General features: G+C 40.1%; 1 protein-coding gene across 1 annotated transcript; it reads left to right on the forward strand.

Annotated features, from left to right (window-relative positions):
• The first annotated feature begins 37232 nt into the window (after positions 1–37232).
• LOC131139798 (leucine-rich repeat-containing protein 4C-like) lies at positions 37233–97436 on the forward strand. The gene is made up of 2 exons (XM_058089696.2): positions 37233–38049; positions 92070–97436. Exon 2 carries the CDS (start codon positions 92097–92099, stop codon positions 93987–93989), a length of 1893 nt encoding a protein of 630 aa, XP_057945679.2. The 5' UTR covers positions 37233–38049; positions 92070–92096; the 3' UTR covers positions 93990–97436.
• The last annotated feature ends 9957 nt before the right edge of the window (positions 97437–107393 follow it).

A 107393-nucleotide genomic window follows, 5' to 3' on the forward strand; every position in this document is an offset into this window, starting at 1 on the left:
TTAGACTGTAATTGAAAAGGGATTTGGGACATTTCTGTGCGATAGCATTAATGGAATACGTTTTTTGCTTTTTATTTTTTTTAGTAATTTGTTCGGCAATCGTTCATGACTTCATATGGGTCACTGATCATATAGTGGTTAACTTGGCCTTGCAGGGTGGGTTCCTAAATGAATGTGAGTATGAATGGTTGTCTGTGTCCTATATGTTCCCTGTTAGTGACTGGCAACTAGGATACAGGAGAACATGGATGGACTTGGACAGAGGCAATCTCTTTAAATTGTACATAAATGAGGGACTGCATCTTTGGAGGGGCGGTCCCTGTGTGTGACTGGCCAATCACAGAGCATGAAGAGTGAATACAGCATTACAGATAATGAAGAGATGTACTTATTTCATGTTCATACTCTGCAAAAATGTATTATCCTGAACTTGTTATAAACGAGTATCCGGCTCATCCCTACTAGCTATATCGTAACTCTGATTCCATCAGTTCATTGATCATCTTACATTATTATTCATGAGTAGGGGTGTCACAAGACACCCAACAGGCCCATAAAAAATGCAGGCCACACTTTGGACATCTTTAATCTACAAAGCGCGCACAACGAGTGTGCTTGGCTCAGTCCCTAGACCTAGTCAGGGATTGTGTTTATGTGGGGGTGGGGGGTTACAACAGAAAAATAAGCATGATAGGTTCCCTTTAATGATGAGTGCATATGCATTTTATACATTTAAATTTGTTTAAGTACGTGAGTCATATCTATGGCTTAAACCTAGATTGTATCGGGACTGGACGCTAATTGAAGAGAGAAGGGGAGTGTTCTGAGGCTGAATCCAGTAATTACGCAGTCACTGTTATTGCAGATGTTGATCTGAAATTGGAGAAGAATTTAAATGTCAAACTCGCAGGAGGATCTTGCACGTGTATCATGTACTTGTGACATTCACTGGTGGTCCTAGAAGGTGACCCTCATGAGGATCTACTATATCTCTGATTTTCTGTAGTAGTGTATGTTGGGGTATAATTATAAAACATTGGGGTCACTATTGGGGGAAAAAATCAAAAGTTTGTTAGTTAAATCATGAATCAACTGACTTAATTATCTTTTTTCTTAAGCAAACAAAAAGACGCCTCTAAGCCTTCAATGACGCAATCTTAAATTCCTCTCTTGATGTTGGCACTCCATTTGAACTCCCTAAAAAAGCTTATTTGTGTCCTGTTTCTTACTAAGTTTATTATTATTATTTTTGCGTGTTTCTCACTAAACCCACTGTTTTGGAGGATGCCTGTGCATGTGTGAGATTGCTGATGGAGGGGCTTTCAATTGGTAGCGTGTATAACATGACCACAACAGAAATATTTATTTTTCCAAAGTGTTTTCAATGAGGGATGCACTCGTGCTGTAGTGGCACCACTGAAACCCATAAATTACTCGTCAAGTCGCATTAATGTGTTTGCCGCTGACATCTGAGGAGAAAAGGAGCACTCGTTGCTGCATGATATATTTACAGGTATTGATTCACTTGCAAATGTGATTAGAATTATAGGTTGAGTGAAAGACTTTTGATGATCATAGGGGTGATGCCAATTCAAAGTTCATGTTAAATTTTATCATGCTAAATGCTAAATTCTAACCTTCGAGTCACTTAGATTAAATGCAGCTTAATTACACCTGGGGCAAAAGTATAAATGATACATAAATGCACTAATACACACATTTTCTTCACCATGATTATGGATTGTGCATCTCCCAGATGGAGTAAAAAAAAGAGTATTTCTTCCAATCAAGAGAGCATGATGACTTTTTCTGATGATTAACGGACTACCAGAGACAAGGTCCCAAGACTCCATGTTTAAGGTACTACATATGCTGTATAGTAATAGTATACTCTATAGGGTGAATGTGCTCTAATTACACAGCATATTGTAAATAAATGAATGAAGGACTGTGCAGCCAGTTATGTTACATGCACGATGGTCGCAGCCTATCGTACTAGTTAGGTCAGTTTTAGAGGGGTTCTGTATGGTGCACACTGCTACCACAGGTCTGTATCTCCACTCTGAGAAGATGTATCGTTTACTTCCATTTGCTCTTGTCCTCTGCAAAGCTGTAATAGTTTTATGTCTGCCAACTTCCAATGTGAATCAGGCTCTTATGCATGCTTATCACACTAGCTGCAGCACTTTGCTCAAGGCCTTCTTGCTTTAATCCTTTCACCCAGACCATACTTTGTTTTTGTGCCTGCTCTGACTTTGCTGATAGAAATGTAAAAAAAAAAAAATAGGAGAAAGAAGCTCTATCAACACATTCCTGGTAAAACCCGCATTCAATTATCTTTCACTAAACTTATGAAATGTATGCAGTTTGCCGTCTGTTTTGAAAACAAACATGCAAGAAAACAAGCAATCGCTAGTTTCAAACAGTATTCATACTGCATCCAAGCCTGTTTGTGTGAAGGTCTTGCACAAAGATACAGAAAAGATTTTTCATATCTCTTCTGCATTACTGTCAGTCATTTAGTTAATTAGGACTAGTAATTAAACCACTTCCTATGTATCCGTCGGAAGAGTCCTAACACAACAAACAGTTCTATATAAGCACTATGACAACAAACTTTGTAGTGTAGTGTTTGCCTTATAAATATAAACATGACATACTACAGTATAGTCACAAGGTACTCTATTAATAAAACATGTCATTTGTGCATTCATTGTTACTGTGTCGGTTTTTCGTATCACGTCTTCACAAATATTCCCCAAAAATCTTTAATACAGGCAAAACGTACAGAATATATGTACCACTGTTATTAAACAAAAAGCCCACAACTTATACTATACTTATGTTTACGTTGTAATGCTTCACAATACTCCACAAGCGCTGAGGTTTGGCTCTGCAGTTCTTGAAGGTACCATAGTTGTTCCGAAATGCAAAATAGTTGTTCCGAAATGCAAAATTAAACTTATAGTAAGACTCTGATTCCCACTCTGTGTTCATCCATTATCTAAAATGATCATTCAGCTGTGGTGCGTAAAAAATGGGCATTTTGTGTGGGCGTTTCAGTTACTTGCAGTTATGTACAGTACATGCCATTCACTGGTGATCCCGGAATGTAAAAAAAAAAGACAACATAAAAACAACATAGCTTAGAGCCAGCCATAAAAAAACAAAAAAACATTTGTCTTAAAAGTTGAGTGTATCCAGTGTGACTGATACAGTATGATTTTAGTGGAGTGATGCTACAGCAAATATATTTCCACAGGAATGGTATGACATCTTATAACCTGTAAAAGTTTTAGTGAAGTGCAACCTCTGAAATATTGTTTTTAACCATCCATCCATTCTCTACACCGCTTATCCTCACTACTGTTGCGGGGGAATGCTGGAGCCTATCCAAGCTGACTTCCCGCTAGCCAATCGCATGGCAAACAATCATTCACACTCACATTCATATCTGGAATATTTGGAGTCGCCAATTAACTAAATCACGTTTTTGGAATGTGGGAAGAAACTGGAGACTCTGAGAAAACGGTACACACGGGGAGAACTAGCAAACTCTGAAAGATTCGAACCCATGTCTACCCAAAATCCTGACTGTGTGGCCAACATGCTAACCACTCGTCCACCATTCGTCCTAGTCCTAGTGGCCACTTTAAAAAATTAATTGTTGAAAATTGAAACCGATATGCCGATATTGTCCAACTGTCAATCACAGGGCACATATAGACAAACAACCATTCACACTCGCATTCATACCTATGGACAATTTGGAGTGGCCAATTAACCTAGCATTCATTCATTCATTTTCTACCGCTTTTCCTCACGAGGGTTGCGGGGGGTGCTGGAGCCTATCCCAGCTGTCTTCGGGCGTAAGGCGGGGTACACCCTGGACTGGTCGCCAGCCAATCACAGGGCAAATATAGACAAACAACCATTCACACTCACATTCATACCTATGGACAATTTGGAGTATCCAATTAACCTAGCATGTTTTTGGAATGTGGGAGGAAACAGGAGTAAACCCACGCATGCAACATGCAAACTCCACACAGAGATGGCCGAGGGTGGGATTGAACTAGGGTCTCCTAGCTGTGAGGTCTGCGCAATCCAAAAACATTAGGTTAATTGGCAACTCCAAATCGTCCATGAATGGTTGTTTGTCTATATGCGCCCTGTGATTGGCTGGCGACCAGTCCAGAGTGTACACCGCCTCTCGCCTGAATAAATCTGGGATAGGCTCCAGCACCCCCACGACCCTCGTGAGGGTAAGCGGTAGAATGAATGAATGAATGAATGTATTTCCCTATTCTGTATATATCATTTTTCATATCATATCTTAATTACCTCTCATCTTTGCCTTGTCTTTTCCCACACACAGGTTCAAATTCAAATATGTTAATGCAAATATGATGACCAATCATAATACATATTTTTGTGTACAACAGGTGTAGTTTCAATGCTGAAAGGTGTGCACAGTTCTTGAAGTTATGATTTTACACATTTGCAGCTGGGACTGTTGTGCCAAAGCTTAGTGTAAACAGTGTGGAAACAGATAGGTATAAAGGTGTAACAATGTCATAAAAGACACCAGCTGGAGTTTACAGCGATATAAATACCGATGCATAGTACCCCAATGGGACAGCTGGTACAATGGAACAGCTCATCCATTAGATTCAGTAATACAAATAGTCAATAAAGGTTCCACATTGTAAATTTTCAACAATTTCAAATATGTTGAGGTCCCACAATAGTGTATTTGAAGTGTATTGCTAAACTCACGCCGTGATGGTGGAATTAGGACAGTTTAAATAGTTTTTAGTAAGCCCTACTGGAAACACTCCCTTGCGCGTGTGTAGCTTTCATGCTAAAGAGCTGTGTTTGTTCACGCCTATTTGTGGTTCAAAGAAGCGCTACTACGTACTTTATCTGCTTTTTACTACATATATTGTACAGTTGTCTCTCGTTTATAGCGGTTAATTGTTTCCAGACCCAACCACGATAACTGAATTTATAGGATTATATGTTGACAATTGGAATTGTTCATACTTAGAGCTTTGAAAACCTGTTTACGACTTTCTAAATGCGGTTTTTAATGTTATTAAAGCCCTGTAGACATGAAATAGCACACCTATTGTTGCCTTTACACTCATTTTTTATTGTTTATAATACATTGTGCAACTCTTATGCTGCAGGGATTCGAGAAGGCCTCGCTAACAAAGCCAGCAAGCTAACTAGTTAGCCTCAAAACGTATCGCTTCCAAAGTCATGACTTCATGCAGTGTTAAGGTTTAATATATTAATATGTTTGACTAACAATAGGTCTTAACCTACCATAGAACAACAACAATTTCATTAATTTCTGAAAAACAATATTAATCAAACCATGATATTATGAGGAACAACTGTACTCTGCAACTCTGCACTTGTCCACTAGTAATAGATGCCATATATTACATACAACAACATAACTAAGGACTGGAAAAGGATGTAAACATTAGCACATTAGCAACTAGCACAGCAATGTGAACTACAGGACTAAGATAAAATAACATCACATTTTAAAAGGCTATCATGATTGTTTTTTACAATGAGATAGATTCAGGGACTCCAGGGACAAATAAAACTGGTATAACATCATTGAAAAAAATATTTGATATCATTGACACCTGTCAATGGATCAGCCCATGAATTCATAAGCTTGTTTATTTTGAGCATTTATTGGACTGAAAATGTGGGCAACTCTTCACACGAAAGAGTCCCCCCCACCCACCCCCCCCCATGCAGTGGTGTATAATATACAGCGAATGTCACAAGCTGCTCGGAGCCAATTGAAAATGAACTATTTGCACCCCTAAACGCCATTGTTTCTGTGCCTGAATCCTCTTCTTCGTTACTCCTTCAGCTTCCTTGGACATGTGTGTCACTGTCTTCCCACTCATTGCCCCACCCCCACCCCACTTGCCCTTAACTTGAGCTCAAGGTTCTGTCATGCAAAATAATGTTTGACAAATCAAATTTGAATGGATAGGAGGGATGACAACCATTTGCGATGAATGGATTTGCAAGGGTCTTAGTTTCTTTTTGGCAAACATCCCTGCTCCAAGACATCAACCATAAGACAGAGTGTCTATGCAGCCATGCATATCTCTGCTATCACTGTCGAAATATTTGCATATTCAAACCGTGTATTTCATACATAACGTGATTGGATACATCCAGTGGAGATCTGGCAGGCTGGTTTTTAATCGGGTTACTAGCACATTTGTATTAACTGAACTGTGTGCCAAGTTGAGGTTGGATGATACATTGTTTTATACATATTTTACCATCAAAGCAAAAGCCCTGTTTATTTGTGAAATGGGGGACCTTGGAGAGGAAAGGAGTTTGAGATTAGTTCTTCATTTGAACTTTAGATGTAAAAATAGAATGGTAGATGAAAATGGTATAAAAAGATGTGAAATGAAAGAAAGCCGACTAGGAGAGCATGTGTCCAGAGATGGTTATGGTGAGCCGACAGTCTTCTAAGTGTCCTCCTTCGGAACATGACAGTAATGTGTTAGCCAAACTAGGCTGTCTCATTTAGCTCTCAGAAGCATGTGCCTTGCCCCACAGCGCTTGTCTTTGTTCTGCTTGTCCCCACTGCATCTTTTGGGCTCTTGTTAACAAGTTACACCAGCAACGTTTTGCACTGCCCTCCACGGCTGAATGCTTCGGGCCCGAGTCCCTGAACACACACACAAACACACACCGCTGCTCATGGTGACTTGTTCTTGGGAATTGATCCTGGGGAAACACTATTAATTATGACTTCAACTATTTTACAAGCAAGTCATTAATTCATAGTTATCCTTATCCACAATATGGTAATGGTAATGGTAATGGTAATGGTAATGGTAATGGTAATGGTTTTATTTCATTTGAACATGCATCAGATTACAATTGAATGCATCCCATAATCAGTTCACAGTTCCACATGTCCAAAAGGAGTAGGAAGAAGCAAAGCTTATTAAATCCTACCCCTCCATCTGGTACTTTTACAATCAGTAACTGTTAGATTTGTTCACTACCTGCTTTCCATAATACAGTTTAAGGTTTGTTTGTTTTTTTTTTTTTAATAATGCACCTCGTACCGAAGTACAAGGTGATATGAGCATCCAATGCCATAATGGGTACCATAGTAAGTGTCAATATAGTGATATACGTATATAGCACATCATGACTGGTTCAAGACTCTTCATCCTTGTATTTATATTGGTAGGATGGAATAAATACTCATCTACCAAAATAATGTATTTTAATGAACTAACGTAGAGTCCTGCTCTTTGCATGGGTTATGCCCCAGGACCACCAGCGAATGGCGAAAAAACACAAATAATTTATGCAACCATATAAATGTCAATTTCTCCTCCTATCGCAGATCAACATTTGCAAAAACAATTGACCTTTGTAAATATTAGATAAGTTTTCTGTCCAGAACCCTCCACACTTCTCTCCAATTGCCATTGTTCACCCGTGACACAATCCAAGTTTAAGCCCTAAATATGCCTCAGACACTTAAAGGGGACCTACTATGCCTTTTCCACTGTTCTGACCTATAAATGGAGTTAGAATGTTGTATTCTCATGTTAAACGATGCCATTTCAAACAGTGCCATTTCTTGAGAAACTTTGGACTGTGTAATCTCCACTTCTGGATTGGATTTGGAATCCAACAGAGATGTTGGCTTTATGTTAAAAGCCGACATGTAAAAAAGATAAATCCTATAAAGTTGGTGGCACAAACTGGAAGAGTTTCTTTGCACTCTGCAGTTTGACCAACTGCAACAGAGTAGGCGTGCCTGGAGGTGGGCCATAAGTGGACTACATTAAAACAGACCGTTTTTGCAGGAACCACCAAATCCAGAGAAATCCAGTGAATAGGTTCAGAAGAACGCTTTCTGTGCTGGTTACGTGGTTATGTGTCGCTGCTCTAAAGGAGTCCACAACAAAATACAAAGGGCCCAAAAAATGAGTGTAACAGGTCCCCTTTAATAACACACATTTGAATGATGCATAGGTACTCTCTATTCATTACCACATTTATGATCATAATGAATGAATGATAATTTAAGATGATTGATGATAAAAATGGAATCAGAGTCATGGTGTAGCCTTTAGCCAGGTCATTAGGGGTTTCTCCAAGGCAAGTTGACTGCTAGGACCATCAAAGCCTTCACTGCTACCCTATACACTACCAGAAAGACTGACCTACATTTCCATTTTTCATGAAATTGTGTTTTCTTTTTTGTGTATGTGAGCTTTCAGCTTCTACAGTGAAGAAAATAAGTATTTGAACACCCTGCTATTTTGCTATTTCTCCCACTTAGAAATCATGGAGGGGTCTGAAATTTTCATCGTAGGTGCATGTCCACTGTGAGAGAGATAAACTAAAAAGAAAAATCCAGAAATCACAATGCATGATTTTTTAACAATTTATTTGTGTGATACAGCTGCAAATAAGTATTTGAACACCTGAGAAAATGAATGTTAATATTTGGTACAGTAGCCTTTGTTTGCTATTACAGAGGTCAAACGTTTCCTGTAGTTTTTCACCAGGTTTGCACACACTGCAGGAGGGATCTTGGCCCACTCCTCCACACAGATCTTCTCTAGATCAGTCAGGTTTCTGGGCTGTCGCTGAGAAACACGGAGTTTGAGCTCCCTCCAAAGATTTTCGATTGGGTTCAGGTCTGGAGACTGGCTGGGCCATGCTAGAACCTTGATATGCTTCTTACGGAGCCACTCCTTGGTTTTCCTGGCTGTGTGCTTCGGGTCGTTGTCGTGTTGGAAGACCCAGCCACGACCCATCTTCAATGCTCTGACAGAGGGAAGGAGGTTGTTCCCCAAAATCTCACAATACACGGCCCCAGTCATCCTCTCTTTAATGCAGTGCACTCGTCCTGTCCCATGTGCAGAAAAACACCCCCAAAGCATGATGCTACCACCCCCATGCTTCACAGTAGGGATGGTGTTCTTCGGATTGTACTCTTCATTCTTCTTCCTCCAAACACGCTTATTGGAATTATGACCAAAAAGTTCTATTTTGGTCTCATCTGACCATAAAACTTTCTCCCATGACTCCTCTGTATCATCCAAATGGTCATATGCAAACTTAAGACGGGCCTTGACATGTGCTGGTTTAAGCAGGGGAACCTTTCGTGCCATGCATGATTTCACATCATGACGTCTTAGTGTATTACCTACAGTAACCTTGGAAACGGTGGTCCCAGCTCTTTTCAGGTCATTGACCAAGTCCTGTCGTGTAGTTCTGGGCTGATTCCTCACCTTTCTTAGAATCATTGAGACCCCACGAGGTGATATCTTGCATGGGGCTCCACTCCGATTGAGATTGACCGTCATGTTTAGCTTCTTCCATTTTCTAATGATAGCTCCAACAGTGGACCTTTTTTCACCAAGCTGCTTGGTAATTGCTCCGTAGCCCTTTCCAGCCTTGTGGAGGTGTACAATTTTGTCTCTGGTGTCTTTGGACAGCTCTTTGGTCTTCGCCATGTTACAAGTTAAAGTCTTACTGATTGTATGGGGTGGACAGGTGTCTTTATGCAGCTAACGACCTCAAACAGGTGCATCTGATTCAGGATGATACATGGAGTGCAGGTGGACTTCTAATGGGCAGACTAACAGGTCTTTCAGGGTCAGAATTCTAGATGATACACAGGTGTTCAAATACTTATTTGCAGCTGTATCACACAAATAAATTGTTAAAAAATCATGCATTGTGATTTCTGGATTTTTCTTTTTAGTTTATCTCTCTCACAGTGGACATGCACCTACGATGAAAATTTCAGACCCCTCCATGATTTCTAAGTGGGAGAAATAGCAAAATAGCAGGGTGTTCAAATACTTATTTTCTTCACTGTATGTGTTGCCACGTCAATGAAATCTGCCCAGGGCCTTCAGAATCAGGAGTGCTAGCCTATGTGACATAGCCGCAAGACCAGATAGCTGGCCCACAATGATGTCGGGATTTTTTCACCCCCTGGTTGATGTCTGAAAGCCTATGCCTATGGGTACCAATGCAATTGAACACATATGGTAATGGTAATGGTAATGGTTTTATTTCATTTGAACATGCATCAGATTACTATCAGATTATTAAATCCCCTACCCCTCCATCTGGTACTTCAACATTCAGTAACTGTTACATTTGTTCACTTCCTGCTTTCCCAATATAGTTTAATTTTTTTGTTGTTTTTCTTTTTTCATGTACTGAAGTACGAGGTGATATGAGCATCCAATGACATAATGGGTACCATAGTAAGTGTCAATATAGTGATATATATAGCACATCATGACTGGTTCAAGACTCTTCATCCTTGTATTTAGCAAACATCAACTGCTTGTATTGTTTCTTGAATTGGCTCATCGTTGTGCATTGTTTGAGGTCCTTACTCAATCCATTCCATTGTTTGATTCCACATACTGAAATACTATGGCTTTTTAACGTAGTCCTAGCATAGAAGTGTTTCAAATGTAGTTCTTCCCTGAGATCATATTTCTCCTCTCTTGTAGAGAAGTATTGGATGACATTTTTAGGTAATTGGTTATTGTTAGACTTATGCGTTATTTAACTGTTTGAAGATGAACTATATCAGCAAGTTGAAGTATTTGTGATTTTAGAAATAAGGAGTTAGTATGTTCTCTGTAGGCGGCATTATGAATTATCCTTACTGACCTTTTTTGCAGTACATTTAGCGAGCGAAGATTGCTTTTATAGTTATTAGCCCATATTTCCACACAATAAGTAAGATATGGTAGAACCAGACATTCTTTACCACTTTGTAATGTAGTCGTTTGTCCACATACAAGGCGACTCCTCCTCCCCTCGTGTTGTTCCTGTTGATGCAGGTCATCTCATAACCTTCCAACTCAAAGTCCGTGCCTTTATCCTGGCTCAGCCAGGTTTCCGAGATTGTGATTACTTTGAAAGGTTCCTTGAACACATTCAAATATTGTTTGATGTTGTCATAGTTTGCGCACATGCTTCTGCAGTTTATATGTATGATTGATAACTTGTCACCAATATTTAAATTGTTGTTGTATTCCTCTTCTGTATAATAACATCAATTCTCATGTGTGAAGAAAAATTGTGCCTGGATCTAAGTCCTTTTCCAATTCCAATTGTTTGTGATTTGTAGAGCCAATGGTGTCCAGTTGCAGATCATCTTGTGTCATACTGGTGATGTTTAAGCCGTTTTCCATTTTTAAATTAGAGTAATCTTAGTATTGTTCCAGATCCTTGATATTTTTGACAATGAGCACCCTGGCTTCCGTCCTCCATTTAACTTTATGAAAATTTTGCAGTTGGCACTCCAAGTAGCTTGAATCTTTCCCTCCTTCCTCAGGTCAGGTGCTTTCTTTGCAATTTAACCATTACGTTTGGTCAGATGGTCATTCATGTAGACATTTGTACCTTTCAGCTACTTTCCTTGTTTTAGTACAGCGGTCTTGGATTTCCTGTTGGTGAGCTTGACGATGACGACGGGTGTGCTTCTGTTCCTGCCATACAGTGGGATGCAAGTGTCGATGGATTCGATGTCAACATCTACTTCTTTAGATGTTAAGAAATCCAGTACTTGTTGCTCCGTTGCGGCGATGTCCATTTCGTCTGCTTCCTCGCTGTTCCTGGCTGCCCTGGCATAAGACCTGGGTCTGATCTTCAGCCCCGTCACTATTATGTCGTTCATCCTTGTATTCTGATCCATGTCGTCGATTGTATTTTTCAGCTCCTGAATTATTTTGTCTTCCTCCTCATTTTCTTTTTTGATGTTGGTATGACTCGCTTCTAATTTTTTATATGTATCTTTAAAATCTATCATCTCCTTCGTTAGGGTTTGAACGTGCTCATCCATCTTCTGTTCCGTTTTTTTTCCAACCTCAGAGTCATCTTTTGCAGTTTATCGACGTTTTTTCTTAATTTCTTATCCATGTGATCCGTCCTCTGGGTTAAGTAATCCACCTTATTTATCAGCTTTGATAGCATCTCTAGTATGCTACTCTCCATTAGCGGCTGCGGCGTCAGGGGGAGATCGCTTCCAGTGGGAATCGGCGGCGGATCTTTGAAGACTTTCTCCGTGTCTATAATTGTGTCCGGAGTGCTTCGGCCCGAGGTACGTGAGCTCCCAGGTACACTTCGATCCGAGTTACTTGGGCATAGTTGCGGTTGCTAAGCAACACCGACCGTTGTTAGCCTGTTAGCTTGCTTTTACGACTGTCTTCAATATTTGGTGTCCGTTGTTATAGCGAATATAGTCTCTCACCACTCGATGGTACAGCCCGGAATGTCCCCACAAAGGTTCCGAGATGTTACGGAGATTATGGAGGCGACTCCTTAGTTTGTTGATGTGGTGAGTTCAGACCTCCCTTGTCCTGAATTAAGACTTCTCAGCAGAGTAATTCGAGGCGCTGACATGAGTCATGGTCGGGAATGTTCCCAAAAAAAAACGTAAAAACTCCGGCAGCAAAGCCACAGCTCATGCCGCCCATGTCCGTCCTTGTCGACAGGAAGTGAAAGGAATTGCATGATTAGTGCAGTGCAGTGCTTAATTGATCTTGTTCTGACACAAAGAAAGTGTACAAACATGAAGTGGTCAATCTTTCTCTCTTCATTACATGAACAAATAAGTGACATTATCAATATATCCTATACATAAATCAGCTTGGTATTAATAAAATATATATTTTTAACTTCCTTTATTTTCAGCAAATGTTCCTTATTTTTAAATACAAATGTTGGCAGGTATTTTATAAAGCACATTGGATGCCTACTTGAGCACAAAGTACTTGGTACTCCCGAGACTGGGGAAACATAAACCTTCACACTTGCAAAGTAGTTGTTCAGGTTAAGGTTAACAGATTGTTTCAAACTCTTGTATTCAAGGGTCAATCTCATTACACCCGATTGCACCTTTTTGGCCCCCCTCGTTCCCTTGAATACGAGCAAAACATCTTCAAGCAAGTGTAATCAAGTCCAGTGGCAGTCAATTAAACCCCTGTTACATAAAGCATAAAGTGGGCCACTATAAAACAAATTAATAAATGAAACAGTCAAATAACTGCTTTATTATCTATCTGAATATATGTACATATGGTCCTCTTTCACAAGCCGCATTTGTTTGAAATGATGCTATATATATATATATATATATATATATATATATATATATATATATATATAATATATAATATAATATAATATTATAATATAATATAATATATATATATATATATATATATAAGATTAAGACAAGCATTTCCCTGCAATTGCAAACTGTGTATAAGGAGTGTAAGTGGAGAGTTCACACTAAATACTAGGAGTGTCACAGGGACATCCAATTCACGAGATGAGCTGATGCATGAGATTGGGTCCACAAGCAATGTTCCACCATACGTGCATACTTGTAGTATCACAGATGTCCCAAACCTGAGAACTTGAGGTAGTCTAATTTCCATTCTGTGGTATTTTGTATATGAGTGGGTTTTAAAGGCCCTGCGATTGGCTGACGAGTCCAGGGTGTACCCAGCCTTTCACCCAAACAGCTGGGCTCCAGCATACACGTGCCGCCCTAGAAAATGGATGGATGGGTTTGAAAGGTCAGCATGGCGTATTTCAGTCGTGTGAGTTGGGTGTCTTGTGATACCGCTAGTAGTTAGTGTGAAGTCTTCTTACATTATAAGAAAGTAAGAGAAGTGTGGAAAAACGTCAACAAATATGGTTGGACACATTTTTTTTTAAATGTTTTATTTTCAAAATGTTTTTTTTGTATCCCACAAATTGCTGCTCAAAAATATTATTCTCAACATTTTTTGAGACAATTATGTTATAACATATGATAATACTCGAGGTGCTCTGATCGATCGGCCACAGATCGGTATTGACATTTATTCATGCTTGAAGGATGCTAGTGCGAGCAACTTATACAGTGGTATGTACAGATAAATAAAAAAATATTACTAGTTCTCGATAGTTATAATAGTTAATAGTTATATAATAGTTAATATTTCAAAGTAGGAGGCATGAAAAAAATGTCTGTCCCCAAGAGAAACATAACAGAAATTAACAGGGAACCACAGCTTTATAGACATTGCAAATTGATGTTATTTACAGTCTGTATTAGGGCTGGGCGATATATTGATATTTAAAAAATATATCGATATTCATAGGTGATATAGGTGGAGAGGCTGCATAGCGGGTGTGAACAGTGAAAAAGACGATATAAAGGTTGCTGGATAAAGATGGCATCAACCATGTTTACGGTCTGTCGCCATGGGGAACATGAGATGGGAACACGGTGCAGAGACTACCGTGAGCACAGTATGATTGCACTGAAGATTAAATATTATATTTAAATGATTCTATATTTATTTAAAAAAGAGAATATACTATTTCATTTCAGTGGCTATTTTTCTATAAGACTGTATATACTGAATATATTGGGATATGGGTTTTGGACGGTACATATCCTTCCGAAACTTATAATATAATAATATTAATATAATATAATAATTCCAGACCGCTGACATCCTATGGATGATGGTCTGTGGAACATGGTCCAGTTTGAAAAGATCTCATTTGCGCATTGATAACATTATCGCTGAATAAACCAATAGTAATATGATCCGATATTTCATTTGGACATTGTCAGAAATGCCTACTGTACTATCTACAGAACTTTGGAACAGTATGGTAAAACAGTTTTGATAATTCATAAGACAAGAATGTCGAGTTGTAATTGGCTATCTTCCCCAACCAACAAAAAGTTTGCAATAATACAAGATTGGGCTAAGTTCTAGGAACGGCTGCAAAGACTATGTAATAATTTAGACTTGCGAGCAGAAGAGAGGCCTTAGTGTGCTCTTAGGAAACTACAACAGCACCTCATCCATCATCTGTCACCGTCTGTTCAGCCTATCTCTCGGGCCCAGCTGGAGAGCATCCTCCGTCTCTACGTGCCCACATAGGCAGACGCACAGTGCCTCAAATGTGATGGATGAAGGTAACGTGTCTGCCTCTTTCTGCAAAGCATGACACCATTTACACCTACAATGTTACTGGGGAGCGCTCCGTGGCTCATGGGTCTCTGTGTTGTCCTGATCCTGACCACTTTTATGAACAAGTGTAGACAGATGTAGGCCACACATGCCCCCCTTTTTCACTCGTTACGTGACTCTAATCTTAACACACTGTTAAAATGCAAGTGGATGCTCCAAGAAGAAAAATGCAGTTGCATATTAAAATGTTACAGTCAATGCATGACAATAGAAATGAGTCACAGTGACTGCAATCTGACACTAAATCATTTATGAAACAGTATGACTGAATATTGTTCACAGTAATTCACAGTGACCAGCAAATTATGGGTTTTCATGTTGAGTTTAAGCCTGAGTAAAACCTTGCATATGTTTTCTATTGTTTATTTTGGATTTATAGATTTTTCGACTAAATAGATATAAAATATTCACTAACCACAACCCTGTCAGGTGTCACCAAGGCCAGTCTTGAGTCTTGGTTTTGACTTAGTTTTTACACTACCTGTAAATGTTAAAAAAAAAAAAATGTCCTGACATAACTATGTCATTGAATAGAACCCATGCTCTACGTGATGAAAGGCAGAAGCATTGGCCATTACGCCACCAGGCATACAGCCTGAATTATATACTTACATCGATTCAATCAGTCATTCTCAACTGGTGAGTCTGCCCAACTCCAGTCCTTCATTGGTCAAGGCCCAGGAGGGGTTCCCACAATGATGGTACTGGGTTTGCCGTCCCAGCTGTCCCTCAGAGGCGTGTGGGGTTTCGGCCGTCCCGCAGAAGTGTCTCTATGATTCGGACATTCCATCATTCCATCATGGCAGAGGTGCAAGCAAGAGTGCTATCAAATATATATACAGTAAAGTCTCGTTATATCGATATTGTCGGGAGTCGGAAAAAATATCGATATAACCGGACTGTCGATATATCCGATCCTGCGCGGAACTGCATTAAAAGTGGGCAATAATGCACTCGACATTGTTCTATAGTATAGAACAATGTCGAGCAGCTTAAATCAATCTTTGCTTAAGGATTTCAATACCAAAAAAGAACACGGCGAACGGCTGCTTCCAGTCAACTTTATTTTTCACACTTCCACCACCAGAGTACAGCACACACACCGATTCCTGCACTTCCTGGTTCACAGGTCATGCTCAACCCGCCCCACATAGCTGGCCAAACACATGCCTGCAACAGAAGAACCAACGAACGCCAGCATGTACATATGAAAAACAGTGATTATTGCAAGCGATAAAAAGATATCTGAATACAACACAATTAAATACATGTATTTGTACGCTTGTGTCTTCGTTGGAATAGGTGTGTATGCTATGTCAGTTGGTTCTTCTGTTGCAGGCATGTGTTTGGCCAGCTATGTGGGGCGGGTTGAGCATGACCTGTGAACCAGGAAGTGCGGGAATGTGTGTGTGTGCTGTGCTCTGGTGGTGGAAGTGTGAAAAATAAAGTTGACTGGAAGCAGCCGTTCGCCGTGTTCTTTTTTGGTATTGAAATCCTTAAGCAAAGATTGATTTAAGCTGCTTTTGTATCGATATAAGCAGACCAAATTGGCTGGCGGGAGATGAAAAGGGCATCGTAGTAACCGGATTATCATAATAACCGGGTATCGTACTAACGGAACTAATTATATCATAAAAGACTAGAAATTTGCCGGGAAATGAAAATAGTATCGTAATAAGCAGTAATTCGTTATAACCTGATATCGATATAACGAGACTTTACTGTATATAGTATTCTATATATGAATGTATATGCAAAAAAATCTAAGAATAGCTTGAAATGAAAAGGTTATCTGCAGTATAATCACTTTTGACCATTAATATTTTGTCTCAAGTCTTTCGTGCATGTTTCTGCCATGCTTAAATGTACACACAAGTGTCTTTTTCTTTGCCATGTTGTTATACATGTTGACATTGGAGGGTTAAGACATTTTCTTGGGCAGGTATCACAAAAGATACGTTATCCTTGACACTTCATGCTACAGGTTTTGTGGCTTTGCTCTATCGTGGTTTTTCAATATTAATTTATAAATCATACTTTTTGTGGCTAAATATGACCAATTATTCTCACATTTTCCATATTATTTGCTTAAATGAAGCATTTTCAAGCAGAACAATGGCCAAATGATCCAAAATACAAATATAAGGCATTCAGAAGATGCATTCGAAGACAATGTGGATGATATGTTACTGTAATGTTCGGTGTGACACACAAGCACCAGACTTGATCGCCAAAACAACAGGCTTTTATTGTAGTTTTGAATTATCTCACAGCAGGCCCGAAAATCCTTAACGAAGACACTCTCAAGCAAACAAATTCAGAGAAAGTCGCTAGATTTGTTGCTAGTTGCTTTTGAGAAAATATGGGGTTGAAATTGGATGGATTGAGTAAGGACCTCAAACAATGCACAACGATGAGCCAATTCAAGAAACAATACAAGCAGTTGATGTTTGCTAAATACAAGGATGAAGAGTCTTGAACCAGTCATGATGTGCTATATACGTATATCACTATATTGACACTTACTATGGTACCCATTATGTCATTGGATGCTCATATCACCTTGTACTTCGGTACGAGGTACATTATTAAAAAACAAAACAAAAAAAAACCTTAAATCATATTATGGAAAGCAGGAAGTGAACAAATGTAACAGTTACTGATTGTAAAAGTACCAGATGGAGGGGTAGGATTTAATAAGCTTTGCTTCTTCCTTCTCCTTTTGGACATGTGGAACTGTGAACTGATTATGTGATGCACTCAATTGTAATCTGATGCATGTTCAAATGAAATTAAACCATTACCATTGCCATATGTGTTCAATTGCATTGGTACCCATAGGCATAGGCTTTCAGACATCAACCAGAGGGTGACAAAATCCTGACATCATTGTGGGCCAGCTATCTGGCCAGCTATCACATAGGCCAGCACTCCTGATTCTGAAGGCCCTGGGCAGATTTCATTGAAGTGGCAACACATACAAACTGAAAGCTCACATACACAAAAAAGAAAACACCATTTCATGAAAGATGGAAATGTAGGTCAGTCTTTCTGGTAGTGTATAGGCTAGCAGTGAAGGCTTTGATGGTCCTAGCGGTCAACTTGCCTTGGAGAAACCCCTAATGACCTGGCTAAAGGCTACACCACAACGCTGATTCCATTTGATCATCAATCATCTTAAATTATCATTCATTCATTATGATCATAAATGTGGTAATGAATAGAGAGTACCTACAGTGCATCCGGAAAGTATTCACAGCGCTTCACTTTTTCCACATTTTGTCATGTTACAGCCTCATTCCAAATTGTATTAATTTAATCTCTTACCTCAAAATTCTACACAAAATACTCCATTATGACAATGTGAAAACGTTTTTTTTTTTACTTTTTTTGAATTTATTAAAAATAGAAAACAAAAAAATCACATTTGAGCTTGGTGTTTGTGCTCTGACATGCGCAGTCAACTGTGGGACCTTATATAGACAGTTATTATATTTCCAAATCATGTCCAATCAACTGAATTTACTGCAGGTGGACTCCAATTAAGCTGTAGAAAGATCTCAAGGATGATCAGTGGAAAAAAGATGCACCTGAGCTCAATTTTGAGCTTCATGGCAAAGGCTGTGAATACTTATGTAAATGTGATTTTTTTGTTTTCTATTTTTAATAAATTCAAACCATGTAAAAAAAAAACTTTTTCACATTGTCATAATGGAGTAATTTGTGTAGAATTTTGAGGTAAGAGATTAATTTAATACAGTTTGGAATGAGGCTGTAACATGACAAAATGTAGAAAAAGTGAAGCGCTATGAATACTTTTCGGATGCACTGTATGCATCATTTAAATGTGTGTTATTAAAGGGGACCTGTTACGCTCATTTTTTTGGCCCTATGTATTGAGTTGTGGACACCTTTAGAGCAGCGACACATAACCACGTAACCAGCACAGAACGTGTTCTTGTTCTTCCAGAATCTGAACCTATTCACTGGATTTCTCTGGATTTGGTGGTTCCTGCAAAAACGCTCTGTTTTAATGTAGTCCACTCACGGCCTGCCTCCAGGCACGCCTATTCTTTTGCTTATGGTCAAACTGCCGAGTGCAAAGAAACACTTACAACTTTATAGGATTTAAAAAAAAAAAAAAAAACATTAACCATTAACCCATAACCATTACCAAATGTCGACGTGCTAGCTGATGGGCCTGTCACAAGAACTCGTAGTTGACAACGCATGCAATCAACTTCAACAGACACACCTTGTAGATGATCAGACCCAACATTTAGGAGCAGATTCTCAGTTAGATGCTTTTTGAAGTGTGGATGGTTTTCCTACTATGACATAAATCCTAAATTTATTACGGGTTTATTACAGTTTTATTGTCTCTTTCATTGTTATTGTTTAAAATGGGGTAGCACAGTAGTGCATGTGGATAGGACCTCTGTCTCACAGGCCGGTGGCTCTAGTTTCAAATTTTGCCTCAGGCCTCTCCGTGTGTTTGTGTGTTCTTGTTTTTCTTGTCTTGGCTTCCACCAGTTCTGCCGGAAACTCTAACTTGTCCATAGATGTGAAAGTGAGTCTGAATGGTAGTACTGTATGTCTGTAAGTACACTGTGATTGATTATTTTGTGTACCTCCACCTCTCACTCTAAAGTATGCTGGGATAGGCTCCACCCGACCCATGACCTCAAACACAAAACAAATGAAATATCGTTTCATTTTACAACTGATATCACAGAAATCAAACAACACCACAATTTCTTGCAGAAACGGTGTTGAAAAAGCATGACAATGGATTATGGCAGCCTGTCTTTATCATGAAATAGATATTATTGATATAATAATAGATATTTTTGTCCTGTTTGGGCATTGTTTAGTTTGATATTTATTCTGTTACAGTTATTTATTTATTTATTTTTTCTGCTGATCCTGTCCCTATCGATTGGCCGCACTCTGTTGCTGCTGAGAGCGATGGGTAGGTGGTGCGTAGGCGTTTTATGATCCGTCCGCATCCTCTCTCCATCCTGTAAAGTGCTTAACGACAATCAATCTTAACTCCTCTCCTAAGGAGATAACATCGACCATGAGCTTGATATTGATTTGTGAAGAGGCCTCCAGGTGGTCTTTCCACAAAACTCACCTGCTAGCGCTCAGACAAAAATACAGATTTATGAGGAATTGAGCACGGTAACATTGATAGTTGCATAACATGTAGTATGGAGTGCATATCTGATAACACGGGGGAGATCGCCATGCTTAATTTCAATTACACGTATGGTGAACGCCGTTATTGGATTAGTTAGTTCAGATAATAAATTCTGAGGCCTGTTGGGTTGCTTGGCGAGTCCGTCATTTTGAGCTGTCTTCAACCTTTGTGTGGGTGGTCAGGCTTTGTTATGAAAGACATGACAGATGATAATCTGATGCTTAATACTTAGTCTGCCATTCTCCTGCTCTAAAGTGTTTCTAAAGAGTTTTAGGGCTGAATCTGTTTCGGCTCCAGTCCTGATCCAGTCCGGCTTGTCGTAAAGTGGCACTCACACTGACTTCGGTAAACCCACAGTTTGAACACAGAGTGCTCCGGCATCTGCGATTTCAATCTTGCAGAATGGGGCAGCGACGGATTCAGTGTGAGCCCAGGGTTATAATAATCTAATCATGATTTATCATTTCATATGTGTTTTTTTTTCAATATTGATTTTGCACCACCACCAGTCCAGGGTGTACCCCATCTGTCACCCAAAGACAGCTGGGATAGGCTCCAGCATATCCACGACCCCAGTGAGGATAAGCGTCATAGAAATTGATGCATGGATGGATGGATTTTGCAGCACCATTGGTGTGATTGTGAGTCATGTATAGTCGTGTCAGACCAATGGCTTGTGTTGGAAGAAGCAATTCTACAAATAGAAGGTTACTGCTTCAGGCCTTTATGACACCCACTATTCATTGTGAATAACAACAGCCTTGAACTTCCTCTGAGGAACCTTCATAAGAAACCAACCTGAAGTTTGATGCAGATTGATGCAGATTGTAATACATTACATCTGAATATTGTATTTGACATTTTCAAACCCTATATCTATCTGAGCTGACACTGTTTTTACTGTAGTTGTCATTTGCAGTGCCAAAATAATTGCATTGCCTCATACTGAGAGGTGTTTCTTTAATTTCATGTCACTAACTGAAGCAATTTGAAACCTTTGGAAACTGAGCATAATAAAAAAATAATAATAATACCGCTCTTTTATATGCATTCTGCTCCACCTTTATCTAATGCTGTGCCTCGTGAATATATGTTTTATGTATCTGACTGAGATAACAACCACCACATCAAATATAACAGACATGCATTGATTTTGGCATTCCTTACCGCTGTAAGCACCAAAACCTCATGGAAGTATCATAAATCAGAGGCTTTCCTTTATTGTGACATGTGCAGCCTTTATGACAAAATAACAAGACACAATAAATTCACCTTAACTGCTGTCCTTGCAGTCAAAGCATCTGCATTTGTCACTTTGCATGCATTCGACTTTCAGAGCTGCAGGTTCATGCAACCATTTGTAATTGTAATGTACCAAGGTATCCTATAGCTATCAGTCTAAAAAGTGGAAAGTGTCAACTCCAGTCATTTGAATGTGAGGCCTTAAAATGTCTAAAATGATCATAAAATCTCTTAAAAGCATGGTTTAGATTTTTTAACATGATTATTTTAACATGCTGTATGACATTCTTATGACATAGCCATCAGGCGTGGGTATGAAAGAAGGACGTAAGAAAGTAGGTCTGGCTAGTTGGTGGGGTTACATAAGTAAAGAGCTTTGCTTCTCAACAACATGTGTTCAAAAGAGAAATACATTTTCATCACAAAATCGTTGTCCATGAAAAAGTCAGATGTCACAACCCATCGGTGTTATTTTCTCTCCATGACCTGTTTAACAGTGTTTACTGCTGGGATAGTGAAAGTAAACACGTCTGACAATGAAGCAAGTGATGGTGACATTCCTTTTAGCATAAAACCAAAGGGATGGGATGGCAAACTAGAATACACGGATGCCGACTTCGGCAGATGCAATTACAATGGGCAGGGCGAGAGACAAGCGGGACAGAGAAGTGCTGAAGCTGGACCCAAGGCTGGTAATGGTAATGGTAATGGTAATGGTAATGGTAATGGTAATGGTAATGGTAATGGTAATGGTAATGGTAATGGTAATGGTAATGGTAATGGTAATGGTTTTATTTCATTTGAACATGCATCAGATTACAATTGAGTGCATCACATAATCAGTTCACAGTTCCACATGTCCAAAAGGAGTAGGAAGAAGCAAGGCTTATTAAATCCTACCCCTCCATCTGGTACTTTTACAATCAGTAACTGTTACATTTGTTCACTTTCTGCTTTCCTGATATAATTACATTTTTTTTTATTTTTTTTTTTTACATTTTTTAATTTATTTTATATATACGTATATTTTTAATTAAATTAAATTAACCTTAAATTATCTTGTTTTGACAATTTTCCAAATGGCAGTGGAGATTTTTAAAGATGTCCGATATTGGCTTTTTTTTTACTGAAAACCAATATGCCGGTATTGTGCAACTCTCAATTTCTGATACCAACGCCATCTTTGTAACATGGCATATCTCCCGTGGTGGAATGAACACATATGTGTTGTATACAGCATTTTTTAATAGCGGTTTTCATGATCCGGAAAAAAAATCCGATACTGATATATCGATCGATATCACATTGTGATACTGATATTGGGCCGATAATTTTCAGACTTAGGTAGTTGTTTTTCGTCTACCCCAGGGGTGGGCAAACTACGGCCCGGGGGCCACATCCGGCCCGCCAAGTGTTTGAATACTGCCAATCTTTTCAAAGTATTTCATTTAAACTCAACATACAACCTGGCATCATGGCCTGAGCCAACCTTTTGATGGTTTTATCAATTTCGTTTTTTGACATGGTCTGTTGTTTACAAAGTGTTCCTGAAAATAGGGACACAAGCACATAATAATAATAATAATAATAATAATAATTATTATTATTATTATTAGATTATTATTAGATTATTACATTATTATAATTATTATTAGAACTATTATGATTATTATAATTATTATATTAATGCTAATTATTATATTATTTATATATAATATTATTGTTATATTTGCATATTTTACATAATAATAATATAATTATTATTATTTTAATTTTATTGTAATTATTATAATGTTTTATTTTTAAAATATTTAAATATAAATATAAAATAATAAATAATAATCGCAGATTGCATGACAATTTTACAGATACAATAATACCAGGTGGACCACGGGTGGGCAAACTACGGCCCAGGGGCCACATCCGGCCCGCCAAGTGTTTGAATACGGCCTGCCCAATCTTTCCAAAGTATTTCATTTAAACTCAACATACAACCTGGCATCATGGCCTGAGCCAACCTTTTGATGGTTTTATCAATTTCGTTTTTTGACATGGTCTGTTGTTTACAAAGTGCTCCTGAAAAAAGGGACACAAGCACATAATAATAATAATAATAATAATAATAATAATAATAATAATAATAATAATTATTATTATTATTATTATTATTATTATTAGATTATTAGTTTATTATAATTATTATTAGAACTATTATGATTATTATAATTATTATATTATTTATATATAATATTATTGTTATATTTGCATATTTTACATAATAATAATATAATAATTATTATTTTAATTTTTTTGTAATTATTATAATATTTTATTATTTTTTTAATATTTAAATATAAATATAAAATAATAAATAATAATAGCAGATTGCATGATAATTTTACAGATACAATAATACCAGGTGGACTGTTACGTGTAAAATATATAGTCACTCATATTTGTTCATGTCCTAATATTGCTGTGCTTTATTATTAATATTCAGACTTGAGGTTGAGCACACCTAAAGTTCAAATCCTAGATTTGCCCCTCTTGTAAAACTCTCTTGAAGGCAACACCTCAGTCAATTTTCGAGGCCTCTATTTTCATGTTTATGCTAATAGTCCTCATTAGCATGCTTTAAAACAATGTGGGTTTGTGCGGGAAGTAATGTGACAGAATTTGGAGGTCATTCCAATCCGACGGGGACATGGAGTAATTAATCAAAATAATGCAATTTGAAAAGCTGTGTTCAACATTGATAAGAGCATGAGTGTTTTTTTCCACCGTGTGCCACTGTATCCATAGAAATGGAGGTTGTCATTGTTTCTTTGTACCTACACCAAATCTTTTTTCACCAAATGTTTGACTATAATCCTCACGCTTTCCACGTTTGCAAAGTGTGATGTGACTGACACCTCGATGGACTGCATAAGTGCAGTCAGATATAGCAATGTTTTGATGAAATTCTCCAATTTATGGATGTTTCTTGTTAAGTCGAACTAAGATGTTACTTGGTTACTTTCTCAGTAAAGCTTGGCTTTCACAATGGGAAGTCGTCCTCTTGCCCGGAGGAGCAGATATATTTACCATCATCACAGCTAATTCTCCCACTGACTTGTTTTTCTTTAATCCACAAAGGGGCTTTAGTGTAATATGCATACACAAAAATGCCACTTCAATTATCTGGAACAGCTGTAATGAGTGGAAAGCACTGCCCATTAAGGTTCATCCTCCCACACTGTTTACTCTGAATGTTCCCATAGAAATAAGAATAAGAATTGCTTACAGATTTAAGAGTAGAGTTTGTTTTAACTCCATCAGGGTAATCGGTTTGGCACTCCAAGAAACGTCAAACTTAATTTTATGTAAGAAAAGTGGGATACTAAAAATGACCTTCATGGTCTACGATAGGGCTCCCAAACTTCTTACAGTCACATACCCCTTCAGACGTTTGATGTGAAGCCGTGTACTCCGTGTACTCTTGCACAGTTTAAAAACATAGACCTTTTTATTCATTCATTCATTTTCTACCGCTTATCCTCACAAGGGGGTGCTGGAGCCTATTCCAGCTGCGAGAGGCGGGGTACACCCTGGACTGGTGGCCAGCCAATCACAGGGCACGTATAGACAAACAACCATTCACACTCACATTCATACCTATGGACAATTTGGAGTCGCCAATTAACCTAGCATGTTTTTGGAATGTGGGAGGAAACCGGAGTACCCGGAGAAAACCCACGCATGCATGGGGAGAACATGCAAACTCCGTACAGAGATGGCAGAGGGTGGGATTGAACTCGGGTCTCCTTGCTGTGAGGTCTGTGCGCAAACCACTTGATCGCCGTGCAGCCCTTTTTATAAATCGCTTAATTAATTTATAGTACTTCTGGGTCAAAAGGGTGTGCTTTTCATGGTGGCATTTAAAAATTAAATTAAATGGGCCATTTAAAGGGGACCTATTATGCTAATCTTTGTACCCTTTGTATTGAGTTGTGGACTCCTATAGAGCAGCTACACACAATAACCAGCACAGAATGTTGCATAGATCTTCCACACCTGCACCTCTTTCAGCAGTGCTTCCATGGACTTCCTGCTTCTGACCCAAACAGTCTGTTTATATTACTCCACCCCTAACCCTCCTCCAGGTACGCCCACTCGGCTGTGATTCGTCACATAAGTACGTAGGTCGGTGTTCACTGAGTGCAGGCAATCTGCAGCCCATATAAGGAAGTCCGGATCACATTGACGTAGGTAGACCTTGGTGTTGGAAGAAAAATGAGCATGCATGCCATCCAAAACTGCTTTCAGGGCTCTCTTTCAAATGTGCAAACCTCGTTATCTGGAACGTTGGCATCGTTTAACACGAGAAACATTCTAACAAAATAGTATAGTATCGTTTTTTGGAGTTGGTTTCAAATAGAAAAATGAATGAATGATTCTGGCCATCATCAGCAAGGTGATTCAAATGTTGTGCTGCTATAAGAGACGCTAGTGTTTGGTAAATTGATTGTCAGTCCTGGATTTAATTTTCAGTTCATGTATACAAATATACAGTAGTAATTGTGTTTCATGTAAGGTTAATTGGCAACTCTAAATTGTCCATAGCTACGAATGTGGTTGTTTGTCTATATGTGCCCTGCGATTGGCTGGTGACCAGTCCAGGGTCAGCTGGGATCGGCTCCAGCATACTCCTGCAAAGTAAGAATTAAGCAGTATAGAAAAAACATCCATCCATTGATGGATGTCCTGTCTTTTCTTTCGACAAAATACAGTAAAAATGTGCATATTTGCAAATGAGATTAATTATGATTAATTAATTTGAAAACTGTGATTAAGCACTCATAATTTTTATATTATGGTCGCTTGTTATGTTGATGACTTTTGCTGGAACACTTGTTCATGTTTCATGATGACACCTTTCTCCTCGTCAGATTGACAAACTTCTTGGGATTAAAACCGTCCTTCAGATGGAAATAAAAAGTCAAAAACCCAGAAGTCTTTCATTCATGAAATGACCAATGCGGCATCTCCGTCACCTGAGAAACTCATACATGTACAACAGGTCCACCTACCAGACTCACCTAACCTCGTCCTTCCAGTTGTGGCGTTTCCCTCACGTTTCATGAAGGATCTTGATGTCATCCTCCTTTTTCCTGTTTTTTTTAAAGTCGCTTGCAAATTCTCTCTGTTGCTTTTGCCGTGTTTTCAGAGAGCAAGTCAAGTCAGGTGAGCAACCTTAATTAGCAACCTGTATTAACATTAAAAACAAGAATAGACGAGGCAGTGCCTCGCCAGCCACCAACTTCACAATGCTTTGGAAAATATCAGACAACTGTTCACCATATTTGGCCCAACTCACATGTTTATGGTCTGTTGTAAAGCTCGCAGTGACAATTACTGTACACAGGCCCCAGACGGCTGACTGGTTTAAATCCAGAAGCCTTTGGGCTAAAAGGATGCTGAGGTTTTTTTTATTCTTTGAATGTTGTTGGAACACAGAGTTCTCCAAATACTTCTTTCTTCCAAGCATTATGGTTCGATCCATGGCAGGACGCTGAATATTTATTGTGTTTATATTTATAGTCCACCTGGAATTCTTTGTGTTAATTTATCTGTAACAATGTCAAACAATATGCTCTGTGGCCATGAAAACAAATGGTAAAAACCACCAACATAAAATATCACTTATCTGCAGAATTGTGACAAAACATAAAAGACCCACCACACCCGCTCTGTTTTGAAACAATTGTAATTATTTTGTTCGTTAAAAAAACGATGGCCATTTAAAAATAACATTGCAAATCCAGCGTAGATGTTAAAGGTTTAAAAATTAATTAGGAAAAGTTCAGCAAACCAGATTAAAAAGCAGAATGGGCTGCAGTTTGCCCATTCATGAGCTAGAGACACTGCTGGCCTTTCACTGGTCGACAGAGAATTACATTTTCTCATGTTTTTCCATAGAACAATTAAATAGGAAGCAACACATGCAAAGAAATAATACTGTGGATTAGAATGGACATGGCCTTCAATGCTGTGTCTTTTGCTAACAGATGGTACCATACACTGCAATATCTTGTTTAATTAATTGGCACATAGTGTCTTGCTGTCACTGCTGGTGCAGCAATTCACTTGCCTGTGATTGGGTAACATTCTAAATGTGCTTTTTATTTAGATTTGTATTTTTTGGTTGTTTTTGTTGTTGTTTTGCTTTGTTTGTTTTGGAGCAGATTGTGGCTAATGATGAACCTGAAATATTTGGTTCTCAAAGCCAAGTCCTGAGGAGTGGCCAAACGTTTTACACCGAGGGCCACATCGTGAAAGATGCAAGTGTGCAAGGGTCACTTTGATATTTTGTACACCAACATATGTAGATTTACTAAAAAGTTATATATATATTTCAAGAAAAAAAATGCATCTCAACTTTGCAATATTTGTGAAAAAAACACATCATTAATATATTTATTTTCCTCATTTTGCTGTTGTTTTTAATTTTCCAAATATGCCAGCTTTCTTAAAGGGACCTATTATGTTCATTTTTTTACCCTTTCTATTGAGTTGTAATGGTAATGGTAATGGTAATGGTAATGGCAATGGTAATGGTAATGGTAATGGTAATGGTAATGGTTTTATTTCATTTCAACATGCATCAGATTACAATTGAGTGCATCACATAATCAGTTCCCAGTTCCACATGTCCAAAAGGAGTAGGAAGAAGCAAAGCTTATTAAATCCTACCCCTCCATCTGGTACTTTTACAATCGGTAACTGTTACATTTGTTCACTTCCTGCTTTCCATAATACAGTTTAAGGTTTTTTTTTGTTTTTTTTTAATAATGTACCTTGTACCGAAGTAGGAGGTGATATGACCATCCAATAGAGCAGTTACACACAATAACCCACACAGAAAACTTTTTAGATGTCACAGAATCTGCACCTATTCCAGCTGTATTTCCTTGGATTTGTGCTTCTTGTTAAAATGGGCTGCTTTATTAGGTTTTGCGTTTTGGTCACACACACAAAGTGCTTCCTAACCACAAACAAACACCACTTTCCTAATATTGAAAGTATAGGAGTTGATAATAAACGAATAAAGTATTTGAAGCTACTGGCAGCTCATGATTAGCTTAATACTGGCAGCTTAATATCCGTAGTATATTCAACTCAAAGTATCAGTATTCCTTCATAATCAAACTTCTATCACGCTGTGTTTTTTGTTTTAAGAAACAGGTAGCACACCTCACTTGAGAGTAGATGCACGCACATAACGTAATTTAGGCCAATGCACTCTTCATCGTCAATTGCTTTGCATGTCTACCTTTCATCGACTTCTGTGGTGAGGCGGCAAGGAGTCAAGCGCACATCACATGCTCGCTGTGTGGGGCTCATCTTGTGAATATCTGTCTCCTTGGGTTTGGCCATTTCAATATTCAAACCAAGTAGAGAGAACAAGCGCAATGGGACAGCGGCCATTTGAATAATTGAAGAGACTCGGTGGCGCTGGAGGATCCTCTCTCTTCTTTACACTCGCTCCCTTTCCTTTTCCTTCTATTTTCCAGTCTGGCTGCTTGAAGTTTGTCCCAGAAAGCAGTCTGGGACGTGCTAGCACAGCAGCATGATCCCAGTGGAGTGATGGAAGGAGATTGAATGAAGAAGGAGGAAAAAAAGAGGAAGTTCACATACAAATGCCTTATGACAGAAGAGTGACTAAAATGAGACTTAAAAGAGGCAAGTCAGTCCATCTCTGCCTATTCCTTGTTTAACACTAAAAACGTTGCCTCTCAAATTAGATGACAGACCACAACCAGGATGTCAAATGAAGTTTAGGAGAACATTCTTTCTCCAGCGTGTTTTAGGAACAATATAATCCGTTTTTTTTTTTTTTTTGGTATAGGAGACAAAGTATTTAGTTGGTTGAAAATAAAACATTTTGCTCATCATGTCAGTGTTCTTTGTCATAAAGTTTAGAGCACACATTACCCATCTGGCCATACTTCGATAAAGAGCAGCAATGTTTAAAGGAAGTGTAGACACAGCTTGCCATATTTGAAAGTCTTTTATGCTCTTCTGTCTAGATTAAGTTTGAAAGAAAATGAGCGCAGATGGGTTACAAAATAGACCAGTAAAAGAATATTTATGGACCCAATGATGTCGCCAATGTGGCTACTGATGGTTTTATGACGAGGATGTTGAACTATTATGATTTTGAGTAACAGTGTTATGAACGTAAATCTAATATGTTACAATTTAAAATGTGACAACACCAAAATGTGTTGCGTTATTATGCACTGACGTCCATGTTGCTTCAGTCATTTCTGTCACTGCAATCAATAAGATAAATAAAATAGCTACAATGATAATGATTATAATTATGATTTATTTTTTCTAAAACTGAACTGATGAAAACTACACTAAAATGTTTTGTTTGCTTTTTTCTAAAATTGGACCTATTATGCTCATTTTTCCTCCCTTTGTACTGAGTTGTGAACACCTATAGAACAGCTACACACAGTAACTCACACAGAAAGCTCTCTAGATCTTCCAGAATCTGCACCTATTCCAGTTATATTTCCTTGGATTTTTGTTTGAATGTATTCTACCCAAGGCCTGCCTCCAGGCATGCCCACGCCGCTGTGAGGCCACACTCCCTAGCTTTCCCCAAAACTTCTGGACTACTGCCAGACCCCATTTTCTAATTTTGGATCACAGTTGATAATAAGTGAATAAACCATTTGGGGAGCTACTTGTAAAGTGGTTAGGAGCTACTTTAAATTAAAAAAATACTATGTTAATGTTTTGGCATGATGCATCGTCTCAAAGCACAGCGTCCACCGGTGCCTGCCGGGGCGCTGCGCTGATATCAGCTTCCCTCTGGGCTACTCTGGCTCCCTCTGGTGGACAGAGGCAGCATTTTCCTGCCATCCATCATCCATGCATCCATCGATCCACCCATCCATTCATCCATTTTCTATGCCACTTGTCCTCTAGTGAATGCTTTACTTGGGCACACTTAAATGCAGCAAATTGTATTTCTGCAGTAATCGTTACAAAGCGAGTGAGAAAAACATCCAATTCATGGTGTATCTTTGTATTTCGGTTTATTTAGACCACACATACAAAATAAAGATGTTGGTGTGATTTCCTGAGTGTCCCTGAATACATTTCACAGTTGTCTAGTGTGTTGTTGAGAAAGAGACACAAGACATGTTTATGAGTTGTGTTGGATTATGTTTTATTGTGTTGATGTGTTCAGGTCAAACTTAACTTAGACATGAGGGTCAGACTCTAATCCTCCCCCAAAAAGTGAGCTGTTTCACCGTAGCCACTATGGTTTCCACATTATAGCCAATGGTAAGCAGCCAAAGTTGTCTAATAGCAATGTCCGTGACATGAAAATGATGGAATTTAAAGGGCCACACTTCCTTGTCGTCACAGCCCAGATAATTACAAGTATGTACATTTTTTTTTTAACTACTATAGCTCTCATGTCGCAGTGATCACGATCCCTGCATCTAAACACTGCGAAACACGTCCACAACAATGGACAGGCGGGAACACGAATTGATACAATGGCAAAGAAAATAGCGGCGAGCGATTTCTGAGGTCAGATTTTTTCAAGCAGGCATTTTTGTGATGCAAATGCATTGTGCTTTTGTTGTTTCGCATATTGTTTTGAGAAGCCAAACTCTAGCTGGAACTACTTTCCTCGGCACTGAAATCCGACCACAACTCTGGTGGAGAGTGAGTCGCTGTTGACGGACTCCACTGCTTATGGGGGTGTCATAGAACTTCATGTCAAAAAATCAGAGCTATCCCTTTAAAGGGGACCTATCATTTTTCAACCATTTGTATTGAGTTGTGGTCTCCTATAGAGCAGCTACACACAATAACAGAAATAACAGGATTTGCACCAATTCCAGCTGTATTTCCTTTGATTTGTGCTTCCTGCCAAAAAAGGCAGGCATGTCCACTCCGCTGTGATTGGTCACATGCCCAAATTGCTTCCTAACTATGAACCTATAAGGAAGTTCGCCCCTCTGTGACACCACAAATGGTCAGTTTTACCACACCTTTTGAAAGTGAGCGTTTTGAGCCACCCCAAACCTCACTTCCAAATGAACAAACCTGACGTTCTAACTACATTTATAGGTCAGAAAATTTGAAAAAGGTGCCCTTTCATGAAGTTCTGTTATTAATGCATTGACTTTTTTGGAATTTAATAACTATAACTATGTACTTTTTTCATTTGCAATTTGCCCAGCACCGGAAATGGTGCTGTGGTTTTTAAAGTTGGTGGATTAGAACGCAACAGAGAATCCTTTGGATGAAAGTGTGATCTACACCTTCTTCATCAAAGTAAGAAATAGAGAATATGTTTTGGAAGAATGTTTCTCATCTTTTAAGGAGATTTGAAGATTTTTCTGCCTGATGGCTTGTAGAGAACTAAGACTTTGTTTGAATGTTATATTGTTTAATTTACCATCTGTATCTATTATCACATCCATCTGGAGCTGCTTAGAAAGCCGCATAGAAATACTTAATGTGAGCCAAATCCTTTATGACAGCTCTTGTTGCAATGAATCTGCATTTTGAATGTTCAAATTTGATTAATTTAAATGTGTCTAGACCAAAAGTCTGTCGCATTGAAAACTGAAGTTAACATGAGTGCATGTGAAATGTGAAAATACTACGTTTAAACATGAAAGATGTTTACAGATAGCGTTGCCTAATTAACGATTATCCGAACACACTAGGAGATTTGAGGGAAGTTGGCCCTCCACCTCACTGAAATCTCTGGTCAAATAGTCTCATTTTTTTGCTGTTTTGTGGAGTTAAAATGAACGTTTGTGCTGCTTTCGTTTTTGAGTTATTACAGTTTATTACATAGGTCAACCAAAGGTCAGCCAGCCCCCCAAAAGGCTCCGAATTGAACCAAAGTAGTGTCGGTTTTTGTGCTTGTTTTGTGCAGTTAAAATGAATGTTTGTGTTGCTTTTGTTCTTGAGTTATTAACAATATAATTTTTGGCCTATTACGCAACCAGACCCCTAACATGCTCCAAAGCGCGATTCCTTATTTATAAATTGAATATTTTTGCAGGTAGAGCAAAGAAAACCTGTTTACAACTTTCTCCCACTTTCTTTTTTGAACATAATTAGAGCCATCTAGACATGAAACAACACCCCTATAGTTGCTTATCCTCACTAGGCTTGCGGGTATGCTGGAGCCTATCCCAGCTGTCTGTACAGTCACTCCTATGGACAATTTGGAGTCGCCAATTAATGCACGAAAACCCACGCATGCTTGGGGAGAACATGCAAACTCCACACAGATGCCACAGTGGAGAATCGAACCCAGGTCTTCCCGATGTCCGGACTGTGTGGCCTACATGTTTTCCACAGGATGTACAAATCAGATGACTGCACTGTACACCTTGCAGTCATTCTCAGTTACACTATTGCACATTAATATTGAGAAACTGATAATATCTATTTATATCTATTTCTTTATCTGTAGTGTAAAGTCAAATTGCATGCTGAGTACAACAAAGTCATACGTACATGTTGGCAGGTCTGCACTAACATTGCCTCTCATGTTCTTGTTTCTTTCATGGCATGTTTCTTTTCTCTTTGACTGGCTCAAACAAGCCGGTAAACACTACTGCCCCCATAGCCTAACCTGTGAATCACAGCCCAGTACCATACACAATACTCACGTCACTACTACAGTACACTGACTGAGGGTGCATTTCATACCGTGGCCTACAGTAGGGACTTTCATTCATTCATTTTCTACCGCTTATCCTCACGAGGGTCGCAGGGCTGCTGGAGCCTATCCCAGCTGTCTTCGGGCGAGAGGCGGTGTACACCCTGGACTGGTCGCCAGCCAATCACAGGGCACATATAGACAAACAACCATTCACACTCACATTCATACCTATGGACAGTTTGGAGTGGCCAATTAACCTAGCATGTTTTTGGAATGTGAAAGGAAACCGGAGTACCCAGAGAAAACCCACGCATGCACGGGGAGAACATGCAAACTCCACACAGAGATGGCCGATGGTGGAATTGAACACAGGTTTCCTAGCTGTGAGGCCTCTGTGCAAACCACTCCTCAACGTGCAGCCCAGTGGGGACTTAAAAGCAAGCAAATCCAGCCCTTAATACCACCAATATCATCTTGCAGTTCAAAACATATCATGATAACGCCTGACAGAATTGGGGGTTATAATTACTATTACTATTATTATACTTATACTGTTAATATTAAAGCAAGAAATACATTTAACCCTTTATCTATCAATACATCATCTCTAAACAAAGCTAAAAAACAAAATAATAATAAAATAATCACCTGGAGCAGTTCAGAATTTGCCTAATAGCATGACTTAACCATGAAACTTTAAAATAAAAAAAAAAATATATATATACAGTAAACCTCGGATATATCGGACTCGGATATATCGGAAATTCGCTCACAACGGACAGATAAAAAAGAACCAATTTTTCTGTAATGCATTTTCAATAAAAATTCATTGCATATATCGGATCGCATATAACGGATTTCGCCTATTTCGGACAAAATCTCCAGTCCCGTTCCAATGCATTTCCATTAAATTTCCCTCGCATATATCGGATGGCCACATCGTGGCGCTCCGATTCGCCGAATCGTGACAGGCCGCTATACGACGTCATTTGCAGCGTTTGCAGCGTTGCCTGCGCGTCCAGGTACATTGGAAACATAGTCAAGGAAGTGCCTTTTTATAACGGATAAAATCCGATTTACGCATATACCGGATATAAATCTGATATATGCGTAAAACGGACATTTTCCGGTATACGCATATAACGGATTTCGCTTATATCGGACAAAACCAGTGGGAACAATTGAATCCGATATATCCAAGGTTTACTGTATATATACACACCCCTCACTGGGCAGATTACAGATATTACATAAGTTGGCAATAATGTTTGAAAGGGGCGGAAGTACAGCAGGTTTTCCAGAAACTGGAATGTTGGTGTTTTGTACCTAACTACCTCCATCCCAGTCACTGATGGAGTGACCCTTTTTGGTAACATTGTTTGGCCGTGTTTGGAGAGGCCGTAGCCAAGAATTGCCAAAATTGTCTACCCCGGGGCAGCTGTAGCTACACATGTAGTTTACCACCACCAGTGTCTGTGAGTGTGGTGTGACTGAAGAATGGGTTTCACTGTGTAGAGCTTTGGGTACCTTCTAAAAAGGTGCTACAGTAAGTCAATCCATTCATTCATTCATTTTCTACCATGAGGGTCGCGGGGGGTGCTGGAGCCTATCCCAGCTGTCTTCGGGCGAGAGGCGGGGGTTCACCCCGGACTGGTCGCCAGCCAATCACAGGGCATAAGAAAATTCAAACATACACCTACTGGCCAAGAGACACACTACAAAATGATGATAATAGACAAAATAATATGTAAACAGAATAAACATCATATCAAAATATGCACAAATAGAGGACAACAATGTCAACAAAATGCCGTAGGGTTAGGCAAAAAAAGTACTATTGGCCAGTATGTTGCTGCTGAAAATCCAAAGTACATTAGGTTTGGTTACGACTACGGCTACGCCGACAACAGTCAGCCGGCCCGATGGGCATTCAGATAAGCCGGTTCCACTGAATTATACTCATCACTAGCCACACTCAAACACTGCGAGATCCTATTAAAGAACAAATCAAACTGCTTTTATAAAATGAGATTATACTCAGTTATGAAACGGGTGGAATGACATTCCTTTTCCGCTATGTTTTTGTTATTGTAGTTATAGTAGTGTAGTACTACACAGCTGCATACTGACATGTGTAACAGTGGCGAAGCTACAGAGCTGTCCTGCCACCCCGCCTGCTATCTAGACCAGTGTTTTTCAACCTTTTTTGAGCCACGGCACGTTTTTTACATTGGAAAAATCTTGTGGCACAGCACTAACCAAAAATGTTACAAAATGTCACCACGACCTCAGACGTGCATCAATAGGTCTATCGGAGGAACAAGGTAGGTGTTGCCACACGGACCAATATTACATTGCTCTGCCAGTCTTTACACCACAGACACTCCACAGTAGCCACGTTTTTACATGACCACTTTTTCTCTTTCCGAATGACCTTTCGGGAAACAATGGTATCCATGGAAAGGAATATTCCAATCTCTTCTCTACATGCACTGTGAAAATCAACCAGAATAGTCAATAGGGCATGCCCAGTAAAACGTAAACATCAACATCACGTGATACCGGCTTCCCCGAGTTTTTCTTTCACTTGTTGGAATAACTCCGTATTGCCAGTTTTTCGTCTGTCCAGTCTTGAAATTTAGTTTGAATCAAAAACAAACTTTGCTTAGTCCAGTGCCGATTGCTGGCCTCCATTTTTAAAAGTGAAGAACATCTGGATCTGCGTGTTACGTCATATCTGAGCATGCGCTGAAAGAACGCACCCGGGATCAATTTAAACAGGAAAAGATCAAATTCAATCTTGCTAATATTTTATAATTAAACTCGGGACATGTTTTATATAGATATATATTTTCTTTTTTAATAAAACTGGACTTGTGAATAAAGTATAGAAGGGTTTAGATTCTGTTCCACAGATGGCGGTAATGCACACGAAAGCTGCTTGCCAACCGCCAATAAACAACAGAAGAAGAAAAACATCACGAAGAAGAAAGCACCCTGACAAATTTCCGTTTGAGCGGGTACAAGATACCTGAATTGGATTGGGGAAAGGAATATTCTATCCCTGTTCAATTATTTCCGTTTGAGCAAATAAACCAAATACAATTGGAATATTTGGGTCCATGTATACTATTGACATAATGGCTATTGACATAATATTTGCAAATGATGATTAATAAATGTTAATTATAAAAAGTGATATTGGATAATTCCTCACGGCACACCGGACGATTTGTCAAGGTACACTAGTGTGCCGCGGCACAGTGGTTGAAAATCACTGATCTAGACGTTTCAGGTGTCAACTTATTTCCACCCCTATGTAATGGTAGTAATGGTCTCACCTTGGCCACACCATTAAAAGATGTCTCCACTCCTGACATGTAAGATGTCTGGAAAGCTGCATCGTAAATGATGTTGATCAGGTAATAAGCCAATAAGTGTATTACTCTGCATGGGTTCGCTATAGCGTAGTTCTCTGTTTTTAGTCTGAATATGACTCAAAATGAGTATACATTGTGCACGTGCACTAATGGGGGTAAATTCAAGGGCAAGAGAAAGTAGGCATGATAGATAGATTGATAGCTGGATGGATCTTTATTCATTTGTGGATGGTGTTTGGGAATTGGGACGACAGGATTGGAGACTAACGCCTGTAGGTGGCAACCATAGCTCATCAACTACTCAATTTCACGCGCGTGCGCGCGCACGCACGTACATGCTTGATGCGTTAATGCCATTGATCCCTGATAATTGACGACCGCTGTGTGATTTAAATGGGCAGATGGACGCGCAGGCAAAGTGGTCCAAGTTAAAGTGGTCCCTGGGCGATCCGGACACACACACACACACACACACAGACGTGCACACACATCTCTCGGCTTCACTCGTGACTGGCCGCGCGCGTGCACGAGAGCAGTGCCCGTGGCTGCGCGCACACGCACGCTCCTGAAGTGTGCACCAGAGCAGGGGAAGTGAGAAGGGGAGGGGGGACCGTTTGGAACCGGCGCACAGACCTGCTTCGCTTGCACCGCACGGATGCGTTCCCGCGGAATTATTAGTAATAGCCGCGCTTATACGATCAATACATCGAATTGCTTTAGGTGATGGGGGCGGCAGCATGCGAGCGTTCTATTTGATTGACAATACACTTTGCCATATGCTGTGTCGTTTTAAAGCAATCTACGGCAGCCCGTTTGTCCTGTCCCAGGCGTGTGAAGCTTGCAGCGGGATGGATATCCCTAATTATATCCAAAGGAGGATTTTCGCCATTCTTCCTCCCACAGTTAATAGCCACATTCATATGGTGATTCAGTCCAAGTAAAAATCATTTTTCATTTTTTTAACCGCCTGATTCTCATTTTGTATTATTTTTTTTTTTTTTGCCGACAAGGAACCTGGTAGTAGCAGTCAATTTTGGGCTTGACTGGTTTGGGTAACAAGGGCGCCATCACAGACTCGATCCCCCCACCATCATCTGAAACTCTGCAGGACCTCCCCCCCTCCTCTCTCTCTCAGTCCGGATCGGAATATTTTCCCGCCTGGTCCTGCTGCCGATGCCGGTCCAAGCTCATCCCCCATCCACTGGAACTGGGTGGCGTGAAGCGCAGATCCACGTAACTCTTTTTTTTTTTAATGTTTGACATTTTTCGCAGGCGAGCATTGTGACTTCTAACATAGACTCGGACTGCAGCAGCCTCCCAGAAGCCCCTCTCACATGGAGACCTCCCAAAAGGGGAACCGGGGCCCTGCTGATTTTTCCTGCAACACGAACAATTTGTATTCACTCGAGAAAATGCGTAAGTATTTGATTGCATTCATTCAAATTCAGCCCACGTCAGGTGTGATGTGCACATTTTGGCGGGTTTTATCTCTACACGGACGGGATTGAATGGAATACTTTAACGTACGGAAATGTACTTTTTATGCCTTTTCAATGCCGTGTGCTTTTTATGGTATCTGTCGCATCCACTTGCGTGTGCGTGCGTGCGCGCGCGCGTGTGTGCAAGAGAGAGGGAGAGAGATAGATATAAAGATATACCCACACTCCAGGTAGATAACGGTATAAAGGATCGACATGGAGGGCAGCTATGCAACAAATTGCAGGTTTGAGCGCTTTGCTGGGAGCTGGGGGGATGTGTGAGACTCCCTGTTGCCAGTAGGACATCACTGCTCGAGGAGACGTACGTCATATGGTAATTCAAATTCAGTTCAGGTATTCTCAGCATACACGTTTGCAGCAGCAAAAAAAAAAAAAAAAGAGGTGCAGGGATTGAGCCAGAAAGGCTGTTTCTTTGGAATTGCATTGAGCCATCTTGTACAAACTTAAACTCAAGCTTTATTCTTATTATTATTTCTTGTGTTCAACGTGTACATTCATGAGGTTTTTAAGACGCAGGATGAATATTAAAACTGTCCAGCATGATAGGCGGTCTGCCTCGCATCTGAACACACGTCTGAATAAGAGCTGTTCAACAGTGGGAGGTGCTGAAAATGACCCTATGCATCTTAAACTGGGACTACTTTATTCTCAAGTAGACTCTTCCACATACACAGATAGCAATTTGACCGTCTGCAGGTTAAGTGACCGGCACAGTGGAAATATTTCTACAAGATGTGCACCCATCCAGGTCATGGGGCACAGAGGGCCTCCTGGCATGCAATTTCAGTTCCAGTTCATCTCAAGGGTGTTTGATGGGGTTGAGGTTAGGGCTTGACTGTGGGGCATACCGCCTTGATGGTCCTTGCTTCCGGATTTCCGGACACATGTATGGTCAAAAAAGATTTCAACTCCTCTGCAAGTAACTGGTTGTTTCATTGGTTAAGTGCTGAGTTTACGTGTTCAAAGCCTCTTACAGGTTAATTTCAGACCATTTTAGAAGCATGTTAACAAGGATATCATTATTTATTGGCTGATTGAAAGGTGCTACTAAATGGGTGGTTTTTATATAGGCCGTTTCTACCTTCAAGGTACTCAAAGAGCTTTTTGCTGGGTAGCCTCATTCAGACATTCCCATTAACATTCACCCGATGATGCTGCCATGGAGGGGAAATAAAGATCATTGACACTGATGACACAGCATAAGGGGCAACCGGGAGTTTATTGTCTTGCTTCAACTGTGAGGCAACTATTACAAAGTTAGGCACTCTATTGGTGGGAATTCAGTGTCTGACCACAACATGGCATCAGTGCCATTGTGTGAGCTCCAGTAGTCTGACGCTAGTATGCTTAGGTTGTGGGAGATATTGTTATTAGTATTTGGTAATACGCTTTTTAATCCACAACAGTGGTGCTCAGTTGGCGGCCTGCCAACGCTTTTCATTTGGGCATCCAATTATGAAACCATTCAATCTGGCTAAAGAAGTGCTAATTCATGCGGTACTTCCTCCAGTCCACAGGGGGCAATAGCGAGGTGTGCATGTCACAATGGGGCAGCAACAGAATAAGATGACTCACGTTTAAAGAAATATGGCGCTAATTACTCAAAAAAAAAGAACATTGGACTTCTAGACTCACTGGGACTGTAAAATATACATTTACTAAAAATGTAGTGCGGACACCAAACATCGCAACAACAGGTGAAAAAGTAAATGAGTTTAATATCTAAGAATATATAATTACTATAAGCCAAGGGCCACACTTTGGGCACCCCTAGTTGAGACCTCAGTTGCTTGATGCAGTACAGGTAATATCTAACATCATAATATTATGTAGATATATACTGTATCTCTAACAGTAAATGGAGTTTGACTTGTGTAGCACTTTGACACTGTTAGCGCTAGCATCAGGAGCAACTGGGGCTTCGGTATTTGGGATCAATTATAACCCATTGTTTAATTGCCTAAACAAGTCAAACCGCCAACATCATAACACCTTTATTACCCGTACGGCTGTTGCTTTGAGTAACCTTTTCACATTCTCCACTGTCGGTTAAGACAACAGTAACAACAGCGTGCAGAGGCAGGATGGATAGCTTGTAAACACACTGCTCACTTTGCCATAACACATTCCATTGTACTTCATGTTGCAGATTCTGTAAAGCTTTTCTGATTAAAACTGGTCAGTTAGGTTCCCACTTGACATCACTGCTCTCCTTCTGTGGTGCCATCACAAAAAGACAAAATGCATTCGCTGGGTTCATCCATGAGATGTTCACTAAGCTGTAATCATTGCCTCTAACTGTATAGTTTTATAACGCTCGACTTTGGTTGAGGGTTGCCCTCTACTGTGCCATTATTTATCTTTGCATTGGATCCCATTAGACTGTCCACCGGTACGTAAAAGTTCCGTCAGTGAATGTATGTGCACACCCAATGACAAGTGTATGTTCTGCAGAGAAAAGAAGTGTCACTACTGTCATGGCCAGGGTGATTGTGTATGAAACCACTCTGGGAACTGTCATTTTTTTCCGTGAATTTGTGTTTGTCACCACAGCAGAAGAAATGTGATCACATAGACAGCCATTGCAGTTTTGGCATTTGCCTACCTGCTAAGGGACCAAATAGCTGCAAAGCATGCCAGAACCACTCACGAAATCAGCTTTGACAGAAGCTTTCACCATGGGAAATAAGGTCCTGGGCAAAAATGCATCTATCCAAGCATGCACGTCGTCTGCGACTGGTTCACCATGGTGAACAATGACTCATCTAAGTAGTCAAGGTTTTCTCTTACCAGGTTTTGTTCTTGTGCAACCTGCTGCGTCGAAATACAGCAAACTACATCTTAATGGTAGCCGGATGCGACATCATCCAATATTGTGTTCCAACTTCTCGGCGACAATCTGTCATCTTAAACCTTAGACATAAGTAAGGCACGCTAAAGCACCAATTATATATCCCCAAGTGATTCTGTCTGTCGACCATTTTTCTCTTTCATTGTACCACACTCATGTCACATCATTTGGTCATCAAATAGGTTCCGCATTGCAAATGCCAGCGGAAGAGCAAAATGCACCACAACATGCCGCCTTTTATTGAAGCCATAGATTTCTTGTTCGAACCGCAGGAGTCAAAATAATGAGAGAGCTGGCCGCGCCCAGACTTTTTGTACACAACATTAAGCATGGTGGCATTGTGGGGTGCTAATCACTGAGCAATTTCAGACCTCTAGTACCTGTCTTGGGAAAAATACGTGTTTTCCCCTGTTCTAATGACTGGTAAACAAACAAACAAAAAAAAGCCCCGATAACGGACATCTCGGCAGTTTGAGTTGTCTGTTCAGCATTGATGGTTGGGTAGATTTTTAAAAAATAAGACAGTATTACACAAATAAATAACATTTTCAAGAGTTGTCAAGCCCAATTATTTTTTGAGAAAGTCATTATAGTACACACCAACTAAAAGCCATCATTATACTTTGTATTAGCGGTAATTTTCATGTAGAGAAGACTACAGCTAGAGTGGTAGTCAAGAGAATATAAACAGTTAACACGGTTACTCTGCCTTAACCGTCTGTTGGTTAAGCAGGCTACTTCCTGGTTCATGGAGGATGACAAACAGACAAGGGAAGCCATTATGGTTTTCTTTCCTTCCTGTATCCAAAAAAAAATGTTCCCCCCCATTTCTCAAGTATCAAAATAGACATAATAAGATAAAATAAGCATCTAAGACATAAATATGGCAAGTGTCTGTGGGCTTATTGGGTGGCAGAGTTGAGATTTAGCTCGTTGTGGGTTACGGCCGGCACCGTAGGCCGTGTTATTTTGCTTGTTGTGCAATGATTTAAACTTTCAATTAAAGCTTGTTGTTCTGGTGATCAATTCTGGTGATTGGGTGTCTCATCAAACTTTACAGTAACATTACTGACACCTAGTGACCAGTGTAGTGTACAATACTGTACATGTCATGTCTTTGAATGCGTCTTGTAAATGTCTTGTATTTTAGTTTAGTTTAGTTTAGTTTAGTTTAGAAATGTTTATGCTTGAAAATGCTTGAGGCGCAACATACATAACATTTGCTTAAGTATGTACTTACATAAGTACTTTAGAAAAACTATGAAAAAGTGAAGCTGTGGAATTTGAAGAATGAAGTGGCTAAAAAAAACGGTACTCATATTAATAAAAACATGCACAATTGGGCTGAAATATGCTTTTCTTCAACAGGTCTAAATATCAACCTGTCAACAAGCAAAAATGTATTTCCTAATAACCTTGCTGCATGTGGCAATTGATGGAGGAGTCAGCATTTTGTGGGATATGCATTATATGGCACATTGTATTGTTTCATCCGTTGATATTGTCAGCTTGGCCTTCTGCATTCCATTTTGTCTGTGATTTGAGGACTTGGGATGGGAGTGACGATAATTTATGTCTGCAGCTCTGTCCGGGTGGAAAGTGGAAAAAAACATCCCAGTCCCCCCAGGCGTGTGTGTTTTATCTTAAGTAATAAAGAAGGACTGTATGTGCTTGTGTATGAATATGTACAGTATGCGTCTGGGTGACATAGATAAGTGAGTGGGACGCAGTTCGAGATTAGGCTGACTTGCAGCCAGCTCCTCTTTGATAGATAGTTCCCGTCACCTTTCCACAAGTGCCTCCACACAACATGTGTTTGTGTCAAGTGAACAGACACTCCAATTTGGATGACTTGGACTGCCTGGAAGAGAGGAAAAAACGTCCAATATAAGCCAGTCTGGAGAGACTTACAGTATTCACTGTTGCATATTAAGTTATGCCTTTGTGCACCAGAAAGGGGATTATTCAGTGAATCCCGCTCTGTGTCATTCACAAGTGTGCATTTCGAAATCATCTCATGGTAATGTGGTGACGACTAAAAAAAAGACTGTTGCCTTGACTGTTCGTTTACAAACCAGTGTTTTATGTAGAGTGACACTGTTAATGTCACCATGACACATTTGCTGCTTTGACTGTAGCCCTCTCAGTCTTTTTTCTTCTCACCAGCACTAAGCTCCTCTGATCGGAAGACTACGCTCAGGCTTTTAGGTACACTGCACAGTTGTGCCTATTCAGCAACCAGACACTTTCTGTTAATGCTTTATATAGAGAACGCTGCATATATACATTTTGGCAATAAGGCCACTGTCAACTAATTATAAGCATCCTGACACTGTTTTCAGGAGCATAGATGTGAACCACATATTGTAAAATATCAACCTTTATGGAGAATCTGCTTCAACTAGACCAAACATGTTGTATACTCATAGCCAGTTTCAGGGAAAATAATCATACAAGTGGATGTTACTGTTACTTTCATGATCACATTCGGAATTAGATGTGAGGTCAACATTTGCTTGAGATTTTGTGGCTTCACTCTGTCACGCATTTTCAAAAATATTCATTCATTAATTTTGTATACTACTTATCTTCATGCTGGAGTCAAACCCAGCTCTCTTGGGGCGAGAGGCAAGGTACACCTGGTCTGGTCACCAACCAATCAGAGGGCACATATAGACAAACAACCATTCACACTAACATTCATACCTATGGACAATTTGGAGTCACCAACTAACATAGCATGTTTTTGGAATGTGGGAGGAAACTCCACACAGAGATGCCTGTGCGGGGAATCGAACCCTAGGCTGAGTGGCCTGCGCGCTAACCACAGTGGTGCAGCCTTTTCAAAAATATACTATCTTATATATTATAATGTATTACCATCTGATATCATGTGTGAATTATAAAGGAAATAACTACAAAAGTGCTTTTTCAAGGAAACCAACGGCCAAATGAACAAAAATATGGCAAGTAAGGCATTTCTGTACTTTGACGAAACACACAAGGGATTGATTGCCAGAAGAACACACTTGTATTGCAGATTTACATTATCTTACAACAGGCATAATAATAATAATAATCATATTCATCATAATGACATGGGTCACTGATGCAGCATTAACCCACACCAGGCCGATTATCAATGCTATAACTACAAAAATATTACATTTTACAAATAAGCAATTCTACGTTGTGGAAATTCGCTTATCACGGACGGGTTTGGAAGCAATTACCATATTTTCTGGCCTATAAATCGCTCCGGACTATAAGTCGCACAAGGCCAAAAATGCATAATTAGGTAGAAAAAAACATAAATAAGTCGCACTGGACTATAAGTTGCATTTTTTGCAGGTTTGTTTATTTTACAAATTACTTGACCAAAACAGACATTACGTCATCTACGAAGGGAAGTTCTAACAATAAAAGAATAGAGAACATGCTCAATAGGTGTAAGATATGCTAACACAATGGTTATTCAGCCGCACAAAAAATAAACATAAAGGTGTCCAGTGTTTATGTAACATAAACAATTTTTTCATTTATAAGTCGCTCTGGAGTCGCAGGAACAGCCAACCTATGGAAAAAAGTGTGACTTATAGTCCGGAAAATACGGTAATTGCGACAAATGAGGGATTACTGTGCTCGATTTTATTCGCTCAATTTTCACCATTCTCTTTCTCGTCTCTAAATTATGCACAAAACAGAGATGCCCAAGCGGAGATCTGAACCTAAGTCTTCCCAATCTCGACCTCTATTATCTTTGCCTTTTAGTCAAAACAAGACATTCATACACATCAGCTTTTAATGTGCAAAACAATGATTGGCATGTTTGTGTCTGTTCTGACATGTTGCGTAGCAAACCACACACTATTTCTTTTTGGTTCATACTGTTTTGGGCTTAAATCAATCTTAAAAGAACAATTCATTAAAGCAACATAGGCTACAGGTTTGGGTCAACTTTTTTATCCACACTGCTCTTAAAGATATATTCCCACAAGAATGTAACACAATTTAACTTACAACCTAATGAGGATGGACTTTCATCAAATTCGGTAACCTGATTTTTTTTTCCCAAGCAGTACGCACATACAGTACATCCAAATGTCAGTGTGTTACTTCTTACCCGCTTAAGTCTGCTGAGAACAAACCCTGAGGAATGTTCCAAGAGAGTTGTCTGTACATTTAGTCTCAGGAGTATACTGAGTATGCCTCATAAGTTGCCGGAGTGATAAGCAAAGCTGAAAAGTGACCCACCTGCATGACACTGCAATCCCAGACTGAACCCAAAGTTACCCCACTAATCTGCAAATCCCTCTGCATGATACCGACCCAAGGCAAACAGAAGATGTGACAGAGGAAGCAACAAAGCACAGAAATAAATGGTAGAGCACAACAAGAGGCAGGTGGCTGAAAATGACGGCAGGCGGGGTGCCGATTGGCCGGGGAATGAAAGGGAACATGGCGGGGCAGACGAGGACTGCCCAGCTGAGAGGTGAAAATTTTAAACAGGTAGAAGTAATTAACCAGGCATTTACACAACAGAGAGGTGAAATGAGCCAATACAAACTGGAAGGTACTGAGTGTTCAGTGGCCCTCCAGTTACACACGGGTTCTGTCATAGAAGTCGGATCTTAAATTGTACCTAAATCAACTCCTAATCAGTCACACCATCACCGAACACATGAAGGACATGTACAATGAAAATTAAATACAAGAATGAAAAGAAAGCGTAACAAAAACAGAGAACAATTCCTGACCTTTATCCCTGTGGACAAAAGGCAGGAGGACAAATACAACAATCTTTTTGCTTTCTTCTCAATCAACATAAGGCTCACTGCGATATTGATTCTGATCTTTCAGCAAATATTAAGACCACTGCACTGCTTAGTTGCTGTCGTTTTCATAGTCGCAGATCCTTTAACGCAGGGGTGTCCCCGGCATCTTTTTTACACATTCTAAAAATGTCATTTGACAAGAAAACTGAAAAAAAAAAATACGACAAAAATTTCAAGTATGCAAAAAGAAGATTTATTCCAATAATGAAGCCAATATGGTTTAAAAAATGAAATTTAATGACAAGATATTATCAAATTATGAGGAAAAAAAAAATCTTTTAGTAGCATAAAGGGAACCTATTATGCTCATTTTTCTGAGTTGTGGACTCGTATAGAGCAGCTACACACAACAACCACCACAGAGCTTTAGAGTTATTCCAGAATCTTCCCCCCCTTTTTTTTTTAATGTTTGCTTTTAATATACAGCCATATGTGTTGGATTCCGAATCTGATCCGGAAGTAGAGACTGGACAGTCCAAAGTTTCTCAAAAAAAGAGGTTACTTCAAGATGTCTCTCAATGGTAAGTAGCTTTAGCATTTTAGTGTTTTCTACAGCATCGGTAGCCGAATGTCTCTTACATCTGGCTTACAGCCATGCCCATATAAGGAAGTCATCCCCTCTGTGACATCATCAAGGGGCAGTTTTATGATGCCATTTGAAACCAAACGTTTTGAGCCATCCCAAACTTTTTTCAGGGCTCACTTCCAAATACGCAAACCTCATTATCTGAAACGTTGGCATTGTTGGCAACACGAGAATACAACATTCTAACTACATTTATAGGTCAGAAAAGTGGAAAAAGCATAATAGGTCCCCTTTATTTTAAAAGATGAAATACTATGAGCAAAAAACACAATTATATTAGATTTACTAAAGTTGAAAAATGTTTGTGAATAAATATTATGAGACACAACTTGAGCAGTACGTGTGAGCCCCTCCCCTGGGCCTGGCTCCAGGGTGAAGCTCCTGCGTCCCGTGTCTGGGCAAGGTGCTGATAGGGTAAGGAGCTCAGTAATTTGTTACTGAGCCGAGGCTCTTTCAAATCTAGAGGCGCCAGTTACGGTGACTGGGGCATCTCATCCAGATTCCTTCCTGGGGAGATTTCCCGGGTATGTCCAGCTGGGAGAAGGACCCAGGTCAGACATAGGACACGGTACAGGGATTTTGTCTCACGAGTTTGGACTTCCTTACTGAGACTGCTGCTCCTCTGATCCGCACTCGGATAAGTTAAAAAAATGGATGGATGGAATTTCCATCAATCGGTGGCGGCGTTGAAATTGTCCATTGATTTTTCAATTAAAACAAAAATGTCACAGAAAATACTGAATTATTGAAAATGTAGGAATTTTTAGCTTCCAGGCAAGTCGAGTGTGTGTGGAGGAAAATTAGGTATTTCATTCATTTATGGGAAGGCATTTGAAACCACGAAATGCCGTAACATAAAGACCACTTGCACTGTACAGTATACAATCATTTATTTTCCTGTTGATTTTAAACTGATAAATAGCCCAGTTCAGATGGGAATTAGTCAGAACAAGATGCGGGTTGAAGTTGAGTCATCTTTAATCAGTGGGCTCAGTCTTGGTCTGATCAACCATATCAACCCCCACAGGCAAATAAAGAATACAAAATAAGAATAATAAAAAAGAGCCTGATGTCAGAACGTTGTTGTTTAACTCTGCGGTTTGGCTGGAAGTGCTAATTAGAGACTCTCTCTTTATATGGAAAAGTGTATCAAAACTTTACACAAATAAGCCACAGAAGGAACAACAAACGTGATATAATAAGCCAGCAACTAACTATTTGACCAGAGCGTCACTTCAAACTTCATGAGGCCAACCGCCAGCAAAGTCAGCCTATTTCTTTTCATTTGATGTGTCAAGTTTGAACCCAGTTGAGGTGAAAACGAGTCCTTGGAAGGGCTTTTCCTCAAAGCCCCGGCAAATCTCATTGTCTGCTTATCAGGCTCGAATTTACTCTGCCTTACTGAGATATTCCCTTGGAGAATTTGGGATAATAGCTGAAGTGATGACTGTCATGATGAGGCTCGTTTTTTTTCTCATGTTAAATGCCACCCCCCCGCTTCTTTTTGGCATCCCTCTAGCCTAAATTCCAGTTATCATAAGACAACATGCATTTCATCTCTCACTTAAACAGAGGGGTCATTAATAAGAGTATTTTATTCCTTGACATTCATGTAGCAACACAATACAATTAAGGGTGCAGCTAAATTACAGTGCAAAAATGATATGAACTACGATATCAATATTTTGCACGGATAGTCGCTGAGAGAATACAGGCAGAATTGGAGCATCAGTAACTAGCCCCTAGTCAAACACTACTAAACCAAAACGGGGCCTCTTATATGGCTGACAAGATTGACTCAATCGTCTGTGGCTCGGCGCCGCCGCATTTGCTGCATTTCCTCCCATTTATGACAACAGCTTTCTTCCTACTACTGTTTTCTGTGACTGAACAAGACTGTAAGAACATCCTGTTCCCTTGTTGCCATGTACTAATACATTATTGGTGAACCGCCTTGTTCGCCACAAGAGGGTTTTGTCACTTAAATTCAGGGGAAACACGAAGAAAGACCTTCTGTGATCCAATTCATTTTGCCTTGTATCATCAATAGTAGCGCAAAGTATTCTTTTTTTGCTGTGACATTTTCTAGGCTGTGTATGCTTTGCAGATATTGTCCTTAAGGAGTGTGCTTATTTTAATTTTCTTTTGTTTTGATATGTATTTGTCAGTTTGAACACGTTGTGGGAATAGAGACAGTTGTCAAACTCTGGATGGATTGTACATTTTAAATAAGTAGACCATTTCAGCTCATTGAAATACGGATTATGACAGGATTAATACATGTTGACGCTTCCCAAAATTGTCAGTATTGGCATTTTAAGGAAGGCTGTCAAAAAGAAAAAATACAGTATCTGCCTTGGAATGAATCTGGACCTTGGTTTTGGTTTGGTAAAGACAGTGCCTTTACTTTGGTGGGAGGGTGCTGAGAGCCCACCAGTGTTGGGAATCAAGGCCACTCTCTCTTTGTATGCCACGGCATGTTTTTGTGAGAGGTTTGAACTACAGCCCCATCCAAAAATGATCCTCTATGCATCCCACCGCATCCCTGCAACCATCGTAAGCATTTGCATATGTTCCCCTTCTCCAACTTGCGTACTGTGTCACTGCATAGCGAGGTAAAGCCACAACAAATGAGTGGCTGGTGGGGCATTTGGTACCTGGGCCTTTAGTGGGGCGGACACAATTTAATAATAAATACACTATGTGGAATTATGCAGGATTATGAATCAGGGTTGTCTGTGTTAGCGGCGCTTTATACCGGCGTTTGGAGTGAGGTAAAATCACAACACATGAAGTAAGATTGCCGCGATACCAGCTACTTTATCAATAATCATATCAGTGCCGTATCTCCATGTACATAGTCGCTGATACATCTGACTTACATTACTGCTCAACCAATCGGGACTAGAGGCCTGCAAGCTGGCCCTGAGAGTTGAATCTTGAGTCTGATTGGCTAAAAAAAAAACACCCTCATTGCTAATAGTGTGTATGTGATGGGGCAGCACTCGTGGTTCTGAAGGCCTGGGGCAGATGACATTGATATGACAACACACAGAAGGTGAAATCTGCAAAACAAACAAAAAAAAACAACATACACATGCACTACTGGAAGCACTGCAGCCAAGAAACACGCTACCAAATCAGTATAAATTATATGAATTTAATGGAACAAATACTACAATTTCAATTTGAAGTGTACTACAGTGCTGCCAACAATGGTTAGGCCAGCAGAGAAGACCTTTCCCTGACTGTACTCCATTACAATACATCAAAATGTAACCGAATCATTCAGGTTTTGTCTTTCAATGCTAAAAAATGTTGATGTTTTTATGCTTATACAGGGATAGATACCATGGTGGTGGCCAAACGCTTCAGTGTGTGATTGCTTTAACTGTTTAACCCATTATTCAATGCTGTGTCATTCTCTACGTAACAATGTGGAATGCATGTCATGCACACTTTTTATGGATTTATTTATACGTTTCAAATGCCAGTGGTAAAACCCTCAGCCTTAATTATTTCTCACATTGCTAACATTTGTTACACTCAGTAAACATTGCACATTTCACTCTAATGGCTCCGTGGATGCCCCACTGAAGTTGAATTTTGAAAGCCCATCTAAATAACACCTGCTGTTTGGACTTTAATTATCCAAGCAGGGAATAAGGATGCAAACTGAGTGGGAATTCCCTGATCTTTATCTCATTCACATCTTGGTAATGAAAATCATCATAATTACGGGCCTGTTAATAACACTAACTCTGGTTGACTAAGCAAGTTACCACTTGAAGAGGGTACAGGACAGGGGAAACGTCTAAGATTCCGATTTGGACTAAAATTATTGCCAAAAATATGTCTCTGTTTCTTTATTGTTTGCTAGTTTACTGTCTTGATATGCAGTTAAACTGTACCCAATGTGAGCAGTAGATAACCGCAGTAAAGCCACATCAACACTGTGCCTCAACCTACGGTTAAAAAAAAAAGGAAATTACAACAGTAATTGTTCCAAAAGAAAACATATTTTGTTCTGATTATATAATGTTCATTACATCGCAAACCAAGAGTCTCAAACATTTTCATTTCATTGCAAAATGTGAAATAAAAAAGGGAATTGTGAGATAGCAGCACATTTGTGAATATAATGACACAAAATATGGTTAGAACACTTGGAAAAGTGTGAATCACAATAGGGGGGGGGGGGGGTGGCACTTGGCGAAGGTCTGCCCTTACGCAGATTTTTGCGTGTTGGGGGTAGGCGGGGTGCGTTGTACGCTCATTTGCAGCGGTATGCACGCATGTCACACGTGTCTGTCGCCTCGATGCAGCATGCTTACATCGAAAGTTCCTCCCACTCTAAAAGTGCTGCCTTGGTTCTGCATCCTTCCAAATCTTGTGTGCTTCCTCCAGAACAAAAAGGAGTAGTATCCTAGTATCATCCGCAAATAATACCAACTTTAAATATTTTGTAACTTTACAGATGTCATTGATATACAAGTTGAACAGTTTTGGTCCCAGTATTGAGCCCTGGGGTACTCCACATGTAATATTTACATTTGCTAAGATGTGTTCTCCTTGCTTCACATATTGTTATGCATATTGCACATAGCAATGTAGCTTTTGGCCTTTGATGTAGCCTGTAGTCTTTGGTGTAGATTACTTACCGTTCTAATTGTGTTATTTTGTTATTAGGTTATAGTCAAATCAAACCAAATCAACTTTATTTGTATAGCACTTTTCCTGCAAAGACATGCAACACAAAGTGCTTTACAGAATTAAAACAATTTCCACAATTAAAAGGAAAAAAAAGTAATTGAATAGTAATTGAAGCTTTTGTCACCTCCATAAATTCCTCTGCAAGTTCAATCAGTGCCATGAGGTTTGAAATGTTAGCTCTGTATCCGTACAGATTTTTTGCTAGTAATTCATTCTTAAGTTATTTTTCCAACCTACCATTGAGTAGCTTCTTGATTATTTTAGAACATTTTCATTTTTGTCTCCATTTTTAAGAATTTGAACTACTTTTGCTGTTTCCCATTTGTTGGCAAATTTTTCATTCTGAAATTATATGTGAGCGCTTCTACAATCTCATTGATTACTTTTTTTATTGTTTCCATTTCAATTCCAATATCAATGATTTTGTTTTTTGCCACATCAGTAAGAACATGGAATTATCAGTCTTTTCTGTGATTTGACGCCTTTCCTCCATCCTCCCAGAATGTTGGCATTCCATCTTTCAGTTTTGGACAAATATTTACAAAGTGGTTGTTAAAGTTTTCAACTACCTCATTCATATCATCATTATTGGTATTTTTAACCATGAAAAATGAGGGTAGTTTTCTTATTACTGTCCCTAATAATACTGTTTAAAATGACCTAGGTTGCTCTAATGTTATTTTGTCTAATATGTTTTTCTGCTTCCTTATTTTGCTGACTAACACATTTCCTGTATAATGTATTCTTCTTCTTACAAGCATTTTAAGTCCTTTTGTCGGCCATGACTGATTATCTTTCTTTTGCTTCTTGGATATTTCTCTCCAGTTATCTATATAGTTGTATATATAAATATATATACTCAGTAGTAAAGTTACCACAGGAATACCTGGCTTGTGGCGGCCAAGCGCTCATAGCAACATCGCTTTTTCGTCCTTGGATGTTGACTCTTCCTATCATTGTGAAGCAGAATTCACCAAGCGTTGGATTGTTCAGCCAGTAACAGGGAACGTGAGCTGGGGTTAGCCCGTGGAGACAGACAAAAAAAGGGTAGATCAGGTCGTTTGTAAGAAGATGACACTTGTTGAAAGTTGCATCAAAGTATGTACATCTTTAAAAAAGATCAAAAAGTTGTATTAAAGGACAAGTGTACCAAAAGACATGATGTGGAGACCCTACTACACTTACCATCACTTATGTCACAAACCAGCCAGATATCAGTGATATGTCATTGGAAAATCAGCACTTTGTAAGAAAACTATACAAACTCTTTCTCGAGAAGATAAACTAAGTGGAACCTTGATATGCTTTAAAATATAACACTGACAAAAATGGTGACATTTCTTGTATTCTTGTTTGTTGTAAGGAATTTGGAGGAAGACTTATAAAAGATCATTACAGTGCATTCGTAGCAGCAGACTAAATATTACAAATAAATAATTATACATGTTGCTAGTGATACTAAATAAGTTCATAAAACAATCCATGCTACCATTTGTACAGCATTACCAATATGAATGTATCCAATATGAGTCACTTTGACCAAGGACATAAATTTAGGTTTCAGTTTGTAAGTGCACTTTGTAAGTGGAAGCCAATTTGAGTACGCCAGCCACCATGATGAGCAGCATCTGCATTGACATGATCGCGTATATTTCTCTCTCTCTCTATTTATATATACTATATATATATATACATATATATGTGTGTGTGTGTGTGTGTGTGAAGGTAATTATTCATATTTTTGTTGAAAGCAATACATGTATGCAGCAACATTACCTTACCTTTGGTGTATTGTTACTGTCACTGTGTGGGTTTGCCCGTGACAGTTTATGTTTGAGTTCCGGTCTAGGTTTTGGTTTCCGATTTGCACTCTTATTTTGTATTTTCCTGTTTTGCCCTGTCGTCCTTGGTTGCCTTAATCATTTACACCTGTCCCTAATTTGTGGTCGTATTTAGTTCAGGTGTGTGCATCTCCCCTTTGTGGGATCATTGTTAGTTTGTCCGTCTGTTGTCTGAGTTGCCTTTTTCCCGCTGCTACAATTATAGCAAGAATAAATATTATTTTACCTGCATTTGGTCCTGCTCTCTGCATCCTGGGGTCGCACCGCAACAAAGACATGCCGCGCCGTGACAGAATGGTCCCACCAAGTGACGACGACCTTGCGGAGAGCGATTTTTGGACCTGGCAGCTCATCAAGGCCATGGAGGACGAGGAGATGGCGATGCCGCCATGGGAGATGGAGGACTTGGTGCGCGGTCCGGACGACACGTTCGTTTCCACGGCGTGGCTGTATCCCGGACCCACCGACGGCACTCCAAACCCTCCGCGACGCCGACGCAAGCCGCGGCGCCACAGAGCGAAGCCAAGCTCGTCCTCCCCTCCACGCCAAGCGAAGGTGCACCCGCCCTCATGCCCTGCCGGCGTCGACGAACCCGACGACGACTTCGCGGAGCTCAACGAATGGACCCGGCAGTTCTTCCAGGCGATGAAGCAGGAATGTGCAAGATACACCCCGGAGGAACTGGAGACCATGGAGTGGGGGCCGGACGGCACCCTAGTGCCCATGGTGTCGGTGTTCCCGGTACCCGCTGCACACCCTCCGACGCGGCGGCGTCGCCGACACACGGCACGTCGCCAAGAGGTGTGGCCGCCCTCTTCCGCCTCGCCATGTCACACCACGGCACAGCTCAACCCTCTCGCTGTTGCCGAGTTGCAGCCCGTCGTGCAGTCCCCGACGGCTCCCGTGCCAGGTGGCGAGGCGCCCCGGATTCCTCCAGTGCCCAAGCCGCGCAGCCCCAGGGGTTCCCAAGACCCGGCTCCCGTGCCAAGCTGCGTGGCCTCACAGATTCCTCCAGTCCCCAAGCCACGCAGCTTCAAGGTTCCTCAAACCCCGGCTCTCGCACCAAGCTGCATGACTCCACATATTCCTCCAGTCCCCAAGCCACGCAGCTTCAAGGTTCCTCAAACCCCGGCTCTCGCACCAAGCTGCGTGACTCCACAGATTCCTCCAGTCCCCAAGCCACGCAGCTTCAAGGTTCCTCAAACCCCGGCTCTCGCACCAAGCTGCGTGACTCCACAGATTCCTCCAGTCCCTAAGCCACGCAGCCCCAGGTGTTTCCAAGACCCGGCTCCCGTGCCAAGCTGCGTGGCATCCCGGATTCCGCCTGTGCCCAAGCCGCGCAGCCACTGGGGTTCCCAAGACCCGGCTCCCGTGCCAAGCTGCGTGGCATCCCGGATTCCGCCTGTGCCCAAGCCGCGCGGCTTCAAGCCTAAACAAGTGGCTGCGGCCGGGACTGCTGACCTGGAGGAGCCAGTGACCCTCCTCCAAGCCCCCCTCCTCCCTTCCCTGGTTTCGGCTCCCTCTGATGACGGCGTCTGGGATCCGCCTACGAGAGGGGGGGCTAGTACCACCTGCTGGGCTACGCTGGAGGCACAGCCCAGCCTGCCAATAGAAAGGGAGGATGGCGCCACCTGCGGGGGGAGTGAGGAGGCACAGCCCACTCCACCGGCAAGACGAGGAGCAAGGCCTGCTGGAGCAGATGGAGAGGCTCTGGCAGGGATGACACCTGCTGCTTCGCCGTCTCCGCGTCAGGGCCGGACGCCTGCTTCTTCGCCGTCTCCGCGTCAGGGCCAGACGCCTGCTTCTTCGCCATCTCCGCGTCAGGGCGGGACGCCTGCTTCCTCGCCGTCTCCGCGTCAGGGCCGGACGCCTGCTTCCTCGCCGTCTCCGCGTCAGGGCCGGACGCCTGCTTCCTCGCTGTCTCCGCGTCAGGGCCGGACGCCTGCTTCCTCGCCGTCTCCGCGTCAGGGCCGGACGCCTGCTTCCTCGCCGTCTCCGCGTCAGGGCCGGACGCCTGTGGCTTCTAGACTTCCTGCCGGAGCCCAGGTTCCACACCCAGGGCGCCCCCCTGAGGATGCCTACCTCGCTCTTGGTCGAGGGCGCCCCCCGGAGGGTGCTTACCGACCCAACCATTCCCTCCGTCATGTGGAGGGGTCTTGCTGGCTCCGCCGGGCCTGCCGCCCCGGCTGGCCCCCTGAAGGGTCCCGTCGGCGACCCACCTCCGGTCCCCCCACCACCCTTCCCTCTGAACTGTTTCGGACATCTGGGATCCATCTTTGAGGGGGGTGTACTGTCACGCTCTGTGTGGGTTTGCCCGTGACAGTTTACGTTTGAGTTCCGGTCTAGGTTTTGGTTTCCGTTTTGCACTCTTATTTTGTATTTTCCTGTTTTGCCCTGTCGTCCTTGGTTGCCTTAATCATTTACACCTGTCCCTAATTTGTGGTCGTATTTAGTTCAGGTGTGTGCATCTCCCCTTTGTGGGATCATTGTTAGTTTGTCCGTCTGTTGTCTGAGTTGCCTTTTTCCCGCTGCTACAATTATAGCAAGAATAAATATTATTTTACCTGCATTTGGTCCTGCTCTCTGCATCCTGGGGTCGCACCGCAACACAGACATGCCGCGCCGTGACAGTTACTGTTTAATTCATTTCCATAGCTTCTCAACATTTTTGTCAGGTAACAAATGCAGGTTTAATTTATTCATGAGTAATTAGTAGACTGGTTTGAAAATAAATCCACCAAATTGACAACTGTCGGGGGTGTTTGGGAGCAAAACAAAATGTGTTAAGTTTGACACTAATGGAGCTATACAGGCCCAAATATGACAAATGATAACATAAAATAGGCATGAGCGGTTAAGTCGTGCTCATGTAAACTATCATAGTGTATCATTATGAAGTCATACGGATATGTTGGAACACAACCTTGTGTGGCGGCTCTGTGTTTCAGTGTTGTGCACCGTTTGTCTAGTGATAAACATTCCAGTTCGATTTTTTTTATTCCTCTTCAGGAAAATACTGAGAATTATGGTTGGCAAACAGTAAAATGTGTGTGTTTTTTATGGATTCATGTGCTGTTAAGATGCACAAAAAAAACTAGACAGCAGGCGAGTGAGACTGCCCGTGATGCACTGAAATATCTTAGGTGACAGAAATTGTTGTATTCACACGTTCTTCATGGACGGTTTGTTCCAACACCAACATTCTGCTAAGGCTATCTGTGATTGGCTAAATGAAGCAGAGAAAATGCTGCGGCAGAGCAGAGCTGATGACGGACTGTGTGTGTCGACTGTTGATTACGGCGAGAGCCTGTCGTTCTGTCTATTTCATATTCATGAGCCAAATGGTGCACGTTGTAATATTCATGAACAAATTAGACGTTCAAAACACCACTGTGAGCAAGGCTGTATGCGAAATACGTCGGGGCACGTTACGGCTTTTTTCTTTGAGCTCTATTCTCCTACATCCTTTAAATACGTATATCTCCATCTCCAACCTTGATTCTGACATCTCTTTGGAAATCAGATCAATTGTCTTGTATTGAACATTTGTATTGAATTGTATTGATTGTACTGTATTATTTCCCAGGGAATTTTGACTTTCTGCATGTTTCTATCCACGAGCAGTGCTGTGTGAGATGCGAGAGCCAATTCTTGTTAAAAGAGCTTTTATCCTTTTTCTGACCAAATAGTTTAGCATTTTGCCCTTCCATAGACTTGCAAAGGCAGCTTTACCAGGAAATTCAGAATGAATACTTTATTGAACTGTTGGTGTACACACTAGATCCCTGCTTTTCACAGGTGTTACGTTCTGTGATGACCAGAGAATGGTGAAAAAAACGCCAGTAACTGAACCATCCGTCCATCCATCCATCCGTCCATTCATCCATCCATCCATCCATTTTTTATACCGCTTATACTCACAAGGGTCGCGTGCTGAGCCTATCCCAGCCGTTTTCAGGCAAGAACGTCCATAAAAATGTAAAATATTTGACACAACCCTCATGCTCACTTGACGCTGACATTCTACTCCGATTTCAGATCAACATTTGCAATAAAAGTGACATTAAATGTATAAAATTATTGCAATTGGTCACTCACAAGACAATCATGGTAGAGAAGACAACTACGATGCGTTCAAGGACTGCCGAACAAAGTGAAAGATACAATCGCTTGATGAAAAAGCATAATCAGTGAAGCTTAAAGACATAAACATGTAAAACGTATGGTCTTTCTAACAGTGATAAATGTATGCTGTCCACTGCCTGTATTATCACATACCTACCATTCAATACTAATTTATGGTCAATTAAATGTGTTTTCTGTGGCTGAATCATGAATATGAGGGGTTCCACTGTTGACAAAAAATACATTGTTTGCCTCGTCCACTACTACTTATTTGAGCTGATTTGAATTTATTATGATTCATTTTGAAATGGGCTATTCAGAGATATGATCAATTCACTTCAAATCCTTCTCTGGTTTGCCATCAGCCTTTCCCTGAAATTCCTCAGTCAAGACCATTTTCAACTAAAAACTGTATTAACTGTCCACACTTTTTCCACCCACATACTGAAAAAGTGCTCGGCCAGTTTGATATTTTATAAAGCAACACATGTAGATATGCTAAGACGTGATACATACAGTATGTATTTCAAGAAAAAAAAACTGCATCTCAGCTTTGAGATATAGGTGAAAACATATTATGTATGCAGTTCTTTTTCCTTGTCCAGTGCAGACCTTCCAATGTGTACACATGTATAGTACTCAACATGCAATTTGACTCTTCAATACGCTTGTATGCTCTCTGTTTTGTAGCATTTTGCTGGTTTCAGTTTCAAGTTCATTCTGTGAAGTAATTAATAGATAGTATCAGTTTATTTCATATTTTTTATGAAAACCTTTCTGTCCCTTGGGGGAAAATAACTGAGAACCACTGCATGTTTTTGACAGCACTAAACAGTACAGCTGTTTTTTTTCCATTTCTGCTTTTGTTTACTTAAATTTTCCAACTATTTCAACTTTCTTTTTGTGCATTTTGTTCTTTTAATTGTGATTTTTTTCCCATAATTAATTTAGCAACAAAAAAATGCAATTTTATTTGTGGTCTTGTTTGTTTCTCATATTACAATTTTAAAACAAAATACCTGTTTTTATTCTTGTAAAATACAATTTTTCTGCATAATTTTATGACAAAATTACAACTTTATTCTTGTAAAATTTTTCTTTTCTTTTTTTTCTTTTTCTTTTTTTCTTGTAAATCTTTTTTTTGTTTTTCAAGAAACAAAAGCTGCAGGCTACAAATGGATGCAGTTTGTTTTACATGAGAACAGCATTCTTGGAGTGTACCTGGTCGGCCTGAAGTACATCACTGCTGGTTCTTCATGATTATTCATTTCTTAGCACATCGAGTTCGAACTCTTGCATTCATTGCTGCACAGGCTTCACAGTTTCCCTGCAGACGTACGGTTTTAAAGTGAACAACTGCTTGAAACTATGACAAGCAGAGCCGCGTTGAGCCGTGGAGGTGCGGTGCAATGGAAAATGGGCACAGGAGAACTGACCTGTTTTTTTCCTTCATTCTGATAGTCTTTCTCATAAGATGTCAGGGCACAGAGACATAACAAGTATGTCCAATCACGCTGAGCCCTGTTTTTTTAAATGCTCTTTATTTCTCAGCAGATAGCACATTTATAACCTGAAATTGAGGGGAGGTCTACGGCCATCTTGTGAGCCCTGAAGCTGAGTTTTTTGTTTGAACACTGCAAGACTGGTCCACTTATCCACATGTACATGCAAGCCATTCCGACTGCTGTGATCATGTGTAAATGAGGTCAACAGAGAGCCCGTAAATTAACCGTACTTTCAAAAAATATAATGAATTACGGTCACGCATGCAAATTAATTTGGATTTCAGCTAACAATCAAATTAATAGTCACCTCATTTAAATTCAGCAAAGGCACGTCTACAGTACTTTGAGTCTGCAGTGCAGTTGGTCAATCACTGTAATGGTGTGGATTTATAGCCCATTTTGCCCATTAGATGATAAAAGTGTTTTACACTGCAGTGGGTCTCATCTGTTCTAACGTTAATCCCCTAATAGATCTGCAAAATCACACTTCCTCTTGACCAAATATGACACAACTCACAACTTATATCGTTCTCATCTACAGCCGACTTAATCAAGAACTGCGACTACCCGGAAAATAAAACAAAACACAAAAAACAGCATAAAAAAAAAATCATACCCCAAAATGCTCAGAACTCAACGTCAGTATGACAGGAAAGTAAAATGAACGCAGGCATTGAGTCAGCCTCCCTGTAGCCATTATGGTTTGAGCCGTTGTACTGCAGTGGTTTGTTTTTCACAGAGTTAATCCTTTCCAGCGAGCATGCCAGGCTTCATTTTCTCCTTGCTCGAGCTAATCAATAAGCATTAGCTTGAGACCAATGTTTTGTCGAGACGGCTGTTCATCGAATGATTGACATTTCTGTGCATCAGTCTTACTTTCTTAATGCCAAACTTGTTTTTTTCGTTAAATGATGTTTTAAACCTCTGATCTTGGAGAGCATGAAAAAGTACTTTTTGCTGTGTATTTTGGACTGACCTGTGACTTCTTTCACATAATCTTGTACTTCACACACTGGCTCAACAAGCTCTACAAAAAAATAAACCTATTTTCAAGTAAAGATGGGATTTTTGAGATACTAATGTACCCCTTCTCTATTTTGGATAAAGATCAGCTTAATGCTGTTCTGAAGAAATGGTGATACATGATGTGTACATTTCTGCAAGCATTGTATGGCGTCATGCTATCAACCAGAAATGGGCACGTGCCCATCCATGCCACTATCCATTGATTTTGAAGAAAATGTTCAAAATGGTTACAATCATTATATTTTTATTATTTGTTTGTTTATTTGTTTCCTTTTTTTCTTCATGCCACTTGTTAAGCCAACAGTGTGATTTGTACAAAACACAAATAAACAAAACAAAAAAACAGTCTGAATGGAAAATGTGTTTGAGAGCAAAATCTAGAGCTTCCAGATGCACATTTGGTGACAATGCAAAGAGGACACGTGCACATAAAATAGGAGCAACTTGGCTTGAGAAACAACAGCTTGCCAAAACACCTAGTTAGCAGCATTTCTAGGATTAAAATCCACAGTTGGGATATTAAATGAAGTTGGCCTAACAGCCGTACCTGTTTTAAATTAGGTGCTGTTGGTTGTCACGATATGTTTTATTAATTTAATATTAATATTTTTAATATATTATTAATATTTAATATTAAATTTTCATTATTTTATTAATGTGTGGTAAGTTTAGGTCTTCTGTTAAACACACATATCATTTCCAATTCTTTATTAACACAAATTAGGCTAAATTTGCATTCAAATAGGGTACTTATAGCATGGACAAAGATATTCTATATAAAAAATGTATGCTTGGGCACTCCCATACAGTCAGAATAGTACATTTTGAGCTTTTGGGAAGAAACGCTATGATATTTCAACCAAATATTGCGTAGAACAAGGGAGAATTATTTTTACGGAATCGTTACCAACTGGAGTAACAACCCTCGTGTACTGTTTGCTACAGTTAACAGCTACTGCTCTTGAATGATCCAAGTCCTATTTAGAAGACAGGAAGTACTTAGTTGGAATTGGTAACTGTGTTTCAGATGAAATTGCTATGAGCTGTGGGGTTCCCCAGGGGTCAATTATGGGGCCGCTATTGTTCAATCTGTACATGTACATCCTCTCTTTAGGCCAGCTTGTACGCAGCTGCAATGTGTCCTACCACAACTATGCAAATGACATGACTGCATCAGATCAGTGCACAATGCGAAACAACTTTCTCCATCTCAACTCAGACAAAACTGACATTATCCTTGACCCACAGAAAAAAAGAGAACGCATCAGTCACGTTGAGACTCTTTTCTAAAACCTCATCATCAAGTTAAAAATCTAGGGGTTATAATGGACTCTGATGTGAACTTTTTAAATCCATATTAATTCAATAACATCATCAGATTTTTATCACATAAATAACGTTGCCAGAATTGATTGGGAAAAATCTGTCTAAGCCAGATTGCAGATTGGATGCAGTGCATCCGGAATGCTGCTGCTCAAGTCCTGACTAGAACCAGATATTATGAGCATATTAGTCCAGTAGTCAGTAGTCTTTGCACTGGCTTCCTGTTGCAGAGAGATTAGCCTGCTTGTGTCTTTTCATGGTCTTGCACCAAAGTACATCTCTGACATATTAGAGTCAGGACTAAACATGGTAAGTCTGTGTTTCAGTTTCATCCTGCCAAAATCTGGAACAGTCTTCCGAAAGATGCGCAACAATCCTCAACCTTTGGCAATGTTCAAATCCATGCTGAAACTGTCCATATGGCTGAAATTATTTTATCTGCACTCTTCATTTTTATTTTTATTTTTGTTTGTTTTGCTTTGTTTTATGAAATGATTTGTTGAATTTTTGTGATTTTTTTGTATGATTCCATGTTTTTATGAATGAAGCGATTTTACCCTTCTTTTCTGTAAAGCTTTCTATGCATTAATTGCCTTGTGTACGAATGGTGCTCTATAAATAAGCTTGCCTTGCCTTACAGTCTTAATCACATGATATTTTCATACTGTAATGATGACTGAATGAGTCTACGTCTGTAGAAAAGTCAGCCTTTTATTAAAAAAGGGGTCTTGCAGACATATGCTAAAACACTGCTTGAACAAGTCAACAACTCTAGTTCTCGCCTTCTACAGACTTATTTCCTAAAGCTTGCGCTATCCAGGCATGCGGAATGGCACTGCCAGCTATAGCCCACGCCCTGAACAGCAGCTCAGGACTACACAATACTGTCATCCCCCCATCGCTATAGTATGATTAGCCGCCGTGGTTGGTAGTCGAATCAGACGTTGAATAGTCAACTATTTTACAAATGTATCAACTATTTTTTTTTTGTTTGAACCTCCATAATTTACTAAATACATATACTGACTGTGTCACAATGTCAAATACTGTATCAACCTAGAGATAATGCTAGAACCAATCATTAAATGTTCAATGAAAGTAAACATGTAAACATTTACATCTGACAAACTCAGTCGATTTATTTTGTAATTAACTCCTGACCTGGAGGTCTGAAATCAGTTTTGAATGTTGCTCCAAATCAAATATGCATCTGATAAGAACAGGTTTAGTGAACAATACAACCACCTTTAATGAGTCCCTTGGGGGGTACGCAAACTGTTAACAATCTTTCAAATTGAACATGCAACTTAATGAACATGAACAAGCACCTCAAGCAGTGCTCAGGAAGCTAACTGCCACCTCTCCAGCGACCACTCCCGATTTCCATATTTTGGTCCATAGTGGGAGTTGACACGACCACCACCCGGTCCCCGAGCCTTTTGTTCACGCTCTTAGCTACTGCCACTATTTTGGAAATTGTATTAACCTTGTCCAATGATTGATTGTTACAGCTCGTTCCAAAGAAAACACATTTGTAGTACCACTGGCAGTCATAAATAACATATAATGAATAGAACATACTGTAATTCATCAGGAGATCTGTGACATGAGGCAATATTTAAATCACAGTGGACACGATCTGAAGAGCAGTTGTTGTTATTCATGCCACAGGCTAAAATTGTCATACGTTTCATGTTTAAAATGCACACATTTTTATGTATGGCAAGGAAAGCAAAACACGGCCGTTTTACCATGACTGATACCGATATCAATCAATAATGATATAGTGAGCAGCTCTTCCCTTAATGTAATGTTATGTACTGAAATGAATGAACACATGATGCTTCTGATGTGATGCCATTGGATGCATTTCCAAAATAAACACAGTTGGGGCAAAATAAGACAAATCCTGTAATATGCATCACAAGTTCTAGAATAAGTGCCAGAACGCAGTGTCTGGCTGAGTGACTATTCCTGGGGTGTAATATTAAATTAACCAAGGTTTTTGTTCCAGCAGGTTGGATTGTGGTTGGTTAGTTGCGGTTTTGTGTAGTTTACATCTAAACTAAAACTAAACAACAAAATGACAAAACTCATTTTCGGAAAATTAGGTTGTGGCCCGTATTAAATCTAAATATTATAGGAATAAAATCACAATTACAAGGAGAAAATTTACAAGTAGAGTTGAACAAAAAAAAGAGTTGAAAAAAAAATGATTTGAGAATAAAGCAAAAATATTAATTCATTTATTTATTTGTTTATTTATTTATTGATTGATTTAAAGAGGGAACAGCACATATCAATGAACATTTTTACAAATGTAAATATGCCAGATTATAGCTTTAGGCTAATTTCCATCTGCAGACCCCCTGGCAGTTTGATGGTAAGGTATACATACAAGACACTATGCAGAATAAACACAGTGGGACAAACCCAAGGACAGTAGACAAGTATAAAAAGAAAGGGAGACATACATATTGCAGATCCTCACATCACACAGAGTCCATCAAGCATTTGGCAAATGCAACTTCTATTGCTCCAACCCCTATTGAGGGACTTGGACTGTCCCTCACTGATGAAGGAAGACTGTTCCAAATCTTTGCACCCTGGACTGACAGGACAGAACGCTTGGAATTTCTTACCGCTTATCCTCACAAGGGTTGCGGGGGGTGCTGGAGGCTATTCCAGTTGTCCTCTGGACTGGTCGCCAGCCAATCACAGGGCACATATAGACAAACAACCATTCACACTCACATTCATACCTATGGACAATTTGGAGTGGCCAATTAACCTAGCATGTTTTTGGAATGTGGGAGGAAACCGGAGTACCCGGAGAAAACCCACGCATGCACGGGGAGAACATGCAAACACATTTTAGAGGCTGAAATCAGAGGATATTTAAGTTTTTAAATAAAAAAAAATTATGCTCACTGAAACATCAAAATAGTTGTTGATTAATTGGATAATCAATATCTAGTAAATATTATACAAGTACAGTATGTATGTTATGCTTAGGCAACAATCTAAAGTGCACCTAATAATGTGAGTGACACTGTAATACTCCACTAGTCTTCTTTCAGTTATTGCTTACTCTGAGAATGACCTCTTCTGGTTGAAGGTAATAAGAAAAAGCAGTCTACGCGTCAGTGTCTCATTCAGAGTAACAACCTCAGCGTAACCAAATAGAAGTGGCAATCAGAAACCTTATTTGAGCGCTTGCAAGTTGCATAATATATTGAAGCAGAATTTGCTGACAGATGCAAGGTGTATCCCTTTCAACTCTATCCAATGCCAACACCTAATCTAAGGTGATATACGATATATGCAATTTGCAGCCACTGTATGGAAATGTCAGCCTCAGTTAAAAAGGTATGAATCAGCATTCTGCAGCATTTCTCTCTTCTGATATTGGATCTTTATTTGGATTGGCTGAGTACATTCACAGTTGTTTCTCAAGACTTGCATTTGGCAACCCAAACTGAGACTGCAAGTTCTGTCACTGCTGTTTTGATGACAGTGGGGGCTTGTGATATTATAATTTTCATACATGAAATGAAAGCGTAATTGCTGCTGATTTCTCTTCCTTCTGCATGAACATCAGTGGAATTTTCGTCTCCCTCTGTGATATGAGTACTTACCAAAGTCATTTAACACAACAAGAAACCTGTGTGGACCATGCACTGCTTTTTTCTTTCACATTCGGATTCAGCCTGTCAGGGGTTGCACAGCGTGTCAATTGCATGGGACTAATTGCAGAATGAACATTGCTTAAATTACATAGCTTGTTTCCTTGTTTTTAAAGGGGCCCTACTATGCTATACTATATTTTCCAGCTTTTTGTATTGAGCTGTGGACTCCTATAGAGCGGCTACACATGATGACCAGCACACAAAGCTTTATAGTTATTCCAGGATCTGCACCTATTCCGCTGTATTTCTTTGGCTTTCGTGGTTCCTGCACAAAGGGTACGTTTTAATGTATTCCATGGTCACGCTCGCCGCAAGTTGCGAACGGTATAGGAGATGATAATAATAAACAGCAAAGTACAGTATCTTTTTAAAATGTCGGCTTTTAACATACAGCCGTATGTGCCTGGTTGGCATGAACATTTAAACATTTTTAATGGTGTCATACAAATATGAGTCAAAAATGCCTAACAGAGGAAAAACAGATGTAGTAGATGAAGTAGCACTGGAGTCACATTTACCTTCATTTATGACTGAGCTGTTGTCAGAGCAAGCTTTTCTTTAGGATTGTGATGGTGCCGTTCCTAATATGTAGGGATGAGCCGAATTCTGTTAAAAACGAATATCTGTTACAGATAATGCATTTATGAAATAAGTACATTTTGTCGTATTTGTGTGTAAAGAAAATGTTCATTATGTATTGACTCTTCACGCTCTGTGATTGGCCAGCGACCGCCTCTCCCGAGATGGACTCTGCAAGCGGCGGTCACAGAGTAGGTCAGCGGCATCTCATTTGGCAAGTTAAAAACGGCTTGTGTTACGTTGGTCACACTGCCTCCACTTTGTTAGGTTTTCTTCAGTTCGCCTCTATTTCAGTTTGGATCTAAAGTTACTTGGTAAAGTTGTCTCGTAACATACGCGGGCTTGTATGAGGCTTGTGTGACGTCAGTCACTTATCCATCAGGGGTAGCATGAGCGCTATTTTCCTTCTAATGTATTTTTGTCTTATTCCATTATTATTATTATTCCTCATTCCGTGCTTACAATATAAGAATTTAGATAATTTTCAGTTGGCAGTACACAGACAGTGGTAACTGTCGCATTGAGTGACCACAACATTAGGCACACTTGCGCAAAAGCTGCATCAAACACTCAGCCTGTATGTCTACAGTCAAATATTACACCCCTCTAAATATGTTGCACGTTGCAATCATAAACTTTTTTCTTAAGCAGTGGATTTCACAAGAGAGCTGTATACGGTCCGCTGGTGTTTTTTTTTTTTTTTTTCGTCTGCTCTCATTGGAAAACTTGAAGTACTGAACGCTGTGGGTTTTTTTTTAGAAAAATACAGTGAACAAGATTATTTCCGTTTGCCATCATTGCATGTTTTCATGAATCAACATTTGAAAAATATTTAATGATAAGTCTTACAGATCACTTACACACATTCACAGTACACATATACCAGACCCTAAACTCTGCTCTGAAACCCCAACATCACTTCCTGTCTGCCCGCCACTTTGCTCCCCTAGGGAACAAATTTATATCAGCACACAACAGCACGAGTCTTAATTATGTCTTAAATGGTTCCTTTACTCTTAATATGTCCACAAATATGGGCAATATGACTATAAAGGTGAGAAGTATTCTATAACAAAAGCTTCTTACTTGGTCAGTATCATTCACTTTGAAATACAATTCTACATATATATGTATATACGTATGCAAGTATATAAGTCACACCTGATTGAGTGGCAGGACCAGCCAAATGATGAAAAAAAGCGACTTACAATTGAGAAAATACAACAATGGGATACTCCTGGTGTTCCTCCCTATCCAGTAATGCTGAGTGTAATGTAGTGCAGTTATTAGGAATTAACAACACAGTCAGTGGGGACAAAATTGCTGCAATGGACTGTAGGTATGCAACAAGAAAGATCGTTTAATTAGCAGTAATCATTAGGTCCCCTTCCTCTACATTCCCATATGATGCTTTAGGTTGATGGTTATAAATTCAACCCTGCCCACCACTTGGGTGTAAAAGGAGCAGAGGATGGTACCTCAAAATCAGTTGATTGTCCGGACAAGCAGTTTTTTCATTACACAAAGTCCTCACTGCAGGTGTCCTTAGGGGACCTTCAAAGACTTCTTCCCATTTTCTCCACAAGTTACTGCTTGTCCTCTCTTCTCATTGGCATCACAGCAAATAGGAAAAGAAATGCAACACATGGCTATGTGTGAGTGAAATGCGATATGAAATGTCTTGTGCACCCTATCCTTGGGCTCTTGGCTGCATGATTAACAAAAGGTGTTTGGCATTTGTGAGGCGTTGGAGATTGATGCAGGCCATTGCAGACACGAGCATGTTAGTGTGTCGCCGCCGTTTAGAGGATTGCTTGTGTAATGCCATCTGTATTCAGGGGATGAGCATTCACTTTTACAGCAGGGCAGAGAGAGAGACTTCAGCCAACATCTGTCGCTTTCCCTTTATCGTCCTTTCAGTCGCTTTCATCCATTTAACATCATGTCACAAGCCTGGAAATGTTAATTGTGATAAGAAGACATGGGGAAATCCAAGATAGAATCATTTAAGACTAACATTGCAATGCTGTTGGCTGCAGGTGGAAAAAAAAGTGTTGCATGAAAAAATGCATGAGGTGAGCTGCTTAATATGAATATGCGCAGCCATACTCATGCAAAGTGCTTTATCATCATTGTCCAATGAAAATCTTTATAATGATTGCATCCTCTCTTTTCCTGCATGTCCTGTTAAAAGCATGTAGTCAGACCGGCAATAAAAACACGTTTTATAACAAGTACTGTATCTCGACTGGCCTTCAAACACCTTTTGGGCAACACCGAAATGACTTGTTTTGAAGACAACGCACACTGAATTTTTAAAAATGGATAGAAATTGATATTGATTGAAACTGATAGTCAATAAAGCAGACATGCAAAAAGCGTTTGCCCATGGTCCGTGTGGCAGATTTGCTTGATTATTATGGAATGTCTCCGCCATGACAAGCATGTCGCTTCCCACACATGCCTGATGTCTTGCAGCTGTAACCAAACGGAAGATAAATCACTGTATTTCACAACATGCATCTGGGAAGAATTTACAGTGTTGGTGCAGGTGTTATATGACGAGCAACAAAAGACAGACAAATGACAGTAGTGAGCTTAGGGACGGAACTTACACAAGAATATTCTATTATTACTATAAGTACTGTATAATTGTATGTCTGTATATTTAGAAAGCTTTTGCTTCTAACACACACCAGCTGCAACGCAAGAAGCTAGGCAAAAGTTTACCACTTGTGATTATTAATTCACTTACATATTCTATTCTATTCTATTCTATATTGATTGTTATGACTCAAATAAATGTTTTGTGAGTGCAAGGATTTATTTTCCACTGTTTTCCATGAACTTCATATTTTACAGTTATCTTTTTACACATTTTTTAATGATGTGGCTGTGATTGAACAAAACATAAGCATGTTTGGAGCGCACCTCAACTTTAAATTTAGACTCCCTTGTCAGGGTTTCAGTTTGACATTAGCGGATAATTAAACATGCTACTTCTTTGCTGACAAATTATACAAATAAAGAAACTCAACAAGATATTAATGCAAGATAATTCATACTTGGGTGGGTCTGGTTTTTGCAGGGGTCATATCCCCCTATCCTACATGCAAATTACGAGTACAAAGTATTTGATCCCCTGCTGATTTTGTTTATAAAGATACTGTATATCCCTGGTAGTGTAATGTGCACTGCACTGCTCCCTTTTGCGCAGATGGCTTCGGTTTGATTCCAGGGCACACCCAGATGTCCCGTGTTGGTCCCAAGCCTGGATAAAATGGGAGGGTTGTGTCAGAAAAGGCATCTGGTGTCAAATCCAAGCCAAATTGAGCGATTGACTCACTGGGACAAGGAAAAGCCAAATACCAAATAACCTCCTGACAAAGACACGATCAGTCCAGAATGTTTATGGTAGGTTTATTGTAGCTGAGATAATGTCAAAAAATAAAATCAAGCAACAGTTTATGAGTATTCATTTGCGTGCTTAATCGTCACATAATGGATCTGTGGGGGGAATGCCTGTTGGTTGGAAGTCTATCAAATACTTTTCTGTCTCTGTCATAATAAACCTACCATACCATACAAAACATTCACGGTGTTAAGAAATAATAAGTTGGGAAATCCAGCAGTCGGGTATGAACAGACACACAAATATGTATTATAACTATAAATGATATATTTAGATATTTAGATTGAATTGAACTGAGGAAGGATAAACAAAAGAAGTATATTCACATATGTGTATGCCATATACACAGTATAGTTACTAATTCCAAGCCCATTGTTGTTTTATAATTGATTTATCTGTTTGTACAGCATAATGAGCAGACAATCTTTTATGCCTTATTCATAGGACATGGTGCACATTTGCATTTTTCTATTTTGGACGTCAGAGAAAATGTCAGCCTTTGTACCCACTGCACTGGAAGATTTCTTGTCAACAAGGTGCATGCTTGAAGCACATAAACATGATTCATAAAATTCTAAAAACGTCTTAAATATTGTACATAGAAAACCCGTCGATCATAGCTCTTTCCATTTTGGAGCAGGCCCTGATTTTAATTACTATACATGGTGAATTAGCTAATGAATAATGAATGGATTCCTCAGACTAAGTGCTCTGACTGCAAATGCACTTGCACTTCTCCCACTCTGCAAGCCCCTCACACACTACCAATGTCGCGTTCTGATTCTTCCCTTTTTCCCCCTCACTAACACACCCCGACACCCCCCCCCCAGCCTGATTCACACACACAATTTCATCCCATCTTTGCTTTTCTCACTCAGATTTGATTAGATTTTCCTCAGTGAAGAATTATTTAGTGATGAGAGCAGAGGATTAGACAGAGACAGAGCAAGGCTCCGGATAGAAGGAGACAGATTGTGGTTCCCAAGGGAATGAAGGAGAAGCAGAAAGGTGCTTCGAGGAAAGAGTGAAAATACCTTAAGGATTAAGGTGATGTGGAGCTGTAGACAAGGCAGAGAGGAAGTGACTCTCTGTGCATAACTTCAAATTCCATTAAAACCAATAGGGATTATCACCCTTGTGCAAATATAGGAACATGCAGTACATGTAATAGTGAAGGTTTCAGAGGGTTTAAACACACCAAGCAGAGTAATTCTCCGTGGACTTTATGTCCTTTCTGTGTCTCCATCTTTGGGGTTTTTTTTGTTTTTTTTTTTTTACTTCCACAGCTGCTCCAGTTTTCCGTTTTCCAAAGACAGGCATGACAAGTGATGTGGAGACTTTAAAGTGCCCGTAGGTGTGAACGTGTTTGTCTGTCTATGTGTGTTAGCACTGCGACCCAACCAGGAAGACTCTCATGCAGTAAACGCAAGGAGACCAAAGCTCACTCTAAAAAAAACAACAACAACAAAAAAAAACTTCACAACAATAATCAGCACAGCAGCCACTGGAGACTTCTGCCTCAGGCTAACTGGGATTAAATTCAATAGAAACAGTATCAAACATGAAAAGATAACTCGTAGTAGTGTAAGCCTGGGATTAAGTTTAACAGTGTGAACATTTCATGTCGCGTGATGTTTACTGTGGCTGGAACTGTAGTGTGGCTGGCTGAAGTAGCAACATCGAAGTTCACCAGCGTATACTTTGTTTACATCAATTTTATCACCATTATCAGCAACACCGCTGAATTTAACAAGCGATTTCAGCAAACGTGGTGCCAGTAAAAGTTAGTACTTTACACCAGGAGATGGCGCCCATCTCTAGCTGTAATCTGTACTACATTTGTGAGCGTGGTTTCATGCAAAGTTTAGGCATTAACACACTTTCAACTACCTACCGTGTAGTAGCGGCAGCGAGTCTGACGTCACTTTTGCCGTTACTTTGTTTAACCATTTTGGGGTTGCAGGAGGGACGCGGTAGGTTGTCAAAGACTGCTAATGGTAATCGCAGCATAGCCAATAGTAAACGTGGGTGAGTCCTCGTCTCATTGCTAATTGGTAGATTAGACTTGGATGAATGACATTATTCACATAATAAATTGATAGATACATACTTTATATCTATATATGTGGTGATAACATTTATATGAAGAAGATGAAGAAGAGTATCACAAGTGGATCAGTGGACATTTTGATGAGGTGGTATCGTAGAGACTGGGATCTGACAAATTCTGAGCCTACTCACATCACATTATGCACACTAGATGAGTACATTTACACAAACTTTGGGTCATAGTGCTGATTTCTGATATCTATAACCATTTTCAACCTTTCAAAACAGTAACATCAAAACTGAAAAAATAGTATTAATAGTATTATAGTTAGATGTGTCTCAAGCCAATATTGATATTGGTTTGAAAAACTAGTATCTGATGGCACTCCGATACAAGCAGTCCATTCCAGGCTCCGGGTTCTAATTTCCTAGACCAGGCGCAGCGTGGTGCACCCACGCTTCTGTTCCTCACACCGGCGCAAGTGGCAAAGAAGGAGGAGAGAAGGCGTGAGAGGATTTAACACAGCGTAATCTGAACCAATCAAATGTGCAGGTGAGTGCGCATCAGATGCCACAATGCACATCATGTACTACGTACGCCACCTCGTGGGACACGTCATCTGTTCTAGTTACTAACACATTGCACAACTCTTGTGCTGCAGGGACTCGAGATGACCTAGTTAGCAAGCTAACAAGGTAGCGAGCTAACCATTTAGCCAGGAATTATTCATTCATTCATTCATTTTCTACCGCGTTTTCCTCACGAGGGTTGCGGGGGATGCTGGAGCCCATCCCAGCTGTCTTTGGGTGAGAGGCGGGGTACACCCTGGACTGGTGGCCAGCCAATCACAGGGCACATATAGACAAACAACCATTCACACTCACATTCATACCTATGGACAATTTGGAGTGGCCAATTAACCTAGCATGTTTTTGGAATGTTGGAGGAAACCGGAGTACCCGGAGAAAACCCACGCATGCACAGGGAGAACATGCAAACTCCACACAGAGATGGCCAAGGGTGGAATTGAACCCTGGTCTCCTAGCTGCGAGGTCTGCGCGCTAACCACTCGACCGCCTAGCCTGGAATTAATTTCTTCTAAACTTAAGAAGCCAAAAACATTCCACTTCCACACTTGATGCAAACTTTTTTCACACAATCATGTTGGACATGCAATGGCTGACTTCATGCAGAGTTAAGGTAATGTTATGTAAGGTAAAGTCTCATCAATGTTTTGTGTCATTACTTCCGTCTCTTTACCAGAATACTACATATCACTTGTATTTCAATGTTTTGATCACAAAACATACCTACCACAAAAAATCATTAATTTCTGGGAAAAAATGTGATACAGCAAGGGAGCGATCATCAAACCACTCTATTGCAAAGACCACTGTACACCATGAATTGAATGAATGAATGTACAGCCTGTGCTCAGTTTCAGACTGGTAAGAATCGTTTTTTCCTCTATAGACTGCATTTAGACGCGAAAACAACATGAAATTCAGAGAGCTGTCTGTGAGTGAAAAACAACCAATTGTGAATCAGGGAGGACATGGAAAATCAATCAGAACCATTGCACAAACATTGGTGTCCTGAAGAAGAAAGAAACCAGGCATGGAACAGGTAGACCAAGGAAAACATCAGCAGGTGAAGACAGACATTGTCAGAGCTGCAAAGAACAACTGTCAGTGACATCAGCACCAACCTGCAGGGGGCAAAAGTGAAGGTATCACTATGTACTCGTGACGAGATCTCTCATTTGGAGAAAAGCTGGTGAGAAGCGGGCAGCCAGACTGTGAACTATTGCATCGTTATTAAGAACGACAATACAAGTAATATGGAAGCGGCAGGATACAAGGCATGATTGTAAGTGCACATTAAGTGCTTAACGCATACCTTGCAATTTACCGTGGTGTTCCCAGCATCACTGAGTGACGTGTGGCTCTTTTTTCCATTAAAGTTGAACAGCTGCTGTTATGTTTATTGTCCAAGAAAAAGATGTAGTAATTCTACATTTCATATGAGTTGCTTAAGATTATTCAGATCCACAGCAATTCCATTTATATTTGGCTGGGCACCATAAAGGCTTCGCTTCATAATACGCCTCTTACATAGAAAAGATCTGTTTTCACAATTTGGTGACATCGTCGCTATAGCGAGAAGGAGTGCGCATTCAAAGTGGAAGTCGGAAAGTGTTTCTCACTTGTATTTAAATATCGTCGTGCAATGCCGGTTTCATGGTGTCTAAAAGCTGCATCAAACCCTCGATAATGCAGCTCAACACACCCGAGAAGGAAGATTACGATATATTTCTCATAGAACACGCAGGGGTGTCCAAAGTGCAACGTGGCTCATATAACAAAAGTCCAATCATCATGGAAAAATAGAGCAAAATGGCGTAATGAAAAAAATTAATATTGATATTAGTAAATAATAAAAACAAAGATTTGTTTTTTATTGCATGTGAGAAAATGCAAATCGCAAATGCAAGTTTAGCATCTACACAGTGAAAGATGACAAATTAAAGGAAATACACCATTACAGTATTATTTTTATTAATATACAATATATATACTAATATATAATCATAGAGGGCGTAATGTTCAATTACCATATCATATTTCTTAGTTGCCTGAGAATTGCTGGATGGCTCTGCTTCATTGGTCATCATTATCCAAGAATTAGCATCACAACTGCTGCTTTTTCTCTTTGCGTTGCAGCTGTGTAACAGGTGTGTGAGTGATGGGAAGAAAAGCTACGATTTTAAGAGTAAATCGGCACAACCTGTTGGTTTGCATGTATAAATCTCTTGATCATAATAGGATGACAAAAAAGTGAGTATGGTCTTTATCCGGTATATAAATCAAGGGCTCCCCATACAATTAATTGTAAAATGTAAACCCGCAAAAAAAACAGTAATGGTTAAATTACAAATGAAGAGGAGTATATGTGCCTGTGACCAAGTATCATGTCATCACGAAACATCTATTTGATTGTTAAAACTAACATTGCATCCGTTCAGTGTAAAATGTAAAAAAAAAACAGTGTATTGCAATGACACATTAAGGACACAACCAAATGGGGTGCACATTTTGGCACGCCACCAGCCTTTAACAGCTTATTACCATGCCAACTGAGACTTCTCACCATGAAGGAATAATGAAAGAGAAAACATGATGGACTACCAACCGTAGGCTGTCAACACTGGCTACACACAATCAATCATCCATCAGCAGTAACAAAACTCACACATAACAACCAGCGAGTCGGTGCAGCATCTGCCGTCATAGATAAGAAAAAGCTTCAGCTATAAAACAAATAGCATAACCTTCCCGCCTACAGTACATTGTTATCGCTATAAGCGTGATAGTAGAAGTTAAGAATGCATGTAATGTTGCGGGGCAAAGGTACTGCAACAACAACAAAAAAATGCAGGTATAGCAAATGACCTTGTGAAGGCAGTGCAATAATCTGGCTCATGTTGATGATTTGTGATCCTCTCGGTAGCTCCCAGCCTTTATGAGACACTGTGTATGCAGCTTACATCCATCTTTTGCAAAATAGTTTACTGCCACTTGAACAATTGCATTTCTCCTGCTTTGACTTTAAGATCCTCTACCACTGAGCGCAGTGCATCCTCTGCCGGATGATCAAAGCAGCTTAAGAGAGAGAAAAGAATAGAGTACGATGAGGTGGGGGGGAGAAAAATCAAACCCCCGTAGTGAGAAAATGCCTGATTCTTCCATTATCGAGTCCGAATATATTTGATGGCGGTTATTTTTAAACGGACCTTAATCCTCCGCTCCTCCTTCATTGTGGGTTAGATAATTATAGTAATCTGTTTGAAGATAATTTAATTTTCCCACCGATAAATTGTTGCAGTGGGATGGACTTGTTGGCTTATATAAGGAATGTATGGAATGGACATGGAAGTGTTTTGTGAGAGCTCACCATGTTGTCAAAATCTACCATTGTAACTTGCTCAATATGCAAATCTTACGATACAATGACAGGAAAATATTTCAGATTGAATCTGCTAAACTGTACATTTTGTTCTGATGCAGAAGAGACCCATTAGAGATGAGCGAGTGCACCACTATCTGTAGTTGTATCCGTCATCTGTATTCCTATCCATACTCAGGGTGGGCTGTAAGCTGGAAGTGGGCGTGATTTAACCAGAAAAGAACAGGCTTAAATCTGTACATTATTTTACTTCTGAAATTGCTTTATGTGTTGTTTATTATTCACGTGTATGTGTGCCGTGTATGTGTGTAAGTGATCCTTATTGTTGAGTTATTTTTAATTAGCTGTATGAAGTTGGTAATTCATGCAAACAGGGAAATAACGTGTCAGACATCCGTTCATTTTCTATACGACATGCTGCCGCACCAGCGTCGCGGGTATGCTGGAGCCAATCCCAGACAACTTCTGGCGAATTCTGTCAAATTTGTTGACTGTATTTTTCTCAAAAGCACTGCGTTCTGTACTACCAGCAGTTTTCTAACTGACTTTACGGTATATCACCAGCCGAAGCAAGCAGATGGAAAAAAAAACCACCATGATTGTGCCCGCTGTCTTGTCAAATATACCATGTGTTTTATAAAACAAGTTTAAGATGGCAAGGTGCATACTGCAATGTATTGAGAGGGGTGTAATATTTTAGCAGGTTTATGTCAGCCATACATGCAGAATGCTTGATGCCGCTCTTGTGCTACTGTAAAAGGGTTGTGGCCAGTCAATGCAGGTTAGCATTACCACTGTCAGTGTACTGCTAACTGAAAATTAACAAAATTAATATATTGTATATATATTATTATGGTGACAAAAAAAAATATGTCAGGGTAAAAAACAGTCCCGGCATGTTACGGGACAAGTTTATCAAGTAACAGGATAAAAACCAAATTAGAGACGAGCTGAAGAAAACTTAATGAAGTGGAGGATGTGACAAACGCAGAGCTGTTTTCAACTTCCCGACTGGGCCATTTATGAATGAGACACGCTCAACTCCTCTCTGGCTGCCGCCTGCAAAGTCGTTTTGGGAGACGTGGTCGTTTTTAACGAGTATCCGGCTCATCCCTAGGATCATCGTGCAAAAAGCTAATGGTATTCACTTAATATTCACTTCAATTCAACTCTCCATCGCCATCTTTGGAAGATTTGTATCTTGAGTGGGGATTGTCCTTTGAAATAGCACTGGTAAAGTACTGTATGGGATGTTCTTGCCCTCCCCTTGAGCAACCCTGTGGTTCCCTGCTGACTATGCCAGGATCGCAGTGTGTGAAGATGACCCTCTGCACCCTCCCTTGAGAAAGCAAGTGTAAAGAGAATTTCTCCACAGGGATCAATGCAGGAACCACATCTTTAGCACCTCATTGAGCCGGTTTCAGAATTGAAAAATTGTATTTAGCTAAAGTAGGCAAGTGCTGGGAGTGTTGATGTATTAAACATAGCCTATTTATTGCATGTGTCAAACTACAGTACACACTACACTGATTAATGTGTGGAGTTGTTCAGGAAATTAGTACATGTTCAACCAGCAGGAGGCTTATTATTAACCTCTACAAATGTGAACTTTGACAGCAGCTATTGCAAGCATTGATTGGATAGCTCTCAGTGTTAACAGGATTCTTGGAATGAGTAACTAGTAGAGAGGTGACAGTAAGCATGTACAGTACTGGGCAGCATGTCACAAGTGGTAGACTGATCTCCCAACCCGAAGGTTGCGGGTTCTAAACCCCCAGTTACTCCTGATGCTGTGTCATAAGTAGGAAAATGTCATAACAGTGCCTCGGAGGTGAAATAGCGAATAAAAGAGCATTTACTGATTTGACATTTGACCATTGCTACAGCAGCTCATGCCAGACATCCTTGAAAAATATTTTTAGTGGGGCTGTCAAACAATTAAACATTTTAATGAGATGAATCACAATTAATTAATCATGAACATTTACAACTGAATGAAAGATAAAAGACAGGACTGGTTTAGGGTAATGGTAATGGGAGTGGTGTGATTTTATTTGAACATCCATGCAAGTTATAATGGAATACATCACATGATTCAAATCACAGTTCTACGTGTTTAAAGGCAGTAGGAAGAAGCAAAGCGTGTTCAATTCTACACCTGATGGAGTACATTTCATTCATTCATTCATTTTCTATCGCTTATCCTCACGAGGGTCACAGGCGTACTGGAGCCTATCCCAGCTGTCTTCGGGCAAGAGGCGGGGTACACCCTGGACGGGTCGCCAGCCAATCACAGGGCACATATAGACAAACAACCATTCACACTCACATTCATACCTATGGACAATTTGGAGTCGCCAATTAACCTAGCATGTTTTTGGAATGTGGGAGGAAACCGGAGTCTACACGGTAAATTTAACATCAAGCAATATACAGGATGATTACCAGGAATTTTTTGACACTGTCTTTTCATTTTAACAATGTTTTTGGAATGTGGGAGAAAACCGGAGTAGCCGGAGAAAACCCACACATGCACGGGGAGAACATGCAAAATCCACACAGAGATGGCCGAGGGTGCAATTGAATAGCTGTGAGGGCTACGTGCTAACCACTCGGCCTGGAGTACATTTATTCACTTCAAAGTAAAATATCTATACCTCAAATATTTGCAGAACATTTGAATCATATTTTAACACGGTTATATTACTGTATGAGCAACGATGTGTTCAAAGACACCAAATTCACGTTTTGGGCTCTAATTTCGTGGCGCAGCACGGAGTGGCAGAGTGGGCCGCAGCCAATTTTGATAATTTGACAGACTGGACTTGGTCGAGATGGGCGTGGCGGCGCACCAAAGGAGGCGTCCACATCAGCTTGGCGTAGTGACAATTTTGTCACAAAACAGCGCACTAAAGGTGACCCCTCAAGTTCACCTGGTCTGTTCAGGGCACAGGCGAAGCGCAGCCAGCGTAACGGTAAATTGGCTGATAGGCGCACCGTGCAGACACGTCACCTAAACCTCACAGGTAGATTTTTCAGAGTGTCGTGCACATTTCAGTCGAAAAAACAATGACAGCAACCATAATTTAATGTAAGCGTCTGAACCAACATGTAATTGTGTTAATTGTCCCATCACATCTAAGATGTGACATCTCAACCTGACGGTAGCTGAAAGTATGATGCCAACCGAGGTCGACTCTTCACTGGGACGGCACTTGTGCTAAATAAATGGCTGGTCACCCGAACTCAAAATTTTAGACGTGAAAAAAAGCACAACACAGCTCCACTCACATCTCCGTGCTGGATACACGCCAGATTGTCGCCCCTCCTGCTCCTCCCGCATCGCAGAGTTTTTGGAAACAGAGAAGGTGATCCATTAGACAACTAATAATTAACAACCACAAAAAACAACAATTAACATAAAGTTGGTTGTTAAAGTCTGGCTGTAGGATATATATTTTATGCTGTTAATTTTCAGGCGATACCACGAATATACCATCAAAGGTTCTCCTATTTGGCATGTGTTTAATGTAACTGTTAGGAACAGATGACGTGTCCCACAAGATGGCGTACGTGGTGAATAACGTGCATGGTGGCCTCGGATGCGTAGTCCAGTCCAGCGCATTTAAAGGCAATGAGAGGCATTTGTTTGATTAATTCAGTTGCAAATCCATATGTATGCATCTTTTTATCTTTTTGTTGAAAAGTGATATTTTCCTGAAACTGGGATTGAATGAGTTAAGAAGGCACATTGATTACTGTGCCCCAAAGAACACTTTGTACTCTTTAACATCATGACATAAACCAATACAAAATGAAAATAAAGAATGTACAGTATGTACCAGTCAATGAGCAGAACTGCTGTTATTTTACAGTAAACAACTGCTCTCTCTCGGGTAAATAATATAACCATCTGATGCAGCTAAGCTTTTAAGATTTTTTACGTAGCTCACTTTCTTTATGCTACAGGTAACATAATTATCCCTAAAGACCGCACTTATGGTGTCACGTGAGCATGCTGGAAGCCTTTTGTGGATGCAGAAAGCATACTGTAAATTGATGTTTGGACGGTGAGTTATTTTATCCATGATTGGTCAACTCTAAAGGTGAAGCCTAGAGCAGTTTTTTGCAGCAGTTTTCCTTACATTACATTAATGGACATATTTTGGACTGTAAAATAAGTGCTGAAACTGCTGAATACAACCTTGAAGTTTAAAGGGAGATTGTTTAAACTGGAAATTCCAATTCCTCAGGAAGTGTGTCAATTTGAAGAATGGAATTAAATGAAATGACAATTGCTAATATGTCACAGCAAAGCATGGTAGTGGGGAAATAATAGCACACATTGTTTAAATTGCCAATTGTCGATGGAGGGTATTGCCAATAACAACAAATGAAATTATATTTTTGATTGTTCCTCTAAACCCCCACATAAAAGTACATAATAATCTACACTTAAAATACCATATCCTTTCAAATCAATTGATGTAATGTATTCACAGTGCGAACCTGCCTTTTTGAGATAAACAAATCTTAAATTATAATTGTAAACTGTGTATACTGTATGTTATAATCACAGTGGTGTTGGCAGCATATGACAAGTGCAAATGCCTTCAGCACAAGCTGCTGTATATGGTGACATCTTTTGTCAGTATTCTCTCACCCCAATGTGCACACTAAAGCCCTAGAGACCAACCTCTTCCATTCAGTCAATTTGCAAACTAGAATAGCTTGACAAGAATAGCTGTGACTGAACACAGTGAGCATTCGGCAGTTCGCAGGGAAGACATCTCCTGACTCTCCTGGCCAAGACTGGACGTTGAAGTTTCATGGCGATTGTGTCATTGTGCATGCGACATTGTTGAATGACTGCGTCTCAGTCGCTTGCAGCAAATATTATGCAGTGCGATGGCAACACAGCATACACACAGCAAGTTTATTTTCCAAGTAAATCTAATAAAAAAATAAATGAGGCCAAGGAACCGTGATTGATAACTTAAAACCTAAACAGGTCTGAGTAGAACCATGTGATTTATCAATGAGGATAGTTCTAAAATTAGAGGCTACAGTAGATGATATTGACGTTACATTCCACGCCTATCAGTGAATGCCAAAAATCTGCGAGTAACTGATACAGCCATGAAAATATATATTATTAACACACGGCTCACTCTTCCGATCAACATTTGCAATGTAAGTGATTGTTGGAATTATCAGGTTAGATTCAGCTCCAGAACCCTCTCTCTCCACTTGCCATTGTTCACTAGCAATTCAACCTTATCAGCTAAATGCACAGTCAAGGTTTAAGCCTGAAATCTCACACACTTGTTAAATGTGTCTCATAGCAACTACGGTGTCTTCAAGGACTGCTTAATAAAGTGTGAAAAAACATAATCAGTGAAGCATACAGTTATTTGAATGAAAATGTTGGGCTTTTTTTTACAGTGGTACATGTATGCTGTACATTTACCTGTACAGTGGAACCTTCCAGTTCTGTATTTTCCATTTTACTAGCAAGCTAATAGGATGCTAACAAGGGTGTTTTGTGATAACAATACATTAATAGCACAGTTGGACTCACAGTGTATTCATATTACTAATAGTAAGTGTTAACATTATTGCTAACCAGTAAATGTACATGAACCAAGGCAACATTGTGGCGTACATTTTTTATGCTGACTGAAAAACATGCTAATTGGGGGGTTAGACTAACTTATGGTGCCCTGACTTACTGATTTAGGGTGAATGACGGGAAGGCTGCCGCTAGCATAACAAGTTACAGAACTAACTAGTTAGCCTCTCCAATTTACTTTTTCTAAACTGATTGAGGGTTGAGGGACAAAAAAAGCCAAAAACTTATGAATAAGATGAGAACCTTTTTTTTTGCTCTGCTGACCAAGTAGCCAGTTTCCATCCAGTGTGAAAGGTAATGTAATCTAACGTTATGTCTTATAACATTACTGATGCCTAGTGAGCACAATACTACATATAAGTTGACTTTCAATACTTTTAGACCAATAATAGGCCATAGTTAACCATGTCAGGTTTTTTTTGTTTTTTTTTTTGGGGGGGGGGGGACGCAATCTAGTGAGCGCACAATATTCAAAAATGGGCATGTTTTCAAAAATAGTTACAAATGGTGATTATTGATGATCCATTAGTTTTTAAATTATCATTTGACAGTCACAGTAATATTTTTTAAAAACTAAAATCCATATCTTTACAGAATGCTGAATTGCCAATATGCAGCAATCCTCCATATTGTGTTAAGCATTCAAATTTGGAATACTCAAATATTTCAGTTTATGTCCCACTAATTTGAGATACACATACATAAACACAGGCATAGAAAATTTAACTCCACACCAGCTCAAAGGTGGCTTCCCACCTACTGACGCAGCAACAGGGAGGATGTTGTAATATTTTGGTTTAATCCCCAAATCCAGCAATTGCAATAAGAGTGTAAATCCATGTTTGTGTGACCACTCACCAAGACTTCCTCCACTGCCATGATGCCTTGCACCTACAATCAGAGCGGCGGGCTAAACAAGTGACACGAATACTAAGTGCGACCTCGTCTCCTTAATCCCTTTGCAGAGAGCAGGCACCGCCTCACCAGAGAGCATTCCAATAGGAGGTCCCTGGACGATTATTTAGAGCGTGCAATTATCATAATGGAGGCAGCATACGGTAATATCTGATTAGGAATTGAATTATCACTTGATGGGTGTCACTAAACCATTCTATCGCTTTCCTTTTTCCAGTATGGGTGCACAGTACCAACCCACCTCCATCGAATGTGGGCACATTCCACAATGTGATGAAAATATAACCTTTTTGATGCAGTGCATGTTATCACAACTGCAAACTAAACTGAAAATAAACATATTGTTAAAATAATAACGATGACTCTGTCAATCAGGTACAACTTTTCTACTCATAAAAGAGATTGCATGTATATATTTACAACTCCAACACTGCACTGGGCCTGTTATCATGAAACAATAATGTAAATACACACAAGGAGTGATGTTCTATAATTAGTAAATAACCCACATATTTTTAGGTCATCATCAAATGATGTTAGAGCAACCTGAAAAAAGACAGCTTGAGAACTTTTATGAAGAATAGAACCCTTTGATAATCGTAACTGTGCCAAAATGATGTCAAAATAATGAATTTCAACTGCTGACTGCAACGACAGTTGCATTGACAGTCCGCGGCATTGCAATTCCAAAGCTATTTTAGTAGGTCAAGAAGAAAACAGTTCAGTTCAGAACAGTTCAATACAAGTGATGGCTGCGCAGGTAAAGTGCTGTGTTTATTTTACTGTTTGGTGCAATACTATACTACAGTAACCTGGAGAAAATTAGTTTTTTAGTCCTTTTGCGCTGACGATTGGCACTTTGACCCTAATTCTAAACAGCACTTTGATTGCTCTCAATTTAGTGCCTTTTTAATGCAATGAGACCAGCCTTCTCAAATTGTGATCATTTTCAATAATATGACCGTGCCATCTGGGAGAGCTTCTGTTCTAAGCGGGTGGCAGAGGTTAACTCAGGTCAGAAGGTCAACTGTAGTACCTTATTGCACATAGTTCACCAAGAAATGACATCTCTTCCCTTCCCTTCCCAGTGCAAAGTAAAAAGGATAACAAAGTGGCATTTATCTCATAGATTTCATAGATTAGATATCTTGTGTCAGCAATGATGTTCAATATTGAGTGGACAGTGTTGTTGTGCTTGTAACCTTAAACCTCATTTATACAATAGTTGTACTGGGACCAAACCATAATTCTATTGCAGTTTCAGTTTCAGGCACATAGCCAAGCATAGTAGCACACATAAATATCTAGTTGTATATTGCATAAACAGTGTGCAGAGCGAAAAAAAGATGCTACTAATGTCCGGAATATTATCATTTTCCAGCCTAAATGTAGTGCAATATTTTCTGATGAAATATATTTATTTTAATATTTGTTTAACATTGAAATCAGCCTCCTTATTTTGTTGTTAAAATTAAACATAAATATGTGGTTATAAGACACTGTCAAAAAATTCCTGCTAATCATCCTGTATGTTGCTTGACGTTACATTTACCGCGTAGACTCCGGTTTCCTCGCACATTCCAAAAACATGCTAGGTTAATTGGCAACTCCAAATTGTCCATAGGTATGAATGTGAGTGTGAATGGTTGTTTGTCTATATGTGCCCTGTGATTGGCTGGCAACCAGTCTAGGGTGTACCCCGCCTTTTGCCTGAAGACAGCTGGGATAAGTTCCAGCACCCCCGCGACCCTTGTGAGGATAAGCCGTAGAAAAAAAATGAATGAAATGAATGGTGCATCATTTATTAATATTATTATTATTAGTGTTTCTCATAATTAATTCACAGATTTATAGATTTGGTGTTACTTGTTTGCCTTCGCTCACAAACACATTATCATGGGACTTTCTGTGAATGTAGCTGTGAATGGCATCATAACACCACGTCTTAATACACATCATCTAACACTTATCTAAATGATTGTTATGAAACAGAATGGGACATTTATTGTGTGGGGATATAGGGTAATAACATGGGGGGCTGGTGGAGCCTACCAGCTGACTTTGGGCGAGAGGTGGTGCACACCCTGAACAGGTCCCTCGCCAGCCAATCACAGGTCATGCATGTTTTTGGAATGTGGGAGGAAAACAGAGTATCCAGAGAAAACTGTAACTTGTAACCATGTTCAAATAAATTAAACCATTACAATGATCATAATGCATATCCGGTCTACCAAAGAATAAGAAGACAGTACAACAGGGGATGAGTGTTGGCAATTTGTTGCTATATTTAGATCGTAGTCCGTCTTGATTGACTAACTAAAGTTGGGGAACACTGATTTGTTGTTGATTGGCTGGTGAACTGTCCATGGTCAGCTGGGATAGGCACCAAAAGTGACTACTTCTATTCATTCATTTTCAATGCCGCTTGTCCTAAACTAGGGTGAGGGTACACCCCAGACTGGTCACCAGGGCACATATAGACAAACAACCAATCACACATTCAAACCTATGGACAATATAGAGTCTCCAATAAACCAGAGTACCCAGAGAAAACCCACATGAACACAAAGATGCCAAAATGGAACTTGAAGAACTTGAAGATATCCCGTGTGTGTCCAACATGCTAACCACTAGGCCACAGTGGTTAACTTCATCGTTATTGCTAATCAACTCCTGTCTCCTTAGACGGCATTCACAGCTTTATTTTCTGTGCAAAATAAGCTTCAAAATAACAGCATGGCATGGCATATTAACCTGGATTCTATACCCATTTATCTTGTTTTTAGTTTGTTAGCCAACGTAGAAAAGCTTCATTGTCATGGTAGTCAAGACACACAACAAAATCACTGCAGCAGTTCTTTTAGATAAGAGTATGAAATATTGTGTGGTGTGTTGGTGGAATGAGGATGAGGCAGAATGACTGTGCACAAATCAGCCTTTTATTGGTGTCTACAAAACAGCACTGACTATCTTACAGCATGACACACTTCAATGCGGCCAACGTGCCTTGCCAACTCTTCTTCTCTCTTGGGTTTGTGTACGGCTTCAAATAGCAGGTGAACCACTCCCCCCTTTAGCCCAAAAAACGGAATCACAGCACAGAACAATGTAATGAAAAAAGAAGAATCCAAATTCAAGTATACACAAATGGAGGACAACGATGTCACCAACCGCATACGCACACAAATGTATTGACAAATATTCATTCATTCATTTTCTACCGCTTACCCTCACAAGGGTCGCGGGGGAGCTGGAGCCTATCCCAGCTGTCTTTGGGCGAGAGGCGGGGTACACCCTGGACTGGTGGCCAGCCAATCACAGGGCACATATAGACAAACAACCATTCACACTCACATTCATACCTATGGACAATTTGGAGTGGCCAATTAACCTAGCATGTTTTTGGAATGTGGGAGGAAACCGGAGTACCCGGAGAAAACCTACTCATGCACGGGGAGAACATGCAAACTCCACACAGAGATGGCCGAGGGTGGAATCGAACCCGGTCCTCCTAGCTGTGTGGCCTGCATGTTCAGCCCATTGGTAATGGTAATGGTTTTATTTCATTTGAACATGCATCAGATTCCAATTGAGTGCATCCCATAATCAGTTCCCAGTTCCACATGTCCAAAAGGAGTACGAAGAAGCAAAGCTTATTAAATCCTACCCCTCCATCTGGTACTTTTACAATCAGTAATCAGTACATTTGTTCACTTCCTGCTTTCCATAATACTGTTTAAGGTTTTGTTTTTTTTAATAATGCACCTTGTACCGATTTAGGAGGTGATATGAGCATCCAATGCCATAATGGGTACCATAGTAAGTGTCAATATAGTGATATATATAGCACATCATGACTGGTTCAAGACTCTTTATCCTTGTATTTAGCAAACATCAACTGCTTGTATTGTTTCTTGAATTGGCTCATCGTTGTGCATTGTTTGAGGTCCTTTTTCAATCCATTCCATAGTTTGATTCCACATACTGAAATGCTATGGCTAGCATAACGTAGTCCTAGCATAGAAGTGTTTCAAATGTACTTCTTCCCTGAGATCATATTTCTCCTCTCTTGTAGAGAAGTATTGGATGACATTTTTAGGTAATTGGTTGTTTTTAGCGTTATGCATTAATTTAGCTGTTTGAAAATTAAGTATATCAGCAAGTTGAAGTATTTGTGATTTTACAAATAAGGAGTTATTGACCTTTTTTGCAGTACATTTAGTGAGTGAAGATTGCTTTTATAGTTATTAGCCCATGTTTCCACACAATAAGTAAGATATGGTAGAACCAGATATATTCCAATATATACCAATATATTCTCCAAAGTCAGCTGGGATAGGCTCCAGCACACCCCTGTGACCCTAATGAAGATAAGAGGAATAGAAAATGGATGGATGCAGAGCCAATTGCTGTAATTCCACAGCAAAGTGGACCCCTGCATACTCACAATACAACATTCTACATTCACAAACCCACAAATGTGTGGATTTTTGTCAAAAACATTTTTTGGAGATTTTTCTTTCTGCTTTAAAAAGTAATAATTAATCAATAATAATAATAATTTCTTAATCCATGATAATACAGGTAAAATGTACAGCATACATTTACCACAGTGAAATAAAAGCCCACAATTTTCCGAAAACCTGAGTTCTATTGTATATTTGTTTGTGTGTTGCTTTAGTCCAGCACCCTTGGTAAGCACTCATTCATAAAACGTAAAAAAAATCTTCACTTACACTTCAACTATGAATATGACCTTGCTTGTTTTGGTCTTTCATTCCATTGGCAGCAGCATCATTATTCCGAGTCATTGTTAAGTGGTAATTCAATGTTTTATGGTCTGTATCCTTTGTATGAGCAGAATGGAGCTTTCTCACCCCTTTCAAAATCAAACACGATGTCTACATCCAGCTGTAATTTGGCAATCCAAGCCCAAACACAAACAATTAGCACAATGAAGACACAAAAATATTTTAATAGTAGTGTAGTGGTGTAAAAGCCACAAATCTTTTCCCAAGTGCTTCTTTTTCTGTGTGTCCTTCACTCAAGTGTAATGCAGCTTTTTTTTTTTTTTTCCAAAGCGGCGGTGGAAAGAGTGTGTGGGGAGGTTGCAAAGAGGGGATGCTTGACCAAAAAAAGCCTGCTGAAAATGCTCACTAACGGAAGTGGAAAAATCCTTTTGGCCAAAGCTGAATGTCATCAGCAAAACGTCGAAATGGGCCAGACAATGGAAGGCTGAATACTGAAGCACTGCAAGCTCTAATGTAATCAATCAGCATAAAATGTTTATGCATGTTAATGCATATGTATGCATGCGTGTAGTGGGTGAAACAAACACAATGCACCATGCAGTTAACATGCTAGTAACGATACAGCAAACATATTTGTTAAATCCCAACCTTCCCAGTAGCATAAAAATGATAAATACACATAAGCATGTCATTTTGCCGCAAGATTCATCCACTCAGTGAAAGGCCCATCATTTCTGTTCCTGTTGAAAGAATGGAGTTTGGCTGATAAGTCAGCAGTACAACACAGCTCCTGAGATTTATTTCCCTAACACCAGCAGCACAACCAGTACCCAGGCCAGGCTGGGGGAGGGGAGCTGCATGCATGCTACTTCTTTGGAGCAAAGCTGCACAGTGAGACAAAAACACTGTAGGGTGAACAATGAAATATAAACACAAACCAACCTGGGAATATTATTCCAAAGTCTATAAAACTAAACAGAACAATACAAACACATGAAAGTTACAAAAAAGACAGAAACATATATACAATAATGTGGAAAAAACGTTTCCTGATTTGTTTCTTTCTTTTTTTTGCACGTTTGTCACACGTAAATGTTTCAGATCATAAGTCAAACAAATGTAAACATTAGTCAATGACAATACAAAATACTGAGGGAGAAAAATAACAAACAACAAACCTACATGGCCCTGTCTAACGTGAGATCGACAGGCGAATTGGTGTGGCATCTGCAGTAATGCGGACTCTACATCAGTCCATTGTGGTGAAGACAGAGTTAAGCCCAAAGGCAAAGCTCTCAATTTACCGGTGGATCTACGTTCCTACCCTCACCTATGGTCATGAGCTTTGGGTAGTGACTGAGAGGACAAGATCGCGGGTACAAGCGTCCGAAATGAGTTTTCTCCGGAAGGTGGCTGGGCTTTCCCTTAGAGATAAGGTGAGAAGCACTGCCAACCTCTGCATTGTTTGGTATCTGGTTAGGATGCCTCCTGGACATGCCTCCTGAAGACCCAGGACACGTTGGAGTTACTATGTCTCCTAACTGGCCTGGAAACGTCTCGGGATCTAACAGGAGGAGCTGGACGAAGTGGCTGGGGAGAGGGATGTCTGGGCCTCCCTGCTTGGGCTGCTGCCCCACGACCGAACCTCAAGCAGTAGAAGATGGATGGATGGATTGGTGAATGGATGGATGGATGGATGGGTGAATGGATGAATGAATGGATGGATGGATGGATGTATGAATGGATGGATGGCCCTGTGTGAAAAATTGGTTAGCAAGTAGTTATCAAGATGCTGTGGCATGACCTTAAAGGGGAACTGCACTTTTTTTGGAATTTTGCCCATCATTCCCAATCCTTATATGACACATGAACATATATTTATTTCCCTTTTCTGTGGGTGTGTAGTGTTTTAAATCATCATAATATGGCAAGATACTGCAACTTATCATCAGTGTACGTGTTAATGCATGATATATATCAAACGTTTTTAGAGTTCTTCATAGTCAAAAAAGGTGTATCCCAATGACATGCATTGTTAGCTAGCTCACACTAACTTGTTTTCTCACATTATAATGCACAGGAAAGGGAAAGAAATATGAAATATGTGTTCATGTTTCACATAAGGATTGTGAATGATGGGCAAAATAATAATAAAAAAAACATTTCCCCTTTCAAGGTGACCTATTGTGCTTTTTCCACCTTTTTGACCAATAAATGTTGTTAGAATGTTGTATTATCTTGCTAAAACTATGCGTATTTTACGCACTTGGAAGTTAGTCCTGAAAGAAGTTTGGGTTTTTTTCTAACACAGCTGGACTTCCTTGTATGGGTGTGCCCGGGTACAACCTGAGTGGGACCAAAAACGTCCAGCCATAGTATTACGAGTAGTTGACATTGACTTTAATACCAGCAAAATGTAGTTTGCCTTTTTGTAATAAGTTATTCACAGATACTGTAAATGATTACATAGGTCATGTTAATGAACCCTCGTAATGAGTCATTAAGACTGATCCATGCATATCTCTCAGGCATCCATAGTATGTGAGAACCTCACACTATCAATAGGGCTTGTGGCGTTAAACATTAACACATAAACATGTTTCAAACTAGACATGCATTAAATGAATGCAAATGTTATGAATCCATTATGTGTTTAATAAATAGCCGAATGCAGTTGAGCTCAGCTTGACAGTTCTCTAAGTGGTCGCAGGTTTCTTTCTCTGTCATTAAGCCAGGGCTTGTCAGAATAAATATCACTTAATTAAATGGCTTCTTGTTGCAAATGGCTCTGATTTGTAGCATGTTTTTTATGTCTACAGTTGTTGACATTTTATACATGTAAGTGTAAGTGTTTAGCATCAGTTTGCACACGCTGAACAATGAAACAACGTTGATTTCATAACCATAAATCAACTCAATTCTTTTACTTTTAGAACACAAAAATAGAACTTTTTTTCCAAATTTAATTCATTGCCATGCCTAAAAGTTCCTGTCTGGTCTGGCGCATAGCGGAGCTAGTTTTTCACTGCTTGAGCAAAGGCATTCATGGCAGTGCTATTGCTGGTGCAGCTGTTGGGTTAGGTAATCTGAAACAAAAGCACAAAACACAAAAGTAAATAAACACATGCATAACGGTTAAGCCATGTGCACAATCCTTTATAATGTTCTATTGTACATGGGCAGAGATGTACAAAAGAGGCGATGGAGGCGTGGGTGTGCAGTACTGCGCCAGACTGCGCTGCTCACAAAATTTGCGATCAAGTCAAATCCATCGAATAAAATAAAAAAAAGTACGCTGGCCACACCCCGTTGGTGCAGGAAGGCAGGTGCGCCGCGCCTGCGTCTGGTCTACGAAATTAGAGCCCTGTGTATTACCACCACTGCTAGAGTTCCCATCCAGGATTTGGGGTGCAGGTGTGCATGTCTAACACAAGAGGGTATTCCACTCAACTTCTCTTTTCTCTCAGCTTTATATTAACGTCTCAATGTCACTGCTGTCAAGGTTAACCATACTGATGACCCTGATGGAAACTCAACAACAATCAACATTGTTTTTATTTTATTTTATTTCTTTTGACTCACTTCCAAAGATTGACTTTTAAGATATGGGGTATACATATTGCTGAATGCATTGTCAGCTGACAAGGTTTCAAGTTTGGATTGCTTTCCATGTAAGACATTGAAAATCCTGCACCCTGTCAAGCAGAACAAAAAACATGTTGTGAATCCTCTCACAAACTCTTGAATGGGTTTATTCCTCAAAAGAGGAAGGAAATCAAAGTGAAGCAGAATATATATATGTTTTGCAGACTGAAGTTGAATCAGTTTACTGAAAGTAATTACTTGAAAGCAAAGTGTCTTCTTCTACTTCTGTTTTTCTCCTTTCCTAATCTAAGTACTCCAGTAACTACTGTATGTGTATTTGTATGCTAACAGAAGGACTCTAGTTCACAATGCACGGTGTATTATACTATATACAACATTACACAAACTGGATTACACACTAATACACCCATACCATTACACATTACACACACATCATTTACATTATAATAATGTCAAAGATGTTTTAGGAGATACCACCAAAAAACTGGATTCCTAAACTTGTGGTCGTCGCCCACAGTGGGACACATGTACAGTACAGTGGAACTTTGGAGTTTTTCCTCACCTTCCTTATCAAAATGCAGGCACTTGCAACTTTCTTTGGCTTGGCTGTGGGTTATTTTGGTGTTTGGTGTAACTGTGTTAATGAGCAAACTACAATGACAATCACTGATGATGTCATAGTCACTTCCGCTTCTGGTTTCCATGCTAATAGGCTGCTAACAGGGACATTTTGTAATAAATATGTTACAAACACAGCTGGACTCACAAAACATATTAGCGTGACTTGACAAACGGCACATTCTGCACTGAAAAATACACTAACCAGGGCGTATGCTAACCAAAGTTCCACTGTATATACTTTTTCTGACATTAATCTATATAAAATGTTACACAATTTGTAGGAAAAGGCCTTGGAGAAATGTCTTGTGTTTTGAAGTCATTCTCATCAGTATGTATGTTCAGTATACATTTAGATGTTTATACTAAGCCAGGACCCTGGTTTTTGTGACCCAGGTGTAACTCCATCCCAAATTTTGGTTTTGAGCCTTAAAATGTTAGAAACCATGCACATTCCTAAAGAACACAAGCTACAAGATGCTCACATGTTTTATTGGTATATGCATGTAATACATGTGCGTATATACATGTGTATATTTGTTATGTAAGTCCTGATCAGTGCCATTGTCACCCAGCACAGGCTTGTTATAAGAGTATGAATCTATAAATCACAGTACCATACCAGCGCCTGCTGGCACAGAAGCTAAAAAGTAAATGTGGGTGTATGTTTATCTTTCAGCCAGGATTTTAGATGTAAGCAGCAAACTGCTTTCACAGTCTGTAAATACATTTTGAGCTGTGTAAATTCAATTAAGAGGGGATGAAGGGTGGGATCTATTTATTTTTCTATATTTCATTTATGTGGAAAAAATATTGTTCTGTTTTACTCCAAGAAGACAAACATTTTGAAAAAGGCATATTTCCAAGTCTGTAATTTCTGCCTGTGAGCAAAACACGATCTTCATCTTATTATTCATTTTTCAAAAAAAAACATCCCAATCAAATGAAATCAGAGACATTTCATTGACAAATATGTATTTGTTTCCTGTTGTGTGTTTGCTGTGTTCAACAATTGTTGTATTTGAGTGTTTTAGTGTACAGCCAGACAAAATGAGCCCTTGCCGGTGGGAGGCCTTGTTCGATCCCATTCCCCTGCAGAGACTTGTCCCTCTGTAGCCTCCCAGCACAGTGGAGGCATGGCAGCCTGGCTGGTGAAAAAACAAGACACATGTAGATTATTTTCTGCTGATTAGGTCAGCCACTCACCCTCACCAGAGAACAATTCCACTTCGGTTCACAATTTTTCTAGTTTAGAAAACATCTGTCATCATATTTACTGCGTGTGGTTTGACGGGAACATGTGATGAACAGGCAACATTGGTAAAATGTCACGTGTTCTATGGTGTCGGCATATGTACATATGTCGTGATATGTACAAGCACCCTGCTTGTACATAATGGGACCGTAGCACATAGTCGGCATATTTCTAATCAATGACAACCTGAATGGACTGACGTAGTCTAAAGTAGGCTGCGATCTGGTAAATGGAACAATACCATATCGCTTCTTCACACTTAAGTGAATATTAAGGGAAATAATCCGTCAGCCTTGTTCGTTGTATTTATTTTCACCATAACCTGCATACAAGACTGCGTACGTTACGAGCTCCTTTGTGACCGCCGCTTGCAGAGTTTGTCTGGGGCGAGACGGTCGCTGTGTGTGACTCGCCAATCACCGAGCATGAAGAGTGAATACATGATGAGCATTTTCTTAAGCACAAATACGGATAATGACTATATGTACTCGTTTCGTAACGGATACTCGCAATACAGCATCCTGCCGTAAAGAAGACATGTGCTACTTAAACAGCTGCAGCCGTAGGTATACTTTATGAACCCTATGAGGGAAATAACGTTGATGTACTTGGGCAGAGTCAATGCTTATTTTGAATGTGTCTCTTTTTGTGTTTTGCAGAAAACAAAAACAGCAGATGAACTATGAATGCTGAACAAAATGATCTCCCTCCACCGCCAGACAATGAGAAGTCGTAGGCTGAAGGGGGCACTGTCCAACCCCCTTTTTATGGTCCTCTTGGCCCTTCATATCTTGGTGGTGGCCGGGCTAGTTCGTGCACAGACCTGCCCCTCCGTCTGCTCGTGCAGTAACCAGTTCAGCAAAGTCATATGCACCCGCCGCAGTCTACGGGACGTGCCAGATGGCATCTCCACCAACACCCGTTACCTAAACCTTCAAGACAACCTCATTCAGGTCATCAAGGTGGACAGTTTTAAACACTTGCGTCACCTGGAGATTCTGCAGCTGAGCAAGAATCATATCCGCAGCATTGAGATCGGCGCCTTCAATGGACTGGCGAGCCTGAACACGTTGGAGCTCTTTGATAATCGACTCACGACAATCCCCAATGGAGCATTTGAATATTTGTCCAAGCTGAAGGAACTATGGCTTCGGAACAACCCTATTGAAAGTATACCATCTTATGCCTTCAACCGGGTCCCCTCGCTCCGAAGGCTGGATCTTGGTGAGCTTAAACGTCTCTCCTACATTTCAGATGGAGCTTTCAAAGACTTGAGCAATCTCCGCTATTTGAACCTGGGAATGTGCAACCTCAAGGAGATCCCGAACATCCTACCCCTAGTAAGACTCGAGGAACTGGAAATGTCTGGAAATCAGCTGTCGATCGTCAAGCCAAGCGCGTTTACAGGACTGGTGAACCTGCAGAAGCTATGGATGATGCATGCTCAGATTCAAACCATTGAGAGAAATTCATTTGATGACTTACAGTCATTAGTGGAGCTTAACCTGGCTCACAACAACCTGACCTTTCTACCACATGACCTCTTCACCCCACTTCATCGCATGGAACGGGTCCACCTTCATCACAATCCTTGGAATTGCAACTGTGATATCTTGTGGCTCAGTTGGTGGCTAAAGGAGTCAGTACCTGCCAACACGAGTTGCTGTGCCCGTTGCCACACTCCGACACTCTTTAAAGGACGCTACATAGGGGAATTGGACCATAGCTATTTCCAGTGTGACATTCCTGTCATAGTGGAGCCACCCACTGATTTAAATGTGACTGAGGGCATGGGCGCAGAGCTTAAATGCCGTACAAGCTCCTTGACATCCATCAGCTGGCTCACGCCAAATGGTTCCCTGGTGACACACGGGGCTTATAAGGTGCGTCTGTCTGTACTCAATGACGGAACGCTTAACTTCACCAGCGTCACAATGCAAGACACTGGGACGTACACTTGTATGGTCAGCAACACAGCGGGCAACATCTCCGCCTCGGCTGTGCTCAATGTCACTTCTGTGGAAAACAGCGGGGTGACGTATTTTACAACAGTCACAGTGGAGACCATTGAGACCCCAGGTGATGACGGCCACACTCCGCTTCCCCCGTTTGGTTGGGTGTCATCCTCAACCACGAAAAGTACGCCCGTTTCAACAAGGACAACAGAAAGGACTTACACCATTCCAGTTCTGGATCTGGATGGAGAAAGAGCCCTCAACGGCCTGGATGAGGTGATGAAAACCACCAAGATTATCATTGGCTGCTTCGTGGCCATCACGCTGATGGCTGCTGTTCTGCTTGTTATTTTCTACAAAATGAGAAAGCAGCATAACCAACAGGATCCTGATGGACCCGCCTCCTCGATGGAGGTCATTACTGTGGAAGAAGAGCTTGCAGGTGTTGCTGCTATTGACAGACATCTATCGCTGCCCCCACTGGAGCACTACAACCACTACAACACCTACAAGAGCACTTACCATCACCCCTCTATGCTCAGTACCATACACAGTTCTACCACACAGGAACATTTACTCATTCAAGCCTGTTCAAAAGACAATGTACAAGAGACCCAAATCTGAGATTGCATTCAACATCAGCATTTTTGGATACACAAAGAGGATCAAACACATCCATGAGACATTAAGGTGGCACAGTTAATGTCAATGACAGTGCTAAATCCACTTTTGGAAAAGGGACCACTGATGATACTTTATTAAGTGTCTTTAAAAAACAAAGATTATTTATTGAAAAAGTATGTCTAGTGACTAATGAAGAAAAACAAATTGTGATAGCTTTTTAGCTTGTTTTCTTTCTCTATCTGTAAAGCTGCACAAGGAAAAGAATGGTTTACTAAATGTGAATATGAAATGTTGGCCTTATACTGAAGTGACTACAAGGTCGTTGAATTTAACCTTTGCTTTTGGTTTTGTGATGGGAATTGTTTTCATGTCTCTAAGCATTTATTTGCTGGTGGCTCTGAGTCCGCACCGAAGTGGTTTCCAACATAAAATGTGTTAATTTTCATAATCATGCCATTTTTTGATGGAAAAGCTCTTGATGATATCACAGGGAAACCAGCGTGTCTGAGGAGGAAAGCAGCCAAATTAGTATGTGCATTCTCCCTGAGGCTTTTTAAAGCAGCCATATATCATTCATTGTAATTAAGATAAAGTTCTTGCTCCCACTCCTCCCTCCAACTATTATTTACACTTCAATTCTTTACTACTCCTTTCGTAGCGTTTGTTTTCTCATTTCAGTTTCGCCGTCTTTCTATTCCCTCCCCGTTCCCTGTTTCTCAGTGTCCTCATGCTTGTCCTTCTTTGATTGTCTCTGCTGCTTAATTCAGGGACATTTCTCAGCCCTTGCCATGTCTCATTTGTCTCTCTTTAGCCGTCGGCATGTGCCGCACGACGGCAGAATATTGCTTGAGAAAATGAAGGGGAGCATAAGGCTGCAGTCAGTACCCTCCCTGTTAACCCAGTTATGATGTACGTCCATGCAGTGTCGCGTTACCTCGCCATCACCCCGGGGTCACACAAGCTCATGTGCTGATAGTCCATCTGTTGGTACAGATAAAGAGGCAAATGAGGCAGCTTTGTAATGTAGTGTGACCCTGTCGGACCAATGCAGACAGGGCTAACGTACTCAGTGAAGCAGCGAGAGACCTGGCACAAAAAAAGGGAGATGGGTTACGTCTCATTAAACTGCATCAGCAGTTCATTTGCAGACCCACAGTGGAAAGCTGATAACCAAACAGCATTAGACTTTTTCTCGCGCCATGTGCTGAGCATCTAACAGGGCTAGAGGACTTTGATATGGAAGCGACCCCTGCTCAGTGTCATTGTTTTAGTGCCAAAAAAGAGACAGACTTTCATGCTGCATCATTTATAGTCCATCAGAAGATTGTCTCTGTAGTTTGTTTTTCGATTCAGTCTTTCAGAGAGGAAAAAAAAAGGAAGACCAGTAGGTGTGTGGAGGAAGGATAGACCCACAAGGGTCATGAGGGGTCTTCAAACAGAAATATGGAAGATATGAAGGAAGAGGAATGAAAAATAGATAAGGCATAAGGAGGCAAAACTAGCCATCAGACAGTCGCCATGGAAACGGTGACCTTGTGCGGAAACTAAGATGAGGTGGATATGCCTTTCACTCATCTGCACTGGTCTCTGTGCAACAAGCTTATCTGAATTTCCCAGTGAAGATTAAACAGACGCCAGTGATTACTGCCAAATAATGTAAGGGGTGATTACAGATGGAATCATGGACTATATGACATCATGCTTGCAGAGCAGTGTGGAGCTCTGTGCTGTTGAAATGAAATATATTACTGCATGATTTGAAATTGTGACCAGTTTATCTTTCCATTCCTCCTCGCCTCATTAATTTTAAATTCAGTAAGGACCGCTACCATATCTTATAGGAGGAATGTAATAAAGGCCCATCGCTCACCAACTTATATGCGTCTGATCAGTTAGTCACCCGTATTTTTTCCCCCCATCACTTCTCAATAACACACATTTCATGGAACCTAAATAAACATGAGACGACCAATATGCGGGTACATAATGCAGAAATGGATTAGAAATATACTGTAGGCCTTTCTTCTGGTGGTATGAATGATGGGCATCATTCATAATGTGAAGTGTGAACCATTCTTTCCCTTTCCACTATTTTCTGTTTCAGTACTAAACTTATTTCACTGTTTTTGGTGGCTTAATGATTCCGTGTTGATGCTGGCTATAATAAAAAAAAAAAGGTTGGAGTTTTATATACCTATATACTGTATTTGAGATTGAGAGTTTTTTTCAGAATGAATGGAAATGCTCTGCTATGGAAGTATGCACATGAGAAATTGTCCCTATACATGGGGATGATGTTTTGGGATGAAATTAAGGCTGACGTGCAGAATTTTGGACATGAAATTGTGCAGAACCCAAGTCAAGGTGATCAAAACCTTGTGAGTTATTCTGCCAACTGTCCGTGTGTGGGGAGGGGGTTACTGTATGTGGGAATATTCTCTCATTTTTGGAGAGAATAACCATCAAATGGTTCAATTTCTACAAAAAAAATATTTTCAAAAACAAATTGCAAAAAATGTTAAGCTCAGACTTTTACATGTGCTTCAATTGTTTAAAAAATGCAAAAGAAAAATAAGAAAAAAAAGAACAGCAAGAGACTGTGCTTGTAATAAGTCCAGCTAATTTCTCTGAGGATGATGTCCATTTATTGATACCTGAGATTGTAGTTCATACTGTACATGAATATGAATAAAATGCATTTTTTCCCAATAGAGTTCATGAAACATTATTCATTATGATGTTGTCATTATTTTTGTACCATTTCCAGAAGAACACATGGGTATAAATATTCAAACAAAATCAAATACAGAGCAGCTTGTAGCAGAATTAAGGGGAATATACTTTGAACAGACATGCCATAGCTTACACAATTAGATCAGAGAGGGAAGTGTCTCCAAGAGGAAAAGAAAATAATTTGTCTGGCACGCATTGGTAGACATATTGTTTCATCTTCTGCAAATGTTTTACTTGGAAGGCAGCGTTCAAGTCTACTGTGCAAACTGAGGCTGACTTCAAAATGTACTCTACTCAATAATACTGAAAATCAGTGCTAAAAACAAAATACAGTCACCAGTGTGCCGGTTTATACAACCCTATTATTCTATTTGTTTGGGTTAAATTAAGTTGGTAATAGTAATGGTTTTATTTCATTTGAACATGCATCAGATTACAATTGAGTGCATCACATAATCAGTTCACAGTTCCACATGTCCAAAAGGAGTAGGAAGAAGCAAAGCTTATTAAATCTTAGCCCTCCATCTGGTACTTTTACAATCAGTAACTGTTACATTTGTTCACTTCCTGCTTTCCTAATATAAGTTTTTTGTTGTTGTTTTTTTAAGTTATGAAAATAAGTAGTAGCTCTGGGTCATTTTGATTTTGTAAAAGTAGCTCTCCCAAATCAAAATGTTGGTGACCCTCCTATAGGGTGTTTTTTCACACACTCGACAAGCGCATTTGGATATTGGATTTCGTAGCGCCATCAACTCGTCCCTGAGATCTCCAGAGTATGGAGGTCTACACACCACCCAGCCGGGCGGAAGTGCTCGCAAGCAGCATTGAGAACGTAAACAAAGGTGAGGAAGGCAGAGAGGAAGTAAGAGCTAAGCTCAAACACCACACAGATTCTCCTTACAAGCATTTCCCTTACTAATATTGGTGAATAAAAGGATCTCATCATCCACAGTAAAACATTTTTGGACTGCAACGTCATAGTCTTGACTGAGATATAAAGAAACTAAAAAAAAAAAGTACTGGACAATGCTATTGACTGGCCACACATCACACGTCAGGCTGGTCGGATACCTTGGGTATCTGGAATGGATCAATTGGATTTGGGTCCACTGCATATAGAATGATTTAGATTTATCAGTGTAGTGGCGAGTGTCCCTGAGAGGTTTTCATGTTTCACAAGATCTACGGTCACAAGAAATTCAATAAAATGAAAACATGATGAAAAAAAAAATGAAAATGACTGTCTTGTAGGCACGAGGCCTGGAATGGTAATAAATACTACATGCATTTATTACACAATACAATAAAATCACAAATACTTAAACTTGCTGATATAGTTCATCTTCAAACAGCTAAAATAATGCATAAGGATAAAAATAACCAATTACCTAAAAATGTCATCCAATACTTCTCTACAAGAGAAGAGAAATATGATCTCAGGGAAGAACTACATTTGAAACACTTATATGCTAGGACTACGTTATGCTAGCCATAGCATTTCAGTATGTGGAATCAAACTATGGAATGGATTGAGTAAGGACCTCAAACAATGCACAACGATGAGCCAATTCAAGAAACAATACAAGCAGTTGATGTTTGCTAAATACAAGGATGAAGAGTCTTGAACCAGTCATGATGTGCTATATATATCACTATATTGACACTTACTATGGTACCCATTATGTCATTGGATGCTCATATCATTGTATGGTGCATTATTAAAAAAAAAAAAAAAAACCCTTAAACAGTATTATGGAAAGCAGGAAGTGAACAAATGTACTGATTACTGATTATAAAAGTACCAGATGGAGGGGTAGGATTTAATAAGCGTTGCTTCTTCCTACTCCTTTTGGACATGTGGAACTGTGAACTGATTATGTGATGCACTCAATTGTAATCTGATGCATGTTCAAATGAAATAAAACCATTACCATTACCATTACCATTACCATTACCATTACCATTACCATTACCATTACCATTACCATTACCATTACCATTACCATTACCATCACCATACAGTGAGTGAAAAAGAACTTGCTAATTTTGCCGTCTTCAGAACAGTGCTATGTGCATGTGTGTCCATTTTCCTCATCTCCCGCCTCCAAACAGCCAGTAAGAGAATTCACTGTGAGCATTGATTTCAGCATCTTGCCCCAACGGCATGAATGGAGTCCTTTTGTCTTAAACTCTTTTTTTCTCAGTGTGTGGAGGCGGGGCTGCTAGCATACGTACATACAGAGGGCAAAAGAATGTACAAATTAAATTAGTAAATTGCAATCTTTTATTCATTATTCTTTTCTTAAAGGAAAACTGCCTTTGTTTGGAGTTTTGTCCATCATCTACAATCCTTGTGTGAGACATAAACACATATACAGTAAAGTCTCGTTATATCGATATCGGTTATAACGAATTACTACTTATTACGATACTATTTTCATTTCCCGGCAAATTTCTAGTCTTTTATGATATAATTAGTTCCGTTAGTACGATACCCGGTTATTATGATAATCCGGTTACTACGATGCCCTTTTCATCTCCCGCCAGCCAATTTGGTCTGCTTATATCGATACAAAAGCAGCTTAAATCAATCTTTGCTTAAGGATTTCAATACCAAAAACGAACACGGCGAACGGCTGCTTCCAGTCAACTTTATTTTTCACACTTCCACCACCAGAGCACAGCACACACACCGATTCCCGCACTTCCTGGTTCACAGGTCATGCTCAACCCGCCCCACATAGCTGGCCAAACACATGCCTGCAACAGAAGAACCAACTGACATAGCATACACACCTATTCCAACGAAGACACAAGCGTACAAATACATGTATTTAATTGTGTTGTATTCAGATATCTTTTTATCGCTTGCAATAATCACTGTTTTTCATATGTACATGCTGGCGTTCCACGAACGCTGTTGCAGGCATGTGTTTGGCCAGCTGTGTGGGGCGGGTTGAGCGTGACCTGTGAACCAGGAAGTGCGGGGATTGGTGTGTGTGCTGTGCTCTGGTGGTGGAAGTGTGAAAAATAAAGTTGACTGGAAGCAGCCGTTCGGCGTGTTCTTTTTTGGTATTGAAATCCTTAAGCAAAGATTGATTTAAGCTGCTCGACATTGTTCTATACTATAGACCTTGTCTATAGTTGTTCTATACTATAGAACAATGTCGAGCGCATTATTGCCCACTTTTAATGCAGTTCGGCGCAGGATCGGATATATGGATAGTCCGGTTATATCGATATTTTTTCCGACGCCCGAGAATATCGATATAACGAGACTTTACTGTATTTATCTTTTCTGTGTTAAATATTGTATATAAAAACAGCTTAAAAGATGCAGCAAAGAACTCACATAATGCGAAGCACCTATTCCGTCTATAAAGCCTCCTGAAAAACTCCAAAAACCGCCACCAATGCAATTTACATATAATGTGACATGCATATTAACCAGGCTACAGTGGCATTGTTTACTATTATTATTATTACAGCGACCATAGCTTCACCGCACATGTACTCGTAGCATGTCAGTGCCATGCTCACAATGCCTCAATGCCTCACTACCCAAAGATAACGCTACAGAGACATACTTCTGCATTGTGGGTATTGTGGGGGTGAAATGGAATACACAGCGTGCTGTTCCACTGCAGTGTGAGGGAAAAATATGACCATTGACTTTCTTCCCTGGAGTTTTTGATTATCAAAACAATGTAAATGACTATGACTACTCTGTTGACTTTAAAACAGATTTTCACAGCCTAAGCTTTACATATTCTGACTTTGGGTCCATCACTCCATGTTAAAGCAATGGGGACGACAAAATCTGCTCTAACTTATTGAATAGCTGATGAGGTCTCAAATTAAAGTTCAAGTCATACTTTATCAGACTTGATTTTACAAATGTTCAAAAATGTTCCTAATAAAGGAACCAAAATGTGAATGAATGAATGCGCCTGTTACTACATGGTCACAGCATGTATATCAGGGGTCTCAAACACGCGGCATTTGGCCCGCAGGACACTAGTTTGAGGCCCCCGCCTTGATATGAAAGTTTAATGTTAGTGCGGCCCACGCAAGTTTGATATGGATGCTGTATGGTATCATGTACCCAAAAATTATTACGTTTAATTAATGTTCATGTTAAAGGTTAAATAACTGTTAAAAGTTATCCTCCCTATCCGTGTGGAAGTGGTAAGTTTTTGGCTATTTAAGTTTAAAGGAAATAACTTGAAGGCTACCGTTTAGGTCGCTGGCTCTCTAGTTTGCGAGTTAGCATGTGTCTCAAGACCCTGCAGTTGCGCAATATGTTGTAAATAAAAAAAGTATAAATTTATTTTTCATCTTATTTTGTGCTGAAAAATAAAAAATAAGATATTTGAGAACAGTGGAATGTTTTATCAGAGCTTTTCTTGTAGAAAATCAAAACCAAAGCAAAGTTTATTCATTTTTCTGTTTTTAAGAAATGTGTTTTTTTTTTGTTTTTTTTTGGAAAACCTGATGTGGCCCAGTCTCACCCAGACCCTAGCTCCAGTAGCTGTTTTTTTATTTTTAGAAGGAAGGTAAGACAAGTGTGTTCATGTCTCACATAAGAATTGTGTTCGTTGTGGATGAATACAAATTGTTCCTTTAAAAATAATATTTTTTCTTTATATAAATATAAAATATATAAATCTTGTTTTGTCAGGTTCTCATCCACCCGTAGACCTCGTAGATCGTCTCATCCCGTGAATTGGGGGTCTTGTGACACCCCTATTCATGAGATTAGGGCTGAGAGCTGAGTTCGTGACATTCATTCATTCATTTTCTACCGCTTTTCCTCAAGAGGAAAGAGAGGCGGGGTACACCCTGGACCGCCAGCCAATCACAGGGCACATATAGACAAACAACCGTTCACACTAACATTCATATCTATGAACAATTTGGAGTGGCCAATTAACCTAGCATGTTTTTGGAATGTGGGAGGAAACCGGAGTACCCGGAGAAAACCCACGCATGCACGGGGAGAACATGCAAACTCCACACAGAGAGATGGCCAAGGGTGGAATTGAACCCTGGTCTCCTAGCTGTGAGGTCTGCGCGCTAACCACTCGACCGCCGTGTTCATGACGCCGAGTTCATGATGCCGAGTTCATGACATGCAATTCTCGAACAAAATTGTAGGTTCAGCGTTTTCTTCAGAGGGAGCAACTACAACACTCACTACTAACTATTTAGTCCCGAATAATAAATAAAAATCCATATCATCGATATACTGTAAGTGCAAAATACCATGTCAAATTTCATTTGACAACATTAACATTAACATAACATTAATGGTGTTGCAACATTTGAAATAATAATGCATGGTATAATTAATGGTGTAAATGTCATATCTTTTTTGTGTTCTGTTGATTTTGTGTCTGTTTTTTTTTTGTTTAAGTGGATCTGTGCTAGCAATGTAGGCTAAATTCAACAATACAGCAAACGAGCAGCAACTAAGATAGCAGAGTGGAATAACAAAAGGAAAGCCAAGGGCTTGGTTCCTGTGTGCACGTTGCTATAAGGGAAGAACAGCTTGGTAAATATTGTTTACACTGCAAGATGGAAGGCGCTTCAGCCTGAACATTCCATCTACACTGCATGCACAATCATTCAGCAAATCACATTAGTTTGCTTTCATTTGACTTTTGAACAGATACAACACTTTCAGGTTATCTTTGTGTTTTTTCACCTCAAACCTCAACTGTTTAACAAAAGAAAAGAAACTAAAATGCAACTCCAAATGCGCATTACATAACTTGACCTTTCAGAAAAGATTCCGTGACCAATTTCACAACCCTTCTTTGTAATAACGGCCACAAGGCTTTCAGCCGTGTAGTTTATTGATCAGTTCACTGTCAACTTTCGCTGAAGCAGCAGCCACAGCTTCCCAAATACTGTTGTTTAAGACCTTTGCACGCTAGCCAAGCAGCGGAATACTTTGATGTGTGTGATGGAGCGATGTCCTGCATTAAGATCACTGTCTTCCTGAATGCTGCAGACTCATTACACAAAAGCCCATTACCTAACAATTGGTCAGTAGAATAAGCCTTTAAGATGTCATTACTTGGAGGTAGAAAGAAGTAATGGCTACTATACACAGCATGCAATAAGTGTGCACAGAAACAATCATTCACATTCACAACCATGGACAATTTGGAGTCTCTCCTGAGCAGATACAGGAAGAACATTCAAACGGCACATAGAGATGCCCAAACAAAGCTTCAAACTAGTCGTGGGAATTTTGACTCTTTTAAGCGAACAGGCTCTTTTAGCTCGGCTCACTGAAACAAACGCATCAGAAAAAACATGGAAACAACTCCTCTGATTTTTTGGAAACATGGGAAAACTAAAAAAAAAATAGAATATATTTTTTTTCGAGTCTTTCACTAAGCTTGGCTTCGGAAACACAAAGTGCTTCAGCTTTTGTTCCCAGCAGCCTGTTTTCCTCACCTTTCCAGCTTGCTACCCCTTCTGGTCAGTGTCATGGCACCATTGTGACCAATAACTTACAGTTTTAACGAGAAAAAAGATGAGAAAAAAACATTCAGTTCCAACCCAACCGATCGAGACACACGGCCGCCCCACACAGGGCTCTATCCAAGGTTTCTTCCCCAGAGGCTGTTTTTCCTTGTCTCCGTCACAAAGTGCTTCCTAATGTGGGGTTTCAGTTGGTTCTCTGTTTTTCATTCATGAACGTCACCTCCATGTGTGAAATGCCATGAGGTAATGGACTCTAATTTCGTAGACGCAGGGCAGTTACGCCACGCCAACGGGGTGTGACCAGTGCACTTTGCAAGTTTCATGAGCAGCGCATTCTGGCGCAGCATGGCGCACCCACGCCTCCCATCGGTGCAAGTGGCAAAGAGGGAGGAGAGAAGGCGTGAGAGGGTTTAACACAGCCGAGTGTAGTCTTAACCAATCAAATGAACAGAGGCCAAGCACAATGCAAGTCATGACATTACAGGCATCCAGGTTGGCCCCACCCCAGTGTAGAGTCAGCCCCGGTTGGCATCAGACTTTCAGCTGCCATCAGGTTGATTTCCCATTGTGCGTGACGTCTTTGATGTGACATCATAAGTGATGGCACAATTAATACAAAAATGTACATGCTGGTTCAGACTGTTATATTAAATAGTGGTTGCTGTCATTGTTTCTTCTTCATCCGGCAACACGAGCCAAGCTCCTGCTCCAGTTGTACAAGGACTGAATGGCACATAGTAGCGGATGCCGCAAGGGACACAAAGCACACGTAAACTGGCTGAGCAAACTCCAAGGACTCAATGAAAAGGTCTGTTTGTCCAGGCATATTTTTTTTCAAAAAAATCATCATCTCATTTCATGTATCACCGCGTCTTGTGAACTGAGTTCATGACACCCCTAGTATTAACACACAATGTCGACTGCTATTTTTAGTTTCATTAGTTCTTTCATTTCATGTATCTAATTAGTGAGAATATGCTGATCACCCGACTGATATATTTAGCCCTTTTAAATTAATAAACATACTGATTATGCATTTTATTAAAAGCTCTACGTGGAAAGCATGCTGTTCTGTACTAAATGTTTTTGTTAATAAAGCAACGTTTTTTGTTTTATTTTTTCAAAATTCCTAGGCTCGTTTTGTTACATGTGCAAATGTTCCCTTTAAGAAAATCTGTGTTCAGGGAGCCACCCATTCCAAGAGGAGACCACCAGGTTGAATGCATCATTGTCAAGCTGTGAAACAGATGGTTTGCCACATGATGGTTGTTGGCCATAATCAAGGTTCTAATAACACCTGTTACACATGAAAGGTGAACAGGGAGATGGGAGCACTCTCAACCTGAGACGGGTGGGAAGTTATTCTTAAATATCCTAAAATTTTTTCTCTCAACAGTCTTACAATCCTCCCCAACTCTGATTTGTTTGTAAGTTTGTGCTTTCTTATATGGGAAAAGGGCCGTAAACGAATGCTAATCCGGAGCAGCTACAGATATACGTAGGTGCAAACAAACACAGCAAGAGCTTTTTGGACATATTCTTAAAAAAAATATTGGTGAAGCAGGCCCATCATTTGCCATTGCAGTTTCAATGAAAATGTTAAAATGAACACATTTACCACTCTGTACAATGTTCATAGCACAATTACTTGTCACTGGTGTCCCATTCTCATAGAGATTCCACAGTCCTTAATTTCTTCTCTTGACTGTTTCATGTCTCCAAGTAGGGCGGTTCAGAAAAAAACACAAAACTTCATGTTTTTTGACTATTCAAGCGTAGACCTCAACTGTGCTGGTGGCTCAGTTGCCTAAGGCACAAATCATGCATCCGCATCATCTTTGTTGCATTTTGGTGTAACACTTCTCTCATGCATAAAAGATTCAGTGAAGCAAAAACATTTTTAGAACATGCAATTAAATGCTCAGTTTTTCAAGGGCCTTCCAAAGTGTTGTAGCGGGCAAAAAAAATCAGAACATGCAGGGGACCATCGCCTTATAAAAGGCAAGACAAAAGATTTGTTATTAGGTATTATTATCAACATTTCAGCTTTTTCTCTTCACATTCTGCCTTTTTACTCTATTGTCCAATTTGTGTGGGATTTATAGGGGGTTAAAATTTATTTCTACATTGTGGGGCGGGCCAATTAAAAACAAGCCACAGGCCACAAATGGCCCTCAAACTGCACTTGGGACACCCCTGTCTTGCAGTATGTGGGCCATTCCACCAAATCCGAGCCATTGACATCCCCAGGAAATTGAATGTATTAATGCACAATGACATTTGCTGATAAATACAGTACAGGCTTTCTTTCTTTCTTTTCTTCGTTTTCATGACTATTGCAACTATGAATGAACACATATGGAATTATACCTTGTTGTTCTCTATTGAGCTTGGTAAGGTTGTCGCCTGAAATGGTTTTCACTTCACAGGTGTGCCTTGTCAGGGTTACTTAGTGGAATTTCTTAGCTTATTAATGGGGTTCGGACCATGTGGGTGTATTATGTGTGCCCAGACTTTTGGCCTGTACTATAAATGTTTTTATGAAGTAAAGTGTCCTGCACATTGAGCTGATTGCATATTTAATAAATACAAGATTTAAACAACCTTGAACACTGGAAGAGCTGATGATGCCCCCCTGCTTCCAAAATTACAGTTAATTTTCACAATTGTTAATCTCGATGAAGTGAACCCATTTCCCAGATAGATTCTAGTAGAGGTTATAGCTGCAGAACCTTCAAGTAACCCAGTGGTATAGTTCTACAGCGTACCACGCACATACTTGATATGTGGAACTCTGTTGTGGTGATGGCCACAGTGAGCTCAAATGTTCACCACAAGTGTTTTTCGTTAAACAGGTGGCTACCTGCGTTGGCAGCAATGCTTGGCAATGGCAGCAGCGTCCCCTGCCCTTTTCTTTGCTTTGATGAGTTGGCAAGCGGAACCACAACTGTTCAAGCACAAGGCTGGCTTACGTCATTTAGGAACGCTCGTTTACCGAGCGATGATCACCAGATAATCTTGATTGTTTATGTCATGATGACGGCAAAGCCTAAATGAATTATCGACCAGCATGACTGCACTTGCATACATAATGAATGCAAGACTATTAGTGCAGTAAGAAGGCATCACGCCGTCATATGGAGGGATAGAAAGAGTGATTGAAACTCTGATTTGCGGAGACAAGCTCAATAATCATACTACAGAGTGCTTGTGAAGTTGTGATAGCTATAATGGTGTGTCCCATCTCTTTGCAACAAATGTTTGAACATTTTGTCATCTGCTTGCTGGTAAAGTTGGCTAATTCATTCATTCATTTTCTACTGCTTTTCCCCACGAGGATCATGGGTATGCTGGAGCTTTTCACAGCTACACCCTGGACTGGTGGCCAGCCAATCACAGGGCACATATAGACAAACAACCATTCACACTCACATTCATACCTATGGACAATTTGGAGTCACAAATTAACCTAACATGTTTTTGGAAAGTGGGAGGAAACCGGAGTACCCGGAGAAAACCCACACATGCACGGGGACAACATGCAAACTCCACACTGAGATGCCCAAGGGTGGAATCGAACCTGGGTCTCCTGACTGTGTGGCCTGCGTGCTAACCACTATCCCTTGTGCAGCCTTGGAAGCGAGAAGCGGCTCTATTCTGAGCCCCTGCCGGATGGCTGAGCTCCTCACCCTATCTCTTAGGGTGAGTCCAGCTACCCTATGGAGGAAACTCATTTCAGCCGCCTGTATCCGCGATCTCATTCTTTCGGTCATGACCCAAAGCTCATGACCATAGGTGAGGGTGGGAACATAGATCAACCGGTAAATTGAGAGCTTTGCCCTCTGGCTCAGCTCTCTTTTCACCACGACGGTCCGGTACAGCGACCGCATTACTGCCGAAGCTGCACCGATCCGTCTGTCGACCTCACGCCCCCACCTTCCCTCACTCGTGAACAAGACCCCGAGATACTTAAACTCCTCCACCTGGGGCAGGACCTCATTCCCAACCCGGAGGGAGCACTCCTCCCTTTTCCGACTGAGAACCATGGCCTCTGATTTGGAAGTACTGAGTCTCATCCCAGACGCTTCACACTCAGATGCAAACCGTCCCAGTAAACGCTGAAGGTCGCAGCCCGAAGAGGCCATAAGAACCACATCATCTGCAAATAGCAGA

Source organism: Doryrhamphus excisus, linkage group LG13, assembly GCF_037039965.1.
Source record: "Doryrhamphus excisus strain RoL-2023G ecotype Guam linkage group LG13, RoL_Dexc_Guam_v1.1, whole genome shotgun sequence".
NCBI lineage: Eukaryota > Metazoa > Chordata > Actinopteri > Syngnathiformes > Syngnathidae > Doryrhamphus > Doryrhamphus excisus.

Bases quoted from the DNA above. Each gene is read 5' to 3' on its own strand.
- LOC131139798 (XM_058089696.2), top strand. From the start codon at position 92,097: ATGCTGAACAAAATGATCTCCCTCCACCGCCAGACAATGAGAAGTCGT.